This window comes from Cibotium barometz, chromosome 42 (assembly GCF_041138505.1).
Source record: "Cibotium barometz isolate CiBa-2024 chromosome 42, ASM4113850v1, whole genome shotgun sequence".
Classification (NCBI taxonomy): Eukaryota; Viridiplantae; Streptophyta; class Polypodiopsida; order Cyatheales; family Cibotiaceae; genus Cibotium; species Cibotium barometz.
The window spans coordinates 4,531,297-4,675,475 of NC_141087.1; the positions used below are offsets into that span (position 1 = coordinate 4,531,297).

The following is a 144,179-nucleotide window of genomic DNA, read 5'->3' on the forward strand; positions in this document are numbered from 1 at the left end:
ATACCAATTATTAGAATTCGGGTTGCAGGAAAGCACACAAAGCTTGGAGAAGAAGAAGTAAGAATATACACAACACACAATTTATTAGATTGTGTCAATGTACAAAAGATAAGTTAGCCCTAGAAGGATGGGCGTATATATAAGCCGGGGGAAAAAACCTCCTAAAGAGGGAAAAAGTGCCCCGGCGGTCCTAAGTGTGTTCACACACATCACTGCCTATATATATATATATATATATATATATATATGGCAACATTAAGGTTCCTATGGGCCAATAGGATCAATCCAAGTGTAGGGAGGAGATAAATTGAAGAATAAAAGAAAAACGCCTTAAAAATGAGTAAATGCTCATATAAGATGAAGAGTGGTCTAAGGACTAAAGAAAAGAATTAAAAAACTAAAATTTGACACCTCAGTGTGGGGATCTCTCCTCATGAAGTAGGCACCTTTTTCTCATCATTACCCCCAATTTTTAATCAATAAAATGAGATATTTTCATCTCTACTCTCTCCTATTTCAAAACTAGATCCAAAAAGTAAGCTGAACTGACCCAAAAATGGTCAAAAATTGACCAAACTGATTTGGGAAATTCTAGAATTGGTTTGCTTGGTTAGAGGCTCACTTTTTTCTATAAATAGAAGCTTATCCCTTTGTAAAAGCTTAATGGTGTTTATGCACTGTTACTCTACTCCTGTCGTCCTGAGCCATCTACATTGATTTTTTTTAATAATTCAGTTATTTTTGGCCTAATCCTCTCCAAAGTGAGTTGGTGGCCACTATTGCTTCAAACAATAGTAGAACCCTCAATCCCTCAAGCCAAAGGAGAGCTTAGAAGCTCCATGTAAGCTAATTTTCTTACCTTGTTATTAAATTTTAAATGAAAAGTCTATGGTTTTCTTGACTTTTATGTTTTGCAGATGCTTGAATTAAATTCAAATGCTATGCCTTTGATGAAAAGGCCACCCCCTTCTCTTCTTTACATTCCAACCTTTCTTAATCATAGAAAGATTAACTAAGTGCTTAGTTAAACTCTTCTTATTGTTTACTCTCTTGAATTTAGAAAATTATATAGATTAGAGTTCTATAATTCTAAATTAGGTTAATTAAGTTAATTGTAGAAAGATAAAAATGAGAAATGGTCAGCCATACAAAGGAGCTTATGGCAAAATTTTTCATAATTTTATAAAAAAGAAAGTTTGTTTTTATGTTATTCCAAACGAGTAATTCCCACCATTTTTGCATCTGAAAGAAATATTCTAATTACTCCATGTACATATTCACCTATGAATATGCATGGATATCACTGATATTAATTATTAAAATTGATTTCTATGCATAGAAAGATGCATAAAGGAATCTTTTTAATTACAAAAGTTTTATTCTTATTAAATTTGATTCTATGCATAGAAAGATGCATGAAGGATTTTTTTAATTACAAAAGTGTTATTCTTACTAAATTTGATTTCTATGCATAGAAAGATGCATAATGGAATTTTTTTATTACAAAAGTGTTATTCTTACTAAATTTGATTTCTATGCATAGAAAGATACATAAAGGAATTTTTTTATTACAAAAGTGTTACTTATTAAATTTGATTCTATGCATAGAAAGATGCATAAAGGAATTTTTTTAATTACAAAAGTGTTATTCTTACTAAATTTGATTTCTATGCATGGAAAGATGCATAATGGAAGTTTTTTATTACAAAAGTGTTATTCTTATTAAATTTGATTTCTATGCATAGAAAGATGCATAAAGGAATTTTTTTATTACAAAAGTTATTCTTACTAAATTTGATTTCTATGCATAGAAAGATGCATAATGGAATTTTTTTATTACAAAAGTGTTATTCTTATTAAATTTGATTTCTATACATAGAAAGATGCATAATGGATTTTTTTAATTATAAAAGTGTTATTCTTATTAAATTTGATTTTCTATGCATATAGAAAGATGCATAATAGAATTTTTTTATTACAAAAGTGTTATTCCTATTAAAGTTGATTTTTATGCATAAATAGATGCATAAAGAAATTCTTTTTATTTTAAAAATATTATTTCTATTAAATTTGATTTTATGCATAAATAGATGCATAAAAGGATTTTTTTTAAAAGTGTTATTCCCATTAAAGTTGATTTTTATGCATAAAGAATTTTTATATCAAAATTAGAATTTTCTTAAATTCTATGTTTAAATTCTATGAGTATTTGATAAATGAATAATTAAATACTCTAAGAGAGAAATTTCTATCGTTTTATATTTACACGGATTGTAAAAAGAAAATTCATGAAATTTATCGAGATCAAAATATTCAGATAAATGATTAATTTATTTCTCATTGGAATTTGTAACTAATTTAGAAATCAATTAAGTGAATATTCAAAGAAAGAAATTCAGTAAAATAGTAACTGAATTATCAAACCTTTTCGAGAAAGATAGTTCAGGAAAAATCTTATCCAACTCGAACCTTGAATGAGACTATGACCAAGACCAAACTCTTTCGTCAATTTCGAGAAAAGAAGGTGTGACCAGTTTAGAAAAATACACTCAAAAACCCGCCAAATCTGAAACTAAGTTTGAGACCCTTCGAATTGATCTATGGATCAAGGTTATAGAATTCGAGGAATTCTAGTATGAAATTCAAAATTCCGATCAAGAAGTACTGATTCAAGAAATACTCCTTGTATTCAAAAGAAATTCAAACTGAAAACTTGCATAGAAACCCTGTTTTCTTAAAGGACTGTCTTACGCTAGAATGCTGGAGGGGGCAGAGGGGTCTCACGGCTTATCTCCGAGCCACTAGACTCTCCATCAACAAGAGAATGCCCTATAGAAATATCAGGCATACCAAGGGGCTCAACCACTTTCTCTTTACCTTTATGAGATGTCATGTGAATCGGGATGTAAATGAATGATATGGGATGTGAATGGATGATATGTGATGAAAATGGATGTGAATGTGTATGTGAAGGATGGATGTGGATGTGTATGTGAAGAATGGATGTGAATGTGTATGTGAAGAATGGATGTGGATATGTATGTGAAATAATATATGTGGATGTATGTGAAAGAATGGATGTGGATGTGTATGTGAAAGAATGGATGTGAATGTGTATATGAAGAATGGATGTGGATATGTATGTGAAAGAATGGATGTGGATGTATGTGAATGAATGGATGTGGATGTGTATGTGAAAGAATGGATGTGAATGTGTATGTGAAGGATGGATATGGATATGTATGTGAAAGAATGGATGTGGATGTGTATGTGAAGGATGGATATGGATATGTATGTGAAAGAATGGATGTGGATGTGTATATGAAAGAATGGATGTGGATGTGTATAGAATGTGATGTGATGTAAAGAGATGCGATTTGACATGAATATATGTGGATGTGAAGTGATAGATATGAATGTGAAAGAATGGATGTGGATGTGTATGTGAAAGAATGGATGTGGATGTGTATAGAATGTGATGTGATGTAAAGAGATGCGATTTGACATGAATATATGTGGATGTGAAGTGATAGATATGAATGTATGGATAGATGTGGGTAGTCGTACATGTGAACGCTTGGATGGATGTGGATGAATGAGATGAGATGTGTATGAATGAGATATGATGTGGATAGATGTGATCCAGCCTCAGTTTGATTTAAATGGTGAGCTTCCTGTACGGTGGATGAGGGACTAAAGAAGCGACCTATGAGTGAAGTGCTAGGTGACCTGCGAAGGATCCTAGAGGGTGTGCTGACCATATGGTGCTCGGGCTCTAGGTTGCTGAAGATACCCACACGTGCATCATGGAAGATATTAGAACAAGGAGTAAGAGTTGTTTTCTGAATTCGAGCATGGATCTGTGACCTTGCTGGTCCTCAACGGATGAGTCCATGGATCTTTTATATGGATCTATTGGTTGATCTTGCTAATCTTCAGCAGAGATTCCATTTTGATTTTTATAAGTGAATATATTGCTAGGTACTATGAGCTAGGAACTATCGAAAAGGCCCCTGAGTGGACACGTGGTGAGCGTTTTGGTTGCCAATGATGCCATAGGTACACCGATGAAGGAAAAATTGAAAATTAGGATTCAATCGGATTAATTTTGGAGGATTATGATCAGTGATACTATAGTTTCATTAAAAGATTATTTTTAAAGACAACTGAATCTATGAAAAAGGCAATTTCATATTGGGTGTGTAAGTGGTGTGACTAGTTCTAAGTTTGCATGAATATCCCGCTAGGGGGCCTGGGAACTCTTTTCCCTGGTACCCGGGACCAAACCTAACCAAATTCTTAAATGGATCCCATCACTACAGTGGTTGAGCGGTTGGCTAACCCACGGGACTGGATGGGGTTAGGCTGGACTGATGGATCCCTAAAAAGAGACTCAATTATGTTATGGTACGATAGATGAAATAAATCCCAGATAAAAATTTGTTCTATGGAAAAGAATCAACGGGCTGTGCCTCTCAATGAGGAAAAAAGCGTTGGTCTCTATGATCCAAGTGCAAGTCTTTTCCTTCATCTGAATATGGGACTTACGGGTTCGGTCAGATCAGTTCAGTTAGTTAAGGCTCTTGACTACGTTAGAGTAAAAATATCACGGAGGAATCGCTCATGCTTTTCGGGCGAGGGAAGTTTTTTCAGGTTTGGTTTTTGGAAGAATCGAGGGATTAGTCTCTTGTTCGGATATACGTGGGCGAGGCCCCGAGTGAGGGACCCTGGCCCGCGCGAAGTGCTACTTCCGCTGCTAGCACCCCAGAATTCATTGCACTGTGAGGACACGGATCTTTCATCAAATATCCACCATTTCATGCACAACAGGTGGAAGAATGTCCCAAGAGGCATTCTTGCATTACTCTAAGGTCTCAAGGCCATTTTTGGATGGTCATGGGGCATCCAAGCAGGGCCCTAGGGCCATTCTTTTCATGTACAACAGGTGTAAGTACCATTCCTACATGACCCCAAGGCCTCAAGGTCATTTTGAAATGGCCATATGGGGCATTCAACAATAGCTGTAGGACCATTCTTGCCATGCACAACATGTGTAAGGACCATTCTTGTATGACCCTTGGGCCTCAAGGTCATTTCGAAATGGCCATAGGGCTTCTAGGAATGGCCCTTGGTCCATTCTTTTCATGTACAACAAGTGGTAGAATGACCCAAGTGCCATTCTTGCATGACCCCAAGGCCTCAATTTCATTTTGGGATGGATATTAGGCATCCAAAAATGGCCCTAGGGCCATTCTTTTCATGCACAACAGGTGGAAAAATGGCCCAAGCCTTTCTTTTCATGCACAACAGGTGCATGACCCCAAGGCCTCAATGTCATTTTGGGATGGCCATGGGGCATCCAAGAATGGCCCTAGGGCCATTCTTTTAATGCACAACAGGTGTAAGGACGATTCATGCATGACCCCAAGGCCTCAAGGTCATTTTGGAATGGCCATAGGGTATCCAAGAATGGCCCTAGGACCATTCTTGCCATGCACATGTGTAAGGACCATTCTTGCATGACCCCAAGGCCTCAAGGTCATTTTGGAATGGCCTTGGGGCATCCAAGAATGGCCTAAGGACCATTCTTTTCATGCACAACATGTGTACAAACTATTCTTCCATGACCCCAAGCCCTTAAGGTCATTTTGGAATGGCCATGGGGTAGCCAAGAATGGCCCTAGGGCTGTTCTTTTCATGTACAACAAGTGGAAGAATGGCCAAGGGCCATTCTTGCATGACTCCAAGGCCTCAAGGTCATTTTGGGATGGTCAAGGGGAATCTAAGAATGGCCCTAGGGCCATTCTTTTCATGCATAACATGTGTAAGGACCATTCCTGCATGACCCCAAGGCCTCAAGGTCATTTTGGAATGGCCATAGAGCATCCAAGAATGGCCCTAGGACCATTCTTGCCATGCACAACACGTGTAAGGACCATTCTTTATGACCCTTGGGCTTCAAGGTCATTTTGAAATGGCCATGGGGCTTCCAAGAAGAATGGCCATTCTTTTCATGTATAACAGATGGAAGAATGACCCTTAGGCCATTCTTTTCATGTATAACAGATGGAAGAATGACCCAAGTGCCATTCTTGCATGACCCCAAGGCCTCAAGGTCATTTTGGGATGGACATGCATCCAAGAATGGCCCTAGGGCCATTATTTTCATGCACAACTGGAACAAGGGCCATTCTTGCATGACCCCAAGGCAAGGTCATTTTGGAATGACCATGGGACATCCAAGAATGGCCATAGGGCCATTCTTTTCATGCACAATAGGTGGAAGAATGGCCCAAGGGCCATTCTTGAATGACCCAAATCCTCAAGGTCATTTTGGAATGGCCATAGGGCATCCAAGATTAGCCCAATAGGTGTAAGAACCATTCTTTTCATGCATAACTAACCCCAAGGATTCCAAGAATAGCCCTATGGCCATTCTTTTCATATAATTTTAAATTAATAATGGCCCCATAACAGCATTCAAGAATGCCCTTGGGGCATGCTATTATTTACCTAGGACATTCCTTATGGTGATATGCATGAAGTTATCTTTTTTAGCTCTTGTGCATTGTTGCTTTATTTATTTTTGTAAATATGTTAGAACTATTTTTAAATTGTCTTACAAAAATCACTTTTGCATAGGAAAAGATGTCAAGCAAAAGGAAGCTTTCATTTCCCTCAAGCATTGACATGGCCAGCGCAGACTCAAAGGATTGGTACCTTGATCTCTATGACCTTCAAGGAAAAAAACTTCATCGGATCCATCTCTTCATTCAGACAGAAGACAGCAAGGAGTCTTTTGAGGGTAGGGGACAGGTCAAGGCAATCAATGTTTCTGTGGTTGATTTGCATCAAGAAATTATAAATGCATTGATGTTGAGACCTGTGTGGGGATCTCACATACCAACTCTCTCCCACTGCATATATAGGAGGGATCGTATGAGGGTTGATTAAGAGAACTCTATGTTCTCCAGAGAGGGTGGAACCTGACTATAGAGAATGTCTCCGATATTATTTGTGCAATGATATTCAATGCTTTTACTATGATACTCCAAAAGAAAGTAACAAAGAGAGATGTGGTTTCCCGGGCTAGTGTCTCATCAAAAAGATCAAAAAATTCAAAGGTATAATAGGTGGCCACAACTTTAGAGACTGGGGGCTCCACTCTAACCATTTCTAACCCAAACGATCTAGTTAAGAAAAGGAAAAAAGGCGAAGGATTCCCCTTTAGGAGGGATGGAGCATTATGCAAATATTTTCCTCTGGGTTTATATACTGAGCATTCTTAAATGTCCCAAGCCACTCTAACATGGCCTTGAGGCTAACTAAGAATGGTTAAGGACCATTCTTCAATGGCTCGTGTGACAACTCTGGCATGGCCTTGGAGTCAAGCAAGAATGGCCTAGGGCCATTCTTTCTCCTCTTGTTCATGTGAGAATGACTCCATGACTATTATTAGATGCGCCAAGGCCATTTCAATATGACCTCCAGGTCATTAGGGCATGTAAGAATGGCCCTAGGACCATCATTGCAATTGTTTTGCATGAGAATAAAGAACCTAGGGCCATTCTTAGATGCCCAAGGTCACTCCAACATGGGCTTGCATTAGAGCATGCAAGAATCTCCCTAGTTCCATTCCTATTCCTATTTGTGCATTAGAAGAATGGCCCTAGAGGTCGTGTTGGAATGGCCTTGGGGCATCATAGAATAGCCCTTGTGCATGAGAATAATGTTTATTCTTAGAATGGTTGTGCATGAAAAGAATGGCCCTAGGGACATTCTTTTCATGCACCGCTCTATGGGCTGCTCTTAGATGACCTAGGGCCATTCTTCTTATTTATGTGAGCACCACTCTATGGGCTACTCTTAGATGACCTAGGGCCATTCCAACATGACCTTAAGGCCATTAGAGCATGTAAGAATGGCCCTAGGACGATTATTGCTATTATTGTGCATGAGAAGAATGGCCCTAGGGCCTTTTTTTTATGCCCAAGGCCACTATAACATGGCAATCAGGCCATTAGAGTATGCAAGGATGGCCTTGGGGTCATGCAAGAATGGCCCTAGGGCCATTCCTTATGCTATTGTGCATGGAAACAATGCCCCTAGAGCAAGGTTATCATAGTTTAAACTTTGTGCAAGTTAGAGAATTAAATTGGCTCTACCATGTCTTTTTGTTTGAGAACTATTTACTTAAGTTTTGTGCATCCTTTTAGCTTGTTGAGATTTGCATGATGAACTGGATGCTACCAAGTCATTGTAAAGTTCTAATGCAGTAGAATTGAAGCCATTTTGCTATGGTGGCAGCGAATATATCAAAAGTTCTATCTAGGAGCTTTATTACTTTTAAGTAGATATATATTTCCTTGAGAAAATATTTGCTTAAAAAAGAACATATTTGTTTACTATTCATATGGGTACACCATTGTCTAGGCCATAGCATGCTTAAATGTGTTATCATTAGAGTTATTTTGTGCAAGAGCCTCTTATGATCCATATGAAATAACTATAATATCAAGCATCACGGATACACGAATGAAATTGCCATTGAAGTTGTGGAGGAGTCAATTCCACTTGAGAAGGAGATTTGTTCAATACAAAACACATCTAAGAGAGCAATGCTGGTTGTGGTATTGGATTTAAATGGATTACTCTTAAAGCGTGGCTTCCAGCCATGTTCTCTACACCAATCCATTATGTATGCTCCAAATAGATACCTTATACTTTGTCCAGGGTGTATATCATTTTTGCAGAATGTTTTAGAAAAATTCAATGTTAGTATCTGGTCAACTGCAACACAGGAGAATGTTCTGTAGATGGTGAGAGCTTTGCAAGAGAAAGCTGGGAGACTACTTCCTTTCTTTGCTGTTTGGAGTCAGAATGCATGTTATAGTTTTGAGAAGAGAAAATTGTTCAGGCTAGATAACCCAGGTGTTGAGGCAATGTTTAAACCACTTGCAAGAAATTCAAAAGCCTTTCAATGTGATCCAGGGAGGACAATTCTTATTGATAACTCTCTATATAAAGCTTGTGTTGCTCCCTCTAATAACTGCATCTTTCCAAACAAGTTTGATTTAGATAAGAAAGATGACAACGTTCTCATGGGAGAGTTACTACGATACTTAATGCTTCTTGATGATGCAGAAGATATATATATTGTCGTTGAAAATAATCGATATGGTCAGCACCCAATATCAAATGGCCATGATTTATATAACCTTATTGGTGATGTTATTATCAAATGGCAAGAATATAATGTGATTTGGTTACAAACAAGGTTCAACACTGGTAAACTTCCTCTTGCAAGTCAATTACAAGACTCTTCTAAGGTGAACGACACAGGTGGAAAGAGAGGTGATAAAGGAGAATCCATTGGTGCAAGAAGCATACAAAGCCTTAGTGGTAGCTTGTCTCATATCATGGGAGATAAGATAAAGGATATTCTAATCAAAGAAGAACCTCAAATTTCAAGCATGAAGCCATCAAAGTTGATTTCTCTAGCTAAAAGATTGGGTTGCAAAGGAGGGAGTAACTTGAGGTCTCAGTCGACAAAGGCATTTATCAATAAATTGCTAATAAACAATCATGGTCTTATAAATATCAATAGTAGAGCAAAGGCATATTTTATAGATATATTTAGAAACTGTGTACTGTAACATTCTATGTGCAAGTTTTTATAGGTTGTAGAATTTCCAAAAGATCTATTCATGTAATGCAGTGGATCAAGAACTTTAAAGTAAGATATAACTTGGAAGTTTAGAAATATTCACAATGATGTACATATTTATTCTCTTGATGAATCTATTCAAGTTTTGTGGAGATATCTCTATTCTCTTAATGTACATGTTTATTCTCTTTATTTAAGTTTTGATGAATTATTTCAATCTTTAGGGTCTTGAACTTTGTTGCATTTTTTCTAGTGTAAGCCTATAGTGGGAGTGCATCCTATTCTAAGGAGGCTCCTTTATTGCATCCTATTCTAAGGAGGCTCCTATTCTGAGGCTCCTTTATTGCAAATTTTCTCATATTTTGTCAGACAATTTCTTCGTCAGAGTGCACCCTACTTCTTCATCGGAGTGCACCCTCTGGAGGCTTGTTCATAAGTGTGTTCACAACATAAAGTTTATATACCACTTGTTTCTTATAATGTACCTAAAAACCATTCTACAATCTATTATTTAGTATCTTCTCTTTTGTCCTTCTATAATTTAAAGCTCCTCGCTCAAGGTTTGATTAGCACCTTGTACTAATAGCTTTGCACAAGGAGTTTTGACTCGCCCTAGGACCATTATATGACATGCACCTAGGGCCATTCTTTTATGGTAAATAAGGCGACTATTTTCCCTTGAAGGTCTCAAATAGCATGCATGAGTGGCCATGGGGCATCTTCATGCACAACAAGATCAAGAATGGCCTAGGCCATTCTTGCATGACCCCAAGTCCTCAAGGTCATGTTGGAGATGTCCATGGTGGGGCATCCAAGAGAATAGACCTCGAGCCATTCTAGCATTGGCTTCGTGGATCACCCAACTTTCATGCATCCTTCTAGGCATCAAAGAATGGCCCTAGGGCCATTCTTGGATCATCCAACTTTCTTGCATTCTCATCAGTATCAAAGAATGGCCCTAAGGCCATTCTTTTCATGCACAATAGGTGTAAGAATGGCCATGGGGCCTTTCTTTTTCATGGCAAATAAGGCCCTTGTTTAGCCTTAAATGCCTCAAAGAGCATTCTATAGTGGCATTGGGGCATCCAATAATGGCCCTAGGGCCATTCTTTTCATGTATGTATTAGAACAAGTGCAAGAATGGCCCTAGGGTCATTTTTGCGTGACCACAAGTCCTCAAGTCCTTTGTCTGTAAGTTTTCACAAGGTCTAGATTAGCATGCCTTACTAGGACTCTTATATTGTGGTAATATATTGTTGTGTAAGAAGGGGTATAGAATGATCCTACGGCCATCCTACTATACACACTTTTGTACTATTTCTCTTTGAAATGGTCCCAAGATCACTATATCACTAGTAAGCCCTTGTTTGAGCCTAGACATAAAGGGTTCTATTATTTCCTTGTCTTGTAATAATGAATAAAGGAATTTGGCTAATTATGTGTGTTTCTATTTCAGATGATAGCATAGGAGCAATCTTGGCAAACCAAAATGTTTACGAGCTATCAAATCCGTGATGCTATGTTGGCATGTTTCATTATCTTTGGCACCATGACAACCAATGTTTACGAGCTGTCAAATCTGTGATGCTATGTTGGCATGTTTCATTATCTTTGGCACCATGACAACCAATGTTTCATTATCTTTGGCACCGTGATGCTATGTTGGCATGTTTCATTATCTTTGGCACCATTATCTTTGGCACCATGACAACCAATGTTCGCATGTGTGCCTTCACTTAAAGATCAAAGAAGGGTTCTCATTCTTGATATGATTAGAATACTTCTTGAATCATTTGAGTTAGACCATGTTGATGAGATGCCATATTGGACTAAGCATATGCGAATAGTTCAAGAAAGCAACAATGAATTGTACCATGCTGTGCATTTGGATGTAGAAAATTTCTTAGACTTTTGCTTTAAATGGTTCGAGGTTTGGATTTGGAGTAGGTGCAAATTAGATGATATTCTTCGCATCCTCAATTTATGTCTTCCAAAACATTATATGAAATTCAAGTATGTGTTGAGCCAAGAGATGCACAGATCTCCTCTATTGTCACAAATAGCTCTAGCTCAACTTCAACAATGTTACTCCTTCTTGGTGGGCTTCATTATGCATCCTTGGTGGGCTTCACTATGAGTAGGGGTGATCAGAGTCCTTCCCCTTGGCTTTCCCTACTATTGCAAAGAAATCTACATCAAGCAGCATTGCACAAAAATCTTCATTATACATTCTTGGTGGGCTTCACTAATGAAAAGGGGTGATCAGAGTCCTTCCCCTTGTCTTTGAACCCTACTATCGTAGAGAAATCTACATCAAGCAACATTACACAAAAATCCTTAAAACACCTTAATGACCTGTAATCTCTTGGAAAATATCATTGGTAATTTTTCGATCACTTTGAGGGTCTCCTCCTTCAACAAAGAGAAGGACCCAAACAAATATTATTGGTAATTTTTTGATCACTTTGAGGGTCTCCTCCTTGGACAAAGGGAAGGACCAAACAAATATCGTTGGTAATTTTTTGATCACTTTGAGGGCCTCCTCCTTGAACAAAGGGAAAGCCCTAAATAAATCCTCACCTCTTTGGGAGGTTTCTGCTTCAAAGTATAGTTTACAAACGGTCATCTAAGGCAAGAGATGTAAACAAGTGGCAAGCTATTTTTGATAAGAATGCATTTTGTTCTTGATCTGTGGGTAAGTTGAGAGCAAAAGAGAGGAAAAAACTACAAAAAGGAAGGTAGATGAGGAGTGGGATCAGTTGTTTGCTGGCAAAGAGGCACGAGACCAATTTAGATTAGGGGGAGATGTAAAGGTTCATGTAATAGGCATCATATGGATATGCTTGATCTTAAAAGGGAGCATATTGGCAAGGTACTATCCATAAAATGTTTATTTAAAGCCACTCCACTTCCTTCTAAGTATTTTCATAAGGCTCTTAATTGTAAAATGGCCCATGATTATATCTCATAGGTGCAAGCTCACAGGCATAAGAGATGGGCAAGGGAGCCTCGTCAAAATATCCTTAGGTTATGGCCAAGAAGAAATGGGTTTATTTCTTGGGGAGTACTCTGTGTCCTTAAAAAGGATACATCTGGAGAGATACTAGTTTAAGACTTGGCTTGTAGACATCTTCCCTAGGCAAGTCTCTCATGAACAAGCTGAATGGGTTGGGATAGATCCAGGAAGATGAATGTCTTGAGAGATACTAGTTTAAGACTTGGCTTCTAGACATCTTCCCCAGGCAAGTCTCTCATGAACAAGCTGAATGGGTTGAGATAGATCCAGGAAGATGAATGACTTGATGTGCATAATAGCAACTCGAGAGAAGGAAAAGAACCCTTTTGGAGTGTTTTTTTTTATAGTTTTATTCTAGATTTAAAATGAACATGTAAACTTCATTATTAATAGAGCTTTTATGACTGGTGAGCTTGGATACTAGGATCAAAGAGGGGCACTTTTATATAATAGACTACTAGTTGTCTTCGTGTCTTTGTACACCTCCAATCTCAAAGATTTCTCCAACTCAACTACTTTCTCCAACTCAACTACTTTCTTCAACTCTCTTTACTACTTTTTTCCTTGACATTCTATACTTTTTCATAAATATATATACACATACACATATATTCCAAAAAAGAGTAGGATCAAAGAGGGCGTATGAGATTTTTTTACATTGGAGGCCCATAACCATGCTCACTTTCATTTGTAAGATTCTTGCAAAAGTGGTGGCCATAAGACTTACTCTCCTTTAGACCATGGTGGCCCTGAGTCAACATGGTTTTATTCCAAGAAGGCTATCTTAATAATGTATATAATGTGTTATTGGGTAAGGAGTTGGTGTTAACCCTATTTTGGGCTTAACCATGGTAATCCCTACTTTAAACAGGAGTTGCATAATAAGTGTTATGTAACAACACTATAAAGTGCTATATATATCATGAAAACATGGTGGCCAAGAGTCAACGTGGTTTTATTCTAGAAAGGACTATCTTAATAATGTATATGATGTGTTATTGGGGGTAAGGATTTGGCGTAAACCCTATTTTGGTCTTAACCATGGCACTCCCTACTAAACAAGAGTTGTATAATAAGTGTTATGTAACAACATTATAAAGCGTTGTATATATTATGAGAAAAGCTGGCAAACGACCAAGCTTAGTAGATTAGAGTTAAGTTTGGGTGCCCGAGTGTGAACAAGGGCTAGTTGTATATAAGTGACTTTCTCATAACACAAATCCCTCCTTTGTGCCAATTGGGACTTGCCTATCTACTTGCTCTCGTGTGCTCCTCTCTTGTGTATGAGAGAGAAAGTTGAGAGTAGAATGCATGAATCTTGGTGCATGTGCCTCTCGTTTGTTGTCAGAGAGTGAGTAAGAACGAGAGAGGTAAGTCACATATGACAAGGAGGCGAAGCAAACTTATTGAAGGTGATAAGGAGGAGATTCAGGAGAATGGTGCTTTGAGGTCAAGGAGATCCTAATCCAGAAGCAAGGTAAGAATCCCACGATGGTTATTGTATATTCTATTGTCTGCTAGAATGGGTGAGTTCTGCAGAGAGTAGAATTAACCCATAGTATTTTTGGCGCCACTAGCCGGGAAACCAAACTTGTTTCTTGTGTCTTCCATCTCCTGTAAGTGCTTTTCTCTTTCCTTGCATGCTTACCAATCATTATTTTTAGCTTTGTGGAAGTTTTGAGTGAAGTCATATGAGTGGAAAAGGTTGCTATGTAGAGTAGAATAAATGTTTGATTTTTTATTATTTTGTGTGGAAAGATTGGTGTGTAAGTACTTGGGTAACTATAGGAGGGAAGCATTCCAATCCATATTGTATCTAAAAATGGTATTTCCATGTATGAAAGTAAAGTCAAGTTGATTCTAGAACCACCACTACCCACTAATTTCAAGGATCTACAAAGGTTTATGGGACACGTTGGGGATACTACAAGAGTTTCATTATATTCTATGCAAAGATTACAAGGTCTTTGAATGGATCGAGGAATTTCAGCAAAGCATATGATGAACTTAAGAATTCCTTGGCAAGTGCACCAATCTTAAGATCCCCCAAATTGGAACATAATCTTCTATGTGTATATTGATGAATCAAATTTTGCTATTAGGTGTGTGCTGGCATAGCCAGGGGAGCACAAGTTGGACTAACTTGTTTATTTTGCCATTTTGTTTAACAGGGCAACTCAATGAAGCTAAGATGAACTACAAAATCATAGAATGAGAAGAGTTGGCTATGGCTTCCATGGTTTATGTGATGAAGAAATACATATATGGTCTTTTAACCAACAAATTTATATTCTTTATGGATCATCGGGCATTATTATATCTTGTTAATAAGCCTTGCACCATATGTCGAATTATATGATAGTTGCTTCTACTCTTGGAGTTTGACTTCACAGTCACAGTAAGAAAAGGAACCCAATATGTTTTAGCTAATATGGAATCCTAATGGCAAGCCCATCACTGGAATCGATGATGATCTCTAAGATCCGTGCTTGTTCAAGATAGACATGATGCCTGATTAGAGTCACAAAATATCTCGATACCTCATAGATGGTTTTTCGCAAGATCGACCATTGAATAAGGAGATAAGATGTAAGATGTGGCGGCTTATCAAGCTAGCAGCACCATATCAATTGATAGCTAAGGTGTGTGAGGATGAATTTATACATGTGTTAGAAGATGTGTGTTTGAAGATGTGTGTTTGAAATTTTCGGAGGACATTTCCCTAGGGAAGTGACAACACATAAGGTTTTCCAAGCGAGATTATGGTGGCCAACACTGTTGGCGATGTAGCAAAATTCGTCAAAGGTCACCGATGAGTATTAACAATTTGCTGGACCATAACAAAGGGACATGATGCCTCTTAGTATAACCACCCTTTGAGAAATGGGGAATTGATTTTGTAGAACTCATTAGTGTATGTACGTGCATGCGTGTGTGTGTGTGTGTGTGTAACTCAAGCAAAAGATATCGATTAGTCACAGGAGATGTATATGTAGGTATACCCCTCTATGGGTTATTGTGTAGTTAGCTAGACGTAATTGATCTTTCGGTAGGCTGATTAGTGCTATAATTTTTGAGCTATTTGCATCTTTTGCGTTTGAATTGTAAGTGAAACAAATTCTAATTTGGCCCAATCTTAAGAGCTTCTTTAAAAAAATAGAAAATAAAAAATTATTGCATGATCATTACATTAAATTCACAATAGCAAAATAAAAGATTTTGAGAATCATTTAAAATAGCCACATGTGCAGCCAATCAAATAAGATGTAATTTTAAATTAATACCTTTAATATAAGAATCAAATAAGCAAATTTATGATAAATATTAAAAATGATATAAAAAACTTCAGCTTCTAAATGGATCCTTTTCTTACCAAAAATTCAAGCCATCAGGCTGTTTAGTCGAATACAATGAGTTCAACAATTGTAAGAATAAAAAAATATGGAGAAAAATGGTGTTGAGTGAGATCCAACATCTTCCATGGGACTTAGGTGAATGGGAATGGGTTGATGTAGAGAATCCACAAAAGAGCCTACCATTATTTGGTTACACAGTGAGGAATACCAAACTATTACTAAAGTAATACTTTTAATCACAAGGGGCTTTGTTGCTTGGCTCACTCAGTTTGTTTGATCTATAGTGGACTGCTAGCACTTGCCTAATAGGGGTGCTTTAAAACTATTACTAAAGTAATACTTTTAATCACAAGGGGCTTTGTTGCTTGGCTCACTCAGTTCGTTTGATCTATAGTGGACTGCTAGCACTTGCCTAATAGGGGTGCTTTAGGAAATCAAAAAGATCCTTACAAGTCCCTAGGAGTAGTAGTGATTATTTCTTTGAGGGCGAGGACCATGACTTTGGCTTCATGATCCACAAAGGGTTGGCCCAAATATGTATTATGTAGGATGTCCCATGGTCACAAAACCTACTCATTAACTTAGGAAGCTTGACACATCTTGGGAGATCATTGTCAGCATCACTATATGGAAGATATAGAGATCCAGATGCACAGAGGTGATCAAGGGCACACGGATTCATGATATCATGTGCATCTCTAGCATTTGGGACGATATTTTTCACACCCTTATGGCCACATGGGCTTGTACTCGAGGACCCTCTAGAGTAGTAGAAGTAAAGAGGGCTGCTTAGAGTGGGACCATGGCATATTCTTTTATAAGACTACCCATTGGATTCTCTTGGCACCACCGTGTCCCAGCTGGCTGCGTCTTCCTTACATCTTTTAATGTGACCTTCCGGCTTGTGACCTTGGATTTGCATAGACTTTTTTGTACTTAATAGAAGTATCTTTCTTAAATTTTAGAGATTTTTTGCTAGAGGGAGGGGGAGTGTTCAGGATCGCGATTGGATTTGATTGCTACGTATCACACATGTTAAAGGGTAGTGGGCTAGTGGTGTGTTTAATTCACTCGTGTGGTTGCATCCCGTTGTACGTCGTCGCGACGACGGGTGGTTGACGACTTGGGCCTTGCATGGCGGTGGCCTCTAATGGATGGCTTCTACGTGAGGATGAGGGGGCGAGTGTATGGGGGGACTAGGATCCCGAGGCAGAGGAGGAGATGAAGCGCAGAGGTGAGGACATTGAGGCAGAGTCCGTCAAGGAAAAATGTGTTCCAGATTGGCTGAATGAAAGACTCTGTAATCAAGTGAAGACCAAGGTATGTTTGAAACTTAGCCAAGATTTCATTAGAAGCCAAATAGGGTTGTTTTCAATGTGTAGCATATTTCTTTTCTGCCCCAGCAAGCCTTTGCTCTGCTGAAGGGCGAACTAGGTAAGTGGCTCCAAGAAAGCATTATGCATGACTGTGCTATTTCTAAGATCTTCTTGGGGAAGGGTTTTTTCAATGTGCTGTTTATCAAAGGTTATCAATCTGTTTCGAAGTTGTTTGCTAAGGGACCCTTGTTTTTTAGGCAAAGGTTGGTGCATGTATTTCCTTTTGATCCCTTGTTGGATGTAAATAAAAGTCTACAGAATGCATGCCCTGTTTGGTTAGAAGTGATAGGGCTTCCTCTCTAGCTTAGACCTGCGTTGTGTGATATAGCCCAATCTCTTGGCTCTGTGTTATACATTTCTGGTGACGAGGTAGGAGGGAGGCAGGGCAATGTGTGTGCATCACTTGGAATCCAGCTAATGAAACTCCAAAATCTATGGAGGTAGATTTAGATCAATTGGGTAAGCTTGATTTAGGCCTCAAGTTTGGAGCTTTCCCTGGTGCTTGCTTCAGATGTGGGGTCTTTAGGAATATTGTCAAAGACTGTCCTGACTTAAAATCTATGAGGAACGAGGTTAAAGAGGCTAATCGGGGGGGAAGTGACAAAGAGATTTACGGGGTGCACGTGGAATGTGAAAGGGGAAGAAAAGTGCTTTATTTTGGGAATTAGTGGTCTGGGGACTGTCTGTTTTGGCTGTACAGAAGCATAACCTTTTTGGGAAAATCTCTATAATAAATAGCTTTAAGGATTGGGAAATCTTTTATGGTGGTGTTAGTTTAGGATATAGCAGGGTCATGACTCTAGTTAGGAGAGATCTTAATCCTAATGTTATAGCTAATCATCCTAAGGTTAGAATTTTGGTCGTTGAGATTGTAGTAGATGGTGAAAGAATATGCATTATCAATGTTTATGGGGCTCATAATCATAAGGTTAGGAGCAATATGTGGAATTGGATTGTTAGGGGATTTTAATATGGTAGAAAAAGTAGTTGATAGATGTGGTGGTAGTGCTGTTCTTATAGGGAAGGAAAAAGGGAAATGGGAAGAGCTTAGAAGGTGGCTGGGGCTTAAGGATAGCTGGTATCTAGGTGACTGGAGAGACAAACCGGACATACTTATTTTAGCCTTCAATATTTAACTTCCTCCTCAAGAATTGATAGAGTTTTCTTTAGTCAGCAAGCCTCATGGGTGCCCCATACTTTAAGAGTGTTAGTGGATTGTAGTTCTACACTGTCCCATCATCTTCCTTTGAAGTGGAGCTGGTCCTATTCTGATGGGAGTGACATGGATTTGTCTCATTTCCCAACAAGGAAATTGAGAGTGAATAATCTACTCTTGAAGGACCCCCTCTTTGTGGAGTATACATAAGAATCTATTTAAAAACTAAAAAGGAGAAAGGGGGTTGAGGGCTCCTGGAAGCAATTTGCTAATGAGATGCAAGGGATCATTAAAGGTGTGGGTAAATTGAGGGCTGAGGAAAGGAGAGGTGAGAGAAGAAAGTGGACTGCTCTGTGCTGAAGAGGCAAACTATAGCACTGGTGGATGCTGATGACACTGAGTTGTATTTTAAGTGTCAGGCCAGTATTAAAGCTGAGAAGGATAGATTCTATAGAGAACATGACTACAGGACTAGAGGGAATCTTTTCAGTAAAACAGTAGAAAACCCGACAATAGGCTTTTTAAACTCCCAAAGAATAAGTGTGATAATGAGATTGTGGGAAATATCTTGGATGAGGATGGTAATCTTGTGAATGATACTAAGTCACTGGCCTTGAAATGGGTAAAATTTATGGGTTCAACCCTAAGTCTGAAAGAGGACTGTTTCTTGAGGAGGTTTCAAGCTGAAGGCAGATTGCTAGGTCTTCTAAGACATATGGTGGACCCTGACAAAGCTAAGTGGCTAAAAAGAGATATTGAGGTTGATGAGTGTTGGTATACCTTGCTAAAGCTGGGTAGGGAGAAAGCTCCAGGTTGGGATGGCCTTTCAAAACTGAGTTCTTTATAGCCTTCTCTCCTTTAAAAGAGGTGGTGGGTGACATCTACAAGAAAGCCTTTTAACTTGGGTTTATGGGATAGGATTTTTAAAGAAGGACTTGTAAAGCTCATCCCTAAACAAACTGCTTGTAGCAGATTTGGGCATTGGAGGCCTATCACTTTATTAACAGTGATGTACAAAATTTTAGCTAAAGTGACTGCCCTGTGAATCACTCCTATGCTGCAAAATATTATTTCAAAAAAACAACATAAAGAAAGGTCCATCTATGATAATATTTTTGTAGCCTTACTTACTGGGAAGAGATGTGGCCATTAAAACTCAACAGAAATGCTTTATGATGCAATTGGACTTAGAGAAAGCTTATGATAGGATTCAGTGTGCTAGGGTGATGGAAAAACTGGGATTTGGAATTAAAATGGCTACATGCATTTATACTCTTTCCTTGGGTGGATATTCTAAAGTGCTGCTTAATGGAAGAGTTGTAGGGGGATTTGAGATTAACAAATTAGTTAGACAAGGTTGCCCTTTAGCCCCCCCTGCTTTTTGCTATTGCTTCTCACCCTTTAATAGTGTCATTAGAACTAGCATGCAGTGAAGGGAAGATTACAGGCTTAAAACTCAAGCACAGTGAACAGCTCTAGTAATTCAATGTTTTGCTGATGACTCTCTACTGTTTCTAAGGGCTGAGAACAACAATGTGAGATGGGCCCTGGAGCTAGTGCAAGAGTATGCCAATGCCTCAGGTTCTAAATGTAACATTCTGAAATCTAGAATCATAAGCTTTTGACTGAAGACAATGACTTTGATCTTCAAAGGTGGGGTTGTGCAAAAGGGCTATATTGTCAGACTGGTTGTTTGGTGTTCCTTTTGGGGTTGGACTTACTAATAAACAGTTGGTAATGTGGGCCATTAAACAGATTTTTGGATAAATTAAAAAAGTGGGAAGGGTTGAACGTTCCCTTCCATAACAGGGTTGATATCTGCAACTCAGTTCTGAATGCTTATATCATGTTTCTAGGTCTTGTGTTAAATTTTGGGAAGTGTCATTAGAAGAAAATCATTGGCCCTATTAGAGATTTTTTGTGGAGAAATGGCAATGGTAAGAAAAGAGTCCCTGCTTAGCTTGCTTGGGATAAAGTGTCAATTCCTAAAAAGGAAGGGGCATTGGTATTATTCATTTGCCCACTCATTGTGTTGCCAGAAGGATTCTGATGCTCCTTAGGGTTTTATCTCAAAATGCTACTTGGGGGCTTTAATGATGAGGGAACTGGTAGAGATGGCTGATGTTTTAGCTAAGGGCAGATGGGGGAACCTAAACTGGAAAGATAAACTTTTTTCATGTGCCCCTCTCAAGATCACATGCTCAGACTTTTGCAAACAGCTATGCAATTGCTGGAAAGGATAACTTGGGTTTCATGGCTTGGGATGGTGGTGGAAGGGTAACATGCAATTTCATGTTGTCTTTGGGTCTATGGTGGACGCATATAAGTTTAACCCCTCTCTAGCTTTACTGGATATAGATGTGGCAAAGTTTTTTAACAATAAAGGCATTAGATATCTGGCTGATTGCTGGGACAGGGATCTAGCTGGGTGGATAGAGATGAACCTCTTATCTCTGGAATTTCAGTTAACCAGGGGGAGAGAGAGAGAGAGAGAGAGAGACTTGATAGCTCAAGTGCTGGAGGTGTTGCATAGTGAATTATGTTCTACAGCAACTGACACTTCAATCTAGATCAAGGATTGGATTTGGATCAATGGTGTCAAACTGAAGGAGGGCAAAACTAGGGACATTTATGCATTAATGAGAAAGGGGGACGCCAATGTGTTGTATTGTGATAAAATATGGAATGTTAAATGGAGTTCCTCTAGCTGGAAAAAGAGATGCTACCTGATCTGGAATTGTCAAGTCCCTAGGAAATTTCAAGTTTTTTGTGTGGAAGGTTTGCATGTGGGCATTACTGGTTATAAACCGCAAAAGAGAAACATGGCTAGTGGCATTTGCCCTAGGTGCAGGTCTTCAATAGAAAATGGCAAACATGTGTTTTGGGAAATGCCCAGCTTTAAGGAGCACCTGGTGTAAAATGACTAAATGGATACAGAAAGGTCTGAACATGCAAACTTTTTAGGAGGACTGGTTACTTGGTAAGTGGTTAGTCAGTGATGAACTCAGTGGGTTGGTGTTTAACATCATCAGAACTTGCATCTTATGGGAAATCTAGACTAGCAGGAATGAAATTGTGTTCATGAGGGCTACATGTACAGGGTTGCAAGAGTCAGAGCTGATGTATAAATGTGTGTGCATGTGCTAGTCTGTATATGTAATGTGCTAGTCTGTATATGTATAAATGTGTGTGCATGTGCTAGTCTGTACATGTAATGTGCTAGTTTGTATATGTAATGTAAATAAAATTAGATCTCTGGAGTTGGATTTGTTGATTCAGAACCTGCAGAGGAATATGCTTTGAATGTTTCTCTAATTCTTGATAAGCTTCAAACATACTAGGGTTCTTCCCCTAATGATGGATTGTTGGCTACAAGTGAGATGTTGGGTTGAGAAGAAAAGCACTCCTAAATTTGGACCTAAAACTTAGAAATAGTACCGTAAGGAAAAACAAACTGATCACACATTTGTTGTCTTTATTGAGAAGCACTAGACCCATAGTTAAAGTTTGGTCAAAGCGAGGGGGAATGCTGGAAAAACAGTCCCTCCGTGGTTGCACTACAGATGCCATGATGGAGGCTTGCTTATTGTTGCTGGGGTATTAGATCTCTTGGGAACAATCTTGTTTCTTGTGTGAGGATGAAAACTGTGAGTTTCTATGTAAAATCTTGAATGAGGTGAAAAAAGAGTAGATAGTTTTTTTTGGCTTTGGTGTATGACAGATTTGGAACAGCTAATATAATTAAATATTATTGGTCCCAAAATTTTTTAATAGAGATTTTTTAAAATTTTTTTTAATAGAGATTTTTCAAAAAATTGAGAAAAGTAAATTTATAAGAAAAACAAAAATGTTCCAGGTCCATAGGGTAGCAACATTCTCAAGGAAGGTTGAAAAGAATTTCCATGTGCCCGTATTAAGGCAGGACGGCCGCTCACCCAGTCCCGACCCTAGTAAGGGCTGCCCCCCCTGGAGCCGCTATGCAATGGGTAGCGCAGGCGAGTCCCTTGAAAGAGAGGAGGAAGGGGTGCTGCTTTACTACAACTTCGTAGCCATACCCGATCCGCAGTCCTTGAGGGAATGGTTCCTCTGCCTCTGCTCCGCTCTCTCTCTGGTTGGCAGAATCCGTATAGCACCCGACGGCATCAATGTCACTGTACGATCCTACTTCTGCTTCTTTTCTGTTTAATTAATTTTACTAAGCATACGTTGAGTATAGAAATTCAGCTCAGTTCGTAGATAACATTCTGATGACTTCCTCAGCCTCTTTTTTAGAGGCCCATCGATTCGAACTTTGAGCCTACCTTTGGTGTAAAGACCAGGCCCGTGATCTCGGAGCTTAATTTGTATTAAGTATGATCAAACTACAATGAACACATTTGACAAGATATGAAGTCCGCTCCACACTAGGGCCGAAATGGACCGACCCCCCTGAGATATTTTATTATCCTAGGAAATACAAGTAGAAGGGTGCCTGAATTATATATATATGTGTGTGCGCGTGTTTGGGGGGGGCCTCGAGGGGGAACTCTTTGTTTGCAGAACTGCTAGCTATGCAAGAGCCACTTAAAGCATGCTTTTTAGGATCCTTGGGTATAGGCACACTTTAGGATATTGTGGATGATACAAGGAATGTGCTATCCTTTCCACAGGTGTGTAGTAAACATAACTTGGGTCTGCATTGTAGACCGATTTGAAGGAAGATGTAGTGGTAGATGCATTGTCACGAAAGTTGTATGTAGTAGCTATTTCGGTTGCCTCTCAAGGTGGGGACTTGTTTGCCATGCGTGATTTATACCGTACGGATACTGATTTTGTCACTATTTGGGTTGATTTGATGGCTGGTCATGCATTTGCCTCCTTTGTGATTAAACATGGTTACCTTATGAAAGATAATTACCTATGCGTTGTCTGACATGAGGAAAAGATTTTTGATGAGTGCCATGGTCATGTGCACGGTGTGTATCTATCGTGTGCTACACGCACACAAGACTAGCTTCGAGGTTTGGGGAAGCTTGGAGCTAGGCAGGCTGATTGGCGAGCTAAGTTAGGGATAGACTAACGGGCGGGCACCCAAGTATGGACGGGCGGGCGCCCAAGTGTGGACGCCCGATGACCGGCCAAGAGCCTATAAAAGGGTGGCCAAGGTTAGTCATTAGAGATAGAGAACATCTCGCGAGTTTGTGAGAGCTCTATGGTCTTGGAGCCTGGATCTAGTGCAGACGTGTACCTGCTTTATGCAGCCGAGGTCGGCAGCAGTCTCGAGGCCCGTGAGGGTAGCTTCGTGGCGGTATGGGACGTCACGTGGTAGAGGCTGGTCGGTACGTCAACCTAGTTAGCTCAGCTCGTGGCTCGGTGGAGATAACCAAGATTGTGAGCTTGCCCACGGCTGTCATGGTTGGGAGGTGAGTCAGGCTTGCATATGTCAGAATATGCAGCGGAGATGATGACCAAATCTGGGAACACAAGAGCAAAAACGCAGGCAGAAAAACAGCACAAGAAAGAGAGAGATGTAGGCGTGTAACTCTGCTCTATATACACAAGAAGATCCCGAGGAATGATACAAATAAGGTATGGGGACTGGGGTCCTATATATACCTCCCTAGAGGGCAGTCGGCCAGCAGAAAGAATGCCCACGACTGACGAAAAGGTCCCACGATTGCATAAATGCAGTCGGCCAGCATACAGATGCCCACGACTGATGAAAACCAGTCGGCCAGCAGCCCTGAAGCCCACGACTGATGAACATCCAGTCGGCCAGCACTGGGGTGCTCCTGGCATCATCTGGCAGCCCTCCCAAGGCTCAGAAAAATGGAAAAAAATAGGGGAAAAATGCGGGGAGTGAGAAAAAATGATAAAACACCTCATAAGGGCGGGCACACCCACAACAAAGGCCCTGGTGTATAAATCTAGACAGGAGATGACTTCTAACACCCCCTCTCAGCTCTTGGCTGTGTAACCAACCACTGGGAGCTGGGGTGCCGCCTGAGCAAATCCTGAGAGAGTGACTTCGTGAAGAGGTCCACCGTACTGTCCTCCGTCAAACAGAACTCCAGCAAGATGTCATCAGCAATGATCTGTTCGCGAACAAAGTGCCTCTGGATGACCATGGGTTCCTCCAGTGGAAACCCAAACCTGCAATGTAACCTCCTCCTGCTGCTCCGTAAAACTGCTCCTGGGCCTGAAGTAGATCCCCTCGTGTCCGAATCTCCTCCCCAAACCGAGTCACTCCAACCGTGGAGTCGGACTCCATCCAACAATCCCCCTCCTGTGTACAAGAGTCATGCCGCAGAAACCACAGGAAACGCAATCTTGCCTCCCAAAGAGACATCTGCAACCATGAGCTCAACTGCCTCATCAGGAAGCTCCCATCCAATGTGGTGTCTATCAACCAGATCAATGAACCATACAGCTTCTGAGTAAAAAAGGCATCACACTGCTCACAAGGATCAACACCTGTTACGGTGCACAAACAAGTCCTGGAAGCCTGATGAAACTTGTCAACCACCCCCTCTGAATCCGGAACCACAAAGCCTGGAGAAACCACCTCCTTCTGCAAGTAAGCACCTGCCGCCTGCCTGGCTTTCCGAAAGGTCCCCGTGGAAAGAACATCCTCAACTACTGGAAGTTCTATGTCCCGAACACTACGAGACATCAGAGCATAAGTGACCTGTTCAGCTTCCTCTGACTGACGAACACAAGAACTACCAACATCAGTACTGGAAAGTTCTTGCCAACTGCTGCCATCTACTGGTAAGCTATCCACCACTTGGTCTCGGAAAGCCCGCACCTGCAGTGTATCCACTCTTAAGTGGCCATTACCAGACTGCCACTCATCACAAACCTGAGGACCTGGGGGAGAGAGTGCTGAAAGCCTGTAAACTCCATTCTCCACTCCACCTTCCCAAACCACTTGGCCTGTTGCTTTGTCCCGGAGAGCAACAAAATGCTCATCAAACTCCACCCGTACGCCAGTCTTGCAAACTTGATGCACTGACAACAGATGAAAACCAAGTGTCGGAACATACAACACCTGGGAGGAATGCTTCCCCCCTCTGCCATCGGGAACTATCTCCATCCTGCCCTCACTGTGAACTGGGATAGTGGACGTATCCCCAGTAAGAATATGACCAGAAAGCCTGCAGAGATCCTGTAAACCGGAACGGGAAGGAGTCATATGCCTGGAAGCACCACTATCGAGAATCCACTCCCGAGTATCCGTTGCGGAGAGTCCTCCAATCTCCTCCCTGCCTGAAGAAAATGAAGCATCGGTGTCCATCACCTCCAGGTGCACAAAAGCCGGAGTCTTCATGATTGCTGCTGAGGAGTCTTCACCCTTCTTGGTCTTCCGCTTGGGACACTGCCTCCAGTAGTGGCCTTTCTCGCCACAATCATTACAGGTCCTCTCTGCCTTCAGTTTCTCGCGGTCAGCGTCGGACTTCTTCTCAGAAGACTTCTCCGATGAAGCCTTCCCTTTGCCCGAGTTACGGCCTTTCGACCGTTGGCCAGTAAAGGCCTCCGAACCTCCACCCTGAGGAGGGTTCGTGAATCGTTCCTCCTGGTCCAGGACCATGGGCACAAGCTCCTCCCACGTGATGGTGCTGAACCTGCCACTGGTAATCAAAGACGAGTAGAATGCTGAGTACGAAGAGGGCAAATGTGACAGCAACGTGATGGCCATGTCCTCTGACGATATCTCCTTCCCAGCCTGAAGAACTTCCTGCTGAAGAGCCTGCAGCTTGTTAATATGCTCCCGTATCGTCGACGACTTTGCAGGGCTCATAACCCGCATCTGTACTTCCAAGGAAATCCTCTTCATGGGCGATACCCTGTTGTAAAGTGAGGCCAAATGCTGCCATATACCTCTGGCCAGCGTCATATGCTTTACATGATTGATTACCTGTGGTGTGCAGTTGAGGAAAATAAACGAATGGACCTTGGCGTTGACATGATCCCAGATCTGTGTCTGGGCCTCCCGGTCCTTTCGGGTTGACAGTAACTCCCCTTCCTCTACTTCCGGCCGTGGAACACCAACAACGACGAAATCGGCGAGGTCGTACGACTCCAGAACAGATTCCATCATCACCTTCCATATGCCGTAGTTGCTCTCGTCCAACTGACGGTCCACCGGGAACGTGGGGAGTGTCGGGATCTTCACATGTCTCTCGGCCATCTCAAACAGATCTGCCATAGCGGGGATGTACTCTGAAAAGGGTGGGTGGGTGGGAACAAAGAAGAACTAATACCTGCAAGTGGCTGTCCAGCAAATCAGCCTGCCTTCCTCTTGCTTCTCCTCTTCCCGAACAGTCCAAAACAGTCCACCAATCAGCCACAAAACAGTCCCCCTCTTGCTCACACAAATCCCAAGACCTATCTAGAGCCTAGGGCTCTGATACCATGTCAGAATATGTAGTGGAGATGATGACCAAGTCTGGGAACACGAGCAAAAACGCAGGCAGAAAAACAGCACAAGAGAGAGAGAGATGTAGGCGTGTAACTCTGCTCTATATACACAAGAAGATCCTGAGGAATGATACAAATAAGGTATGGGGGCTGGGGTCCTATATATACCTCCCTAGAGGGCAGTCGGCTAGCAGAAAGAATGCCCACGACTGATGAAAAGGTCCCACGACTGCATTTATGCAGTCGGCCAGCATACATATGCCCACGACTGATGAAAACCAGTCGGCCAGCAGCCCTGAAGCCCACGACTGATGAACATCCAGTCGGCCAGCACTGGGGTGCTCCTGGCATCATCTGGCAGTCCTCCCAAGCCTCAGAAAAATGGGAAAAAATAGGGGAAAAATGCGGGGAGTGAGGAAAAATGATAAAACACCTCATAAGGACAGGCACACCCACAACAAAGGCCCTGGTGTATAAATCTAGACAGGAGACGACTTCTAACAGCATCCCCCTTGTTGTTTATTTGTTTGTTTGTTTGCAAGATTCGAGTCGCGTACTAGGAACGATCACGAGGAGATCCGATGGGATCACCGAGATTTCTACCGACTTATTTCAGTCATTGAGAGGGCTTTGCAGGACTGATAGTTATTTTGGTCCATTTTGGCAGAAGATCCAGGACGGGAGCTCATTGATTGACCAAGACTCAATGATCGAGCAGTCTACCATTCAGGCTGCAGGAGGCTAGTGGATGATTCGGAATGGTTTACTATTCTGTAATGACAAAATTTGTGTACCACAGATCTCGGACATTAGGTCCAAGATTCTTAAGGAGTGTCACGACGCCCCCGTCTGCTGGACACCCTGGGGTACACAGGACACTATCGTTAGTGAAACACACTTTTTATTGGCCAAAGATGAAAGGGTATGTAGAAGATTATGTTCTCAAGTGTCAAATTTGTGAAGCAAATAAAACTGAACGCTTTAGATAGGTTGGGTTGTTGCATCCTTTGCAAATCCCAGGTAATAAATGGGAAAGTATGTCCATGGATTTTATTACCGGATTGCCAAGAACACATCAAGGCCACGATTCTATTTGGGTTGTGGTGGATCGCTTGACAAAAATGGCTAGATTTTTACCGATCCGGAAGACTATTACAGCTACGCAATTAGCACGGCAGTTTATCGAGCAATTGTTTAGATTGTACGGGTTACCGAGACATAGTCAGTGATAGGGATCCTAAGTTTACGAGTGATTTTTGGAAACTTGTTTTTGAGAAGTTGGAAACATCTTTGAATTTGAGTTCCTCTGATCATCCTCAATCTGATGGCCAGACTGAAAGAGTGAATCAGATTTTGGAGGATATGCTTCGAGCATATGTATCCAAAAGATAAGAGTTCATGGGAGGATTATCTTCGTATGTTAGAATTTGCATATAACAGTACTAATCATACGAGTACAGGTTTTAGTCCTTTTATGCTTATGTATGGTTTTCAACCTAGATCACCTGTTACAGTAGGATTCTCAGGACTTCAGCATGATGCAGCACGTAATTTTTTGCAAGATATGCAGGAAATGTTACAAGTTACGAAGGAATCTATTAGAAGTGCTCAAGACCGAGACAGGTTTTATTCTAATAGACATCGTTCACTTAGAGAGTTCTCTGAAGGAACGAAAGATTCCGAGACTTTACGGACGGGTCGATCTCCGAAATTATCTCCTAGATACTGTGGACCATTTCGTATTACACGACGAATTGGTTCAGTTGCATATGAATTGGATTTGCCTTCTCATGTGAAAGTCCATACTGTATTTCATGTCAGTAGACTTAAGGAAGTACTGGGTGGAACAGATCAGTTAGTTACTTCTCAAGAAATTATAGATGTCGAGGACATGATATTTATTTCGCACAAACTTGAAAAGATTCTTGGATTTCGTGAAAGAAGATTGCGTAATAAGCTTATCACGGAATACAAGATCAAGTGGAAGGATCGTGTTGAGGAGGACGCTACATGGGAGACATTAACTACACTTCAGAGAGATTACCCTAGCTTTTTAGTGAGCTCAGGAGTGAGCTCTTAGAGGAAGGGGAGTATGTCATGTACACAGTGTGTATCTATCGTGTGCTACACGCACACAAGACTAGCTTCGAGGTTTGGGGAAGCTTGGAGCTAGGCAGGCTGATTGGCGAGCTGAGTTAGGGATAGACTAACAGGCGGCCGCCCAAGTGTGGACGCCTGATGACCGGCCAAGAGCCTATAAAAGGGTGGCCAAGGTTAGTCAGTAGAGATAGAGAAAGTCTCGCGAGTTTGTGAGAGCTCTATGGTCTTGGAGCCTGGATCTAGTGCAGACGTGCACCTGCTTTATGCAGTCTCGAGGCCGGCAGCAGTCTCGAGGCTTGTGAGGGTAGCTTCGTGGCGGTATGGGACGTCACGTGGTAGAGGTTGGTTGGTACGTCAACCTAGTTAGCTCAGCTCGTGACTCGGTGGGGACAGCCAAGACTGTGGGCTTGCCCACGGCTGTCATGGTTGGGAGGTGAGTCAGGCCTGCATCCCCCTTGTTGTTTATTTGTTTGTTTGTTTGCAGGATTCGAGTTGCGTACCAGGAACGATCACGAGGAGATCCGGTGGGATTTGACAGCCATGCTCCTCCATATGCTGGTCATAGAGGCAGAATGCCTAGTACGCACATGGTTGAGGAGTATTTCTTTTGGCCAGGTATGCAGTAGGAGATAGAGGCACATGTACGTGCATGTATCACTTTTCAAAGGGTGAAATTTGATAGGCAAAAGGCACTAAGGTTACTTCAGCCATTGCTAATTCCCACGCAGCCATGGAAAAGTATTACAATGGATTTCATTATGGATTTACTACGGACCCAAGTTTGGACAATTGTGAACAGGTTTAGCAAGCAAGTTTACATCTTGCCTATGAAGAAGACCATCAAAGGTGAGCATCTGGTTAAGATATATCTAGCACAAATGTTAAACATCATGGAATGCCGAAGTGCATTGTAAGGGATAAAGATCCTAGGACTACAAGTGTCACGTGCATCCTGCACTTGGATGCCATGTAGACATATCTGTACAGAAGGTGCAGGACTTGGGATGGTGAACTGGTCCCATGTGAGCCCAGCCTGGGACGAGTCAACCAAGGATCCATCCCAGTCGTCCAAGGTCAGGTGTGCATTGTCCTGCACATGAGTCCAAGGTCAGGTGTGCACTGTCCTGCACATGAAACAGTGCCAGTCCGCGCTGTGAGTCTCCCTCTTGAATGATGTCAGTGATTCTGTGTATCTGGTACGGTACCGGATGCCAGATCATTGAGTAGGTAGTTAGGGTTTGCTTTTAGGAAAAGGGGCCAGCCCAGAGGGCTACCCCAAGTCTTAGAGTGGGCATGGGAATGGTGTGAAACCACCCCCATGAGGGCTAGGAAGGCCCTGGCTGAACCCACTAGCCATGGAAGGGCTGTAGGACAGCCCTAGGGGCATGCCAAGGGTAGCCAACAACATATCTAGTGTTATGAGGGCTGTAGGGCAAGTTTGGGGCAGCCCATAGAGGCTGCCCAGTCCCCAAAACAGCATAGATTCAGTGTCCAGCCCTTGGAGATTCAAGCGCATGATGCCCAGCCAACAAGGGAGAAAGGCGCAGGTTTTTAATGTGAATTTTCAGCATTTAATGCTGATTTTAGGGTCGTGGACAGAAACTGAAGCTGGCCGCCTGGTTATAAACTGGCCGACTGCTGTTGGGGAGGAGTATAAATAGGTGAGCCATAATTCAGTTGTGTTATCTCATCATTCACCAAGTGCTCAAGCAAACCAAGGCTAGGACAGCCAAGAAGTTGTTAAAGCAAAGGGGTGGAGGACTGCAGGTCAAGGGTAGAGATTTCTCAGCCAAGAAAGGTCAAGATTTTTGTATTTTCTTTTCAAATTTACATCATTCTAATAAAGCAAATACACCATCCGTGGTGGGGGCCCTACAGAGGGTATTTGGGACCCAATACTGTGTCCTCTCCATCTCTCCCTCTCTCTCTCTCTCTCTCTCTATTTTCTGCACATCCTCATTCGTATTTGGATGCTTTTTCGTTGCCGGGGGGGAATGTCACCATTTGGTCACCCAAATGGTCCACCCTTGCTTTCTCATTATGTGTATACATTGGATTGGCGTCCATGGCTGTTATGTAGAGGATTGATGCTAGTCATGTGATACTGTGAATTTGACTTTCCACTGGGACTAGTACCTGTAATGCCTAGAAATGCAAAGAGGATTGGTGTTCCAACAAGTCTAGTACCTCGTGTACTTGCCTGGAACATGTCTATTTTGGTATACTCTCTTGTACGGGGATCGTCCATACCAATGTTGCATTGCATAACATCTTTATATTTTTGCCTACAAACTGAATTGGCATGCTGTTTTCATGCTTGCTTGAGCAATGTGTAGTTCCAAGTAAGGGGATGTCCGCCAATGATCCGTGTGTGTGAAACTGTGTGCTGACATGGTTATGTGGCATGTGACAGGTGGTACGTATTGGTCAAAGTTGAGCCTTAGGATGTAGTAATAATTTATAAGTGAGTGTGCACACACTTTATTAAGTTTTGGGCGACCAAAACTCACTTATAAATTATGACCAACCTTGTGTTCGCACACATTGATGTCCTGAGGTGGACAAAGCTCAATGTTCACCGCCCATACCTTATCCCCTTTGTTCAAAGAGAGCAACTAGCCATGTGTCATTTCCAGCTTGGACCCCAACTCACTTTCCCTCTCTGCGTGACACCTAAGGTGGACATCTCATCATCTCTCTCCTCCCCTCTCTAGAAGTTGGCGCCCTCTTGACGGAGGCCTTATGGCTGTATTTTCTGCACTTCTTCCTTCCTTACGCCATATCCAAGCTTGCTAGAGTGATTATCAAGCTTCCAAGAGTGCTTCCAGGTCATATTCACTCTCCTACACACTCCCAATGGCTCAAATTCAACAAAATAGTCCTTTTTTGTGTTGTAATTTCTAGTCTTTTGGTGGCTGAAAACCCAAATTTCTGCCTTTCCCAAGTTGAACCATAGGGGAAGCTTTCCCAGGGTTTTCCCTGCAACCACTTGAAGACTTTTGTTGTAAAGGATCGTGACAAATTGAAGATTCCAGCATTCAGACGCTTCCATCACGAAGACTTCCGGTGACATCGACTCTACTTGCAATTGATTAGCATTGTGTTCCACCAAACATTCCATACCGACCAACGGAATTACATTCTCACCAATAGTGATTCACCTTACTTTTGAGTGAGCTAGTCCCACTCCTTTCAAATATTTTTCCGAAGCTAGAAGGAAGGAACTGGGAATAGAACTTCTCTCTAATTGACATGAGAAAGGTGTTAAGATTTGGATCCCAATGGTGCAGAGGTTTTATAAGAAGAAGCTGATTTTGAGAGCAAAGGGGCACAAATTATGAAGATGCTAGCAATTGTGTGTGGGCACCTTCTTGCTAGGAAGATGAGCCTTCGAAGTTGGTGGGAAGGGTGCATGGCTTGCACCCTTCCCGCACGCTTCTATGGAAGGGCCCTCCATTCAAATAGTCGAGATGAGGAGTAGGCAGGTTCACTCTAGAATCAAAGAGGGGTTGTCCTAACTTATGAGTTATATATATATGTATGTATGTATGTATGTATGTATGTATATATTGTGTGTGTGTGTGTGTGTGTGTGTGTGTGTGTACGTATATATATATATATATATATATATATATATATATATATATATATGTATGTATGTATGTATATATATATATATATATATGTATGTATATATATATATATATATATGTATGTATATATATATTGTGTGTGTGTGTGTGTGTGTGTGTGTGTGTGTGTACGTATGTAACATAATATACATATATATGTTATGTATATATATATATATCGAAACCTGCGGTTTTTTTAGTGAGGGATGAAACCTCTCAAAAAAAAAAAAACCTTCAAAATCTCAAAACTTTCAAAACCTCCAAATGTTTCTTGTGACTATGGGTTATACTTACCACCTGCCTCAAATGTTTATGCACACATGCCCATGGGGTTCCTAGGCGTCCCTAGCCCATGGACATTCATGGTCATTGAAACAATGTCTGCACTGAGAAACAAGTTCATGTGTGCACGTCATGCCTAGGCAAACATACTTAGTGCAAATACACTGTTGATTGAACAATCTCCCATCCTCCAAGCTTGTAGTTCAGTCAGTTTTCTGGAGTGAGGGGTCAAGCTAGTGAGAGTTGGTTATTTGAGGTTACACCACCCACCTAAGATTCAGATTCATCATATATAACAAGATACATTTGTTTGAATGACTACTTGTATGATTGTTATCTTTTGTCCTTAGATTTAAAATTCTTTTGCTTCTCTTTTGAGCTTTTTGTTTAGGTCGGAGGAACAATTTCTTCACTTCATAGGCACATGAACGCTGTGGAATCACATCCTTTGCTAGGAGGGTGTGATTTCAAACTTGCTGCTGCACAGTCAACCACCTCCTGCAAGTCTGCCATTGCTAATGAAGTTGGGTTCAGCTCCTTATCTGTGCGAATTGTCAAGGTAAGCTTTTGTACATGGTAAAGAGAGCAAAGTATTGATTGAGTAGAAGAAGGTTACTCAGTTTTGAACTAACATTGGATGGGTTTTCTTACAGGAGCTTGTAACTCTAGGTGTGCACCCTTCAAAATGCCCTTCTCTTTCAGATTCAGGAGTACATTTATCTGCAGTGCAATTCCACTTAAGAATTCAGGAAACAGAACGCTTTCACAATTCTTTGCTTGAAGGGACAAAGGAAGGGAATCAAGTTTATTCCACGCCTTTGAGCTGGAAGAGTGAATCTGTGGCAGTAGACGGTTCACTTCCATCTTGGGGTGGAAATGACAAGAAGCTATTTGAAGGCTGTATCGGCACAAACACCCATAAGGATGGGGAAGAAGCAAAGCTGGTACTTCTAGATGTAAGAAATATCTATGAAACAAGGATAGGTAGATTTGTTCCTCCACGAGGGGTAGATTTTTTGGACCCTAAAATTCGGCAGTACAGTGATTTGCCTCATTGGATTGACTCGAATGCAGAAAAGCTACAGAATAAAAGTATTTACATGTGGGTCTCTCTCTCTCTCTCTCTCTCTCTCTCTCTCGTGTGTGTGTGTGTTTGTGTGACAGAGAGAAAGAAAGAAAGAAAGAAAGAAACGTCTACGGAAGACCCCAAGGGTCTTTGAGACCAAAAGTAATACAATGGTACCATGGATATACTGAGCCATCGAAAACTGAAAGAAAAAGCAAAATGAAAACATCTGACAGTACATGTGATCAACAGATGATCCTGTGCAGAGTGAGATATGATGTGATCAGTGAATGACGATATCGCCTCGGCCAAAACTGATCTGATGGTGGAGTGAATGTCAAGCCTCTGTGATGGGAGCGTGTCATGTCGGCGGAGAACCTCACGAATCGGTCTTTGTGTGGTGGAGGGTCCCGATGCTCTGGGTCGGGGACGTTTGGCTCGCAGAATGGATCGAGCTCTCAGGCTAAGAACTCCTTTGGGGCATGGAGTTGGAGCATGGGTACGGGTGGTGGGCTCTGATGTCGTAGTAGAGGAACTGTTGTGGGCAGTGGATTCCGATGTGGATGTGTGTACCACAAAGAAATTTGTGATGGCTCTTTGTGAGGTGTTTTGTCGGAGCCGGGGTTGTCTCTCAGCATGCTGCCTCAACACTACATCCCTGTGTCGTTTGAGCTCCGTCAAGTAGATGCCCAAGCACCTCTGATCCGCAAACTGTATCACTTGTGTGAGTGGTCCGAATCCCTCTTAGAAGAGGCAGTGGAATCTCCCCCGTATCTCATAGTAAGCCAGGCAACTGAACATATAATGGGCCTCATCTTCTATTGCTCCTGTGATGCAGGTAATGGTGGTGGTCGTGTCGCTGAGGAGGAGGGCAGTCCAGCTCATCTCAATCGCTCCCTCTTCCTTTCGCAGTATAATTGCATAGAGGACTCTAGTGCTAGGCGTGGGAGGCAATCTTTGTCAAGCATGTATACGTGGTGAATATAAGTGATAGTCTGAAAAAGGGCATCTGTGACCAGTGGGGCCACCCCAAACTCTGCATGTAGAATGTCATGTGGTATAGATGGCTTACTTCTGATCATGCGTGACAACATCATCACCTGTAGCCTCTCTATGCTCCTCCAGTGATTCTTCCCTAGGCCTGGCCCCCAAATGGCTGCACCATACATAGCTGCTGGTCGTACTAGAGTATCGAAGAGCCAGCACTAAAGTGTGAGGTTCTTGGAAATGTGCCTGGAAACACTGTCTCTCCATACGGGCTAAGGAGGCATGCCCCCTCACAAGTCGGTCAGTGGTGGCAGCTGTGGTCATGCAAAACAAAGGGCTTGTAAAAGTGACTCCTAGATACACATACTTCTGCACAATCTCCACTTAGGCATCTCTATATATGAAAGAAAATCGTGAGGCGACTGCATAAGATGTGTTGAAGACCATAACCTTGGTTTTGCCCAAATTGACCGTAAGGTCTCTCTCCCTACAAAATCTGTCCAATGCATTTAAGTGTTTTCGTAAACCCTCGGCTGAATCTGAGATCAAGACAATGTCGTCAGCATATAGCAATATGGGCACTACTGTCTGAGCCAATGGTGAACCTCTCCCTCCGAAACTATCCACAAATACTGCGATCTCATCAATGTATAGGCCAAAGAGTGTAGGTGAGAATGGGCAGCCTTGCTTAAATAGTGCTACATGTATCTCCCGAGGTCCCACCAAGTGCACGTACTCAGCTGAGTACTACCTCATATAGTGCCATCACACCCCATATCATCTCATGTGAGAACTGGAGCTCCTGCAAGCGTCCTCTGAGACGGGATCGAGGGACGGAGTCAAAGGCTTTGTGGAAATCCACAAAGCAGCAGTACACATGTCTCTTTGAAGACCTCGCCTCCTCTATGATAGCCCGTAAAGTAAAGATATGGTCCAGTGTGGAGAAGTTTCTCTTGAAGCGTGCCTGGCATGATGCTCTGTTTCCCATCCTCTCTGCCATAGAGCTCATCATGTCCTCTAGTACTGCCCCATAGATTTTGGCCATTGTGTGATCAATCATGATAGTCCTGTAGTTACCTGGGTCCATGGGGTCTCTTGCTTTGTGGATGCGGACAATGGTGTTGGTTGTCCAGGAGGGTGGGAAGCCATAATAGAGTGCTCTGTTAAAAAGAGTGGCAAGAATGGGAGCCAATACGTGGTGCCCGTAGGCAAAATGTTCCACGCGTAGATCCTCATGATCTTTTGCTCTCCCATTATGGAGTTTTTTAAGAGCCCTAGTGACATTGGGGGAATCAAGGAGAGATAAGATGATGTAGGCCGAGGGACGTGTGACATTTGCAGTATAGGTTGGTTTGGCACATCATACAACTGTCGTGCATAGGCTTCCCAAAGGCTAGGATTTGCGATAGGTGTAGGTGCTCTTTTTTCTTCAACAATGTGCGAAGCTTCTGAGTTGTCCTTGCTCTAAAAGAGCCGGTATAACTCTTGTTCTCGTCTGGCGAGAAATGCTCGTTTCTTTCGGCGAGTGAATGTACGGAAGATGATCTTCTGTTGCATCTTATGTGCTGAAATCAGCCCATGTTCCCTCTCGCGTAAGAGGCGAAGCCTGGTGGTTTTGCACTCTTCATCATACCATCCATTCTGGGGTTGGGATCCCACTGGCAAACTTGCTATGGAGCATGTGGTGTAGGGGAAGCTGGCGTGGGCGGAGTCATGGATGATGGAGGAAAGCTGGGATGTAATGGTGGAGATAGGGAGGGATAAGTCGAGAGCTGAAATGTGGCGGGAGAGGTGGCCCTCATAGATGTGGTCAAGATCATGATGGAAATGAATCCGGGTGAAGGTGGTGGTAGGGGGTGTGGGTGTGTGGTAAGGTGGGGCATGAGATTGTGAAAGAAAGTAATGTGTGGTCAACTCATATGGGGGAAGGAGGGATGGTGAAGTCTGGGATGTGTGGTATAAGAGTGGGAGACCCCAGGAGGTAATCCACCGTACTAGTGCCTGTCCGACCGCGGCCATTTGGACAGCCCATTATATATAACCAGCTCATGCATAGCCCATATCTCCAAGAAGTGTCTACCATACGGTGTTGCATTCCCCATATCCTGGCACTTGTTCCCCTTTTGTCTGTGCATTAAAGTCTCCTAATAGGAGGACCTCTCCTTGTTGGGAGAACTCTGCAATGTTTGCAAATAATGGTGCATATGGAGTCTCCCCTTTCTCTGTCACCCTGCATGCATATTCTGATTTCTCTGGTGGGAAATAGCAGACTGCAATATGCATCACTCTCAAGCCAGGCCTGGCTAATTGCATCCACATAAAGCGAGCCTCCTCATCGTGTCTAACCATTGTGAGCATGCCTCTCAAATGAGGGCGAAACAAGCATGCCACTCCTCCCGAGACACGCCCCCCCCCCCCCCCCCCGGTGCGTGTTTGTCCTCTGAAAGCTGACTCCCTCTCTACTTTGGGTAGCCCTCTCTCAGGGCTTTGATGTGTTTCTGTGTAGAGGATAATATCCATATCTGTGTAAGTCTCTGTGAAGCCTCCTATGTCTGACCATAGAGTTCCATTGCAATTCCATACTCCCATCCTCAATGCATCTGTGGTCTCATATACCCCACACCGTCATGTGGGGTGTTTATCCGTGATGATGACTTGGTCATCACAATAAACGGCCCATTTTCCTGCCTTGTGGGCTTCCATAACTTGAACCATCCCGGCTTTCCTATGTTCCACTTGTAGGGGGGTGAGGTCATCTCCAAGGTATATTTTGGTGGTTCGAAGGGTGGTGTTCTTCTTCAAGAATGCCAAACGGGATTCCGTATCTTTGAACTTGAGGAGGAGAGGCCTCTCCCTCGTCAAGTCTTTCTCGGCTCGCTAGGGGTGTCAGTGAGGCCTATCTGTCTGCATAAAGTCTCATCGTCCTCTTTTGGTGAGTTGCCCGCTTGCAAGCCTGTTACTTGCTCGTGCAGAGCCCTAGATTGGAGATGCTTCTCTTCACAAGCGTGGCCGTCATGATGGATGTGGCATTTGGGGTGTGGACTGTTTTTTGCTTTTTCACAAATCCATTTGGAGGTTTCTCCAACTTCCTCTTTGGTTGCTTGCATGTCTCTTCGGAGGTCTACATGCTCCTCTCGGAATCCTGATTTGGCCTCTTGAATCTTTGCTGTGATGATTGCCTTCTTAGCCTTCTCTAGTTCCGCCTCAAGTTTGGCATTGGTGTCTTGCAACTGGGCAATCTCTAGAGTAAGAGCTTCTTGTGTGGCTAGCTCTCCTTCCTCTTTGCCATACTTGTGTATCTCTTCCTTGCATAATTCCATACATTTCTCCATGCATGTAGCCAGGCATGCATCCTTCCAGGCTTCTATCTCTTGTCGCATCACATCTTGCATGATAGTGCTATGAATCTCTCTGCCATGTGGAAACTCCTTGGGGTTCTCCCTTATAATAGCATCAGCCATCTCCTATGGAATACTTGGGCACCCACCAATTCCCTTGCCCCCCATCTTTGACATGTTGTGGATGACCCGCGTGATCAAGCTAGACTGCTGCAAGTTACAATAACATCACTTCTAATGACGAGTGCTTGAACCTGCTGATGATGTGTTGTTAAGGATGATGATGTGTGCAGCCTAGTAAGGATTTGGTGACTTTGGCATCTTGGACAAGCTGAAATTTACAAAAATCAATATTACAAGCCACATTAGCGGCTGAATTTCTGAAAATAGAGGGATTCAGGAATGAAGATTGGAAAAAATACATTAAAAAATTGAGGATTAAATTAGGGATTGTTCAAGGGGCTGAATTTTTGAAATTAGAGGGAATGATTGTAAAAAAATTAAAAATACATAATTAATAGAGGTAATTTCTGAAAATAGAGGGCTTCAAGAATGATTGAAAATAGAGGGAATTCTTGAAAATAGAGAGAATTTTTGAAAATTGGATTTTCTTGAATTCGGGTAATGATTAATCTGTGTTAAAATTAAGGGTAGGATTAGTTTAATTAAGGGTTGCGAGAGAGAGAGAGAGAGAGAGAGAGAGAGAGAGAGAGAGAAAGATATATTAATGTCTACGAGAGGCCAAAGTCGGCCTATGAGACAAAAAATAATACAACTCTGTTCTTCCGGTCATCGGAAGAAAAGAAACAAAAGAAAAAGTGTGCATGTGTCTGGATACAACTGTGAATCATCATGGATCGGTGGAGGTATGATAGCAGACTGGCGCTAGTACGGGACCCGAAAGCGCACAGTACGGTGCAGGTACGGGATACGCGACGGCGGTCCAAAACACTAAGAAAAAAAAAAGGAAGGTACGGAACCATACGCGATGCGAAAGCGACCGGTTGGGGATTAAAAAAAAATGTCCACATCAACTGTTCCGTACGCCGTAGGGAACGTACTGTACACTGAACCAATCCATTCCAGTACGGATGCAACTATGGTTCCAAGTCAGTCATACAGTCATTCTCTTCAAAGTAATAAAGCAAATACTCCTAGCAATAGGAGGGGGCCCTACAGTGGGTAATTTGGGACCCAATAAGGTGTAGATCTCTCTCTCTCTCTCTCTCATCTCTTAAAGTGTGAAGTGATAAAGTGGATTGCTAAAGACTCGCGAAACTCAAGATAAAGAAGGTGGTGTAAGACTTTGTGCAATAGGATTCTACATCTACGCATAATTCCGTTGCATGTTACAACTTGGTTGGAGGAGAAGAAGATCCAGATTTACAGGAGAAGAACCAAAGAAGTTGGAGACTTCTACAGCTGCACCTGATAAAGCCTTTACTATTGAATTCTCCAATCTATCTCTTGCAGAGATAGGTATCGACTGGGCTTTCTAGCCCATTTCGTTTTTTTTTGTGTTTGAGTTGGTTCTTTGCCTAGGATGTCCATAGAAATGAGACGGAATAAATGTCTGGTGTGTGTTTATCCATCTGTGTGTGTACCACCTTGTGCTATAAAAGGCTCTATAATTTTCTCATGTCCCTGTTTAAAGTCGGGGGGGGGAGGGCGGGGGGGGCGCTAGTTCAGGAGGCTGAAGAATCATGTGTGGTCAAGCTCCTCTTGCAAGCTTGATTGTGATTTGTTGTATCACGTTAGGTATGGTGTCATGTGCATGGCAACGTGGACATTCTTACCCAGATTTGCAGCCAAGATTTAGGTTTGGTTAGGGCTTTTGTAGGCTCAGGATGGTACAAGAGCAAGTCCAAGGACAAAAGTCGGCCAACAGGGTTGAACGAGACGTGTGAAAAGTTGGCGGCATATATATGATTTATTCTCTTTTTGCTAGCTGACAGCAGGTTGGCTTGCTCCAGGGCATCATGTGAGACTATATAAAGGCTTATCAAATCATTGTGTAGATCATTTCATTCCCCCTTGGAGATAGGTCATAGACTAGGATTTTTCATAGTCAAGATTCCTTTTAGGTGTGCTTCAAGGCATTGGATTTGTATAAACATTTATACTCTTTTGATAATATGAAGATACAGTAGATCAGGTGAGACTTTATGTTTCTCTCTCTCCTCTCTCCATCTCTCTTCCGCATGATTGCATTAGTGTTCCTGTGAAAAGCATTTAGGGCTGAAGGATCATACCCATTAGAGCTTTCTTGTGAAAAGCATTTAGGGATGAAAGACCAAACCCATCAGAGCTTCCGTGTGATGTCAAAATACAAAGTTTCACCTAATCTACCATATCTTCATATTATCAAAAGAGTATAAATGTTTATACAAATCCGTTGGCTTGAAGCACACCTAAAAGGAATCTTGACTATGGAAAGTCCTAGTCTAGATCTACTCTATATGACCTATCCCCAAGGGGGAATGAGATGATCTACACAATTATTTGATAAGCCTTTATATAGTCTCACATGATGCGTTGGAGCAAGCCGACCTGCTGTCGGCCAGTAGAAAGAGAGAATAAATCATATGTATGTTGCGACTTTTCACACGTGGTTCAACCCTCTTGGCTGACTGCTGTCCAGTCCCTTGGACTTACTCCTATGCCATCCTGAGCCTACAATAGCCCTAACCAAACCTAAATCTTGGCTGCAAATCTGGGTTGCCATGCACATGATGCGTTGGAGCAAGCCGACCTGCTGTCGGCCAGTAGAAAGAGAGAATAAATCATATGTATGCTGCGACTTTTCACACGTGGTTCAACCCTCTTGGCTGACTGCTGTCCAGTCCCTTGGACTTACTCCTATGCCATCCTGAGCCTACAATAGCCCTAACCAAACCTAAATCTTGGGTGCAAATCTGGGTTGCCATGCACATGACATACGGCCATTGTGATCTTTAGCATCACCATGTGTATGAAGGCTTATCCTCATAACACCTCCTTGACTTCAAAGGGGGGTTTGTTGGGTATTTCAGTCTCTCGTGTGTGTGTCCACCTTCTACGTGTGTACCGGAGTTTGTTTGTATTGTGTAAGTGTGTGAGAACCCACCCATAAACGGGAATAAGATAAGTATACCATGTGTACTTGTCTTATTAGTGTATGTGATTTATGTGAGTCGAAAGATAAGGTTTGCAACCTATAAAAACATGTACTTGTTGTACTTCAAACAAATCAATACAATACTCATTGAGTCGTGCAAATCATCTCACTCTTGAGCATTGTTACATTCTTTCTCTAGCTCTCTCTCTTTTCTCTTTCTGTCTTTTTCTTTGTAGCCATGGAGACGTTCGATCCCCCTTAGCTAGGCTCTGTGTGCTTCTCTGATCCTTGACCAACCAACCCAATTAAAGAGGAAGGCATCATGCTTTACATAGAAGATGCCGAATTGATGGACTGGCTCCAAGTAACAGGCACCCTGGTTTGCCACATGGTGAAATCACTCCACTACCCTCTCCCAGTTTGTAGGTAGAAACGGAGGTAGAAACGATTGAGGCCATTGGATTGGGAGAACCCATTACTCATTGAAGGCATGCCAAGAAGGTTTCTAGGGTCACCTTTGTTAGCATTTCATTCATGTATGCTGCCCATATTTATTCCCTTTTCATGGCCCTTGATTGTGGGCTGGCCACCTGTGTTGACACACCTGCCCCGCTTTTGTATCCTTCACTTATGGGCCTTTAAGGTCTCTTGCTCGGGATTGTATTCATTGCAGTATATTCAGCCTTTTGGCTTCATATCTCTCTCCCTCTTGCACTCTTAGTTCACACAATCTAGTGCTTCCTTTGCTTCCGCTCTGGGAACACTCTATCATAGCATCATCGCTCTAGGCTTCTCCGTTTTTTTGCCTCATCTACAGCCCTGTTTTAAGCCTCTACTCGCTGCGTTTTCTTGGATTTGCTGCTGCTGGTCGGATTTCCTCTTCTTGGCACTTCATCGTTGCAGGAAACAGGACAGCATGCCCTTATTGGCTGTGGTTTTCTTCTCCAGTGGACACATCACTTGCAGAGGGGGTCTAGTGTGGCTGGTGGCTCTTGGTACTTGTGGTGGACACGCTTTCTTTTGAGTTGTGCATTTTTTTTTCTGAGGATTGAGCCTGAGTATAGTGTGGTTGTCCCCACCAAACCACGAGCTGAGCTAACTAGATGGACGTACCGTACCGCCACAAAGCTACCCTCGTGGGCCTCAAGACTGCTGCCGGCCTCGGCTGCATGAAGCAGGTGCACTTCTGCACTAGATCCAGGCTCCAGACCATAGAGCTCTCACAAATCATGCGAGACTCTATATGACTAATGACTAACCTTGGCCATCCTTTTATAGGCTCTTGGCCGGTCATTGGGCGTCCACACTTGGGCGCCCGCCCGTCCATACTTGGGTGGCCGCCGTTAGTCTATCCCTAACTCAGCTCGCCAATCTGCCTGCCTAGCTCCAAGCTGCCCCAAACCTCGAAGCTAGTCTTGTGTGCATGTAGCACACGGTAGATACACACTGTGCACATGACATACTCCCCTTCCTCTAAGAGCTCACTAAAAAGCCAGGGTAATCTCTCTGAAGAGTAGTCAATGTCTCCCATGTAGCGTCCTCCTCAACACGATCCTTTCACTTGATCTTGTATTCTGTGATAAGCGTATTACGTAATCTTCTTTCACAAAATCCAAGAATCTTTTCAGGTTCGTGTGGAACAAATGTCATGTCTTTGACATCTATGATTTCTTGAGGAGTAACTAACTGGTCTGTTCCACCCAGTACTTCCTTAAGTCTACTGACATGAAATACAGGATGAACTTTGACATGAAAAGTCAAATCCAGTTCATATGCAACTGAACCAATCCGTTGTGTAATACGAAATGGTCCACAATATCTAGGGGATAATTTCGGAGATCGACCTGTCCGTATGAATGGGAGAGATAATTAGGGTTAGAGTTCGTGTGGGAGACATACACAGAGAGAAGGGAGAGAGAGAGAGTGTTGTGGAGATAAGTCAACTCACCAAGTGTGAGTGTGTGACTCCCCTATCACACATGTATATTGCACTAGTACACATAGTGCACTTAGTACATTAAAAGTACTAAGTGTACTATGTACTATAACTTATGGGCTTGCCCACACTATAAGGGTGGGCATTATGCCTTTACCCCAACAACCTCCCACTTAAAGGCAAAGTGCCCTTAAATGAAGGAAAAGAAAAATCAGCATGTACATGATAATATACAAGGCCATATCAAGGCTGAAACTGGCCTCATCCAATGCCCATCAAGTGTCTGCAATGAGCGGCAAACTCTTTGTCAACAGATCAGCCGGGTTGTCATCCGTATGAATCTTAACAAGCTGAATTTGCTTGTTCTCTATCACCTCTCTGATGAAGTGATACTTCACATCCACATGCTTCGTCTTTGCATGAAAGACAGGGTTCTTTGCCAACTGGATGACACTCTTGACTGTCACAATGCAACAATGGAATATCCCCTGTATAACCCAAATCAATCACTAACCGAGATAGCCATAATGCCTCCTTGCAAGCCTCTGTGGCTGCAATATACTCGGCCTCTGTAGTAGATAAGGCTGTGCACTTCTGCATCCTGGATATCCATGACACAGCACCTCCTGTGAATGTAAACACATAACCGGTAGTAGACTTCCGGTTATCTGGATGACCGGCATAATCCGAATCCGTGTAACCATGCACTAATGCATCCTGTTTGCCAAAACAAATGCACATATCCTGTGTGCCCTTCAGATATCTCATGACACCTTTCACTGCTTCCCAATGCTTCTTGCCAGGTTTAGCCATGTATCTAGAAACTACTCCCACTGCAAATGCAATGTCCGGCCTAGTAGCAACCATGGCATACATGAGACTGCCACAAGCTGAAGCATACGGAACCTTGGCCATATCAGCCCTGTCTCTATCCGACTGTGGGCTGTCCATAGCACTTAGTTTCACATATGGAGGCAAAGGAGTACTAGTCTTCTTCCCCCCGTCCATATTGAACCTCTGCAAAACTTTGCCAATGTATTCCTTCTGAGACAAATACAACACATGCTGATTTCTGTCCCGAAGTATCCACATACCCAAAATGTGATTTGCATCACCCAAATCCTTCATATCAAAGGTTTGATGCAGCCTCTTCTTCAAGGCATCCATCTCTTTACGAGATTTCCCGGCAATCAACATATCATCAACATACAAGATGAGGATCAATAGACTGCCATCCAAAGCTTTCTTGGTGTATAAGCAGTGATCTATGTCACTTCTCCTGAATTTCTGGGATTTCATGAATGTATCAAATTTATGATACCATTCTCTTGGTGCCTGTTTGAGCCCATAAAGACTCTTTTTCTGCTTGCATACAAGCTTCTCCTTTCCACTCACTGCATAACCCTCTGGCTGTTGCATATATATCTCCTCATGGAGATCACCGTGAAGAAAAGCAGTCTTCACATCCATCTGAATCAAGTCCAGATCATCATGTGCAACCAAAGCTAACACAGCTCTAAGTGTGGTCATTTTGACCACTGGAGAGAAGATCTCATCAAAGTCCACACCATATTCCTGCTTGAAGCCCTTAGCCACTAACCTGGCTTTGTATCTTGGCTTTTCATCAGGTGCAACTTTGAGCCTGTAAACCCACTTGCATGGCAAAACCTTTTTGCCTGCAGGCAAATGCACCAACTTCCATGTTCCATTTTTGTGCAGAGAATCCATCTCTGACTTCATGGCACGCTCCCAAAGAGCCTTGTCTGCCCTCTGTAAAGCCTCCTTATAACATGAGGGCTCCCCACAGTCAGTAAGCATCAAGTAGTCAACCCCTGGAACAAACCTGTCAGGGGCTCTGGAGGGTCTTGTGGACCTCCGTACCCAATGACCATCATTTGCAGGTTGCTGTCCAGCCTGCATATCACCCATTGGTGGCTCCTGTTCCATGCCATAAGGCTGAAATATCATGCCCAGTATTTCCTCTAACTGTGGCATATCCATAGGGATATTTTCTGCCATCTCTGGCTGTCCATTTGGACCATTTTCAGCACCATTTAAGGGCTGGTTTTGCTGCTGTAATGGCTGATTTACAGCCCTTGGTTGTTGTCCATGATGTCCATCATCATCAAAGATGACTCTGCTAGGCTCCTGTTGCCTTGCAGGCTCCTTATACATGCATGTTTCATCAAAAATGACATCATTGCTGCGTATAATCTTTCTATTCACGGGATCCCAAAGTCTATACCCCATTTCACCTCTGTCACCATGTCCTAGGAATATGCAGTTGTGAGACTTAGGATCAAGTTTGGTGCGCATTTCCCTGCGTATGTGCACGTACGCAACGCAACCAAACACTCTCAAGTGCTTGTATGATGGAGGCTTCCCTGTCCATACTTCCTCTGGCACTTTCCCACCAAGCCTCGTGTTAGGTGACCTGTTTATAAGATGAACGGCTGTCATAACAGCTTCAGCCCAAAAACCATGAGGTAATGCAGCATGTGACAACATAGAATGGACCTTCTCCTGAATGGTCCTGTTCATCCTCTCTGCTGTCCTGTTTTGTGGAGGATCATAAGGAGTAGAGAGCTCCCTCTTGATGCCTTTAGCATCACAAAAGTCCTGAAACTGCTTGGACATATACTCTCCACCATTGTCGGAACGCAAAGCCTTCAGTGTTTTGCCAGTTTGATTCTCAACATGAGCAACAAACTTCTGAAACACTGAGAATGTATCACTCTTCAAACGAAGAGGATAAACCCACACCTTGCGTGTGGCATCATCAATAAAAGACACAAAATATTTTGCCCCTCCCAAAGAAAGCTGAGGCATCTCACATACATCTGTATGCACAAGCTCTAACTGAGCATCTTTCTGTCCAAGAGCTTTCTTGTGGGGGCACTGTAGTTGCCTACCATATATACAATGCTCACAAAACTGAAAACTTGAAAACTTTAGAGAAGGCAAGTAACCCAAACGAGACAATTGCTCCATTCCTTTGACACTCATGTGTCCCAACCGGCTATGCCACATAGAGATTTCCGGCAGCTCGGTTGCATTTACATTAGCATGGTGACAAACACCTGCATGCATGAAGTAAAGAGTGTCCACCTTAGAGCCTCTGGCAACAACCAGTGAGCCCTTACTAATTTTTCACTTTCCACGACCAAATGTGGTAACATAATCAGCATCATCAAGCTGTCCAGTAGAAAGCAGGTTCTTCTTGATCTCAGGCACATGCCTGACATCATGGAGCATAAGCTGTGAGCCATCTGAAAAACACAAGCCTCACATCTCCTCTGCCAAGAATCTTGCATGCATGGTTATCACCCAAATAAACCACTCCTTCATTGCCAGCAATATACCTGACAAACAAGTCTCTGCAACCTGTGACATGAAAGGAGGCACTTGAATCAATGATCCATGAGTGCATACCATGACCATCTCCTGTAAGAAGTGAATGGGCATCAAGTGAAGACGTGAATAGGACCTCATCCTCACTGTCACCTGCATGTGACACATTGATTTCTTCAATCTTGACTCCACTTTTGCCCTTTGGCTTTACATCTTTGGCTTCATCTTCATCTTTGTCTTTGTCTTTGCCTTTTCCCTTTTCTTTTTGATCATTTTTCCATTTGTAGCATTGCTTTTTGATGTGTCCCTTCTTGCCACAATAATGGCATTCCAAGTCCTTTTTGGAGCGAGACTTGCTCCTTCCCCGTTCTTGGCTTTTACCCCTTTGCTGGGATCTCCCACGTGCATTCATTGCATTGGACTTTCCAACAGAGTTGTTTTTCCTGTTCATCTCTTCTTGAAGAAGAGCACCCTCAACATCTGCATATGACAGCATAGCATTCGAATTGCTAGTGGCTGTCCTGAATGTGTCCCAACTCTCTGGCAAAGTGCATAAGAGAAAAGTGGCTTTGAACTCATCGTCCATTGCCAACTTTTGATTAATAACTTGGCTGACAATACCATTAAACTCATTTAGATGGGCTGTCATAAACGCCCCTTCCTTCATCTGAAGACCTATGAGTTTCTTCAACCAATACACTTTGCTTGAGGCACTTTGCTGGGCATACAAGTCCTGCAATCTCTGCCACATTCCCCAAGCTGTCTTCTCTTCACGAATGCTGAAAAGTAAAGAGTCTGACACAGATAACATGATAGTAGATCTTGCCAGCTCATCCATATCTTCCCACTCTTCAGCAGTAAGAGAAGCGGGCATTACACCCCTTTCTTTGATAGGCTTGTGCTGCTTCTTCTGGAGCAACACATTATAGCACTGGGTTTGCCAAATATCATAGTTATGTGAGCCTTCAAGCTTCTTGATGTGAAGCAATGAAGAGCTCTCACCTGTGGTTGCCATAGCAATATGCAACCTGTCAATGCCTGACTCCTTGCAAAATGTGCAAGCATTGCACCAAAAGCACACAAAGTGCTCACAGTTGTTCTCCCAAGCTTTATCTTCCACTGCGGAAGCACAAATGCAACTCTACTCCCACTTTATGTGATGAAATCACCAAAATCTGGTTGCTGCAGATTTAGGACAGCACCTTAAATGTGCTCTGTTGCCCTTCCAAAGTACTGTACAACAGTACCAAGTGCTCACCTGTGATGTACCAAACCTGTACCGACAAGTACAGCAGCTGAAATTGAACCTTTTCCTCACTCAAATCAATGTACAGCCATGCCAAAACTTGCACAAAGCTGTGCCAAATCTGTACCGGCAGGTACAATAGCAATAAATGCTCTCCTGGCTGTCCAAATGAGTGAAAATCAGACTTTTACAGTCCCGAACACTGCATACAACAGTCCCGAACAGAAATTGGGCAAAAGCCCCTTGATTGCAAGCTGATTTCTGAGGATTCAAGGCATAAAAGTCTTGCATGCTGCTTTGCCAAGCTTAACAAGCATAAAATCTTGAAAAACCCCTTGATTTGAGATCAATTTCTGATCATACATGGTACATTAACGCACATGAAGGCATCCAGAGTCTTCACGGTGCTTCCCCCTGGCCACATATACATCCAATACATGAAAGCCCCTTGATTTACAGGCACATTGAGTGCTTGACAAGCATCAACACGTTGCCCAAAGCATCAAATGCGATTGCCTGCATGCAAATCAATCCAATCGGCACAAAAGCCCTTTGATCTGCACTGCAATTTGCTGCAATTTTGCCCGAATGTGCGATTTCTCACATCATACAGCATGTATGAGTGCTTAATTGCACAATTACATCAAAAGCCCCAAATTTTGACATCCAATTTCTTGCAAATTGATCCTGATTGTGACCAATGTCACCCAATTTTGCCAATTTTGCTCAAAAATTGAGCAATTTGGCACCTGTACCTCCTCAATTGATTGAATTGATAAGAAATTCCCAAAATTGAAGGCAAATACCTCTTAATTTTTGAATTTCTCTGAGATTTGCAGGCTGAATTTCTTTGTGTTGATGCTGTTGCAGAAAGGGGGGGGCACTTCTTGCTGATGTTGATGCTGATTCTGTTGCTGCTGCAAAAGGGTGAGATTCTTCTGTCGTATTGAACGATGAAGGCCGCCCGTTAGTGTTGGCACCACCACGCTTGGCGAGTCGCCCTCTGATTCTCGTCTCACCAAAACCGTGGGAACGGAGGCGGCGCCCGTGGGTTTCTGCCTGGCTGTTGGCTACCTGCGCTAGGCAGCCTGGGCTTCGCTGGTACACGCACCACAGCTACTCCTCGCTTGCCTGTCTCGCCTTCGCGCTACCCTGTAGCCCGCGTGAGTGCTTTGCTCACGCCTTGTGTGTTTGCTTGAGTTCGCCTCGTAGCCAGCCGTCGACCAAAGCCTTGCTGCCTTCACCTAGTGGCCAGCGCTTCTACACGCTTCCCCACGTTCACACAGCCTTACGCTCACACAGACACTCGTTGCTGTGCTTGATTGGCTGCGCCTGAGTGGCTGGGCAGTCCTCGTGGCTGCTGGGCAGCCCACGCTACTGGCTGGGGCTGGCTGGGCTGCCTACGCCCAGCTGCTGGGCAGCAGTTGAGCAGCCCACGCCTGTTGGCTGGGCAGGGAAAGGCGACCAAAAAAAGGCAAGGCGACCCTCAGATCAGAATTCAGCACGACCAGAATTCAGCTCAGATCAGAATTCAGCATTACAGTACGACTGCTCCACTGCTGAGTTAAGCTTAACGCTCTGATACCAGTTGAATGGGAGAGATAATTAGGGTTAGAGTTCATGTGTGGGAGACATACACAGAGAGAAGGGAGAGAGAGAGAGTTGTGGGGATAAGTCAACTCAACAAGTGTGAGTGTGCGACTCCCCTATCACACATGTATATTGCACTAGTACACACAGTGCACTTAGTACATTAAAAGTACTAAGTGTACTATGTACTATAACTTATGGGCTTGTACACACTATAAGGGTGGGCATTATGCCTTTACCCCAACACCGTAAAGTCTCGGAATCTTTCGGAACTCGCAAATACACCATCGTTCCTTCAGAGAACTCTCTGGGTGAACGATGTCTATTAGAATAAAATCTGTCTCGGTCTTGAGCACTTCTAATAGATTCCTTCGCAACTTGTAACATTTCTTGCATATCTTGCAAAAAATTACGCGTTGCATCATGCTGAAGTCTTGAGAATCCTACTGTAACAGGTGATCTAGGTTGAAAACCATACATAAGCATGAAAGGACTAAAACTTGTACTCGTATGCTTAGTACTGTTATATGCAAATTCTAACATAGGAAGATAATCCTCCGATGAATTCTGTCTTTTGGATACATATGCTCGAAGCATATCCTCCAAAATATGATTCACTCTTTCAGTCTGGTATCAGATTGAGGATGATCTGAGGAACTCAAATTCAAAGTTGTTTCCAACTTCTCAACAAGTTTCTAAAAATCACTCGTAAACTTAGAGTCCCTATCACTGACTATGTCCTGCGGTAATCCGTACAGTCGAAACAATTGCTCGATAAACTGTCGTGCTAATTGCGTAGCTGTAATAGTCTTCCGGGTTGGTAAAAATCTAGCCATTTTTGTCAAGTGATCTACCACAACCCAAATAGAATCGTGGCCTTGATGTATTCTTGGTAATCCGGTAATAAAATCCATGGAAATACTTTCCCATTTATTACTTGGGATTTGCAAAGGATGCAACAACCCAGCCTGTCTAAAGCGTTCAGCTTTATTTGCTTGACAAATTTGACACTTGAGAACATAATCTTCTACATACCCTTTCATTTTTGGCCAATAAAAAGCGTGTTTCACTAACGATTGTAAACCGGCCTGACGGGCGGTGAAACAAACACTCGCACATAAAACACTTCAACGCCATTGAGGACCTAGAAAAGGAAAACAAATAGGGGGAGCTAGAGTGCTCCTGCAAACAGTACACGGACACCGATTGGCCCCAAATCGCAGTGGCGCCCCTTGCGGTATTTCTTTAATTGATTAAAAGAGCTTTGATTACAATATAAGGCTGGTAATTCAGCCGTCCCAGTAGAACTCCTGAAGCCTGCAAAGAACCTGCATCTGGCTTCTTGTCCACACGGCACCCACAAACAAATCCAGCCATTGTTCACATCAAAAGACTCTCTCACATTGAGTCTGCATACAGAAGCTTTCTCCCATGATCAAGGCTGCCACAACCATCCATAGCCTCTCACACTATGAACAGCATCACACCCTGACACATCCAGTGCTCCTGCATCACAACACAGACTCCCGAACTGTCTCTCAAAAGAGAACTCGTATCACAGCACAGCATACCATACAGTCGACACACCTGTACCAACCCTCTCTACCTTCCAAGGGTACTATCCATCTCTGTCATGGATTCCCTGTCCCTTGTCTAATCAGTAGCAAGGCTGTACCAAACATGTGTCCATTCCTGTACCTTCTGCTTGCATGTGACCTATCTCCTGGAGAAACCCAAAAACATGTTTCTTTGAGAAACCTACGACCTGTTTCCACATGAAACCCTTAGGCCTGTTTCCCTTTGAAACTTCTGTCCTGTTTCCATACAGAACCATTCATGGCACCATTCAACAACAGTGCCAACAACAGCATACATCTAGTTACCTGTTCCCTCATGAAACATCTGGCAACCTAGAGATGCCCATAACTGTAGGTCCCACTGTTCCTTTCTAGCAGGAAGAAAACAATCTGCTCCATGAGCACGCAGCCATGCGAGCTTGCATCACTCCCATGCCAAGAAACATAACCAAATGACCTGTGTGACACACTGTCGAAAGCCATAGCCTTCAACGCATCTCTTGCACCATAACACTTCAACTGCTTCTTGTTCCTGGCCGACTACTTCTTGTCCTTGGTGTCTTTTCTCCCGAACTTCATCTTCAGCTCTTGCTCTTCACCTCACATAGGCAAAGACACACAAAAATCCTGCACTGTGTCCTGCACTTCCTTTTCACTTTCCTCATGTTGAAGCTTTTGATGTGACTCTCATGAGACAACCACGAGCTCGCCCCCTTGGGAAAGTTGGCGATTGTCCCGACCAAAGCAACCACGGACTCGCCTCCTTGAGAAAGTCGATGATGGGTCCCGGCAACGGAACCTTGTAAACCGGCCTGACGGGCGGTGAAACAAACACTCGCACATAAAACACTTCAACGCCATTGAGGACCTAGAAAAGGAAAACAAACAGGGGGAGCTAGAGTGCTCCTGCAAACAGTACACGGACACCGATTGGCCCCTAATCGCAGTGGCGCCCCTTGCGGTATTTCTTTAATTGATTAAAAGAGCTTTGATTACAATATAAGGCTGGTAATTCAGCCGTCCCAGTAGAACTCCTGAAGCCTGCAAAGAACCTGCATCTGGCTTCTTGTCCACACGGCATCCACAAACAAATCCAGCCATTGTTCACATCGAAAGACTCTCTCACATTGAGTCTGCATACAGAAGCTTTCTCCCATGATCAAGGCTGCCACAACCATCCATAGCCTCTCACACTATGAACAGCATCACACCCTGACACATCCAGTGCTCCTGCATCACAACACAGACTCCCGAACTGTCTCTCAAAAGAGAACTTGTATCACAGCACAGCATACCATACAGTCGACACACCTGCACCAACCCTCTCTACCTTCCAAGGGTACTATCCATCTCTGTCATGGATTCCCTGTCCCTTGTCTAATCAGTAGCAAGGTTGTACCAAACATGTGTTCATTCCTGTACCTTCTGCCTGCATGTGACCTATTTCCTGGAGAAACCCAAAAACATGTTTCTTTGAGAAACCTACGACCTGTTTCCACATGAAACCCTTAGGTCTGTTTCCCTTTGAAACTTCTGTCCTGTTTCCATACAGAACCATTCATGGCACCATTCAACAACAGTGCCAACAACAACATACATCTAGTTACCTGTTCCCTCATGAAACATCTGGCAACCTAGAGATGCCCATAACTGTAGGTCCCACTGTTCCTTTCTAGCAGGAAGAAAACAATCTGCTCCATGAGCACGCAGCCATGCGAGCTTGCATCACTCCCATGCCAAGAAACATAACCAAAATGGACCAAAATAACTATCAGTCTTGCAAAGCCCTCTCAATGATTGAAATAAGTCAGTAGAAATCTCGGTGAACGACAAAGTATTCACCTCTCTAATTCGATTAAGCGCATCTGCAACACTATTCATGGACCCTTTTCGATAACAAATCTCAAAATCAAAATCTTGCATTAACTCAGCCCAATGAGCTTTCCCTCCTCTCAAATCATCCGCATCACACACATACTTGATTGACTGATAATCAGTCAATACCACAAACTTGGAGCCATATAAATAATGTCTCCAAACCTTGAGAGCGTGAATCACAGCATAAAGCTCCTTCTCAAGGGTTGGCCAACGAGATTGAGTGTTGTCTAGCTTTTTACTTTCAAAAGCAACAGGTTTGCTATCTTGAAATAGAGCAGTCCCGATGGCATAGTCACTGGCATCAGTTTCAAGAACATAAGGCCGACTAGGATCGGGTAAAATGCTAAGATAGGTGCTTCCTTGACTTTATCTTTCAAAAGTCTGAAGGCCATATCCAAATCGTTATTCCAAGTGATAGGTTGATTTGACTTACGTCCACGATCTTTCAACAAGTCGGTCATCGGTAGTGTGAGCTGAGAGTACTCCCGCACAAATTTCCGAAGAAAAACAACAAAACCGAGAAAAGAACGAAGTTGTTTCACTGTTCGCGGTATAGGCCAGTCCAGAACCTTCTGAACTCGGTCATAGTCCCATCTCTAGTTATCTTGTGTCCCAAGTAAATGATGTCTGTCATAAAAAACTCACATTTACTTAACTTAGCATATAGTCGATTCTGTCTTAAAATAGATAAGACAATCGTGAGGTGTCTAACATGATCCTCAAGAGTACGACTATATATCAAAATATCATCCAGGAACACAACCACAAATTTTCCCGAATGTTCACGAAAAAGATCGTTCATCATTTGCTGGAAAGTGGCTGTAGCATTGGTTAATCCAAAAGGTAATACGAGAAACTCGTAATGGCCATACCTAGTCCGAAAGGCGGTTCTTTCGACATGCCTTTTATGAATACGTATCTGGTGATAGCCAGTACGTAAATCTATCTTCGTGAAATATTTCGCTCCTGCTAACCGGTCAATCAGGTCATCTGATCTAGGGAGAGGATAACGGTTCTTAATTGTCAGCTTGTTCAATCTCTTGTAATCTATACACATTCTCCAGGTGTTGTCCTTCTTTCTCCTAAGCAACACAGGTGCACCCCAAGGTGATTTACTTGGACGGATCTGGCCCATCCTTAGATAATCTTCGAGTTGTTTAGCCAACTCATCTTCCTCAGCTTGGCTCATCTTGTAAGGTGGAATACTAACAGGATGAGCACCAGGGATCAAGTCAATACGATGATCTACTGCCCTTTCAGGTAGTAAGCCCGATGGCAGTTCCTTAGGAAATACATCTTGAAATGAATCAAATATCTTCTGTAATTCTTTGCTTTCAAATACACTTAATTCATTGACATCCATAGAAGGTATGAGAAATGAAGAAAGTGGACTCAATACACAATGGAAAGCAGGATACAAAGAAGAATCCATTATATTTCCAAAATCAACTGTATTTACAAGAGGTCCCTGAGAGGGATGTACACAATCATCTAAAATACTATACAGGGTGTGTCTATGCTGAAAAGAAAAAATATGACTAGACCAATCTATCTGGACTTGAAGAGTCTTAAACTACTCAATCCCTAATAACAAGTCTACATGTTGTAGGTGCATAATATAGCATTCCAGAGTATCTTTGTAGTCCTGAATCCAGATTGGTAGCATCTCCACCTTTTGATCCCATACTTGTCGACTTGCAGGTAGGCGTACCTCATAGGTATGATCGCTGGGTGTCGTATCAAGACTCAATTTCTGCACAAGTTTGTAGTTAACAAAGTTGTGTGAGCTGCTAGGGTCTAGAAGAATGTGGATGCTATGGCCATTCACTTCTCCATAAACTCGGAGAAGATCATGCAAGCCAAAAACTTTAGAGTTGAACAAACAATCAGAACATGTACTAGGGCGAGAAAGTACAGTAACTGACGTATCTGTCAAAGACAACTGGTTAGTTGCCTTTGGCTTGGGTCCTGCATTGGTCTTTGTACCCTTTTGCTTCGGGCACTCGTTACGCATGTGTCCTTTTTCTTCGCAGATGAAACAACGTCCCTCCTCCTTGAGCTTCAAAGCCTTAAGGAGTCGTTTCTTCTTCGTTGGTGTTAAACTGGAATTCTTCGAAGATTGGTCCGAAGACTTTCCTTCAGTCGCGTTAGCCATTGGTGCGGAGAACTTTCTTTTGTGCTTGTTTCCCTGTTCGGTAACGGGTTTAGACTTGAAAGAGACCATTGTATCATCATAGATACGAGCTGAATGAATGGCCTCGTCCAAAGTTTTGCATTTGTTATTTTTAACGTGTAAACGGTATGAGTCGGCTAAACCGGCTACAAAGAACCCCAAAAGAGTTGTGGGATCCATCTTCGTAGCTTTCATCTGCAAGTCTCTAAATTTCTGGAGGTAGACCTTATAAGTGAGGTGCTGCGAGGTCATGGTCAAAGCTGTAAACCGGACAACAACATCATAATCATCCTCTTTCTTGAGGAATTCTTTCTTGAAGACATCTTCGAATTGTGCCCAAGTCGTTGGCTTAGGGTTGAGTTCCTTCCACCAAAGCAAAGATTTGTCTGAGAGAAAACTTGCTGCTAACTGGATCTTTTTCCCATCATCATATGGATGGAACTGAAAATGGACTTGCCACTTATGTAGCCAAGTGTCCAGTGTCCACTATCTCCTTGGTACGCTGCTTTTGCTCGCCCCCAAATTGTTCCGGAGTAATGTTGGGGCCTAAACCAGAGGCCAAGGTATCCATACCCGAAAGAGTAGATAGAGTAGTGGTCAACAGAGAGATGGAGTTCTGCAAAGCCTGCATCTGCGCGGTGATTTGTGCTTGACGTTCCGAAGAAGAAGCTTCGAGAGAAACTTTGAACTCTTGGAAATCTAATTTTGACACATAATCGTCAAAAAGATCGGCATCGGTATCGTCCGTAGCCGACAATCCTTCGTGTTTGATAAGGGGCTCCAACTCGGATTCTTGGGTCGACATCTTGAAGAGGGCAAGGGGAGAGAAAATTCGATCTTGCACAAGAAAAGTGCTAGAGAACCTGAGAGCTTGAGAGCTTGAAAACTTGAGAGATGTGTGGCAAGAAGCCCACTTAAGGGGTTTATATAAGCTTTCCCAAAAGCAAACTTGAGCTTTTACTTTTGTGTTAAAAAAAAGAAAAAGAAAAATAAAAAAAAAGAAAGAAAAAAAAGGTGTTTTTTTAAAGCAAACAGAATATATATATATATATATATATATATGTATATATATATATTATATATATATATATATATATATATATATATATATATATAAAAGGTTTATCTAAAAAAAACGAAAGGAAGGTAGCTTAGGTGGATCTTTGTTCAATGTTTTTTTTATAAAAATAAAAAAAACAAAAGCTAACCACCCGGCGGTTGCTTTCGCTTTTTTCTTTTTGCAGCGCCTTCCTACCGCCTTGCGCTCACTTGCTAGCGCCGCCTACGACCAGCCTGTGTACGGAGCCGATTGCGGATGTGTCGCCTGCGCACCAGCGCTTGCCCTGCGCCTGCACACGTACCTGGCCCGTCTGCCGGCCTGCGTAGCCCATGACGACTGCACGTGCGCTAGCGCTGTCACCTATACAGCGGCACCTATACGCATGCGCCCACAACAGTCGGTAGCACCAAACCGCACCCGGCCAGCAGTACGCGACTAGCAGCACCCGGCCAGCATCCAACTGCGCATACAACAGCCAATGAACTTCTCTCTCTTTCTGTCTCTCTCTCTCTCTCTCTTACCAACAAAAGCCGCCATGCTTTTTTGTTTTCTCTCTCAAGTGTTCATGCGACTGCAAAAACGCATCGAGCCTTCTTCTTGCTAAGCAAAACAACCCTACTAAACCACCTGCTCCGTCATCACGGGTTTCTTCGATGAAAAAAACAACATACTAATATGAAAAACAGCAAGCTTCTTGAACACATACCTATCTTCGACCTCATCTTCTCTACCTACCGACTTGCTCGTTCACGAGGCACGCTCTGATACCACTGTCAAAACCCCATAGGATCTCCTCGTAGAACGCTCCTGGTACGAGACTCGAAACCTACAAACAAAACCAAACAAATAAGAAGGGTGTGCAAGCCTGACTCACCTCCCAACCACGACAGCTGTGGGCAAGCCCACAAGACTTGGCTGTCCCCACCGAGCCACGAGCTGAGCTAACTAGATGGAGGTACCGACCAATCTCTACCTCGTGACGTCCCATACCGCGAGGAAGCTACCCTCGCGGACCTCGAGACTGCTGCCGGCCTCGGCTGCACGAAGCAGGTGCACGTCTGCACTAGATTCAGGCTCCAGACCATAGAGCTCTCACAAATCATGTGAGACTCTATATGACTAATGACTAACCTTGGCCACCCTTTTATAGGCTCTTGGCCGGTCATCGGGCGTCCACACTTGGGCGCCCGCCCGTCCATACTTGGGTTGCCGCCCGTTAGTCTATCCCTAACTCAGCTTGCCAATCTGCCTGCCTAGCTCCAAGCTTCCCCAAAACCTCGAAGCTAGTCTTGTGTGCGTGTAGCACACGGTAGACACACACTGTGCACATGACAGCTACCTTGAGAGATGCACCATCAGGTGGCACAGTTCTATGTGCTAATAATGCAACATATGCCATTAAAAGGCATTTGCAATGTGGAGTTGACCTCATGTAGTGGGGGCACATTTTCTCTTGCAGATACTTTGTATATACCTAGGATTCGTAACAATCTCATTTCTGTCTCAACACTTGCAAAAGCTAGCTTCAAAATCCAGTTTTCTAACCATTGCTGCTCCATTTATGACACATGAGATTCCAATGTGCTTATGCTTTCTGATACATTATGCAATGGCCTCTACAGGTTTGACATGTATGAAAGGAGTATGGATTCTCATGATGATGCTATGGTTGCATCAACTCCACAAGTTATGCGTGACATTGAGCTGTGGGATGCTCGGGTTGGTCACCTTAATTTCCCTTCTCTTATTATGCGTTTACATTGTGATTCTATGGTTCATGAGTTGCTACCTATTCAGCTCCCACACAAGCATGTATGTGAGGGATGTATATTGGGAAAGATGCATCATTAGTCCTTTCCAAAAGAAGGCACAGTGCAGGCTACTTGTCCATTGCAGCTCGTACATAGTAGTGATCTACGTGGTCCTATGAGGGCACCATCTTTGGCTGGACATTTGTACTTTATGACTTTCATTGACGATTACACTCGTTTTTGTAGGGTATATGGTTTGAAAGCTAAATCAGATGCATTTTCAGCTTTCCATCTGTTTCTCCCTATGGTTGAAAATGTTTGTAGCCATAAGCTCATAACATTGTGTATAGATCGAGAGGGGGGGGGGGGGGATATTTGTCACATGAGTTTACAGCTTTTATGCAATCACTTGGTATTTCTCATTAGTGTACTATTTCTTATACACCACAACGGAATGGTGTGGTTGAGCACCGTAATCGTACACTTATGGAAATGGCCAGATGTATGTTTAAAAGCAATGATTTGCCATCCAAACTTTGGCTTGAAGCGGTCATATGCGCCAACTATGTGCTGAACTGCTATCCCATTAAAGCATTGAAATCTATGACAGCTTATGAGGCTTGGAATGGCAAAATCCTTGTAGTCACTTATATGCGTGTTTTGGGTGTTTGGCTTACGTGCATGTACGAGCACAACAAAGACATAAGCTTGAAGCTGAGGCATTGACATGTATTTTCGTGGGGTATAGCATTGAAAGCAAGGGATACAGGCTTTATGTACCTTCTACCAAGAAGATTATTGTGTCCAGGGATGTAATCTTTGATGAGTTTTCATCTCAGCCCCTGCTTTCTATCAGGCAACAACCATCGATTGATGCTTCCGATGTCTTTGATTCTTTAATGCCTTTGTTTCAGTCAGTAGTTGATCACGTTGAGCCTATTCTGGCTCATTTGTTGCGACCCCCTATAGCTGCTGAAAATTAGCAAAATCAGCAGCCAAACATTCCCCATATTGCTCCAGATTTGCTACACTTTGATTAGGATGCCATGGGTGATGCATTGGTTGAAGAGGATGCAGCGATTTGTGACTCAGAGAGAGTTCCTTGCTGGCTCATTGACAGCTTGCGTGACAGCAAGATGCCTGCACTTATGCCAGGTCATACACGCGCTACCTCTTGATATGCATCTCATTTTGTTGACATATCCCTTGTTGCTACCGCATGTAATGAGGAGCCACTTTCTCATTTTGATGCATTGGAGAGTGATAATTGGGTTATAGCCATGCGTTCACAGTTGGCCTCCATAGAAAGAAATTGAACATGGAGTTATGTGACTTGCCCGTAGGCAAATGTGCCATGGGCACAAAGTGGGTGTATAAGTTGAAACACAAGCGTGATGGCTCCCTTAATTGCTATAAGGCTTGTTTAGTCGCCAAAGGGTATGCCCAACGAGAGGGCATTGACTATGAGAAGACTTTTGCACCTACTTCACATATGACTACCATACACACTATTGTTGCATTGGCTGCGCCTAAAGGTTGGAATGTACATCAGTTGGATGTCAAAACTGCTTTTCTGATTTTGATTTGCAGGAGAAGGTTTATGTATTGTAGCCTCCTGGCTTTGTTCAGATAGGTGCAGAGCATAAAGTATGCAGATTGTGTAAAGCAGTCTATGGCCTTAAACAAGTCCCTTGTGCTTGGTATCAAAAGATTCATGCGTACTTGATCTCTCATGTTTTTCAAAATAGTCCTACTAAGAGTACCCTCTGTGTTCGCAGACAAGGGATGATTTCATAATCTTGAACCTTTATGTGGATGATTTAGTTGTGACTAGCCGTGATGAGGGGCAAATTTCAGCTTTCACAGTTGAATTATAGTATGCATTTGATGTTAGAGACATGGGGTTTTTGCATTACTATTTGGGTATTCAGTTTATACCAATTGAGGGGGGCATCATGCTATCTCAGCGGAGATACATTAATTCTTGGAAAGGCTCCAAATGATAGATTGCAAACTTGTTTCTACTTCTATGGAACTAGGTTTACGACTATCACTTGAGGACTCTTCCGAGCCATTTGATGTTGCCACTTATCAGCAGGCTGTGGGATGTCTTATTTACCTATGCACTACCCGTCTTGATAGTATGCCATGTCACAATTGAGCAGATTTATGCATTGTCCTGGCACTAGGGATTGGCAAGCACTGAAGCATGTCTTTCGTTACCTTAAAGGCACTCAAGACTTTGCATTGTTTTATGGCAATGTGTCTTCTTTATGCGTGACCGCCTACACTGATAGTGACTGGGCAGGATGCTATGACACTAGAGTGTCAACCAGTGGTAATTGTTTCCTGGGCACTACATGCATTTCATGGCTCAACAAGAAGCAGCCGACAGCGGCCACTTCTAGTTGTGAGGTTGAGTACAGGGCAGCATTCACAACTATTGTGGAGTGCGTATGCCTCCGTTGTCTATTAGCAGACCTTAGTATTAGACAACACCATTTTCACTGACAATCAAAGTGTATTGGCAGTGGCGTGGAATCCGGTTTTTCATGCGCGGACCATAGTTGCATTCCGTACTTGTACTCACCCGTTTGGTACTATCAATGTACCGTACCGGTACCATGCATTTCGTACCCGTACTTAAAAAAAAAAGTTTAAAGTGGCTAGTCACTAATAACTACTAGTGAATACATGGTATGTAGGTTGATGTTGAGGAGCTCGAGTGTCACAATCAATAGCATGCCGAGGAGAGCAACATAGTACGTGATGAGTCGGAGGAGATATACGTACAGCTTCACAGAAAGGTTGAGAGCATTGATAGACGAGTAACTTGAGCTTAGTCTTGAGATCTCACGACCACTTCCCTCACTTCTTCAACTGAGCAAAGTTGTCCTTTCACCTCTAAAGGCCAATATTGGGGTGTACTCGTCGTGTACATTCCAGAGGGAGAGCTGCCAAAGCGACCGTAGTAGAGGCGATCTAGAGCACCAGATGTAGACTCTCTATGTATCGGTATTGCTATATATAATATATTTTTTTAAATTACATATACATTATTTTAAAAAAGTGAGCGCATCCCGATGTGTACTTTATGTACTCGTACGCATACCGTACTGTACCTAAAGTATGCAACTACTATGGCGCGGACAAAGCACATTGAGGTGCATTATCATTATGTCAAGGAGAGACTCCATGCAGGAGAGATAGCCTTGACCTACATGCCTACACATGCCAATGTGGAAGATGGGTTTACAAAGCTCCTTTCTAGGGAGAAGTTTGAAGCTTTTTGCAAAGCTTTAGGCTTACTACTATTTTTAGGGTGATTTGTCACACACCTTGTACATGTTCACACCATTCACTTTAAGAGGTTTTAGTAGCCTTTGGCCTCTGGGAAGTCTTGGTGTGAACAAGTCCTACACACGAGCACTTTTTACCTTGTGCTCACAAGGTTTTTTTCCTCGTGTGAACACACTTCAGTGTGTTAGGCCTTTTAGGGCTTGGGACAGGTGTAAGTGTCCTTTCACTAACTTATACCTTAGTACCTTGTACTTTCTTATCATTATCAATCGTGTACTTTTCCAACATCAAGCTCTCTCACGTTTTTTGTTCAACCTTGCTTTGTGCGTGCGTATTTGTGTGTTTGTGCAGGAGTGCTTCCACTCCATCCAACATGCTCCAGCTTTCGTTTATTCCTCTTGCTTACGAGGAAAGCAACACCGAGCTGCCTTTCCGAAGGAGGCGACGCAGACCTTCGACATCACTTGCTCTTGTTCATGCAGACTTGTGTGGTCCGCCGATGAGTGCCATATCTTTGAGTATGGCGTTGTACATGCTCGTGATGGTGGATGACTTCTCGAGATTTACTTGGGTTTTCTTCTTGAAGACCAAGGATGAGATGTTTCAACACTTTCGTGATTGGAGGACTGAGGTGGAGAAAGCGACCGGTTCTTCGGTCAAGGCTCTCAAGGCTGACAGAGGTGGTGAGTTTACATCCCAAGAGTTTCAACAATATTGCAAGGATGAGGGCATTCGGAGACAGCTAACCATAGCATACTCTCCATCATAGAATGGAGTTGTAGAGAGGAAGAATTGGACTATCATGGAGATGTCCCGTGCTATGCTTGACGTTTCTAGGCTAAGGCGGCTTCTATTGCTGTCTATATTCAGAAGAGGTCTCCTATAGCTGCTCTTCCAGATAAAACTCCATATGAGGCTTTCCATGGTGAGAAGCCCTTTGTTGTTCATTTGTGGTGGGTATTTGGTTGTTCGGCATATGTTGTAACCAAGAAGCATCGCTGTAAGTATGACTTTTCTTGGATATGGTTCTGTGTCCAAAGCATATCGCCTTTATGATCAATAGGCCGGCAAAGTTGTTGTGAGCCGAGATGTGGTGCTCGATGAGATTCTTGCACCTTCAGAGGGAGGTGGTGAGCTTCTTCTTCCTCCTCCTCCTCCTCCGCCTCCTCCTCCTCCTCCAGCACGGACTTCCCTTGTGGATTCTCATTTGGATGATGATGATGATGTTTCTGCTCCTCCTATAGAGATCTCTAGCAAACCGGTGCCTGGATGGTATTATCAAATAGTTTGTGATTTTGGGTTGAGAGAGCTTCCTTCTGCTCCTCTGCCTGGTACTCTCAAGCAATCTTTTAGAGTTGTAGGGAGACAAATTCATGAGGGCAACTTGTTTGTTAACTATGCTCTTATGTCTTCTATTATTCATGGTCCTTCTAATCCCACATCTATGGACGAGGCTCTTTCGCATGAGGCTTGGTATCGTGCTATGCAAGGAGAGCTGGATTCTATAGAACGGAATGGCACTTGGATTTTGGTGCCTAGGCCACAGTAGTGTAAGGTGGTTGGTGTGTGGTGGATCTTCAAAACAAAGTATAAAGCTGATGGCAGCTTGGACAAGCACAAGGCGAGGTTTGTTGCCAAGGGCTATGCTCAGCGCTCTGGGGTCGACTTCAATGCGATCTTCGCTCCGACAGCTCGGATGACTACCATTCGCCGTTCTTGTACTTGCAAAACATCAAAGATGGCCCGTATTTCAGATGGACGTCAAGTCAGCTTTCCAGGAAGATAGGACCAGGTGTATCACTTGAAGAAAGCCTTGTACGGTGTGAAGCAGGCTCCGCGGGCTTGGCACCAGCAGATTGATGAGTTACAGAAGCTTGGCCTGCACCGCTCTCATGCAGATTCAAACCTTTATATCCTCCTTGAGAGGGGGTTAGTTGTTATCATTGTGGTCTATGTTGATGACCTCATTTTTACATGTTCTTATTCTGTGAGGGTCCGTTCAGTCATGGATGCTTTGGAGCAAGAGTTTGAGATGACGGATCTTGGCCTTCTGCATTACTTTCTTGGCTTTGAGACTTGGCAGAGCCCTGTGGGAATTTCTTTTCTCGGCAAAAGTACATACGGGAGATTCTTGACAGGTTTTAGATGACTGGGTGTAGACCAGTATCTTCTCTTATGGATAGTAGTGAGAAGCTTTTTCTTCTTGATGCTTCTCCAGGGATTGATTTGTGACAATATCGGGTTCTTGTTGGATGTTTGGTATGGTTGGCCTACTCTTGATTGGACATTTGTTTCACAGTTAGCTTATTGAGTTCTTTCACATCCAAGTCCCGCCACATTGGCGGTGTGCTATTAGGGTGCTTTAGTACTTGAGTGGTACTGTGGATTTTGGCATCTTTTATGGCCAAGGGTGCACTCTTCTTGGATGGATTGATTCAGATTGGGCTGGAAATCCAAATACTCGGCGTTCGACCACTGGTTATGTTTTCTCACTTGGGTCGGGAGCCATTTCATGGAGCAGTAAAAAGCAGCCTACTGTGGCGCTTTCCTCTAGCTATGCTGCACGTGAGGTGATTTGGTTGCGGAGATTGTTGGGAGAACTTGGCTTTCCTCCTACTGGATCTACTCTTCTTTGTTGTGACAATCAGAGTTTCATCGCTATCGCCAAGAACCTTGTGTTTCATACTCATACGAAACACATTAAGATCCAATATCACTATGTTCGTGAACAGATTCTTGTGGGAGATCTGCGTTTGGAGTTTTGTGCTTCAGTAGAGAATGCAACAGATTTGTTCACCAAGCTGGTGTCTCAGGCATCCTTGGCTTCTCATCTTTGCCTTCATGGAGTTTGTTCAGCATCCGGTATTGAGAGGGGGTGTTAGCATAGGTGTGAGCATGTGTGTGACAGGATCCTCCAATACGAAGACTTCCGCTGCATGTTACATTGGTATCAGATTCAGCTTGTCCACACACACCGTATCCTAGCTGAGGGCATCCTTGGATGGTCAGATTGCGTTCCGGCACGACCATCGACTTCAGCATCATGTCTACAGAGGAGAGTACTCGCAGCGGAAGACGTCTCCCCCGAAGGAGACCTTGCTCTTCCGTCTACTGCAGACACCATAGCTCTTCTTAGAGCTGAGAACCAACTACTCATGGAGCGTCTCCAACTCTTGGAGGCAACAACAACACGTTCTCCTTCGCCTCGAGCAGCACCCGACTACATCTCCCTCTTCTTTTAGATGGAACAACAAAGGAGAGAGGATGAGGCCCGAAGGAGAGAAGAAAAAGCAAAAGCAGAAGCTAGAAAGCAACAAGAAAAAGCAGAAAGACGGGACTATGAGGAAGCCCAACGTAGGATCGACGAAGACCGGCGTCAGGCTGAGCTCGCCGCTCGAGATCACCAACGAGAGCTCGATCGAGAACGTATGTTACTCGAGCACCAAAGGGAAAAGGAGGCCATCCATCTTAGATACCAGCACCTCTCTTCAGCATCCCCAGCCTCAGGTGCTACCAGCCAGCAGTCCGCAGCATCAACTACCGTCATTCGAAGTCAACCTAATTTCAGTAAGTATGATGGTAAGTGTGATCATTTAGTAGTAAATCAATTTATTCATCAATTTACTGCTCATTTTCCATTAGCTAGGATCACAGATCCTCAGGATAGAGTCCACGTAGTAGCGGCTCCCATCTCATTGGTGAGGTAGTCACTTGGTGGCAACATTGGTCTAATCTCTATACAGACCAGACCACAGCTGTCACAACTTTCAGTTGGGATACCTTTGTACATGACCTGAAGACCAGATTCCTCCCGCCCCAGTACATGACCGGTTTGGCAGATGAGTTCTATGGACTCAGACAGAACGGATCCCCAATGCTTCAGTTTTTCGGCAAGGTTATCACTTTAGCACAACAGTTAGGGCTATCTGCGCAGGCCAAGATGGAGCAATTCATTCGTGGATTGGATCATAACATTCGGTTCACAGTTCGCAACTTTGAACCTAGTACATATGACCGGGCTTTGACTCTCGCTCAGAATGAAGAAATGAAGATGAACGGAGGCAAGCCCAAGCAGTCATCTTAGTCCAGTACCAAACCCCAATTGGGAAAGGGTAATTTGTCTTCTAAAGACACTAAGACAGACAACAGTCCTAGCTCTAGTTCAGGGGGTAAGGAATCCAAGCCTAAGAAAACCCCTGAGGAAAAGGCTCAAGCAGGCATTACTGGAGGTTATCTTTCTCCAGAGGAGCAAAAGAGGTATCAGTCAGAAAACAGATGTTTTTCTGTCACATCATAGGGCATGGTAAGAAGGATTGTCCAAAAAGGCAAGCGGAGCAAGCCTCCAAAGAGCCTTCTGCCACAGTATCCCCCGCTCCTCCAGACCCGCCTGCTACCACCAATGCAGTTCAAATCTTACCTTCTATGCATCCCATGCCATCCGTGGTACTTCATGCTAAGCAGGAGGGTGAGGCAACAACCACATAGAAAAGCCTGATCCGAGCTTATGGCTCTGCCAAGGGCCACCAGTTCATAATCCTTTTTGACATGGGTAGTTCTGAGGACGCCATCTCTCCCCAGTTGGCTACCAACATGAGCTGTACCTTAGTGCCCTATAATTTGGAGGTAGACGGGTTTACTCATGGTCTTTGCACCCACACATCTCAACGGGCACAACAGTTTTCTTTTCAAGTTCAAAAGGCCTCATTCGAGCGAGATTTCATTGTCTCTCCTCTTTTGGGATGTGAGATGATCTTAGGAATCCAGTGGTTTCGTCAGTATGAACCTATTCCCAATTGGGGGCAGGACACCTTTATTATCTGTAAAGGTTTTCATGAGCCTGTCATGATTCGGGGAGATAGGAGCATTCTTGGCATTCCTATGATTTCTTATCTCTAGGCCCGACGAGCTATCCGCAAGGGAGCAGAAGGAGCATTGATTTATGCTTAGACAACTTCTATCTCATCGATAACCGCTGTCTCATCTTTTTCAGTCCCTCAGTTGGCAGATCTCCTTTCTCATTCAGACATTTTTAAGGATGATCTCCCACCGAGTATCCCACAGTTAGCAGAACCTCCTAGCAAGTTTCCCTCTAGTCTTTTCAAGACTTTCAAGGGCAAGCTAGAATAACAGTCAGTTCTCAAACATTTAAAACTTGTTCCTTATGGACGCATTTTCACAGTCATCACAGACCACCAAGCACTTAAGTGGCTCCCTACGATGTGAAGTGCCCAGTGGAGTGATCAACACACTAGACAGGGTTAGCTCTTCCATCAGGTTGGAGGAATGATCAAGTACATCCCTGGTCAGTATAACCCAGTAGCAGATGTTCTTAGTAGAAAGACCAGCATCCAGACCAGTCAGGAGTCTACCATTCTCAACATCTCTGGAAAAGACTTAATTAGCATAGAAGATCAGTATATCGATTCCGCAGAGTTTGGTACTCAACCTAGTTTGGTCCTCAATTTTGAGCCTGGCCATTATTCAGTTCACAGACATGCAAGTAAGTTTAGACGAGATATCCATTTCAATGAAGGGGATAGGATCTATTTTCGTATCATGAAACAAAGATTGAACAAGTGGGCAAACGTTGTCCCAGGCTTTCATTCCGTAGTTTTGGCCCTTTTCCAATAGTTAAGAAGTTAAGTGATGTCTCCATTAAGTTAAAGTTGCCTACCAGTTGGACAATGCATGATGTTTTCCGTGTTTCTTGGCTAAAACCATATGTTGGTCCAGAAATGTTTGATGTTTCAGATGAACAGCAGTCAGATGTGGTAGACGAAGTAGAAATCATCGAGCCCGAGCAAATCCTTCTTCATCGTTGGAAGCATGGTTCCGGTCGACGAATACGTCAGTTCTATACGAAATTCCGAGATCGAGGTACCCACGAAGCCGTATGGCTAGATGAGGAGTTCTTTCAAGAGTACCCCCAGTTGTTGGCGGACTACTTGGAAGCCATGAACCTGCCGCCAAGCTAAGCAGGAGGGAATGTCACATGCACTTTGCACTGCAGTGCATGGTGACAAACTGGCTCATCATCAACAGTGCAACATCTGTACATTATTAGAACCCAGTAGGATGATATTTGTCGTATGCCGTGACCCCATTGTATATCCTCAGTCTAGGATAAGTCAGGCACGAGCTACGTAGGTCATTCTCAGCCATAGCAAGTCAGTCAGTCAGTGTAAGTCCCTTAATCCACTTAAAGAGACGCATTCATGCATATAAGTCAGTAGAAACTTTAGGGTTTGCATCAGAAAGCATCTTGCATATTGCACATCATTCATGCATAGCATCTAGACCATTGCAGGAACCTCAGATAGCATCCATGTTTTTTTTGGTAATTTTCCCATCATTTTCAGCATTTATGCATCATCATTAAGCATTTAATGTTTATAGAGTAGTCGGCCAGCATCTAGTGCCAACCGACTAGCAACATTACTAGTATAAATAGGAGGGCTTGACCCATTCTCTCATTCATCTCATAATTCAGCCAAGGAGCATTCAGGCGCATCCCATTCAGCCTTGCATCCACCTCAGATCCATGCGTTTTGGAGAAGCGTATCATCATTCAGCAAGAGGAGCATCAATGCTTGTGCATTCAGCCCTCCATCAGCAAACACATCAGTTCTCAGCATTCAGCCATCAGTTCACAGCATTCAGCCATCATTAAACCTTGCGTTTTCTGCATCCATGCAGTTTTCAGCATTCATCATATCGTCGTTTTGCTCCAGCCTCTTGATGAAGGTAAAACACAGCATTCTCATTCATTTTTAGCATTCATATACAGCCTAGAACAGTCCCAAACAGCCCCTCTCTTAGCCCTTGCTTTGCATCCCTCCCTCATTCCATTGGGAAGAGTGCATAGGCTCGAGATTGGATATCTTTGGTGCTTCTACAGCAGTGCACAGTTCAGCCCAACACTTGGTCTTTAGAGGTCTTGCGTTTGGCTTATCGTCGGTCACACCGTCAGTCTCTTTAAAGATAATAAAGCAAATACTATCTCGGTAACGGGATAGGGGGCCCTTCAGTGGGTAATTCGGGACCCCATACGGTGTACAGTTCTCATCTCTCTCTCTCATCTCTCTGTAAAGTTTGAAGTATTAAAGTGGATTGCTAAACTCACGAAACTCAGGATACAGAAGATGGTGTGAGCATTTATGTGTCAGGATCCTCCAATACGAAGACTTACGTTGCATGTTACATTTTTCCAGGTGAGGTCCTCCATGTCCTGGTCGGCCCTGTTGGCCGACAGCCTCCTGGTCCTACCACCACACCTTCCCTGCCAATAAAGCTGCAGAGCTCCTACATTTATGCTTGAATTCTGTTCTTTATTTGTTGCCCTTCAAGGATCAGCCTTGGGATTAGCATGTACATGTGCATGCACATGACATCCCCTTTGCTAAACTTGATGATGGGATTCCAACTTTTGTTCTTGGATGATTGTTATCATCCCTTTGTCTCTTCCTAGAGTCCCAAACCTGTCATCCTTCCCTTCCTGGCAACCTTTTCACTGAAAACCTTGCCCGGTCTCCAAATCCAACTCCAAATCTGATGAAGATCTATGCATCTATTCCATCCTGTCCGCTAGGCCTTCATGCTCTGTCCCTGAACACTTTCTCTAGTCTTCTTTTCTTGAGTATTGAGTTTGGCACTCTCGCTCCATCCCTTGGAGGATCATCCTCTTTTGGAATTGTTGCCTGAAAGCCTTTCTTGGTGTGCTCCAAGTGGCATTGACTCACAGGACTGCCATTTCCCTTGTTCCTTGTTGTGGAACCCCACCAACCAACCTCGGGAATTGTTGCCTGAAAGCCTTTCTTGGTGTGCTCCAAGTGGCATCTGACTCACAGGACTGCCATTTCCCTTGTTCCTTGTGGAACCCCACCAACCAACCTCCTGGGAATTTCTTGCATGTTGTGTTCCTTTCCTTGGACTTTGCATCTTCATCTGGGACTCAATCAGTGTTTAGCCTTGCTAAGCATGATGCTCTGATACAATGTTTCTTGGTCCCCACACCACCAAAAAATCAAGACACGGGCGATGGTTTCATCCATGCATGATGCAGTAAGGGCGGGTGAGATATTGCCAGCTGGGTGGGACATGGGCAGCAACAATATCTCAGAATCAGCCTGAAGCTTTGATACCAATGTCGCATGTGGAATCTCCGGGAGTCTTCTTTCAGCCCTAAACACAATCCTGGAACAACCTGATTCAAAACGTAGGTAAGAGAGATGGAGAGAAGAGAGAGAGATAGCGTTTCAGTATATTCATATAGTACAAAAAGGTGTACAGATCTTGGCAAGCCTTTTGATCACACATCTTTAGTTTTTTTGCAGCAAAAAATCAATTGTAGTTTTTAGTTCTAAAGGCTGAATGATTTACTCTTCATCTTAGGTTATTTTTTCCTCTTACTGCTGATATTTTGTATGTTAGGTTTAGTTGAAGACGTGACAAACCTTTACCCAGGAACCAAAGCAACCATTTTGCTGTGTGTGTGTGTGTGTGTTACTTTTCTAAAAGAGATGGCTCATAGATGTATATCGTATGCTATAAAAAATTTATTTGGCTTGGCTTAGGTATTGCACAGGTGGTGTGCGCTGTGAGATGGCTTCCGCTTATATCAAGAATAAAGGAAAAGGCTTTCAGAATGTGTTTCAGGTAGTGCTCTGTGAAGACCTATTTGCTACTTTTGAATCATATTATATATTGATGCTATTGGGTATCGTGATCACAACCATCAGTTTGTTACACTTCTAACTTCTAAGACCCAAGTAGAACCGATCTTCAAAGGCTAAAAGTCAATTATTTCATCACCAATTAACAAGCAACACGGGATATTGCTGAATTCTCTTTGCAGCTCTCTGGTGGTATTCAACGATACTTAGAAACCTTCCCTGATGGGGGGTTTTTTAAAGGGAAAAATTTTGTTTTTGATTACAGGTACCTCTACTTTAATTTGTTGGGTTTCTTTCTTTTTTCAATGGGTATGGCGTATCATGCTTTGTTTGTACAAGTCAAATATTGTGGTAGGCTGGTAGCTTGGTTGATGTTCTAATTTGGGTTGGAGTGTCTGACAGAGTAGCAGTTCCAAGTTCTTGCACTGAAGTGCTTGGATTGTGCATGAGTTGTGGGGCCTCTTTTGATGACTATTCATCAAGGATTCGTTGCACCCATTGCAGAATGCTGGTGCTCATTTGCAACAGTTGCCAGGTTTGCCATCCTTCATGTATGATTCATAAAGTATGTACATGTCTTCCTTTCTCAAGGTTTAAATGTGCTTGGCTTCATGATAAAATTTTATTTGAAAGATGTATGTGAAGACAGTTGACAATGAGGAATTAGAAGATGGACCAAAGGCATAAGAAAGAAAGGATTTCACCCATGAGCTCAACCATAAGAGCTATGCAAATAGAAGAAAGGAAGGAGCTGTGGTAAATTTGGAGCGTCAAGAACTTACCTGTACATGATTTGGCAGAATTGGGACTCGCTCCCCATGCACCATCTCCATAGCTGGTGAGCACCAGAACAGGGTGGTATCAATTGACTACTAAGTAGCTCCTTGCTCAAGGCATTGGATGGACAAATAACCGCGTTCCCATGACAGCCTTGATGCCCCTGACCTCTACTGTCACAGAGAGGAGAGGGAGTAGATTAGCCAAATGCACATCTTTCAACTTCATATTTTTGGATTCGGTTCAAGGGGCCTACATAGGGTTCTTTTCCATCATAAAACCATGCATGCTTTACATGTTTTGAGGATCACTATTATTCAAGACTCAAATTGGACTTTTTGAGATGGTGAGAGAAGGGTACATGGAGCTATGTAGTCATTGCTAAACAAGTTACTGGCCTTAGGCCCAAGATCCTCCCGTAGTTACGGATTTTTCAGTGCCCGTGGCACCTGCCCGTAGGCGTTTGATCATCCGCCTGTAGGTGATGCCACCGAGGAAGCACCAAGGGGGATTTTGAACCCAGGACCTCTTGGTCCTAGGCAAACACCTTCACCACGTGAGCTATCACCTCGTGGCAGACACCTTTGAGTTTGATGTGCTCTAGGTTCAACTTTAATGGCCTTTTCTTGCATATCACTAGTGATGGTTTTATAAGGGATTTCACCCCCCTCTAAAGAGTTATAAGCATGGTTGACTCCAAGGGAGACAAATGATAAGTGATAAGACACTCATCTCTTTCATGAAGACTAGTTTCTGGCCTATATGATCCCTCGGACCCTGTAGAGCCTGGATGGTAGTCTCTGAGAGGTGACTCCAAGGGACACAAATGATAAGTGGTAAGACACTCATCTCTTTCATGAAGACTAGTCTCTGACCTATATGATCCCTCGGAGCCTGTAAAGCCTGGATGGTACTCTCTAAGGTGGGCGAATGCAATCTGAAGAAGTCTGTAATGGATGTCTATAAGGCATCTCGTTCGCTCTGACTCCCTAGGTGCAGTCTGAGCATAGGTAGCTTGATGGTGATGGAGCATGTTCTGGATCTGGAGCTGATGAGGGGATCATGGGGGGACCTGGGCCATTGGCCCGGTCCGAGGTAACTCCTCTCAGGTGAGGAAGATCCGAGCTGAGATGGGTCCAGGGTATCCATTGTATGAGTGTCCTCCTCCTCCCGGGTTTGGAAGAAGCTGATGATGGTTGGATGGCGAGGGAGGGGTCGGGGTGGCTGGGGCTGAAGCCCTCTCAAGAAAGTGTCCCTGTGTTTGCGGAGCTCAAGTAGGAAGAGACCTAGACAACGTTGGTCCAGATACCATGGGTATACAGTGCCATGGAAAAACTAAAAAAAGGACGTGAAAACTGAAAACTGAAACATGACTATAAGCCTCCTGATGGGAGATGTGGCTATGGTGCCTCTCTGATAGAAGCATGATGTCATGTTGGCGGTAGATGTGGCTATGGTGTCTCTGTGATGGGAATTTGGGCATGTTCTTGGATTCATCTAGGTATATATATATATCGGCAAAGAACCTCCTGGATGTGTCTCTGTGTGGTGGGGGGTCCTGATGCTTTGGGTCGGGGGTCAGCGGTTCTCGCTCCTCATTATGGATACAGAGGCACTTGTGGACGCACTTTCCCGCATGGAGGAACTAGTCGTTGCTTGTGTGGATGTATGAATCAAAGCCTTGATAGCCACATTTGGCCGCATGGATATGGCACCTAGTTGCTCTGCATTTGACGTGGTTTGGCAGGTAGTCCTTGGTCGGCATGATATGGTAATGTGCCGGGGGATGATTCATGGTCATCCGGTGTCCATACTGTGTGATGGAGGACCCTCAAAGGACATCATCTGAGATCGCATGGTTGAGCGGTTGAGGTTGCATGTGATGGTGGATACCAGTGGCGTAGTCCTAGCTAGCGCCATGAGGGGCAAGTGGAAGAATTTGGATTGCTGAGACCTTAGAGGATGCCCCAATGGCTTTTGGGGATTTTTTTGGATGTCGCACATTCAAGGTGGCGCCTTTGGATTAGGTGGATGTTATTCTAGGCCGCCCATCATGTGGGCGTAGTCTACCACAAGCAGCACAAGTTGACTTGCCAGCCCTTGCTGCGAGTTACATGAACAAACTGGTTGCATGCTATACTAGTAAGTATAGTTCCAAGCATCTGTGATCTCTGTAATGCATCACCTATAACAAGGGCCCAAACCCCTTCTTGAAGAGACAGTGGTAGCATCCGCGTATCTCATGTCTGGTGGGATGCCCTCTACTCTCCTTGTCTCAATCAGAAGGTGGTGTGACGACACCCTCAGCTGACCAGTGGCGATCCTCATGGCATTCTGTAGAGATAATTGGGCCTCTCAATGAATCCATCCCTAATGACACTCAAGAAGTGCTTTCTGTAGGACTGGAGCTTTGGGGAAAGCTCGGCTGGGGATATCCATGCCCGGTCTAATATGAAGTTGAGTCAGATCCAAACAGATGATGTGGTTGATCACGTGCCATGAGAGTCAAGAAAGGGGGAGTCTAATCTTTACTCAAGGAGGAGAAGGGGGGGTGGGAGGGGTGGGCGGGTCGTCATGAGTCTAATCTGTACTCAAGAAGGAAAGCAGGCACAGTCCCTTTGGAGAGGGAGACTTCTCTGACCCCGAGAGATTCAGGTCCTCTTCTCGTCAGCTTCAGATTCAGGACATACTCTAGTGCTGTAGAGAGGCACGGACACAGGAGGTGAGATGAACATTGACCTTGTTGCAGGGAGAGATGACACATGATTGGTTGTGCTTGTTTCATTGCACATCTAGAGGCAGGCCTTGTTTCTTTTGATAGACAGGATTTGTAATGAGAATGTGGTTTGTGAAGTGAGAGCAGAAAATGCAAAGCTGCAATCTGAACATCTATGTCCCTTACTCAATTGGGGAAACCTCCTTTTGGATTCACACTAGGGGCTCCCTCAGGTAGCAGATCTATGGTGCATAGGGAGAAATTTTTCATGATCGAGTTACCTTAACAAAATGCTCTTTTTTCTTCTAATGGAAGGATCTTCTCTTGAAAAAGAAAAGAAATGGACAAAACGCTTTTGACGACGAAATGCCTGTTTTGCCCACATTTTCAAGGTTTGCAACCCTCTTGCATGATAGCTCTCAGCCTAGATCCCAAGATTTGCACATCTCAAATCAAACAAGAAATGCCTTGACATCACAACTTGATCAAGATATTTTTGAAAATTTGATTTTGAAACCTTGAGTTTTATGATTGAGACAAAAATTGAAACCGTCGAGACAATGAAATGACAAAAGAAACGAAATGTTTTTTGTGGGGTGTTTTTTTGATGATGGATGTCCTTTGGGGAACTAAAGTCCATATCCAAGGGTTTAGTACTCTTATTTTGAGTGTGCAGCGTTCTAGTCTTGAAGAAAATGTTGGTATTTGTACTGGCCATCTATGAGAAAACTCCATGCGGTCTCCAGGATTACTTCAGCCTCTCCTATCCTTTATGAGAGGCTATTGTGGACTTGGTTCTCCGAGGTTATACCTGTAGACAAGTCCATTTTTTATCCCTTGTAAGAAGGACATCACAGCACACTAGAGACATTATATTAATTCCTGGATTAGCTAAACGTGTTCATTTCAATCTGGAGACATTATATTAATTCCTGGATTAGCTAAACCTGTTCATTTCAATCATTTTTTCTGAGCTATCTTGAAGAGCCTTTCTTGCAAATTTCTATGGACTTATTCTTTGAAACGAATGGCAGTGGTGAGGTTGCAAACAAAGTAATTGTAGCCAGGTCTATGGCCATTATTTTATTTGTACCTATTGCATGCTTGTTGCCTTCATCTGTGTATGGCTGTCTCCCATCTTTTTTTTTGTGTGCCACACTTATTTTTCCTCCTGGGATGGGTTAAATATGCAGCAATCTGTTTCTCTTGGTAAACGAGCCTCAAGGACTATTTGTCAGCAACTGTTATTTGAAGAGAGCACAACAGAGCTAGTACCACACCTTTTTTTTTCTGGGTTAGGCAAGTTTACTCACTCTCTTGAGTAAATTTTGACATTACGTTTCCTCTTTCCAGGACAATACACGAGATCAATTATATGCATGCGAACTTTGCAAAGTTAGCAAAAAGACTAATAACCAACACGGTAATAACTCAATGAGTCATTGTACGACCGGGCATTGTTCCAGCAAAGTGAAGAAAAAACAACCAGAGATTTTGGACATTAGAAGCAAGACAGTTTTGGATGAAGAACGTCCTCAGAGTTGTGTAAATGTGAGCTATGGTGCGTTTTAAGAAGTTTTTCAAGTACCATGCCTAACACTTTTTTTGTGAACATGATTGCTTGCTCACTGACATCAAAGGCATACATTTGGGGATGGGATGCAGGACTGGAAGACAAAAGAAGGCTCAGAATTCTTTGCTTGCATGGCTTCCGGCAGAGTGCATCCAGTCTAAAAGGAAGATTGGCATCTTTCACAAAAAAGCTTAAAAGCATGGCTGAATTTGTTTATGTTGATGCACCCCACGAAGTCCCCTTGATATTTTCTCAGAGCCATGTACCTAAAGAAACTAAAACTGGAGGGAAGGCTGCACTAATCAAACCAAAACTTGAATTACTGCCTAATCGAAAACATGCATGGCTGATCACACCTGATACGATGTCTTCAAATTTGAGAAAATATGATGATGTTGCCTGCTGCGTTCGAGAAAAGGAAGCAAGCACTTCACAAGCTTTTCCAGCTTCTCTGGATTCAGACCCATTCGTCGCCATCTCAAGAACAGTAGTGGAATTTGAAAAGGATCAGTACAGAAAGCAGACTGCAGGCTGGCTGACTTCTTTGGGCAAGCTCGAAACGGTCTTTTCTGAAGCGGGGCCTTTTGATGGAGTGCTGGGATTCTCTCAAGGAGCAGCTGTTGCAGCCTCCCTTTGCCTCCTCCGTGAATCAAGCTCACAAGAAAGTTATAGCATGAGATTCAATTTTGTGATTCTTTGTTCAGGTTTCTTGTCCCCTGCACCTGAACATCAAGATCTTATGTCTTGTGTTTCACTGCCTTTAAACTGCCCATCTCTGCATATCTTTGGTGAGGTAGAGGGGTGTGATCGGCAGATAGGCACTGACGATAGCATGCAGCTTGCATCTATGTTCAAGTCTGATAACTCTGTAGTGCTGAAGCATAAATCGGGCCACATTGTGCCATGTCAGAAAGAGTACGTAAATCAAGTAAGAGCGTTTCTGGGCCAGTTTATGTAACTTGGATTTCTTAGTTTGCCAGCACGATTTATGTGGGCAATGTTATTACTTTTGTTATTTGATGTTCCTAGCATATTTAAATCCTCGCCTGAAGTGTTAAAAAAGAAGAAGCAATTTGATCAATTAAAATGTGTTGTTTGTAAAGGAAAACTAAAGCCCCAAAGCACCAACTAAACCCCCTCATCAACTTGTGCCAACTTTGGAAAACATTAGGCATTATGAAGACATGCCAGTCTCGTTTTATGAACAGACACCATTACATTCTCTCTTGACCTCCACGAAATGCCCAACGAAAGCTTTTTGCACATATGCATTAATGATAAAGTGGGGAGAGAGAGAGAGAGAGAGAGAGATCGGACTTCAGCACTGAAAGAGGTAGTTCACCCAACCAGTCGTTTTTTCTCTCTGAGACGCCTGAGCAGAGAGGAAAGAGGGCATGTGGCAAAATTTCTTCCATAATCAAAACATATATACAGTGGTAGATTGCTCTTTATTCGAAATCAATTGTGTGTTGTAACTTTGGAGACGAAGTAGAGCCATTAGGTGAATAGGGCTTCTCTTTCTATGCACCCCTATCTATCTTATCATGCTTCTTGACACGACACCGCATGCAAAGGGATCTCTCTCTCCCCCACCCCGGCGCCCAAGCAGCATGCAAAAAGTCAATCTCTCTCGTGCTGCAGAAGGAACATTTGTTGGGCTCTGTCGGATTCACGAGACACCTTGGAATCTCCCCCCTCCCCTCCTCTCTCTCTCTCTCACTCAGACTCATGGCACGATTTTTGTCTTGCTCTCCTATGCCAATTGCTTGTGGACCTAGGAGTGTGGCAAGACAAGAGGAAAGAGGGCTCTCTAATAAGGAAGAGCTCTCTCTCTCTCTCTCTCTCTCTCTCTCTCTCACTCACACACACACACACACACACACACACAGAGGAGTGTCATCTTAGCTTGTTGGAGAGGACAATGTTGTATTTATACCTTGGGAGGGAAATGATGGGCAAGAGGGAAGCCAGGTGAAGGGGGGTGGTATGTTGCACTCATTGCTTGTTTTTCCAGCATGTAGGACATTTGTCTGAAGGTGGTGTAGGAGAGAGTATTGATGTGCACACAACACAACAGGGGTGCCATGTGGAAAACACAAGGGGGGTTGATGCATATTCATTGCGTACCAATATATTAAATATAGCAAGTCTTTAACCTGTGCGTTATCGTGGTTCTCAAAAAAATGAAGCATTCACTCATGGGCTTACACATGACTGCACCAGTGCCCTCCTCCCTTATCTTGCCATGTGCCTCTCCTCTCCTCTGTGCTTAATAGATAGTATAACTTGCGTGTTGTCACGACACAAGCGTCCACTCCTTAACTTACACATGACTGTCCTCTTCATAAATAAATAAGCCTCTAGTTCCTTATCAGTAGGAATACCAATTTTATATCGCTCAATGCTCTCATCCACAACTCTAATCATGAAAAATCTACCATAGGTAGAATCCTAAAACAAAGAAGAAATTAATAAGTTACATTAAGAAACACGTAAATGTTTGTGAGTTAATACTTATTGTTCACCCTTAGTTATTCTTAGTCATTCATCAATAAATATGCGGCGAATAGCTATGAGAATCTAACCAGTATACTGAATGTATGTGATGCTTTGTATCGCACCTGTTAAAATCTTATAGCGCAAAGCCTAAAGCCTATGTATTCATTCATTCAAAGAAGCAATAATATATGCAGATACTGATGGTTTGCTGATTACCTATCTGTCATTTATTTTTGCTTGTATTGTTATTTCTCGATGTTCTTTGTCTGTCATAAGTTAATATGAATAATCGTATACATTGGCTTTCCGCAAACACTTTGGCGATCGTGCTGTGTTCGATTTCCTTTTGATTCTCTTGGTTCTCATTGCTTGCTAGTATGATATTTACCTTGCATAGATTTATCACTAGTTGATTCCAGTAAAGAGCGCGATAGTTGTTGGTCTTTTAGAGACCAGAAATGTTGAAATCATCCATTGCAATATGGCGTCGTCATGTTCTGTCCCAGTTTATGTCTGGATTATGGTTGTTGATGCCTATGCACTCTCATACATTGATCATTGTTCCGTTGAATTCACTGCTATTCAGTTAGCCAATCATTGAGGCATTGTTGATCATATGAATTCAAAACTATTCATTTTTCTAATGGGTCGAGGTTATTATTGCCATCAATTCTTACACAACATTCCCCATTCCATGTGGTTCAACGGTTTTCGTTCGTTTTTTCCATTATTGAGTGGCATCCCTGTGTTCTTTGATCCGAATACTAAGCAGGAACTGGATGATCTGGAAACTCTCTCGGACGAGTAGGGGTATGATTCATGACCGTCATGGACCACATGATCGGCTGTGAGCAACGTTACGTTGCTCGCCAAGAGAGACTTTGCCTCACCCGGGCTGGTTGACGATAATCCTTAAGACGATGCTAGTCAATATAATTCGGATCCTAGAGATTCATGGGAGGAAAACTCCATTGCTATGACGAAGAATTTGGCAGTGATCCCGGAAGTCCGGATGGGCTTGTTCATGCACGGAACTTGTTAGTCTCTAGTCTCCTCCTTGTGGGTCTTGGCGCCGCGTTCCACCTTCGGTTCCATTAGGCCTTGGTAATGTAGTATTTCCCCAGTCAAAATGGCTCGTCGGGTTTCCTTAAAGTATCCAAAGTTTAATGGCAAGAAAAAGGAGGATCTGGATACTCATGTCGCCAATTTTGAAAATATTTGGTGCGCTAATGGTATGCTACCCACTGTTTATCAAGCTTAATGGTATGCTACCCATTGTTTTATCAAGCATAATGCTTTCAACGGCACTTTTGATGGTGAGATGACCAACTGGCATGCTCAATATGGTCCCAATCATTTTCTTACCCTTTGAGGCTCTTTGAGATGCTTTCCTTTATCGTTTTCGGAAAGACAAGGCCTCTTCTCATGTGCTGGATACACTCCGTCGGTTGGAATAGAAGTGGTTGCCTATGTGGAGGATTATGCGACACATTTCTGTACTCTTCGAAGTCAGGTGGATCTTGCGGATTGGCCTACTAAAGCTTTGATGGGGGAATGGTTTGTTTGTGGATTGCATAAGAAGCTGAAGCCGACTGCCACTTCGGTAGTTCTTGGGGGCTTTGATGCATTGGTGGAAGCTGCACACGATGTGCTGAGTGCAGTTTGTCGAGTCGCACTTCTAAGAAGGGAAAACATAAGCATAACTTGGATTCCTTAGATGATGCATCACCAAGAAGCGGAGGACACTTTGGATGCGGACTCAGATTCGGATTCGGATGCAGAATAAGGAAGTCGATGAACGATTGTTGTTGGCAGTATTGGCGAAGTTCACTAGAGGACGTGCGGGAGGGACTAGATCCATGTTTTGTCCTGGATTTTGGTGTGCCAAGTGCTCCATACAAGGAGGAGTGCAAGCTGACCCCATATTGTGTAATCTGTGAGACCAACACACATAACGCAAAGGCTTGCCAATATAATAGTCGTGTTCATCGTCTGCTCTACGAGCCGCAGGTCCAGGGCAACCCGATGTTTCCGTCCAACAAGTGGTGCCCGTCAATTTGGTGAATGCTAGTGCACCATCATATCGTACTTATGGGCCCGGCGAATCCGGAGGTGTACCCAGAGGCAATTTTCACTGTTGCTATTGTAAGCCCTAGGTCATCGTAAGTCTGAATGTTCCGTTTGGAAGCGCCATCAAGGGGAGTTACAACAAAATCAGGAGGATGGGGTCTACTTCTCAGGCTCCAACAATTAATATGGTCCAGATTGAGCCTCTTCTGGTGGAAGATAGTCCACTAATGGCTGTATTGGCGGTGACACTTTCACAGGAGCTAGTGTCGAAAGAAAAGCATGATTTGCCAAAGGACAAACCCACGGATTGTGTGGACCGAAAGCATGTCTGGGACCAGGTTGCCAAGTTAGTGCAAGAAGAAGCACAAATGATCAGTAGGTTTCTTTCCAGATCCCAGTGGGGCAAATCCGACTTTGCAGTCAGCAAAGCTCAATAAGGCAAGTACGCTTGTCGTTCCTTCTTATGGGAAGCCTAACGAAGACCAAAGTAAGAAGCAGTTGTGCGGATGAGGTAGGAAGAGTAACTGATAAAAGGCGAAGGAGGCCAGAAAGTGCCGATACGCACCAGATGTGTGAAAGAAGTTCAGTTGGACGAAGGGGGCCAGAAAGTGCCAGTTCACACAGGATGCGAGAAGGAGGTCTAGTTAGACGCGATACTCCGCCAAAGAGGTGCTAAGTTATACACAAGTCAGAGGAAGCGGAAAGCTTCAGTCTCAGCAGATGGGGTAGAAGACCTTGGTGAAGATAAGTCAGTTAAAGCAGAATGATACTCTCTGGTAGTCCGAAAAGCAGAAACAATCCGGATGTGGAAAGACGACAGCTTTTGAGTATGATCTCGGGGAAGATCTGAAGAATATGAAGCTGGATATGACGATGGATCAGTTGTGTCTGGTACCCAATTACCATACACAATTAATCTGGAAGTTTGTGGGAGAAGGCTACCTTGTTGAGGTTCCAATCATAGTGGTCCGTACTAACCACTCTGGTTAACATCATTTTTCAAGTGTGGTTACGCTTCTTGTAATCTACTATTTTGTAACCGCGCTAAGCGCCTATTGTTAAAAAGATATATGGGATGACCGAGCTTACGTCTTGTGTAATGCCGACCATAGTGAGCTAGATGTACATAGAGCTAGGAAGCCAATTTTGGGCCCCCAATTGTAAACGGGCAGCCAGCCATTGTAAAATGTGAGCTCATGTATATAAATGATTTTATGGAATATGAAAAGGGACAATCCCATTTGTCTCAATTGAGTCTTTCTCTCTCACTCTCTCTTACTCTCTTGAGCTTATGGTTGCATGCTTGTGTTTGTGAATGCTTGCTTGGTTGATTGTTGTGTGTGCATGGAGTGGATGTTGTTAATCTAGCTTCTCTTCTCCTCTCCCTTCTCTTGTCTTTCTCTCAAGATCCCTCTTGCATGCACATTGGCATTGAGTGGAGGTAGAGCTTTCCATAGATCCCTTCTTCTTTGCTTATTACCTAGCTTGTGGATCTTCCAAGAAGCGTACGCCCGTGTCATCTCTGCCACACCCGTTCCTTCTGAAGCGTACACCCATGTCCTCATCAAAGCGTATGCCTGTACCATCTTGAAAGCGTGCGGCCATACCATTCCCAAACACACACACACACACACACACACACACACACACACACAGAGTAAAACAGACTGTCCACAGGGGGGTCCATTAGTACTATTCCACACATTCATGCACCTACGCTCAGGAAAATTGGTGTGAAAAAACCCTCTATTTGACGATATAAACTCTCCTAATGCTCCCTCGCTCATAAGATCAAACCCATTGGTCAACACAACTTAGAGCCAAATGGTACTAGTCTTTGACAGCACGAGTGAACGTGAAGATCATCCAAGCATAGGACGAGTTACTCCTCACTAGAGACAGAAGGACTAGAGGCTCAGTGCCTGTATTGGAGCAAGACCCTACATCCCCTACCCATTCACAAAGAAGCCTTGCTTCGAGGCTCCAGAATTTTATCATGGGAAATGCACAGTCATACGTGCCACATCCCAGGGAGAGGCATGGAAAGCCAACTTGAAAGAGAGCCCACTCTGCCTTTAGATATTAGAGCGGAGATAGGGCAAAGTGAAAGTAACCAAATCTAGACTCATCCCCACACCGGTTTGGAGGGTCATGCCCTCCTCTCAGGAATGGTCGATTCATATCAGTGCTAAACCTAGGGCAGGAACCAGCCCTCCAAGGGGATGAAACGTCTTATCAGAGAGAAAGGGCCTACTCGGCCCCATCATATTAGCCTGGAGCACCGATGTACCAACAATATCCATCTCTCAGAGGGAGCATATCCAGGGTACCATATGGGGTCATATGAAGCACAGCCCAATCCTCCCACGAGACAAGGACCCCCAATGGTCTACTATCCACTCGGCCCAACTCCCCCACCTATTATTCCCCAACCAACACCCGCTCTCCAACCATGGCAAGGCTAACCCCTGAAATGTTAAGGATAGCTATGGAAATAGGGCAGTGGGTAGCTGCCGACATTGTGCCCCCAACACCAGCTCAACTTACACAAGGGCCCAGACAGGAGTGGAACAAACCCACTAACACTTCTAGATCACTAAGTTCGAATGGGACTGGAGACCCCATAGCGCACTTAGAGATGTTTAATCATATTTGTGAAGTCTTCGGCCATGTGGATGACCAAGTCAAGATGAGTGCCTTTGGCCTCATCCTAGATGGCAAATCCGGCTAATGATTTAAGTCTTTGAAGACAGAAGATAAGGCCACCTTCGAAGCCTTGAAAGAGGCCTTCAAGTTGGATACTCATGTCAAGGAGCCAGATGGAGTCCCGTTGAGCAGCTACACAATGTCAAACAAAAGGATGGTGAAACCATCCGGGATTACATCAACAAGGTAAGATATCTCCACTCCCGTTGGAGTGGAGATAAGTTCTTGACAAAAGGATGGTGAAACCATCCGGGATTACATCAACAAGGTAAGATATCTCCACTCCCGTTGGAGTGGAGATAAGTTCTTGACAAAAGGTAAGATATCTCCACTCCCGTTGGAGTGCTAGAGATAAGTTCTTGACAAAAGGTTAATTAGGAGATTCATGGAAGGCCTAGATGACGTGTCCTTTCATAATTCTTTGTATGCCTTGGTACATACCTCCTTGGAGCAATGCTAAAGGATAGTGAGGAATGTGCACCGCTTCTTCCGGAGCCAGAAGACTTTGAGACCTTGGACATACTTCCAAGGTGCATAGGAACTAGGTTTGCCACAGTTGATGGGTAGGAGATTACATCTCTCTACGTGCTTAGCACTGCATACTTGCCTGATGTCACCACTCATGAACCTGAAAAGGCCAATAATGCAGAACCATCATGGGGAACACACTCACATAGAACTCGTAAACCCGATGGATTCCCTGGATAAGAACGCTTTGTCTTCCCTATTGATTCAAACACCCACTGGCTTAAATACATAGGGGTGGTTGAAGCACATGAAAACTTCAACCAAATCTAGAAAAAGGAGTTCACCAACAATAGCTCTCTCCTTGTCCACACAACCACCCCCAATCCCACGGAACCCATTGACCCCCTAACTTGAACCACAAAAGCTTTGCCGCTCTACCTGCAAAGCATGCAACAAGAAGTTAGCGTTCGCAGAAAAAGAAGCCAAAAAACTCATAGAAGAGGAAAGTGCTAAAGATGAAAAAACTCAACAAGCGCCCAAACACTTCAGAACCTTTAACATGGCCGATAGATTTGTACAATATGACTCGGCCCAAAGGTCTCACAATGGACAGCCAGGGACCTCGTACGATAGTCCAGTCAAGGTGAAGGAAATTAACCTAGTAAGCATTGGGAATGACCTCTTGATCGAGGGAGATACTAAACTCATCGCTCTACTCACTGAATTCCAGGATTTCTTTGGTTGGAAGTACACAAATATGAAGGGTGTACCTCCCAAAGTAGTCAAACACACTATTCCTATGGTTGATGGAGCGAGACTGGTCAAGCAAAGAGCTTACCCTATGAATCCAAAGTACTCCAAACTAGCACTGGCAGGAGAAGGAGAGTGAAGAAAGTGGGTAAAGGTGACACTAGGGTCACAATCCAGGATGGATCTGAAGAAGAAGATACTATTGACACCGAATCCACCCAACCAAAGGAAGAGAACGATCAAGCGCCAAAATCAGACGAGCTTGCCCAAGAGGCACAAAGAGAGAAAATAGCAACCCCTAAGGAGATTGGAGAATATCTAAATGCTAAAGAAGAGATAAGAAAGCTTAAAGAAGCTAAGGCCCTAGTGGAAGAGTGCCAACGACTTCATAAAGACAAATTAAGGCGGCTAACTGGGCCACAGATACAATGTATCCAAGAAACGAGCCGATAAGGGAAAGAGAATTGGATGTGTCTATTCCAATTCCAGATGGAGGATCACAGAGAGACCTTATGGCAAGAATGTTTGAGGAGTCTGAGCAAGATGTGTCCATTCATTCATTCCCAAGGAGTGAATATGAGACACACACGTGGAAGAAGAAATCGATCGACCCATTGACGCTGGATTCATCTATGAAATTGGGCACATAAAATGGGTGTCACCCATAGTGATAGTACCCAAAAAGAATGGAAAGGTACTAGTGTGCGTTGACCTCTCAACAAAAAGGTCAATGCCGCAACTATACAGGATCACTATCCCTTACCCTTCATAGAGCACATGCTTGAAAGAGTCACAAGAAAGAGCTTCCTTAATGGCTTCTCTTGATTGACCCCAAAGATCAACACAAAACCGCCTTTGCTACTGAATGGGGAACTTATGCATATCGCATTATGCCTTTTGGGCTGACCAATGCCTTCGGCACCTTTTAGCATCTGATGTGCACGGCCTACAAGGAGTATCTTTGGAAATTCCTTGAGGTCTTTATGGATGACCTCTGTGTCGATTCCACGTGGAAAGCACACCTCAAATGTTTACGGAAGGCGCTAGAAAGATGTAGGTTATACATTATTTCATTGAACCCTCTCAAATGCTAGTTCTAGGTTAGGCATGGAGTTATCCTAGGACATGTTGTCTCCAAAAACAAGGAATCTCCACTGATGATAGCAAGGTGCGGCTTATCCTTTGAGATGCCCCCGCTAGCCAACTTTAAGGGAGTCGAGCGCTTCATGGGACACATCGACGTTTCATTTTCATGTATGCTGATATAGCTTGTCCCCTTTTTACGGATTCCTGATCCTCTTTGAGTGGATAGAGGAATGCTAATAGGCGTATACCACCCTAAAGAAAACCTTGGCAAGTGCTCCTATTTCGAGGTCCCCCAACTGGGACATCATCTTTCATGTCCACACATTGACGCCTCTGCCTTGTGTTAACCCATTCCTAGGGTTAATAAGAGATACCACCATTATCTTACATCAAGGAGTCAAGGTAGATACACCAAAAGGTCATACATTCAAGATATAAAGCAATGGTGTCAAAACCCACAACTTGGATAGGCGCCCGTAATGGTCCGAATTTCCATATGCGGGCAATGATGTTAAGTGCAAAAGCGCATTGATTAGCCCTTGAGCTAGTCATAACATCATGACAATAGACACTTGGGTGTCATTGGGACAACCTAAAATCATCCCTAAAGACAATGGTCTTACAAGAGGTGCTAATGGACAAAACATTGATGTTCTAGGTTACTTTAGCTATGGTACTCAAACAATCGATAGAAATGTGGAATTTAGATTCCATGTTATCCCAAATCCCCTTGAGTATGATGCCATCTTGGGTGGAACTTGGGTACATGACTCGTTGTATTCAATTGATGAATCCATGTAAATAGTCACCCCGCCGTGAACTCTCTTGTAGGCATTGTGCAATTGCCTACAATAGGGAGAGACCTTGGAGGAGCTGGAACTTCCAACCTATCTCTTAGAATATCCCAAGAATTATGGTTGGCTTAGAACATTCCAATAACATCACCACAATCCAAGCACAACTTTATCCACATCACCACAATCCAAGCATAACTTTATCCACAATGAGAGCACAATCCCATGACCCTCGAGTTATGGGATTCATTAGGTTAACCAACACTCATGGATCATCCTAAAATAATTCCATTTATGCAAGACTTGAACATGTCATGTTTGGGGTGAAAAGATGTAGGGGAGAAGAGAGCTTGAGCTCTTGCAAAGCACACACACTCACACAAACCCTAGAAGAGAACACACAAGGTGATAGGCTGAAAATTCTTCTTCTTCTTCACACAACAAAAGAGGTCTATAAAGAAGATAAAGTGACTAACACAAATGATAGAGTATATACAAGAGTGGTCCATAATGTGAACACGCTAAGAGGAGTGGGTAGATGTGGACTAGTTGGTGTAGTCCAGTTGTAGAACCTCTAGCAAAGATATGTTGGTGCCAGCTACCAAAACTGCCAGTGATATAAATGTCGAATGGTCATGTAGGAGCCTCGTGAGTGCTAGCTCATGTTGAGCTTGACATCTGAACACTGCCCCTCAAGCTCAACTCTAGCTCATGAACTCCAAGCATATCTCGAAATCTGTGGAGATTCTCAGCTCTCCCAAGGCCTTCATGAAGATGTCAGCAACGTGATCTTGTGTGCTGAGGTAGGCCAAGTTGATATCGCTCTACCAAGACTCTCTCCCTGATGAAGTCATAATGTACCTCAATGTGTTTCATCCGCACATGGAAAATTGGGTTCCTCGCCAATTGTATACTGCTAAGATTGTCACAATATATCTATCTCTAAAATGCTCCTAGATCGCAAACTGCATATCATTGTAGGCTATTTTAGGGATAGTGGGATGTTTTAGACTGTTTTTTATTTTTAAAATATTTTTAAATATTTTTTATTTTTTATTTTGTCACCAAAGTATGTTTGAAGTGGGTTTTAAGTGCTATTGGACATTACACGAAAAGAAATATTGCACTTTTTTTGGTCAACTAGGGTTTCCTATAGTTAGGGTGGGTCGCTCAACTATGGGAACTTGTAAAATTTTTAGGTCTTGTATAGGTTGCACCGAAATGACTATAGTGGCCTAAAACCTATAGGCAAGTTTGTGTATGCACTTTATATATATATATATATATATATATATATATATATATATATATATAGAGGCTGTCGTCGTCGCGGGTAATAACTATTTCTTTTTTTTTATTTTTGATTTTTGATTTTTGATTTTTTACTTTTCATTTTTACAATTTTGGTTTTGGTTTTTAGTTTCATAGACTACCCGAAAAGGGGTATTTTTAGGATTTTCAGATTTTTTGTAGAATCCTTCTTTGACTTGGGGCTTAAAAGACTGCATGCATTAAATTTGGCTAGCTAAAAGGCTAACAACTAGTGGGCCAAATTGTAGGAGGATTAAGCCAAGTTAATTTGTGTTATTAGCACTAATGTAAAAACATAAAAAATTTATGAAACATAGAAATTAATCCAATTTGTAAATCCTACCAAAATCGTTGTTTTTATCCCAAATTCTCCATGTAAGGAGTCGAACTTGGGAGATAAACCCCATGCCGAAACCCACTTTTTAGGTCTATATAACTAAATTGATTCGATTTTAAGCCCATTAAGGTTTTTTTCTGTGTGAATGAAAAATGAACAGAAAATAGAAAATGTAAAAATTGACCAAAAATGGGAATCATAGAATTTAAAGCACATAGTCTAAGGATAACAATAAACTAAACACAGATTTCTTAAAATAACAAGACAATGCAACATAAAACAAGAATAATGCAACAAAATAGATAGTTCTTTGGAATTTCTTTTCTACTCCATTATTGAAAAAACCAAAAATATGATAGACTTAAACAATTCACAAGCTTTCAAAATGCAATGTGGCTATATGGTGGGGCTATTCCCCGCCCCAACGGTGCCACTTATAGAAGGTCTTGGTGCCATGGAAAGGATGCATGGAACAACCCAATATTGTGGGGCTTTGCCCAACTATACTGAGGAGCACAAACAGCTTAACTGAGAAACTAATAAGCCGTGGCCTACCTCACAAATACAAAATCAGGGTGTGTCACTCACCTCGTGAAGGCATGTTGCATGGGATTCTCGTAGGTAGCGTTGTCACCGTGCAGAAGAACTCAAGAGATCCACTCCACCTGCTCGCCCTCCTGCACACTAAGGAAACTTGACCCCCCCCTCTCTCTCTCTCTCTCTCTCTCTTTACACACACTGACACACATGCAATGAGCATACAAGAGGTCTAATCATAATAGGCAAGATGCAAGAGAGTAGAGAAGAAGAGCACTCTTAGATTATGCATAAGAGAATGAGAGGTTTTGGTTACAAGAGGCCTTATCTAATTCATTTTTAGGGTTTACACCCTTGGTTGGCCAAAACATAAAAATTAGGTCCTCGGCCATCCCAAGCCTCTTGCACTAGTGCAAACACTTAACCATTGATAGTAACCTCAACATAAAGTCTTGTGGTGTGCCTTTAATAGACAATCGGCAATGTACACATAAAATAATACATGACAATGCTCAACAATGAAAACTAGGCTTCCAAGTGCCTATGGCCAATATGAGGTAACTTGACGTTGTTCAATGTGTTTGACATTGATGCCAAGAATGTCTCCAGAAAGGATTAATAATTGAATTACTCAGAATCAAGCAAACATTCATTGTTTTACAAGGAGACTATTTCTTTCATGGACCTTCATAGGGAGAAGGTGCAAGAAATTAGAATAGCTTGAGCTCCTACCTTACAACTTGTAAGGGCATAGAAGTTATTAAAGGGTATTAGAAAGAAGCATGTAATTTCTGTTATTTTAAGAAAAATCCTATAGGCAATGAATCATATTACTAAGAAACCTAAATGGTTAAGTGAGTATGCCAACATATTTCTTATGGACTTAATTGAAATGCCCCCAACTTGTGAGGTAGATCATGAGATTGAGTTGATACCTACTAGGAGCCCAACCTACTCTAAGAAGGGAGCATACACATTCAAAAAGCAATTAAACTCAAGGAGGTATATCATAAGATTGAGTTGATACCTAGAGCCCAACCTAATCTAAGGAGGGAGTGTACATGTTCAAAAGCAATTAAACTCAAGGAATAATTAATATAGCTTTTAGAGCAAGGCTTTGGTCAACTTAGTGTATCTCCATGAGGTGCACTCGTACTTTTCCAAAAAATGAGGATGGGACTTTTAGGCTATGCATTGATTAATCAAGGGTTAAGTTAGCTAACCATTAAAAAAATATCATATTCCAAGGATAGATGAGCATAGTGCCCAGATATTTACAAAGATTGACTTGAAGTCACGGTACTATCAAATTAGGATTAAGAAGCATGATCTTCCTAAGATAGCCTTTAATACTCGATATGAACATTATAGATTTATAGTAATGCTCCTCGGATTATGCCCCTGCTACTTTCAATCAATTAATATAAGAGATGTTCAGAGAATACCTGGATGATTTTGTCTTAGTCTTCTCTGATCTGCTTCAAAGATGTTGCCAATCATGAGAAACATATGCGCAAAGTCTCAAAAACCCTCAGAAAGCACAAAATTTTCATTAAGAAGAGTAAGTGTATCTTTTTCATTGATCCTATTGAATATCTAGGATTCATAGTGTCAAAGAATATCAGGCTGATCCCACAAAGGTTCAAGCTGACTAGCTAGAACCAAAGACAATAAAGGAAGGCTTAACATGGTGGTATCAAATTTTTATTCCCTGATATGCCAAGATTAATTCTCCTTTAACCATGTTTCTTAAGAAGGACACTCCATTTCAATGGTCTCCTATATGTTAGAGTGCCTTTGATAAGTTAAAGTTCGTACATTAATAGAGTGACAAAACCTATGTTGAAGTTACCAAAATTTAGGAAGCCTTTCGAAGTCATCCTGATGTTAGTGGATTCATTATTGGTGGAATCCTAATGTAGAAAGGACACCCCATAGCCTACAAATCTTGGAAGCTGAGGCCATATGAAAAGAATTATGATGTTCATGATTTAGAGCTGCTTGTACATGCCGTGAGGTTGGGCGACATTATCTTCTTTGGACAAAAGTTCACTTTGGTAACTAGTCATAAAAACCTTAAAGTGGATATTCACTCAAAATTATCTTAATATGAGGCAAAGAAGATAGACGTAAGCTCTTCAAGAATTTGATTTTGAGATCAAATGTAGGTCAAGGAAGAAGAACGTGGTTGTTTTAATACGCTTAGTAGAAAAGCCTCCTTGCTTACTAATTATAATTTCAAATCCCATACCCATTAAGATTAAGGAAATAATTGGATTGATAAATTCTTCACCCCTTTCATTGCCTTACTTAAGCAAGAAAGAAAAACGGGATACAAAATGAAGAAAGTTCAAGGAAACATGTTAGAGCATGATTGCCTGTACTTCAACAGCCGGCTATGTGTTCCTGAAGTTGGAGATTTGAAGAGAAGAATTCTAAATAAACCTCTTGGTAGCCCTCCTATAGTAAGACACCCTAGGTATATGAAAACTTTCATGGCTATAAAGAAGAGTCTCTTTTAGCTTGGACTTAAGAAGGATTTATTACAACATAGTCATCGTCTCGATGCTTAGTTTGCCCCAAAAGATCAAGGCCAAAAGAGTAAAGATGCCCAGATAGTTTCATCCTTTAGACATCCCTAAATGAAATGGCAATTCATGAGCATGGAATTCATCACTGGATTTCCTTTAGTAAATGGTGGTTATGACTCCATCTTAGTAGTGGTGGATTGTCTAACAAAGTTTGCTCACCTGAAAGACCTATATTACACACTTGATGTTGCTAATGTCTTTTTAAAGAAGATATTCCTATTACATGGGTTATCCAAAACGATAATTAGTGATAGAGATGCTAAATTTTTATCTAGACTACTTTCTTTGAAGTCATGGGTTACCTATAAGAACTATAGAGGACCTCTTTGGATCTTAGTGTTGACTATCGTCCCCAAATTGATGGCTAGACAAAGAGGGCAAACCATGTGATTAAGGGTATCCTTCAAGAATTATGTAGATATGAGAACCTAGGAGATGGATGAACTATTTACATCTAATGGTAGAGTTTGCTTATAATGACTCTTGTCTCATCAAAGGATTGAGATGAGTCCATTTAAGGCACTATATGGATAAGATTGTCTAACACCATTAAATTAATCTGATCCATTAATCAAAGTGAAAGTGTCAAAGCAGATGCTAGATGAGATGGCGGTTTTAGATACTTTACTTCTGGGATAGAGTGCATGTGATCAAACTAATTTGACAGCTATAGTTTTTTACCAAAAGCACTCAGATATATAATGAGATATATCATTAAGAAAGATATTTTTGGTAAGGAGGTTAGGTATGTGTCAATCTCATTGAGTTTCAAAAGAGAGGATTTTCACATTCACACACATTATTGATATTGGACAATATCCATAAACCTAAGACTACATAGGACTATGATAGATTGGTGTGTGCTGAATTGCCATGTAAGCAAATGTTCCTTGCTTTGTATGAGGTTGTCTTGCATTGTAATATCCATGGGCCTTGTGGACCATTCAACGATGTTTGTATGAGTGAAGGGAAATGCATAAGGAACTATCCATGTAGGTTTATAGAAGAGAATGTTGTGGATAATTATGTACATGTATCACCAATAATGGTAGAACAATAAGGTAGTCATTGATGAGATAGAAAGGTATTTGGATGCATGATGGTATGTCTCTGCATTAGAGGCATGAAGAGAAGCCAGATGTGCAACAATGCTTACATGTACACTTACCCGGGAGATAGAATGTTATCTTTTGAGATGATGATAATATGTGGATATTATCTAGAGGAAAAATGTAGGAAAGACACTACTCTCACTGAATGGTTTACCTGTAATGAAACAATATCTTAAAGCAAATGATCCTTTGTATATTTTGTAAGATTCCTCCCTCCAGCTTTTGAGGTGTGCAGGTATAAGAACCTCCCCTTCTGATCTTATAATTATTCCCCTTTTTGAAATAAAAGAAAGATCTTGGTTTACCCTGTTTTGGCATGGAGAGAGAAAATGTCTAGAGGGAGGTAATTCAAAATTGAGATATTTTTGGATATAAAAATCCCCCTAGTGTCTAAAATGGTTTCCCCTAAAACAGAAATTCAAAAAGAACTTTCCAATGTGCAATTGGAATTAATTGAAAATAGGTATAAAGGACCTTAGCCTAAGGGTCTAGATTTTCAGAAATTTTTAGATTATGGTCCAATTAAGGTTCCTATGGACCAATAAGATTAATCCAAATGTAGGTAGGAGATAAATTGACGAATAAAAGAAAACCCCCCCAAAAATGAGTAAATGCTCACATAAGATGAAGAGTGGACTAAGGACCAAAGAAAACAATAAAAAAAACTGAATTTTGACACCTCAGTGTGGGGATCTCCGCTCATGAAGTAGGCACCTTTTTCTCATCATTACTCCCAATTTTTAATCAATAAAATGAGATATTTTCATCTCTCCTCTCTCCTATTTTAAAACTAGATCGAAAAAGTAAGCTGAATTGACCCAAAAATGGTCAAAAATTGCCCAAATTGATCCGAAAAATTCTAGAATCAGTTTGCTTGGTTAGAGGCTCACTTTTTCCTATAAATAGAAGCCTCCCACTTTGTAAAAGCTTAATGGTGTTTATGCACTGTTACTCTGCTCCTGTCGTCCTGAGCTATCTACATTGAATTTTTAAATAATTCAATTGTTTTTGGCCTAATCCTCTCCAAAGTGAATTGGTGGCCACTCTTGCTTCAAACAAGAGTGAAACCCTTAATCCCTCAAGCCAAAGGAGAGCTTACAAGCTCTATGTAAGCTAATTTTCTTACTTGTTTAATGAAGAATCTATGGTTTTCTTAATTTTTATGTTTTGCAGATTGTAAGGTCCCTACCAAGCCATGTATGTATGTGTCTCTTTTAATATAGATTTCAATAAGGAAAGAGAGTGCACTTAGAGAAGAGTGAGACAATAAGGCTAGAAACATTAGGAAGTGTTAGAATAAAAATATTAGCTCCAGAAATCCTAAAAGAAATAATTTGCTGCTTCTGTCAGGGTCTCTACACAGGAAAAACTGTAAGAAGGCAGCAGGTAGCATCAAGGTAATCCTAGAGCTTGAGATGTATATATCCCTTCATTCTTATCTAATATCTTAGAAAAGAAGGTTAGATTGCTATGGTCTTTCGAAGGAAGAGACCAAAACTCCATAGCTTTTCTTTTAAAGAAAGAATAGTATGCCGTAGCCCTGCAAGAGGGCTATTTTGCCATAGACCTTCGAAAGAGAGAAATGTCACAGTACGAGTAAGAGGAGATAAAGCTTGGGGATGATTGAATGATTTCAATCGTAAGAGAAGGTATTAGAAGACTCTATTCTCATATGTCAAGTTCTAAAGCTCTTGTTAACGAGCAAAGGCAACGATAAACGACAAATTTCTATAAGGTATATACCTATTTTGTTTTTCAATTATATATCATTCTTAGGGGTTGAGGTATGGCCTCGACTTCTATATTAATTGTTAATAGTGATCTATTTGATTGATTTACTAGTTAAAGTTTGTATTCTTTTAAACAACAGCATATGCCTTAATAAAGAATGTCTTATCACAATCTCAAGTTGAATTGCTAAAATCTTTGTGAAAATGATTGTTTTCTTAAGAAGGTAACATGGATTCTAGTCCTATGGTTTAGATGAGTAAATGGATTGTCATGTATAAACTTTTTTTTAAAATCTTATCTTTGGCATTATTGTACTGTGGAAAAAGGTTGTTTTAATAAACCTTATGAAAAGGGCCTTAATTAAGGAACATGTTTATTTATGTCAAACAGTGTGGTAGGATTAATTAGAAAACAAATTGACGCGTGAGTAGGGTGGAAAGTGGGAGATGGAATGCCCCGACGGCACCATCCTACGGACGGGTGGACCCAATTAGTCAGGTAGCTTTACAACATATTAAGTGAGAGCCCTACATTAGATAAATAGGTTCTCGGACAATTTTATTCTAGAAGACTAGGCCAGCGGCCAGCGGCTGTGCCTTGCATGGTGAGGAACAAAGCGTTGTCTCTAGGAATTGTATCCTTGAATCTCTGCATGGTCAAGGTGTCGATGAGTAGGAAATTTTCTCCAAGATAAGACCTAGTGGACTATCTTAAGTGTTTCCCCTATTTTGGAAGGGGGAACCTTACAAGTGGTATCAGAGCCGATCTTAGTTCCTAGGATTTATTTTTCAAAGGTTAACTGTCAAGGGATTAAAACAAGTGATTGTTTATCATATGAGGACAAATCAATCATCTCTACTGGCCATAGAAGTGATTTGAATATCCTCACATGTTGAGATAATCATCCTATGAAATTGTGATTATATCTTGGGGGTGCACACGGAAGATATTTATACAATAAATTTGAGAAATAAGATTGGGGAGGAAACCTTTCAAGGAAAAACATAGGGTGATCGAATTAAGAAACTAGTGAGAGACTGAATGACCACCAGAAGGATATATCGAAACTTTGTTTAGAGATATTTTCAAGATATATCTCATTAACTTGCATATTATAAATTATTAAGATTATAACTCCATTAAGGTTTGAATAGTTGAATGCCATCCATTGGATGCTTTACACTAGGACGATCATCCAAGACCTTGAACCCATCTCAGACAAACATAACTTCGGATGTGTAATTCCCAGAGGATCATGCTATTAGATATGTGTTAATCCAAAGATACTAGATGTGTAATTTTCAGAAAACTAATAATCTCAGACGTGTTAATCCTAATAATCTTTGGATGTGTCAATCCCAAGGCACCAGATGTGTAATTCTCAAAAAATGAAGATCTCAGATATATTAATCTAGAGTGCCTTTAGATGTGGCGCTATGATAAGTATTTGATAGTTTTTGAACTTTTTGTGGGATACAATGAAAGAAGCAAGTTCACCCTTGCTCGTCTAAAAATCGTAAGAAATGCCAAATTAGTTGGAAGCACTGTTGTCAATCTACCCACGGGAACCAGAATCAGTTATGGGATGCCATGAAAGTACACCTTCGAGAAAGGTTTTGTCCTCCAAGATTTTGAGAGGATAAAATGAATGAATTTTTGGAGCTAACCCAAGAAAGGAAGACCCTAAAAGAATACCACCAAAGTTTTGTTAAACTTCTCTAATTTGCTGTAGAGATGGATGAGGTAACTCTTCTCCATCGATTCATTTGGAAGCTTAATCTACCATTGAATAACCTCGTAGAAAATGCAAAACCATCCTCTATTTCAGAAGCCATAATTATAGCCAGAGACTATGATAAAGTTTTTTTATATAGAAAGTGTTGAGAAGGACATGAGTCCTTTAATGTTAATCAGGAAGAGGTCTCCTAATTCAAGAGGAATGTCAAGCCCACCCCTGGCTATAAGAAATCATGAGCTAGAGCAAAAATTAGGTCAAGAAATAGGGATAGCAGAGTTAAAGATAACCGAATTCAACAAGTATTTCTATGAGTAAATAGAAGAGGATTGGTGCAAGATTCATGTGAAGTAATGTGCATGATGAATAGAGCTATTCTACAAGACGATACTAAGATTATGAAATTGCTATCATAGGTTAGATTACATAAAGGATTGATTCCCTTACATTTTTCCATGACAATTTGTTAAGTACCATATTACATGGGGGTATAGAATAAGGAATTCGAAGGTTCATAGCATATGAGAGGTATATGGATACATGAACTTAGGATAATAAGGCCAATTAACTTTAAAATAATAGACCTTTTAGAGGCACAATAAAACAAGCCAAACACATGAAATAAGGGACTCGGAACAATGTTTAGATAAAAGAAGATTTCTACCTAGTGGGGACACCACTTTGAAAGAGACATGAGGATTTACTTAGATACTACCCCAGCTCACAAGATGAGGACATCTCGAATCTTTTAAGTGGGGGAGATTGTAAGGTCCCTCTCAAGCCATGTATGTATGTGTCTCTTTTAATATAGATTTCAATAAGGAAAGAGAGTGCACTTAGAGAAGAGTGAGACAATAAGGCTAGAAACATTAGGAAAGTGTTAGAATAAAAATATTAGCTCCAGAAATCCTAAAAGAAATAAGAAGACAAGAATAGTTTTATTAAGAGATAAGTATCTCCAAAAATAGAAATTCGAATTTAGGTGATAGGAGGTCATATTTAGAGTACTTTTACATACTTAGAGTCCATGCATACTAAAAATATGGAAAAGCAACGCGTTTCTAAAGATAGCACGTTTGCAGCTATCTTCAGACATTTTTGCCTATTCTACCCACCGTGCTAGCTTGTAGACTAGATGGCTTCCAATTATTTTGACTGGTTATACGACCATATTATGAGTTCTTATTAGAGAGTTATGGCCGAAATAATTTGCTGCTTCTGTCAGGGTCTCTACACAGGAAAAACTTTAAGAAGGCAGCAGGTAGCATCAAGGTAATCCTAGAGTTTGAGATGTATATATCCCTTCATTCTTATCTAATATCTTAGAAAATAAGGTTAGATTGCTATGGTCTTTCGGAGGAAGAGACCAAAACTCCATAGCTTTTCTTTTAAAGAAAGAATAGTATGCCGTAGCCCTGCAAGAGAAGGCTATTTTGCCATAGACCTTCGAAAGAGAGAAAAGTCACAGTACGAGTAAGAGGAGATAAAGCTTGGGGATGATCGGATGATTTCAATCATAAGAGAAGGTATTAGAAGACTCTATTGTCATATGTCAAGTTCTAAAGCTCTTGTTAACGAGCAAAGGCAACGATAAATGACAAATTTCTATAAGAAGGTATATACCTATTTTGTTTTTCAATTATATATCATTCAAAGGGGTTGAGGTATGGCCTCGGCTTCTCTATTAATTGTTAATAGTGATCTATTTGATTGATTTACTAGTTAAAGTTTGTATTCTTTTAAACAACATATGCCTTAAAAAAGAATGTCTTATCACAATCTCAAGTTGAAATGCTAAAATCTTTGTGAAAATGATGATTGTTTTCTTAAGAAAGTAACATGTATTCTAGTCCTATGGTTGAGATGAGTAAATGGATTGTTATCTTGGTTAAATTAAGGTATAGGTACAACTCTCCCTGCCTTGACACTGCCCCGTTCTTGTGCTTGTATAGCCAGACGACGGAGACGTTAGTAAGGCCCGGAGTTGGCCCATGGTATCCCTCATACCATTGGAAGAATGAGGTTTGTCGATTGAGGCGAGTGATTGTGATGCTGCCTAGTTCTGAGGGCCCAGGCTAGTGCGGTGAATTAGTCCACCACCCTAGTGCGCAGACATCCCTCTGAGGGCGGGAGGATCGAGCGATGGAGCCTGAGAGGGTGACAGGGTGGCTTGAGTCCTCGCCAGCGCGGCGGCAGCCGATGATGAGGTGTATGGTTCCAGCCGATGATGAGGTGTATGGTTCCATAGGGTTTTGCCCAGCATGTAGAGCTGGAAGGCCAAATTCTAGATCATCGACAGTATAAAGGAAAAGAATAAGAGAACCGGTTTGGCTTGTATGGAATTGATTCATGTATAAACTTTTTTTATAAATCTTGTCTTTGGCATTATTGTACAGTGGAAAAAGGCTATTTTAATAAACCTTGTGAAAAGGGCCTTAATTAAGGAACATGTTTATTTATGTCAAATAGTGTGGTAGGATTAATTAGAAAACAAATTGATGCATGAGTAGGGTGGAAAGTGGGAGGATGGAATGCCTTGACGGCACCATCCTACGGACAGGTAGACCCAATTAGTCAGGTAGCTTTCCAACATATTAAGTGAAAGCCCTACATTAGATAAATAGGTTCTCGGACAATTCTATTCTAGAAGACTAGGCCAGCGGAAAAAAGCGTTGTCTCTAGGAATCAAGACTAGTAGTTGCCCAAATTATGATCAATTATCCTATGGGTGATTTGATTTTTAGAAGACCATGCTCCCCTTGCGGGATAGACCTAGGTCTTACCTATGAATCGTATCCTTGAATCTCTGCATGATCAAGGTGTCAATGAGTAGGAAATTTTCTCCAAGATAAGACTTAGTGGACTATCTTAAGTGTTTCCCCTATTTTGGAAGGGGGGAACCTTACACAGATGTTGAATTAAATTCAAATGCTATGTCTTTGATAAAAAGGCCACCCCCTTCTCCTCTTTACATTCCAACCTTTCTCAATCCTAGAAAGATTAACTAAAGGATTAATTAATTAACTCTTCTTATTGTTTACTCTCTTGAATTTAGAAAATTGTGTAGATTAGAGTTCTATAAATCTAATTTGGGTTAATTTAAGTTAAATAAAGAATGATAAAAATGAGAAATGGTCAGCCATACAAAGAAGGTTATGGTAAAATTTTCCAAAATTTTGTGGAAAAGAAAGCCTTGTTTTTATGTTATTCCAAAAGAGTAATTCCCACCATTTTTGCATCTAAAAGAAATATTCTAATTACTCCATGTACATATTCACCTATGAATATACATGGATATCACTGATATTAATTATTAAAATTGATTTCTATGCATAGAAAGATGCATAAAGGAAATTTTTTTATTACAAAAGTGTTATTCTCATTAAATTTGATTTTCATGCATAGAAAGATGCATAAAGGATTTTTTTAATTACAAAAGTGTTATTCTCATTAAATTTGATTTTTATGCATAGAAAGATGTATAAAGGAAATTTTTTATTACAAAAGTGTTATTCTCATTAAATTTGATTTTTATGCATAGAAAGATGCATAAAGGAAATTTTTTTATTACAAAAGTGTTATTCTCATTAAATTTGATTTTTATCCATAGAAAGATGCATAAAGGATTTTTTTTAAACAAAAGTGTTATTCTCATTAAATTTGATTTTTATGCATAGAAAGATGCATAAAGGAATTTTTTAAATTACAAAAGTGTTATTCTCATTAAATTTGATTTTTATGCATAGAAAGATGCATAAAGGAATTTTTTTATTACAAAAGTGTTATTCTCATTAAATTTGATTTTTATGCATAGAAAGATGCATAAAGGAATTTTTTTAATTACAAAAGTGTTATTCTCATTAAAATTGATTTCTATTTATAGACATATGCAGAAAGGAATTTTTTTTATTACAAAAGTGTTATTCTCATTAAATGTTTTTATTACAAAAGTGTTATTCTCATTAAATTTGATTTTTATGCATAGAAAGATGCATAAAGGATTTTTTTTAAATACAAAAGTGTTATTCTCATTAAAATTGATTTTTATGCATAGAAAGATGCATAAAGGATTTTTTTTTTTACAAAAGTGTTATTCTCATTAAATTTGATTTTTATGCATAGAAAGATGCATCAAGGAATTTTTTTAATTACAAAAGTGTTATTCTTATTAAATTTGATTTTTATGCATAGAAAGATGCATAAAAGAATTTTTTTACTATAAAAGCGTTATTCTTATAAAAATTAATTTTTATGCATAAATAGATGCATGAATAAATTATTTTTATTTTAAAAGTGTTATTCCTATTAAATTTGATTTTATGCATAAATAGATGCATAAAAGGACTTTTTTATATATAAAAGTGTTATTCCCACTGAAGTTGATTTTTATGCATAAATAGATGCATAAAGAATTTATATATCAAAATTAGAATTCTCTTAAATTCTATGTTTAAATTCTATGAGTATTTGATAAATGAATAATTAAATACTGTAAGAGAGAAATTTCTACCGTTTTATATTCACACGGATTGTCAAAAGAGAATTCAGGAAATCTATCGAGATCAAAATATTCAAATAAATGATTAATCTATTCCTCATTGGAATTCGTAAACTAATTTAGAAATCAGTTAAGTGAATATTCAAAGAAAGAAATTCAGTAATATCATCAGGAAAAATCTTATCCGACTCGAACCTTGAATCAGACTATGACCAAGATCAAACTCTTTCGTCAGTTTCCAAGAAAGAAGGTGTGACCAGTTTAGAAAAATACACTCAAAACTCTCGCCAAATCTGAAACTAAGTTTGAGACCCTTCGAATTGATCTGTGGATCAAGGTTATAGAATTCGAGGAATTCTGGTATGAAATTCAGAATTCCGATCAAGAAGTTTTGGGGATATTGATTCAAGAAATACTCCTTGTATTCAAAAGAAAATCATACTGAAAATTTGCATAGAAATGAGATGTGATGTGAATAGATGTGATGAGATGCGATGTGAATCAGATAGATGTGAATGAATAGATGGATATAATGTGATGTGAATAGATGTGATGAGATGTGATGTGAATCAGATAGATGTGAATGAATGGATGGATGTGGATGTGTATGTGAAGAATGGATGTGAATGTGTATGTGAAGAATGGATATGGATGTGTATGTGAAGAATAGATATGGATGTGTATGTGAAGAATGGATGTGGATGTGTATGTGAAGAATGGATGTGGATGTGTTTGTGAAGAATGGATGTGGATGTGTATATGAATGTGTATGTAAAGAATAAGAATGGATGTGAATGTGTATGTGAAGAATGGATGTGGATGTGTATGTGAAGAATGGATTGGATGAGTATGTGAAAAAATGAAAGTGGATTTATGTGAAAGAATGGATGTGGATGTGTATGTGAAAGAATGTGATGTGACATGAATATATATGGATGTGAAGTGATAGATATGAATGTATGGATAGATGTGAGTAGTCGTACATGTGAACGATTGGATGGATGTGGATGAATGAGATGAGATGTGTATGAATGAGATATGATGTGGATAGAAGTGATGTGATATAATGTGGATAGAATGCATGTGATGAGATGGTTATGAGAATGTGGTGGATATGAATGAATGAATGTGATGGATATGAATGAATGTGATGTGATGGATGTGATGTAAATGAATGTGATGGATGTGATGTAAATGAATGTGATGGACGTGAATAGATGTGATGTGATGTGAATCGGGATGTGAATGAATGAGATGTGATGTCATGTGAATTGGGATGTGAGTGAATGAGATGTGATGTAAATTGAGATAGATGTGATATGTGATGTGAATGAAAATGATGTGATGAGATGTGGATATGGGTAGATGCGAGTGGATGAGATCTGATGCCGATAAATGAGAAAAGACGTGATGAGATGGAAAATGATGTGATGAGAATGGGAATACATATGAAATAAATGAGAATTGATGTGGAAAGAGGAGAGTTCATCATAGAAATTGTATTTATGATCTATTTTTAAATGACTGTTTTATGTCAAAAATGCTGGGGAAGCATTTTGACCGTCTTGTGAATGAGGTCATAGAGACCTATCTCATAAAGTTGCAACAGTTGATGGAGAGTCAACGGAGGACGTCTCGCGTAGCAAGGTCGGTCGAGGTGACGAGCCTCGGTTCGATTTAAATGGTGAGCTTCCGGTACGGTGGATGAGGGACTAAGGAAGCGGCCTATGAGTGAAGTGCTAGGTGACCTGCGAAGGATCCTAGAGGGTGCTGACCATACGGTGCTCAGGCTCTGGGTCACCGAAGATTTCCACACGTGTGTCGGGGAAGGTATTGGAACAAGGAGTAAGAGTTGTTTTCTGAATTCGGGCATGGACCTGGTTGATTGACCTTGCTGGTCCTCAAACGGATGAGTCCATGGCTCTTTTATATGGATCTGTTGGTTGATCTTGCTGATCTTTGACGGAGATTCCATTTTGATTTTTATACGTGAATATATTACCGAGTACTATGAGCTAGGAACTATTGAAAAGGCCCCTGAGTGGTTAGGTGGTGAGCGTTTTGGTTGTTGCCAATGATGCCATAAGTACACCGATGAAGGAAAAATTAGAAATTAGGATTCAACCGAATTCATTTTGGAGGATTATGATCAGTGATACTATAGTTTCATTAAATGATTGTTTTAAAGACACTGCATCTGTGAAAAAGACAATTTCATATTGGGTGTGTAAGTGTTATGACTAGTTTTAAGTTTGCATGAATATCCGGCTAGGGTGCCTGGGAACTCTCTTCCCTAGTACCCGGGATAAAACCTAACCAAATTCTTAAATGGATCCTATCACTATAGTGGTTTCTAACCCACAAGAATGGATGGGGTTAGGCTGGACTGATGGATCCCTAAATGAGACTCAATTTTGTTATGGTACGATAGATGAAGTAAATCCCGGATAAAAATTGTTCTATGGAAAAGAATCAATGGTTGTGTCTCTCAATGAGGAAAAGAGTGTTGGTCTCTATGATCCAAGTGCAAGTCTTTTCCTTGATCTGACTATGATACTTACGGGCTCGGTCAGATAGGTTCAGTTAGTTAAGGCTCTTGACTACGTTAGAGTAAAAATATCCTGGAGGAATCGCTCGTGCTTTCCGGGCGAGGGAAGTTTTTCTGGGTTCAGTTTTAGAAGAACCAAGGGATTAATCTCTTGTCCGGATATTCGTGGGCAAGGCCCCGAGGAGTGAAGGACCCTGCCCGGTGTAAGAAGTGCTACTTCTACTGCTAGTACCCCAGGATTCATTGCGCAGAGGGGACAGGGATCTTTTAGTTGTTGGTATCAGAGTGAATTGGCTAAAGTGGATCAAGCGAGAAGCCAAAAATATCAAAAATTTATGAAGTAACAGTAAAAAAATGAAAATGTGTGATGAAATTCATACAAATTGATATTCTGACTAAAATTCATTAAATAAGTAATTGGGTCTTCAAATGGAAGTACCGTAATTGTATGGAATCCCTGACTTGCTTGAGACCCAGACATGATGGTATTTATCTTATAATTCCAAGGACCATGACTACCCGTATATACCGAGGGTATAACTGCAGCTCTTTACTGGCAGTATATACGAGTAAATCTAAGACCTTGAAATTATAAGTAAAAATGCTATCTAGGTGATGAATTCGAATGTGGTTGATATGATTTTAAAATTTTGGTTGAGAACTGATGAGTTGAATTGGATTCTGAATGAAAAATAATGATTCTTGAATTTTGGTTGAAAAGCGATAAGCTGAGCAAAACCACAATGAGGATGAATGGGATGAGTCCCTACTGTGATGATATTCGTCATCACTAGAATGACGATAATGACTTCAGCAAATCACTATGAGATTAGTGGATTGTGCTGACTGATTGCTATTATTAACACTTGACCTAGTGGATCAAGTTAAGGGATGAAAAATTAAAAATCTGTATACTTGAAATTCCCATGGAGGAATGTTCAGATGGAAATTTTGGTCTGATGGACCATTATTGTGTTAAGGATATGAATGATATGATTTGAATGAATTATTATCTGATGATGAGTTCTATATAAGGGATCTTTATCCCAAAATTCTGTTGGGTTCACCAAGCTATAAGGAACCCCAGAATCAGTTGGATCTTAAGAGAAAGAGTTGTCCTCTAATTTGCGAGATGAGGATATCTCGCGTTTTTAAGTGGGGTAGAATGTAAGATTCCTCCCTCCAGCTTTTGAGGTGTGCAGGTATAAGAACCTCCCCTTCTGATCTTATAATTATTCCCTTTTCTGAAATAAAAGAAAGATCCTGTTTTGGCCTGGAGAGAGAAAATGTCTAGAGGGAGGTAATTCAAAATTGAGATATTTTTGGATATAAAAATCCTCCTAGTGTCTAAAATGGTTTCCCCTGAAACAGAAATTCAAAAAGAACTTTCCAATGTGCAATTGGAATTAACTAAAAATAGGTATAAAGGACCTTAGCCTAAGGGTCTAGATTTTCAGAAATTTTTGGATTATGGTCCAATTAAGGTTCCTATGGACCAATAAGATTAATCCAAATGTAGGAAGAAGATAAAATGAAGAATAAGAGAAAAAGCCCCCAAAAATGAGTAAATGCTCACATAAGATGAAGAGTGGACTAAGGACCAAAGAAAACAATAAAAAAAACTGAATTTTGACACCTCAGTGTGGGGATCTCCCCTCATGAAGTAGGTGCCTTTTTCTCATCATTACCCCCAATTTTTAATCAATAAAATGAGATATTTTCATCTCTCCTCTCTCCTATTTCAAAGATCCAAAAAGTAAGCTGAATTGACCAAAAAATGGTCAAACATTGACCAAACTGATCTGGAAAATTTTAGAATCAGTTTGCTTGGTTAGAGGCTCACTTTTTCCTATAAATAGAAGCCTCCCCCTTTGTAAAAGCTTAATGGTGTTTATGCATTGTTACTCTGCTCCTGTCCTGAGCCATCTACATTGAATTTTTTAATAATTCAATTGTTTTTGGCCTAATCCTCTCCAAAGTGAATTGGTGGCCACTCTTGCTTCAAACAAGAGTAGAACCCTCAATCCCTCAAGCCAAAGGAGAGCTTACAAGCTCCATGTAAGCTAATTTTCTTACTTATTTAATGAAGAATCTATGGTTTTCTTAATTTTTATGTTTTGCAGATGTTGAATTAAATTCAAATGCTATGCCTTTGATAAAAAGGCCACCCCCTTCTCCTCTTTACATTCCAATCTTTCTCAATCCTAGAAAGATTAACTAAAGGATTAATTAAACTCTTCTTATTGTTTACTCTCTTGAATTTAGAAAATTGTGTAGATTAGAGTTCTATAAATCTAATTTGGGTTAATTTAAGTTAGATAAAGAATGATAAAAATGAGAAATGGTCAGCCATACAAAGAAGCTTATGGCAAAATTTTCCAGAATTTTGTGCAAAAGAAGGTTTGTTTTTATGTTATTCCAAAAGAGTAATTCCCACTATTTTTACATCTAAAAGAAATATTCTAATTACACCATGTACATATTCACCTATGAATATGCATGGATATCACTGATATTAATTATTAAAATTGATTTCTATGCATAGAAAGATGCATAAAGGAATTTTTTTCAATTACAAAAGTGTTATTCTTATTAAATTTGATTTTCATGCACAGAAAGATGCATAAAGGAATTCGAGGAATTCTGGTATGAAATTCAGACTTCCAAGAAGTTTTGGGGATACTGATTCAAGAAATACTCCTTGTATTCAAAAGAAAATCAAACTGAAAACTTACATAGAAATGAGATGTGATGTGAATAGATGTGATGAGGTGCGATGTGAATAAGATAGATGTGAATGAATAGATGGATGTAATGTGATGTGAATAGATGTGATGTGAATCAGATGGATGTGAATGAATGGATGGATGTGGATGTGTATGTGAAGAATGGATGTGAATGTGTATGCGAAGAATGGATATGGATGTGTATGTGAAGAATGGATGTGGATGTGTATGTGAATGTGTATGTGAAGAATGGATGTGAATGTGTATGTGAAGAATAAGAATGGATGTGAATGTTTATGTGAAGAATGGATGTGAATGTGTATGTGAAGAATGGATATGGATGTGTATGTGAAGAATGGATGTGGATGAGTATGTGAAAGAATGGATGTGGATGTGGATGTGAAAGAATGTGATGTGACATGAATATATGTGGATGTGAAGTGATAGATATGAATGTATGGATAGATGTGAGTAGGTGTACATGTGAACAATTGGATGGATGTGGATGAATGAGATGAGATGTGTATGAATGAGATATGATGTGGAACGAAGTGATGTGATATAATGTGGATAGAATGCATGTGATGGTATGGTTATGAGAATGAATGTGGTGGATATGAATGAATGAATGTGATGGATATAAATGAATGTGATGTGATGGATGTGATGTAAATGAATATGATGGACGTGAATAGATGTGATGTGATGTGAATCGGGATGTGAATGAATGAGATGTGATGTCATGTGAATCGGGATGTGAGTGAATTAGATGTGATGTAAATTGGGATAGATGTGATATGTGATGTGAATGAAATGATGTGATGAGATGTGGATATGGGTAGATGCGAGTGGATGAGATCTGATGCGGATAAATGAGAAAAGACGTGATGAGATGGAAAATGATGTGATGAGAATGGGAATACATATGAAATAAATGAGGATTGATGTGGAAAGACGAGAGTTGGTTATAGAAATTGTATTTATGATCTGTTTTTAAATGACTATTTTATGTCAAAAATGCTGGGGAAGCATTTTGACCGTCTTGTGAATGAGGTCGTAGAGACCTATGTGATAAAGTTGCAACAACTGACGGAGAGTCAACGGAGGATGTCTCGTGTAGCAAGGTCGGCCGAGGTCTTGACCAGCCTCGGTTCAATTTAAATGGTGAGCTTCCGGTACGGTGGATGAGGGACTAAGGAAGCGGCCTATGAGTGAAGCACTGTGGGTGACCTGCGAAGGATCCTAGAGGGTGCTCACCATACGGTGTTCGGGCTCTGGGTCACCGAAGATGTCCACACGTGTGTTGGGGAAGATATTGGAACAAGGAGTAAGAGTTGTTTTCTGAATTCGGGCATGGATCTGGTTGATTGACCTTGCTGGTCCTCAACGGATGAGTCCATGGCTCTTTTATATGGATCTGTTGGTTGATCTTGCTGATCTTCGACGGAGATTCCATTTTGATTTTTATAAGTGAATATATTGCTGAGTACTATGAGCTAGGAACTATTGAAAAGGCCCCTGAGTGGTCAGGTGGTGAGCGTTCTGGTTTGCAAATGATGCCATAAGTACACCGATGAAGGAAAAATTAAAAATTAGGATTCAACCGGATTAATTTTGTGGAGGATTATGATCAGTGATACTATAGTTTCATTAAATGATTGTTTTACAGATAGTTGGATTTGTGAAAAAGGCAATTTCATATTGGGTGTGTAAGTGGTGTGACTAGTTTTAAGTTTGCATGAATATCCAGTTAGGGTGCTTGGGAACTCTCTTCCCTGGTACCCGGGATAAAACCTAACCAAATTCTTAAATGGATCCCATCACTACAGTGGTTGGGCGGTTTGCTAACCCACAAGACTGGATGGGGTTAGGGTGGATTGATGGATCCCTAAAATGAGACTCAATTCTGTTATGGTACGATAGATGAAGTAAATCTCGGATAAAAATTATTCTATGGAAAGAATCAACGGCTGTGCCTCTCAATGTGAGGAAAAAAGCATTGGTCTCTATGATCCAAGTGCAAGTCTTTTCCTTGATCTGACTATGATACTTACGGGTTCGGTCAGATCAGTTCAGTTAGTTAAGGCTCTTGACTACGTTAGAGTAAAATTATCCAGAAGAAAACGGCCGAGCTTTTCGAGCAAGGGAAGTTTTTCTGAGTTCAATTTTGGAAGAACCGAGGGATTAGTCTCTTGTCCGGATATTCGTGGGCGAGGCCCCAAGGAGTGAAGGACCCTGCCCAGTAGCTGCTAGGATTCGTTGCGCGGAGGGGACAGGGATCTTTCAGCTGGTATCAGAGCAAATTGGATAAAGTGGATCAACCGAGAAGCCAAAAATGTCAAAAATTTATGAAGCAACAGTAAAAAGATGGAAATGTGTGGGTGAAATTCATACAAATTGATATTCAGACTGAAATTCATAAATAGGTAATTGGGTCTTCAAATGGAAGTACCGCAATTGTATGGAATTCCTGACTTGCTTGAGGCCCAGACATGATGATATTTATCTTATAATTCCAAGGACCGTGACTACTCATATATATCGAGGGTATAACTGTAGCTCTTTACTGGCAGTATATATACGAGTAAATCTAAGACCTTAAAATTATAAGCAAAAATGCTATCCAAATGAATGATGAATTCGAATGTGATTGATATGATTTTAAAATTCTGGTTGAGAACTGATGAGTTAAGTTGGATTCTGAATGAAAAATGATGATTCTTGAATTTTGGTTGAAAAGCGATAAGCTGAGCAAAACCACAATGAGGATGAATGGGACGAGTCCCTGTGTTGATATTCGTAACTCGAATGACGATAATGACTTCAGCAAATCACTATGAGATTAATGGATTGTGCTGTGACTGATTGCTACTGTTAACACTTGACCCAGTGGATCAAGTTAAGGGATGACAAATTAAAAATCTGTATACTTGAAATTCCCATGGAGGAACGTTCAGATGGAAATTTTAGTCTGATGGACCATTATTGTGTTAAGGATATGAATGATATGATTTGAATGAATTACTATCTGATGATGAGTTCTATATAAGGGATCTTTATCCCACAATTCTATTGGGTTCACCAGACTATAAGGAACCCCAGAATCAATTGGATCTTAAGGGAAAGAGTTGTCCTCTAATTTGCGAGATGAGGACATCTCGCGTTTTTAAGTGGGGTAGGATGTAAGATTCCTCCCTCCAGCTTTTGAGGTGTGCAAGTATAGAAACCTCCCCTTCTGATCTTATAATTATTCCGCTTTCTGAAATAAAAGACAGATCCTGTTTTACCCTGTTTTGGCCTGGAGAGAGAAAATGTCTAGAGGGAGGTAATTCAAAATTGAGATATTTTTGAACATAAAAATCCTCCTAGTGTCTAAAATGGTTTCCCTTGAAATAGAAATTCAAAAAGAACTTTCCAATGTGCAATTGGAATTAATTAAAAATAGGTATAAAGGACCTTAGCCTAAGGGTCCAAATTTTCATAAATTTTTAGATTATGGTCCAATAAGGTTCCTATGGACCAATAAGATTAATCCAAATGTAGGGAGGAGATAAATTGAAGAATAAAAGAAAAAGTCCCCAAAAATGAGTAAATGCTCACATAAGATGAAGAGTGGACTAAGGACCAAAGAAAACAATTAAAAAAAATTAAATTTTGACACCTCAGTGTGGGGATCTCCCCTCATGAAGTAGGCACCTTTTTCTCATTATTACTCCCAATTTTTAATCAATAAATTGAGATATTTTTATCTCTCCTCTCTCTTATTTATAAACTAGATCCAAAAAGTAAGCTGAACTGACCCAAAAATGGTCAAACATTGACCAAACTGATCTGGAAAATTCTAGAATCAGTTTGCTTGGTTAGAGGCTCCCCTTTGTCAAAGCTTTTTCTTATAAATAGAAGCCTCCCCCTTTGTAAAAGCTTAATGGTGTTTATGCAGTGTTAGTCTGCTCCTGTCCCTGAGAGCCATCTACATTGAATTTTTTAATAATTCAATTGTTTTTGGCCTAATCCTCTCCAAAGTGAATTGGTGGCCACTCTTGCTTCAAACAAGAGTAGAACCCTCAATCCCTCAAGCCAAAGCAGGCTTACAAGCTCCATGTAAGCTAATTTTCTTACTTGTTTAATGAAGAATCTATGGGTTTCTTAACTTTTATGTTTTGTAGATGTTGAATTAAATTCAAATGCTATGCCTTTGATAAAAAGGCCACCCCCTTCTCCTCTTTACATTCCAACCTTTCTCAATCCTAGAAAGATTAACTAAAGGATTAATTAAACTCTTCTTATTGTTCACTCTCTTGAATTTAGAAAATTGTGTAGATTAGAGTTCTATAAATCTAATTTGGGTTAATTTAAGTTAAATAAAGAATGATAAAAATGAGAAATGGTCAGCCATACAAAGGAGGTTATGGCAAAATTTTCCAGAATTTTGTGCAAAAGAAAGTTTGTTTTTATGTTATTCCAAAAGAGTAATTCCCACCATTTTTGCATCTAAAAGAAATATTCTAATTACTCCATGTACATATTCACCTATGAATATGCATGGATATCAATGATATTAATTAAAATTGATTTCTATGCATAGAAAGATGCATAAAGGAATTTTTTTAATTACAAAAGTGTTATTCTCATTAAATTTGATTTTCATGCATAGAAAGATGCATAAAGGAAATTTTTTATTACAAAAGTATTATTTTCATTAAATTTGATTTTTATGCATAGATGCATAAAGGAAATTTTTTAATTACAAAAGTGTTATTCTCATTAAATTTGATTTTTATGCATAGAAAGATGCATAAAGGAATTTTTTAATTACAAAAAGGTTATTCTCATTAAATTTGATTTTTATGCATAGAAAGATGCATAAAGGAATTTTTTTAATTACAAAAGTGTTATTCTCATTAAATTTGATTTTTATGCATAGAAAGATGGATAAAGGAAAATTTTTTATTGCAAAAGTGTTATTCTCATTAAATTTGATTTTTATGCATAGAAAGATGCATAAAGGATTTTTTTTAATTACAAAAGTATTATTCTCATTAAAATTGATTTCTATGCATAGAAAGATGCATAAAGGAAATTTCTTATTACAAAAGTGTTATTCTCACTAAATTTGATTTTTATGCATAAAAAGAAGCATAAAGGAATTTTTTTAATTACAAAAGTGTTATTCTCATTAAAATTTATTTTTATGCATAGAAAGATGCATAAAGGAAATTTTTTTATTACAAAAGTGTTATTCTCATTAAATTTGATTTTTATGCATAGAAAGATGCATAAAGAAATTTTTTTATTACAAAAGTGTTATTCTTATTAAATTTGATTTTTATGCATGGAAAGATGTATAAAGGAATTTTTTATTATAAAAGCGTTATTCTTATAAAAATTGATTTTTATGCAAAGTGTTATTCCTATTAAATTTGATTTTATTTATAAATAGATGCATAAAAGGATTTTTTAATAAAAGTGTTATTCCCATTGAAGTTGATTTTATGGATAAATAGATGCATAAAGATTTTTTATATCAAAATTAGAATTCTCTTAAATTCTATGTTTAAATTCTATGAGTATTTGATAAATGAATAATTAAATACTCTAAGAGAGAAATTTTTATCATTTTATATTCACACGAATTGAAAAAAGAGAATTAAGGAAATCTATCAAGATCGAAATATTTAGATAAATGATTAATCTATTCCTCATTGGAATTCGTAACTAATTTAGAAATCAGTTAAGTGAATATTCAAAAAAAGAAATTCACTAAAGTAGTAACTAAATTATCAAACCTTTTCGAGAAAGATAGATCAGGAAAAGTCTTATCCGACTCGAACCTTGAATCAAACTATGACCAAGACCAAACTCTTTCGTCAGTTTTGAGGAAAGAAGGTGTGACCAGTTTAGAAAAATACACTCAAAACTCTCTCCAAATCTGAAACTAAGTTTGAGACCCTTCGAATTGATCTGTGGATCAAGGTTATAGAATTCAAGGAATTCTTGTATGAAATTCAGAAGTGCGATCAAGAAGTTTTGGGGATACTGATTCAAGAAATACTTCTTGTATTCAAAAGAAAATCAAACTGAAAACTTGCATAGAAATGAAATGTGATGTGAATAGATGTGATGAGATGCAATGTGAATCAGATAGATGTGAATGAATAGATGGATGTAATGTGATGTGAATAGATGTGATGAGATGTGATGTGAATCACATAGATGTGAATGAATGGATGGATGTGGATGTGTATGTGAAGAATGGATATGGATGTTTATGTGAAGAATGGATGTGAATGTGTATGTGAAGAATGGATATGGATGTGTATGTGAAGAATGTATGTGGATGTGTATGTGAAGAATGAATGTGAATGTGTATGTGAGAATGGATGTGAATGTGTATGTGAAGAATGGATGTGGATGAGTATGTGAAAGAATGGATGTGGATGTATGTGAAAGAATGGATGTGGATGTGTATGTGAAAGAATGTGATGTGACATGAATATATGTGTATGTGAAAGAATGGATGTGGATGTGTATGTGAAAGAATGTGATGTGACATGAATATATGTGGATGTGAAGTGATAGATATAAATGTATGGATAGATGTGAGTAGTCGTACATGTGAACGATTGGATGGATGTGGATGAATGAGATGAGATGTGTATGAATGAGATATGATGTGGATAGAAGTGATGTGATATAAGGTGGATAGAATGCATATGATGGGATGGTTATGAGAATGAATGTGGTGGATATGAATGAATGACCATATGGTGCTCTGGGTCGCCGAAGACATCCACACGTGCGTCGGGGAAGATATTGGAACAAGGAGTACGAGTTTTTTTTGAATTCGGGCATGAATCTGGTTGATTGACCTTGCTGGTCCTTAACAGATGAGTCCATGGCTCTTTTATATGGATCTGTTGGTTGATCTTGCTGATCTTCGACGGAGATTCCATTTTGATTTTTATAAGTGAATATATTACCGGGTACTATGAGCTAGGAACTATTGAAAAGGCCCCTGAGTGGTCAGGTGGTGAGCGTTCTGGTTTGCAAATGATGCCGAAGGAAAAATTAGAAATTAGGATTCAATCGGATTAATTTTGGAGGATTGTGATCAGTGATACTATAGTTTCATTAAATGATTGTTTTAAAGACAGTTGAAGTGGTGTTTTAAAGACAGTTGAATCTGTGAAAAAGGAAATTTCATATTGGGTGTGTAAGTGGTGTGACTAGTTTAAGTTTGCATGAATATCCGACTAGGGGGCCTAGGAACTCTCTTCCTTGGTACCCGGGATAAAACCTAACCAAATTCTTAAATGGATCCCATCACTACAGTGGTTGGGCGGTTGGCTAACCCACGGGACTAGATGGGGTTAGGCTGGACTGATGGATCCCTAAAATGAGACTCAATTCTGTTATGGTACGATAGATGAAGTAAATCCCGAATAAAAATTGTTCTATGGGAAAGAATCAACGCTTGTGCCTCTCAATGAGGAAAAAAGCGTTGGTCTCTATGATCCAAGTGCAAGTCTTTTCCTTGATCTGACTATGATACTTACAGGTTTGGTCAGATCAGTTCAGTTAGTTAAGGCTCTTGACTACGTTAGAGTAAAAATATCCTGGAGGAATCGCCGTGCTTTCCGGGCGAGGGAAGTTTTTCCACGTTCGGTTTTGGAAGAACCGAGGGATTAGTCTCTTGTCCGGATATTCGTGGTGGGCGAGGCCCTGAGTGAAGGACCCTCCCCAGTGCAAGAAGTGCTACTTCCGCTGCTAGCACCCCAGGATTCGTTGCATGGAGGGGACAAGGATCTTTCATATTTACTTTCCTCAACAATGGGTTTGGAAATGCACCTTAAGGAAATGGACCAAAAGAAAGCAAGGGAACACTTTGTATATTGACTTTCCTTGACAATGGGTTTGGAAATGCACCTTAAGGAAATGGACCAAAAAAAAGCAGGGGAACACTATTAGACACATGTACTTTATATCACCTTTTGTAGGTGATCAATACTATGTTCGTATACTTCTTACTATATATGCAAAGGATCTAAGCCATTTAAAGATTTTTGTTCTTTTAATGGTTGTGTGTTTCCTACCGTCAAGGAAGCTTGCATTGCTAGAGGGATATTGAAAGATGATGGAGAATGGGTTACATGTATGGAGGAAGCATCATTTGTACAAGGTGATTTACATTTGAGACAACTTTTTATAATAATATTAGTGTTTTGTGAGCTATCTTCTCCAAGAATATTGTGGGAGAGGTTTGGAGAGGCAAGATTTTGTACATACTTTATCATTAGACATGGATCAACTTACTGATATTGAACATGTTGGAAGCTTCAAAGAACCCAAGCATGAAATGATTACATAAAAACTCAACTTAAAAATAAAGCATAAGAGATTGCACGACACACTATTGGGTCCAACCAATGTGCCCCCACCAAAAGTGAGCACACACTTCCTTTTGGTGTATTTTAATTATATTTAGAAAAAGCACTAGTGGGGCTCAAAATAGCTTCCCTTACAAATATGTCAACTTCTACAAAATTAGCTTGCTTTGTTTGAGTGTACAAGATTTCTACCAAGAATAAAGTGAAACTATAACCTTACAATTGTATCACAATTGTGTCCAAAAATAATGTCATAAGAGAGCATTCACATGCTCTAGAAAATGTAGACACTGCCCAAAATGAAATAAGTGGCACATGTCACTCAAAAATCAAATAATGGCTGCCCAAACCATAACTCACCACTGTTATCCTATTCAATAATCTGCACTTTACAACTACGCCGTTAATTAATACATAAATTGATAAATATAAAATAATCATCTCAATAACAATAAAAATATCCTATAGCAATGCAACCTGTACTCATATGCATGTATGGAATCACTCATGTACGCGGGGTAGGCTGCAATCATGGACGAAATAAGAGAGACCGTCCCAAACTTATTTGCTCAACATAACATGCCTCGCGGGTGAGAAAAGCAAGTGACCTCGGGGATGACAAAACTGACCTCAGTTGTCTCAAAAAAATAAAATCACGGGCTAGTGTCCGTGTAAGAGGTGATTAAGGAAGGATAGGCGACGAGGGCATGATCAGGAATCCATTGCACCTCTTCTATGGGGTGGCCTTTATATTTGACTAAATATCGATGATAAATATTTCCTTTGCGTCGTGTAGATGTGAGAATAATTTGAGGTTCTAGAATCTTAGAGTCTTCTAACAATGGGGGGTCATCACATAAACTGGGTGAGCATGTAGAGTACCTCTAAAAGGATGCAAAAGACTAATGTGAAATGAGTTATGGATACACCAATGAGATGGAATATCCAAATGAAATGCATTATCATTAATCTTTGCAAGAATTTTAAAAGGTCCATAAAAATGAGGAGCGAGTTTAACTATAGGGTGTTTCTCAACACTCTTGAGTCTATGCTTTTCTATGCAAAGACAAACGTAATCACCTATGTTGAATGTGACTTTTGGTGGTCGGCTCTTATTGGTGTATTTTGCATATTGTTCTTGAGATTTAGCTATGGCCTCATGCACTTCTCTAAGAATGTGGGTATGGTCTCTAATAAAGTCATTGACCACCACTGGAACATTGTGTGAAAGTCAAGAAACTGGTGTTGGTAATTTTGTACCATACACTATTTGAAAGGGAGCTTATTGGAGTAAATGTAGATGTTGATCCCAAGTACTTGGTCTAGACATAGTATAAGATCTAAGCAAATATGAAATTGTACTATTTGTAGCTTCATTTTGACCCATTACTCTCAGGATGAAAAGCAGAAGTAAAATAAATTTTAGAACCAAGGTTAGAAAATAAGGCAATTTAAAAATGATTAAAAAATCTAGAATCTCTATTAGAAACAATCACCTTTGGCAATCCATGATGTGTGAAAACATTCTTTATAAAAAGATGAGTAGCTTGATATGTAGACAATGTTTTTTTACATGCAATGAAATATGCTTGCTTACTAAATCTATCTATGTTGGTCCAAAGCATATCATTACATACAATAGTAAGAGGCAATCCAGAAATAAAGTCCATGGAAATTTCTTCCCAAGGACGATTAGGAATAGGCAATGACATAAGTAAGCCATGTTGCTTCCCATTATGTCTCTTTACTCTTTCGCATATACAATTCAAAAACAAAAGTAGCAACGTCATTTTTGAGAGTAGGCTAATACAAATCATCAATGAGTGCTTTCAAGGTAGGAAGTATACCTCGATGACCCATATAAGGAGGATTGTGTACTTCTTCTAAAAGAGTTTGTCTAAAAGGAAGAGTAACACACAAACACTTTTTGAAAAAGAGAAAACCATCATTATAAGAATAGCTATCAATAGGTATATAATTATTAGCTTTGAATTTCAACCATGGTGTAGATAAATCAAGATCATTGTCATATGTGTCACGCATAGCTCCAAAAGTATGAAAGTCAAGAATATAAATATTACCAATTGATGGGTGTCTACTTAATGCATCAGCAACAACATTTTCTTTGTCAGGTTAATACTGAATAAGAGGATGAAAACTCTGAATAAAAGAAGCCCATTGAATGTGACGGTTTGAAATCAAAGGTTGGGTAAGTAAATGTCTAATACTCTATTGGTTAGTCTTAGTCATAAACTTAGAACCCATAAGATAATGTTTCCACATACGAAGTGCGTGAGCAGCAAGATGTTCTTTGTTGTATGTGCTATACTTAGTCTAAGAGGGGTTGAGGTCTCTCATATGCAAGGGGGTGTCCATCTTGTATAAGAACTACACCAATGCCTGATCCACTGGCCTTAGTAACTACAAGTAAGAAAGGACGAGAAAAATTAGGTAGCTGAAGAACTAGAGGGGCATGAGTCAAAATATGCTTGAACATATCGAAGGACTTTTGTTGGCTTTCACCCCAATGGAAAACAGTTTGATTACAAAGAAGTAGTGTCAAAGGCATTGCAATTAAAGAAAAATTGTGACAATTTTTTATAGTAACTACAAAGGCGTAGGAAGGAACGGACTTCAGTAACATTCTTAGGGATTGGCCAAGTCTTAATGGTCTGAATCTTCTTAGGGTCAACTCTAATGCCTTCTTCGACGGAAACTATATGACCTAAATACTCAATCTCTTTCTATATGAAAAAATTCTTCTCAAGATTAACATACAATTGATTTTCTTTCAAGAGTTTAAAAATAGTAGCTAAATGCTCTTTATACTCTACTTCATCTCTACTAAAAACAAGGATATCATCAATGTAAGATTCCTCCCCCAACCCCCCTTTTTGATGTCTAGCATATTCCCCTGTAATCAATTCCTTTTCTGAAATATAAGAGATCTTGTTTGTGGCTGTGTTAACTTAGAGAGAGAAAATTATTCTAGAGAGAGAATATTCAGATTATGAATATTTTTGGATAGAAAAATAACTCATCTTATTAAAATAAGTTCCCCTGAAATAGAAATTCAAAAAGAATTTTCCAATGTGCAATTGGAATTAATTGGAAATAGGTATAAAGAACCTTAGTCTAAGGGTCTAGGTTTTCAAAAAAATTTGGATTATGGTCCAATTAAGGTTCCTATGGGCCAATAGCATCAATCCATGTGTAGGCAGGAGATAAATCCAATTTGTAAAAGAAGATACCCAAAAATGAGTAAATGCTCACATAAGATGAAGAGTTGAAAATGTACAAGGTTTATTAGTAAAAAACTATGAGCAATAAAATTTTGACATATATGTAAGGAAGGGGAATTCTTTAAAGAAGGTGCATATTTCACATAAGATGAAGAGTTGAAAATGTACAAGGTTTATTAATAAAAAACTATGAGAAATAAAATTTTGACACATATGTAAGGAAGGGGAGTTCTTTAAAGAAGGTGCATATTTCACATAAGATGAAGAGTTGAAAATGTACAAGGTTTATTAGTAAAAAAACTACGAGCAATAAAATTTTGACACATATGTAAGGAAGGGGAGTTCTTTAAAGGAGGTACATATTTCACATGCTTGAATGAGTTTTAAACTCAAAAAATAATGTGATATTTTTATCTCTCATCTCTCTTGAACCAAACCAAATCAAAATGGAACCAAATCGAATCAAAAAGTAACCAAACTAAGTCCAAATCTAGTCCAAATTCAACCAAACTGACTTGGAAAATTCTAGAATCAGTTGTTTGGTTAGGAGCTCAATTTTTCCTATAAATAGAAGCCTTTCCTTGTTGAAAAAAATATAGTGTCTTATACATTGTTACTCTACTCCACCTAAGCCAAGAACTATGAATTCTTTAATAATTCACTAGTTTTTGACACTTCTCTCTTTCTTCAATTCCCATTGGTGGCTCCATCAACATACTAAACCAATTGATTGGTTGGGGGCCTCTACCGTGAACAAAGAATCAAGCAAATTATAAGATAAGTATAGTGAATTTTGATCTTTCTATAATTTCTCAATGATTCTCTCTTCTCAACCCCTCTCAAGCTTGAGAAGCTTAATTGGTATGGTTTTTGAAATGCTATTGAAGTTAATTAATTAATGATAGTAAAGAATTACATAAATTTCCATTTATGTTTAATTCTAATGGGTTTTTCTCTCTCTCACTTAAGAAATGGTCATACTCATGACCCTTTCTCAATCCAAATGAAGCTTTTCATAAGGCTTTTTCTTAATCCAAGATTAAGCTATGCTTGAGGCCAAATTAATGGCTTTTTTCTATGCTTTTAGTTTATGTATATTGATGATTCAATCCATTATGATTGATGATCCAATTAGAGACCATTCTAATTATTTCCTTAATGATAAGCTTTATCCCTTAGAAAAAATTGAGATTTATCAGTCATAGTAGCGGAGCTATGGCAAAATTTTTATAGAAATTACGCATAAAATAATTTCATTCAAAGCATAAAAAGAGGACTTCCTACCATATTCTAGGAACTATCATCCTAGATTAATTAAAAGAATTTTATTATGCATGGAGATGTGGATGTTTGCATGTAGATGTAGATGTATGGATGTGAGTGTGAATGTGGAGGTGGATGTATGCATGGAGATGTGGATGTATGCATGGAGATGTGGATGTATGCATGTAGAAGTAGATGTATAGACGAGGATGTAAATGGAGATGTGGATGGATGCATGTAGATGTAGATGTATAGATGTAGATGTAGATGTATAGATGTGGATGGATGCATGTAGATGTAGATGTAGATGTGAATGGAGATGTGGATGTATGCATGTAGATGTAGATGTATAGATGTGGATGTGGATGTGGAGGTGGATGTATGCATGTAGATGTAGATGTGGATGTGGATGTGGAGGTGGATGTATGCATGTAGATGTAGATGTATAGATGTGGATGTGAATGTGGAGGTGGATGTATGCATGTAGATGTAGATGTATGGAGGTGAATGTGAATGTGGCTGTGGATGTATGCATAGAGATGTGGATGTATGCATGTAGATGTGAATGTACGCATATAGATGTGGATGTATGGATGTGAATGTGCATGTAGATGTGGATGTATGGATGTGGATGCATGAATGTGCATGTAGATGTGGATGTGAAAATAGATGTATGGATGTAGATGTGGATGTATGGATGTGAATGTGGATGTGGATGTGGATATATGTATGGATGTGAATATATGATATGTGATGTGAAGGAATCTGAAGTGATGAGATGGAAAATGATGTGATGGGATGAGTATACATATAAATGAAATATGGAATAAGTAATGTGGATTGATGAGGGATAATGTGAAAAAATGAAAAGTTAAAATAGACACTGTATTGTAAACTGTTTGTAAATGTTGTTTGTAAATGACTGTTTTATGTCAAGAATGCTGGGGGAGCATTTTGACCATCTTGTGATTAAGGTCGTGGAGACCTAACTGATAAAGTTGCAACTGCTGACGGAGAGTCAATGAAGGACGTCTCGCGTAGCAAGGTTGGCCGAGGTCTTGACCAGCCTCGGTGCGATTAAAATGGTGAGCTTCCGGTACGGTGGATGAGGGGCCAAGGAAGCGGCCTATGAGTGAAGCGCTAGGTCACCTGCGAAGGATCCTAGAGGGTGCTGACCATACGGTGCTCGGGCTCTGGGTCGCCTAGGATACCCACGCGTGCGTCGAGGAAGATATTGGAACAAGAGTAGGAGTTGTTTTCTGAAATCGGGCATGGATCTGGTTGATTGACCTTGCTGGTCTTCAATGGATGAGTCCATGGCTCTTTATATGGATCTGTTGGTTGATCTTGCTGATCTTCAACGAGAGTCCATCTTGATAAGTGATTATATTGCCGAGTATTATGGGCTAGGAATTAGGAAACGGCCCCTGTGTGGACAGGTGGTGAGCGTCCTAGTTGCCAATGATGCCATAGATACTCTGATCAAGGAATGATGGAAAAATTAAGAATCAACCGGATAAATTGGAAGATTGTGATCAGTGATACTATGGTTTTATTAAAGGATTGTTTTAAACTGGTTGAATCTGTGAAAAGGCAATTTCATATTGGGTGTGTGAGTGGTGTGACTAGTTTTATTTTTGCATGAACATCCGACTAGGGGGCCTTGGAACTCTTTTCCTTGGTACCCGGGACAAAACCTAACCAAATTCTTAATTGGATCCCATCACTACAGTGGTTGGGTGGTTGGCTAACCCATGGGATCGGATGGGGTTAGGCTGGACTGATGGATCCATAAATCGAGACTCAAACTTTTGTTTTTACGATAGATAAAATAAATCCCGGACAGTAACTGTTCTATGGATAAGAATCAACGGCTGTGCCTCTTGAATGGGGAAAAAAGCGTTGATCCCAATGATCCAAGTGCAAGTTTCTTCCTTGATCTGACCAAGTATCTTATAGATGTAATTGGATCAGCTTGATCAGTAATGGTCTTGACTACGTTAGAGTAAAAAGTTATCCTGGTGGAATCGCTCGTGCTTTTCGGATAAGGGAAGTTTTTCCGGGTTCCGTTTTGGAAAAATCGGCGGATTAGTCTTTTGTCCGGATATCCGTGGGGGCGAGGCCCCGAATGTGGGACCCCTGTCCCACGCGAGAAGTGCTACTTCCGCTGCCAGTATCCTGAATCCGTTGCTCAGTGGGAACAGGGACCTTACAGTTGGTATCAGAGCATTTGGTTAATAAAGATCAACTGAGAAGACAAATATGTCAAAAATTTATCAAGAAAGACACAAAAAGGTTATAATTGTGTGATATAATTCATACAAATTGATATTCAAACAGAAATTCCTAATTTGGTAATTGGGTCTTCAAATGGAAGTACCGCAATTATATAGAATCCCTGACTTGCTTGAGGCCTAGACATGATGGTATTTACCTTATAATTCCAAGGGCTGTGACTACCGTATATACCGAGAGTATAACTGCAGCTCTTTACTGACAGTATATACGAGTAAATCTAAGACTTGAAATTATAAGCGTTAATGCTATCCAGATGATGATTTTGAATGTGATTGATATGATTTTTAATTCTGTTTGAGAATTGATGAATTGATTTGGATTCTGATTGAAAATTCTGATTGAAAAATGATGATTTTTAAAAATTAGTTGAAATATAATGAAACCACAATGAGGGGGAATGGGACGAGTCCCTGTGATGATATTCATATCTAGAATGATGATAATGAATTCAGCAAATCACTATGAGATTAGTGGGTTGTGCTGTCAGATTGCTACTGTTAATACTTGACTAGTAGATCAAGTTAAGGTATGTCAAATTGAGAACTTGCTTGACTGAAATTTTCGTGGAGGAATGTTCCGAAGGAAACTTTTCGGTCTAATGGACCATTATCATATTAAAGATATGAATGATATGATCTGAATGAATTGTTATTTAATGATGAGTTCTATATAAGGGATATTTATCCCAGTGTTCTGTTGGGTTGACCAGAATATAAGGAACCCCAGAATAAAATTGGATCTTAAGAAAAAGAGTTGTCCTCTACCTTGCGAGATGAGGACATCTTGCACTTTTTAAGTGGGGTAGAATGTAAGATTCCTCCCTAACCTTCGAGGTATACAGGAGTAAGAATCTCCCTTTCTGATCTTATAATTATTTCCGCTCTAAAATAGAAGAAAGTTTTTGTTTAAAAAAAGGAAGACCCTTTCCCTAGAATACTTCTCAGGAGTCCCACCTGTTTTAAGGATTTAGAACAATGAGTTCAGAAGTGAGAATCGGTGTTTTGGATACCAAGGTTTTGGTTTTCATTCGAGTACGGCCCAAAAGAAGTTCTTATCTCTTGGGGAGTATAAGAAGTTATCCCCCCAGATATTGTGACCCTTATATCTGAATTCAATGAAAGTAGGTGACTTAGCCTACAAGCTTCTTTTATCTCCTCATCTCAAAATTCTTAATGCCTTCTATAGAAAAATGTGTCAATCTCAAATCATGGAAAGAGGGTAAAACTTCAGTGGTAAGTTACCGTTGGCTTCTAGGTTACGCCAGCTCCTTCCTTTATATAAGTCAAAACTTTTATTTGTCGCTCACAGTAATCTTACTCCCATCAACCTCCTTTCTTCTTAATCTCCTTCATGGCATGGCAATAGGAATTAGTTTTATCCCTGATGATTTCTCACCTTCAAGACGCAAGAGAGTCTGTGAAGAAAGACTTTATAGAATAGTATGAGCGCTCACTTTTTCCTCACCTAGGAACTTCTGTAGCTCAGACCAAATGGCGGACCTATCAAAGCATAACTAGGGTAACACCCTGGGGTCAGCAGCACTTTCGTAACAATGTCCGCTTGGCCATGGTTATTGAAGCTTTGGGTTTGGGTCCCCGATACTACTGCGTCATGAGGTCAAGGCATCTTGGGTTTTCTGAGCGGGTCTTCTTACTGGTGTGTTTTCTTCCTCATGAGAAGATATGCCTTTACCCCATTTTTGGCTTGCCTCTCAGAGGTCCTTTTGTTAGATCACCTCATATCACTGAGATAGGTGCGGCAATAACCAGCAGAATCATTCCCATGGATGAGTTACCCTATACTTGTGCAGCTTGTGAGTGCTGCTTTTGTGACCATATGATGGACGGGCTTATGGAAGTGTAAAGAGTTCTTCTATCTTTACTGTATAAGTTTCGAGAATGAATAAAGTTTAAATCTTGTTCTTATCTTGCTTTCTTTAAGACTTTTCTTGGTGGTTAATCTTGATTAAAAATTTTCTCTAAGTCTCATATTCGTGCATCTTGCGAAATTATCCCAGTTTGCGAGATGAGGACATCTCGTATTTTTTAAGTGGGGTAGAATGTAAGATTCCTCCCCCAACCCCCTTTTTGATGTCTAGCATATTCCCCTGTAATCAATTCCTTTTCTGAAATATAAGAGATCTTGTTTGTGGCTGTGTTAACTTAGAGAGAGAAAATTATTCTAGAGAGAGAATATTCAGATTATGAATATTTTTGGATAGAAAAATAACTCATCTTATTAAAATAAGTTCCCCTGAAATAGAAATTCAAAAAGAATTTTCCAATGTGCAATTGGAATTAATTGGAAATAGGTATAAAGAACCTTAGTCTAAGGGTCTAGATTTTCAAAAAAATTTGGATTATGGTCCAATTAAGGTTCGTATGGGCCAATAGCATCAATCCATGTGTAGGGAGGAGATAAATCCAATTTGTAAAAGAAGATACCCAAAAATGAGTAAATGCTCACATAAGATGAAGAGTTAAAAATGTACAAGGTTTATTAGTAAAAAACTATGAGCAATAAAATTTTGACACATATGTAAGGAAGGGGAGTTCTTTAAAGAAGGTGCATATTTCACATAAGATGAAGAGTTGAAAATGTACAAGGTTTATTAGTAAAAAAACTACGAGCAATAAAATTTTGACACATATGTAAGGAAGGGGAGTTCTTTAAAGGAGGTACATATTTCACATGCTTGAATGAGTTTTAAACTCAAAAAATAATGTGATATTTTTATCTCTCATCTCTCTTGAACCAAACCAAATCAAAATGGAACCAAATCGAATCAAAAAGTAACCAAACTAAGTCCAAATCTAGTCCAAATTCAACCAAACTGACTTGGAAAATTCTAGAATCAGTTGTTTGGTTAGGAGCTCAATTTTTCCTATAAATAGAAGCCTTTCCTTGTTGAAAAAAATATAGTGTCTTATACATTGTTACTCTACTCCACCTAAGCCAAGAACTGTGAATTCTTTAATAATTCACTAGTTTTTGACACTTCTCTCTTTCTTCAATTCCCATTGGTGGCTCCATCAACATACTAAACCAATTGATTGGTTGGGGGCCTCTACCGTGAACAAAGAATCAAGCAAATTATAAGATAAGTATAGTGAATTTTGATCTTTCTATAATTTCTCAATGATTCTCTCTTCTCAACCCCTCTCAAGCTTGAGAAGCTTAATTGGTATGGTTTTTGAAATGCTATTGAAGTTAATTAATTAATGATAGTAAAGAATTACATAAATTTCCATTTATGTTTAATTCTAATGGGTTTTTCTCTCTCTCACTTAAGAAATGGTCATACTCATGACCCTTTCTCAATCCAAATGAAGCTTTTCATAAGGCTTTTCCTTAATCCAAGATTAAGCTATGCTTGAGGCCAAATTAATGGCTTTTTTCTATGCTTTTAGTTTATGTATATTGATGATTCAATCCATTATGATTGATGATCCAATTAGAGACCATTCTAATTATTTCCTTAATGATAAGCTTTATCCCTTAGAAAAAATTGAGATTTATTAGTCATAGTAGGGGAGCTATGGCAAAATTTTTATAGAAATTACGCATAAAATAATTTCATTCAAAGCATAAAAAGAGGACTTCCTACCATATTCTAGGAACTATCATCCTAGATTAATTAAAAGAATTTTATTATGCATGGAGATGTGGATGTTTGCATGTAGATGTAGATGTATGGATGTGAGTGTGAATGTGGAGGTGGATGTATGCATGGAGATGTGGATGTATGCATGGAGATATGGATGTATGCATGTAGAAGTAGATGTATAGACGAGGATGTAAATGGAGATATGGATGGATGCATGTAGATGTAGATGTATAGATGTAGATGTAGATGTATAGATGTGGATGGATGCATGTAGATGTAGATGTAGATGTGAATGGAGATGTGGATGTATGCATGTAGATGTAGATGTATAGATGTGGATGTGGATGTGGAGGTGGATGTATGCATGTAGATGTAGATGTGGATGTGGATGTGGAGGTGGATGTATGCATGTAGATGTAGATGTATAGATGTGGATGTGAATGTGGAGGTGGATGTATGCATGTAGATGTAGATGTATGGAGGTGAATGTGAATGTGGATGTGGATGTATGCATAGAGATGTGGATGTATGCATGTAGATGTGAATATACGCATATAGATGTGGATGTATGGATGTGAATGTGCATGTAGATGTGGATGTATGGATGTGGATGCATGAATGTGCATGTAGATGTGGATGTGAAAATAGATGTATGGATGTAGATGTGGATGTATGGATGTGAATGTGGATGTGGATGTGGATATATGTATGGATGTGAACTGAAGTGATGAGATGGAAAATGATGTGATGGGATGAGTATACATATAAATGAAATATGGAATAAGTAATGTGGATTGATGAGGGATAATGTGAAAAAATGAAAAGTTAAAATAGACACTGTATTGTAAACTGTTTGTAAATGTTGTTTGTAAATGACTGTTTTATGTCAAGAATGCTGGGGGAGCATTTTGACCATCTTGTGATTAAGGTCGTGGAGACCTAACTGATAAAGTTGCAACTGCTGACGGAGAGTCAATGAAGGACGTCTCGCGTAGCAAGGTCGGCCGAGGTCTTGACCAGCCTCGGTGCGATTAAAATGGTGAGCTTCCGGTACGGTGGATGAGGGGCCAAGGAAGCGGCCTATGAGTGAAGCGCTAGGTCACCTGCGAAGGATCCTAGAGGGTGCTGACCATACGGTGCTCGGGCTCTGGGTCGCCTAGGATACCCACGCGTGCGTCGAGGAAGATATTGGAACAAGAGTAGGAGTTGTTTTCTGAAATCGGGCATGGATCTGGTTGATTGACCTTGCTGGTCTTCAATGGATGAGTCCATGGCTCTTTATATGGATCTGTTGGTTGATCTTGCTGATCTTCAACGAGAGTCCATCTTGATAAGTGATTATATTGCCGAGTATTATGGGCTAGGAATTAGGAAACGGCCCCTGTGTGGACAGGTGGTGAGCGTCCTAGTTGCCAATGATGCCATAGATACTCTGATCAAGGAATGATGGAAAAATTAAGAATCAACCGGATAAATTGGAAGATTGTGATCAGTGATACTATGGTTTTATTAAAGGATTGTTTTAAACTGGTTGAATCTGTGAAAAGGCAATTTCATATTGGGTGTGTGAGTGGTGTGACTAGTTTTATTTTTGCATGAACATCCGACTAGGGGGCCTTGGAACTCTTTTCCTTGGTACCCGGGACAAAACCTAACCAAATTCCTAAATTGGTCCCATCACTACAGTGGTTGGGTGGTTGGCTAACCCATGGGATCGGATGGGGTTAGGCTGGACTGATGGATCCATAAATCGAGACTCAAACTTTTGTTTTTACGATAGATAAAATAAATCCCGGACAGTAACTGTTCTATGGATAAGAATCAACGGCTGTGCCTCTTGAATGGGGAAAAAAGCGTTGATCCCAATGATCCAAGTGCAAGTTTCTTCCTTGATCTGACCAAGTATCTTATAGATGTAATTGGATCAGCTTGATCAGTAATGGTCTTGACTACGTTAGAGTAAAAAGTTATCCTGGTGGAATCGCTCGTGCTTTCCGGATAAGGGAAGTTTTTTCGTGTTCGGTTTTGGAAAAACCGGCGGATTAGTCTTTTGTCCGGATATCCGTGGGGGCGAGGCCCCGAATGTGGGACCCCTGTCCCACGCGAGAAGTGCTACTTCCGCTGCCAGTATCCTGAATCCGTTGCTCGGTGGGAACAGGGATCTTACAGTTGGTATCAGAGCATTTGGTTAATAAAGATCAACTGAGAAGACAAATATGTCAAAAATTTATCAAGAAAGACACAAAAAGGTTATAATTGTGTGATATAATTCATACAAATTAATATTCAAACAGAAATTCCTAATTTGGTAATTGGGTCTTCAAATGGAAGTACCGCAATTATATAGAATCCCTGACTTGCTTGAGGCCTAGACATGATGGTATTTACCTTATAATTCCAAGGGCCGTGACTACCGTATATACCAAGAGTATAACTGCAGCTCTTTAAAGACAGTATATACGAGTAAATCTAAGACTTGAAATTATAAGCGTTAATGCTATCCACATGATGATTTCGAATGTGATTGATATGATTTTTAATTCTGTTTGAGAATTGATGAATTGATTTAGATTCTGATTGAAAATTTTGATTGAAAAATGATGATTTTTAAAAATTAGTTGAAATATAATGAAACCACAATGAGGGGGAATGGGACGAGTCCCTGTGATGATATTCATATCTAGAATGATGATAATGAATTCAGCAAATCACTATGAGATTAGTGGGTTGTGCTGTCAGATTGCTACTGTTAATACTTGATTGGTAGATCAAGTTAAGGGATGTCAAATTGAGAACTTGCTTGACTGAAATTTTCGTGGAGGAATGTTCCGAAGGAAACTTTTCGGTCTAATGGACCATTATCATGTTAAAGATATGAATGATATGATCTGAATGAATTGTTATTTAATGATGAGTTCTATATAAGGGATATTTATCCCAGTGTTCTGTTGGGTTGACCAGAATATAAGGAACCCCAGAATAAAATTGGATCTTAAGAAAAAGAGCTGTCCTCCTCTACCTTGCGAGATGAGGACATCTTGCACTTTTTAAGTGGGGTAGAATGTAAGATTCCTCCCCAGCCTTCGAGGTATACAGGAGTACGACTCTCCCTTTGTGATCTTATAATTATTTTCGCTCTAAAATAAAAGAAAGTTTCTGTTTAAAAAAAGGAAGACCCTTTCCCTAGAATACTTCTCAGGAGTCCCACCTGTTTTAAGGATTTAGAACAATGAGTTCAGAAGTAAGAATCGGTGTTTTGGATACCAAGGTTTTGGTTTTCATTCGAGTACGGCCCAAAAGAAGTTCTTATCTCTTGGGGAGTATAAGAAGTTATCCCCCAGATATTGTGACCCTTATATCTGAATTCAATGAAAGTAGGTGACTTAACCTACAAGCTTCTTTTATCTCCTCATCTCAAAATTCTTAATGCCTTCTATAGAAAAATGTGTCAATCTCAAATCATGGAAAGAGGGTAAAACTTCAGTGGTAAGTTATCGTTGGCTTCTAGGTTACGCCAGCTCCTTCCTTTATATAAGTCATAACTTTTACTTGTCGCTCACAGTAATCTTACTCCCATCAACCTCCTTTCTTCTTAATCTCCTTCATGGCATGGCAACAGGAATTAGTTTTATCCCTGATGATTTCTCACCTTCAAGACGCAAGAGAGTCTGTGAAGAAAGACTTTATAGAACAGTATGAGCGCTCACTTTTTCCTCACCTAGGAACTTCTGTAGCTCAGACGAACCTGTCAAAGCATAACTAGGGTAACACCCTGGGGTCAGCAGCACTTTCGTAACAATGTCCGCTTGGCCATGGTTATTGAAGCTTTGGGTTTGGGTCCCCGATACTACTGCGTCATGAGGTCAAGGCATCTTGGGTTTTCTAAGCGGGTCTTCTTACTGGCGTGTTTTCTTCCTCATGAGAAGATATGCCTTTACCCCGTTTTTGGCTTGCCTCTCAGAGGTCCTTTTGTTAGATCACCTCATACCACTGAGATAGGTGCGGCAATAACCAGCAGAATCATTCCCATGGATGAGTTACCCTATACTTGTGCAGCTTGTGAGTGCTGCTTTTGTGACCATATGATGGACGAGCTTATGGAAGTGTAAAGAGTTCTTCTATCTTTACTGTATAAGTTCCAAGAATGAATAAAGTTTAAATCTTGTTCTTATCTTGCTTTCTTTAAGACTTTTCTTGGTGGTTAATCTTGATTAAAAATTTTCTCTAAGTCTCATATTCGTGCATTTTGCGAAATTATCCCAGTTTGCGAGATGAGGACATCTCGCATTTTTTAAGTGGGGTAGAATGTAAGATTCCTCCCCCAACCCCCTTTTTGATGTCTAGCATATTCCCCTGTAATCAATTCCTTTTCTGAAATATAAGAGATCTTGTTTGTGGCTGTGTTAACTTAGAGAGAGAAAATTATTCTAGAGAGAGAATATTCAGATTATGAATATTTTTGGATAGAAAAATAACTCATCTTATTAAAATAAGTTCCCCTGAAATAGAAATTCAAAAAGAATTTTCCAATGTGCAATTGAAATTAATTAGAAATAGGTATAAAGAACCTTAGTCTAAGGGTCTAGATTTTCAAAAAAATTTGGATTATGGTCCAATTAAGGTTCCTATGGGGGCCAATAGCATCAATCCATGTGTAGGGAGGAGATAAATCCAATTTGTAAAAGAAGATACCCAAAAATGAGTAAATGCTCACATAAGATGAAGAGTTGAAAATGTACAAGGTTTATTAGTAAAAAACTATGAGCAATAAAATTTTGACACATATGTAAGGAAGGGGAGTTCTTTAAAGAAGGTGCATATTTCACATAAGATGAAGAGTTGAAAATGTACAAGGTTTATTAGTAAAAAAACTATGAGCAATAAAATTTTGACACATATGTAAGGAAGGGGAATTCTTTAAAGAAGGTGCATATTTCACATAAGATGAAGAGTTGAAAATGTACAAGGTTTATTAGTAAAAAAACTACGAGCAATAAAATTTTGACACATATGTAAGGAAGGGGAGTTCTTTAAAGGAGGTACATATTTCACATGCTTGAATGAGTTTTAAACTCAAAAAATAATGTGATATTTTTATCTCTCATCTCTCGTGAACCAAACCAAATCAAAATGGAACCAAATCGAATCAAAAAGTAACCAAACTAGGTCCAAATCTAGTCCAAATTCAACCAAATTGACTTGGAAAATTCTAGAATCAGTTGTTTGGTTAGGAGCTCAATTTTTCCTATAAATAGAAGCCTTCCCTTGTTGAAAAAAATATAGTGTCTTATACATTGTTACTCTACTCCACCTAAGCCAAGAACTGTGAATTCTTTAATAATTCACTAGTTTTTGACACTTCTCTCTTTCTTCAATTCCCATTGGTGGCTCCATCAACATACTAAACCAATTGATTGGTTGGGGGCCTCTACCGTGAACAAAGAATCAAGCAAATTATAAGATAAGTATAGTGAATTTTGATCTTTCTATAATTTCTCAACGATTCTCTCTTCTCAACCCCTCTCAAGCTTGAGAAGCTTAATTGGTATGGTTTTTGAAATGCTATTGAAGTTAATTAATTAATGATAGTAAAGAATTACATAAATTTCCATTTATGTTTAATTCTAATGGGTTTTTCTCTCTCTCACTTAAGAAATGGTCATACTCATGACCCTTTCTCAATCCAAATGAAGCTTTTCATAAGGCTTTTCCTTAATCCAAGATTAAGCTATGCTTGTTGATGCCAAATTAATGGCTTTTTTCTATGCTTTTAGTTTATGTATATTGATGATTCAATCCATTATGATTGATGATCCAATTAGAGACCATTCTAATTATTTCCTTAATGATAAGCTTTATCCCTTAGAAAAAATTGAGATTTATCAGTCATAGTAGCGGAGCTATGGCAAAATTTTTATAGAAATTACGCATAAAATAATTTCATTCAAAGCATAAAAAGAGGACTTCCTACCATATTCTAGGAACTATCATCCTAGATTAATTAAAAGAATTTTATTATGCATGGAGATGTGGATGTTTGCATGTAGATGTAGATGTATAGATGTGAGTGTGAATGTGGAGGTGGATGTATGCATGGAGATGTGGATGTATGCATGGAGATGTGGATGTATGCATGTAGAAGTAGATGTATAGATGCGGATGTAAATGGAGATGTGGATGGATGCATGTAGATGTAGATGTATAGATGTAGATGTGAATGGAGATGTGGATGTATGCATCTAGATGTAGATGTATAGATGTGGATGTGGATGTGGAGGTGGATGTATGCATGTAGATGTAGATGTGGATGTGGATGTGGAGGTGGATGTATGCATGTAGATGTAGATGTATAGATGTGGATGTGAATGTGGAGGTGGATGTATGCATGTAGATGTAGATGTATGGAGGTGAATGTGAATGTGGATGTGGATGTATGCATAGAGATGTGGATGTATGCATGTAGATGTGAATGTACGCATATAGATGTGGATGTATGGATGTGAATGTGCATGTAGATGTGGATGTATGGATGTGGATGCATGAATGTGCATGTAGATGTGGATGTGAAAATAGATGTATGGATGTAGATGTGGATCTATGGATGTGAATGTAGATGTGGATGTGGATATATGTATGGATGTGAATATATGATATGTGATGTGAAGGAATCTAAAGTGATGAGATGGAAAATGATGTGATGGGATGAGTATACATATAAATGAAATATGGAATAAGTAATGTGGATTGATGAGGGATAATGTGAAAAAATGAAAAGTTAAAATAGAAACTGTATTGTAAACTGTTTGTAAATGTTGTTTGTAAATGACTGTTTTATGTCAAGAATGCTGGGGGAGCATGTTGACCATCTTGTGATTAAGGTCGTGGAGACCTAACTGATAAAGTTGCAACTGCTGACGGAGAGTCAATGAAGGACGTCTCGCGTAGCAAGGTCGGCCGAGGTCTTGACCAGCCTCGGTGCGATTAAAATGGTGAGCTTCCGGTACGGTGGATGAGGGGCCAAGGAAGCGGCCTATGAGTGAAGCGCTAAGTCACCTGCGAAGGATCCTAGAGGGTGCTGACCATACGGTGCTCGGGCTCTGGGTCGCCTAGGATACCCACGCGTGCGTCGAGGAAGATATTGGAACAAGAGTAGGAGTTGTTTTCTGAAATCGGGCATGGATCTGGTTGATTGACCTTGCTGGTCTTCAATGGATGAGTCCATGATTCTTTATATGGATCTGTTGGTTGATCTTGCTGATCTTCAACAAGAGTCCATCTTGATAAGTGATTATATTGCCGAGTATTATGGACTAGGAATTAGGAAACGGCCCCTGTGTGGACAGGTGGTGAGCGTCCTAGTTGCCAATGATGCCATAGATACTCTGATGAAGGAATGATGGAAAAATTAAGAATCAACCGGATAAATTGGAAGATTGTGATCAGTGATACTATGGTTTTATTAAAGGATTATTTTAAACTGGTTGAATCTGTGAAAAGGCAATTTCATATTGGGTGTGTGAGTGGTGTGACTAGTTTTATTTTTGCATGAACATCCGACTAGGGGGCCTTGGAACTCTTTTCCTTGGTACCCGGGACAAAACCTAACCAAATTCTTAATTGGATCCCATCACTACAGTGGTTGGGTGGTTGGCTAACCCATGGGATCGGATGGGGTTAGGCTGGACTGATGGATCCATGAATCGAGACTCAAACTTTTGTTTTTACGATAGATAAAATAAATCCCGGACAGTAACTGTTCTATGGATAAGAATCAACGGCTGTGCCTCTTGAATGGGACAAAAAGCGTTGATCCCAATGATCCAAGTGCAAGTTTCTTCCTTGATCTGACCAAGTATCTTATAGATGTAATTGGATCAGCTTGATCAGTAATGGTCTTGACTACGTTAGAGTAAAAAGTTATCCTGGTGGAATCGCTCGTGCTTTCCGGATAAGGGAAGTTTTTCCGGGTTCGGTTTTGGAAAAACCGGCGGATTAGTCTTTTGTCCGGATATCCGTGGGCGAGGCCCCGAATGTGGGACCCCTGTCCCACGCGAGAAGTGCTACTTCCGCTGCCAGTATCCTGAATCCGTTGCTCGGTGGGAACAGGGATCTTACAGTTGGTATCAGAGCATTTGGTTAATAAAGATCAACTGAGAAGACAAATATGTCAAAAATTTATCAAGAAAGACACAAAAAGGTTATAATTGTGTGATATAATTCATACAAATTGATATTCAAACAGAAATTCCTAATTTGGTAATTGGGTCTTCAAATGGAAGTACCGCAATTATATAGAATCCCTGACTTGCTTGAGGCCTAGACATGATGGTATTTACCTTATAATTCCAAGGGCCGTGACTACCGTATATACCGAGAGTATAACTGCAGCTCTTTACTGACAGTATATACGAGTAAATCTAAGACTTGAAATTATAAGCGTTAATGCTATCCAGATGATGATTTCGAATGTGATTGATATGATTTTTAATTCTGTTTGAGAATTGATGAATTGATTTGGATTCTGATTGAAAATTTTGATTGAAAAATGATGATTTTTAAAAATTAGTTGAAATATAATGAAACCACAATGAGGGGGAATGGGACGAGTCCCTGTGATGATATTCATATCTAGAATGATGATAATGAATTCAGCAAATCACTATGAGATTAGTGGGTTGTGCTGTCAGATTGCTACTGTTAATACTTGATTGGTACATCAAGTTAAGGGATGTCAAATTGAGAACTTGCTTGACTGAAATTTTCGTGGAGGAATGTTCCGAAGGAAACTTTTCGGTCTAATGGACCATTATCATGTTAAAGATATGAATGATATGATCTGAATGAATTGTTATTTAATGATGAGTTCTATATAAGGGATATTTATCCCAGTGTTCTGTTGGGTTGACCAGAATATAAGGAACCCCAGAATAAAATTGGATCTTAAGAAAAAGAGCTGTCCTCTACCTTGCGAGATGAGGACATCTTGCACTTTTTAAGTGGGGTAGAATGTAAGATTCCTCCCCAGCCTTCGAGGTATACAGGAGTAAGAATCTCCCTTTCTGATCTTATAATTATTTCCGCTCTAAAATAAAAGAAAGTTTCTGTTTAAAAAAAGGAAGACCCTTTCCCTAGAATACTTCTCAGGAGTCCCACCTGTTTTAAGGATTTAGAACAATGAGTTCAGAAGTGAGAATCGATATTTTGGATACCAAGGTTTTGGTTTTCATTCGAGTACGGCCCAAAAGAAGTTCTTATCTCTTGGGGAGTATAAGAAGTTATCCCCCCAGATATTGTGACCTTTATATCTGAATTCAATGAAAGTAGGTGACTTAGCCTACAAGCTTCTTTTATCTCCTCATCTCAAAATTCTTAATGCCTTCTATAGAAAAATGTGTCAATCTCAAATCATGGAAAGACGGTAAAACTTCAGTGGTAAGTTACCGTTGGCTTCTAGGTTACGCCAGCTCCTTCCTTTATATAAGTCAAAACTTTTACTTGTCGCTCATAGTAATCTTACTCCCATCAACCTCCTTTCTTCTTAATCTCCTTCATGGCATGGCAATAGGAATTAGTTTTATCCCTGATGATTTCTCACCTTCAAGACGCAAGAGAGTCTGTGAAGAAAGACTTTATAGAACAGTATGAGCGCTCACTTTTTCCTCACCTAGGAACTTCTGTAGCTCAGACCAAATGGCGGACCTGTCAAAGCATAACTAGGGTAACACCCTGGGGTTAGCAGCACTTTCGTAACAATGTCCGCTTGGCCATGGTTATTGAAGCTTTGGGTTTGGGTCCCCGATACTACTGCGTCATGAGGTCAAGGCATCTTGGGTTTTCTGAGCGGGTCTTCTTACTGGCGTGTTTTCTTCCTCATGAGAAGATATGCCTTTACCCCGTTTTTGGCTTGCCTCTCAGAGGTCCTTTTGTTAGATCACCTCATACCACTGAGATAGGTGCGGCAATAACCAGCAGAATCATTCCCATGGATGAGTTACCCTATACTTGTGCAGCTTGTGAGTGCTGCTTTTGTGACCATATGATGGACGGGCTTATGGAAGTGTAAAGAGTTCTTCTATCTTTACTGTATAAGTTCCGAGAATGAATAAAGTTTAAATCTTTTTCTTATCTTGCTTTCTTTAAGACTTTTCTTGGTGGTTAATCTTGATTAAAAATTTTCTCTAAGTCTCATATTCGTGCATCTTGCGAAATTATCCCAGTTTGCGAGATGAGGACATCTCGCATTTTTTAAGTGGGATAGAATGTAAGATTCCTCCCCCAACCCCCTTTTTGATGTCTAGCATATTCCCCTGTAATCAATTCCTTTTCTGAAATATAAGAGATCTTGTTTGTGGCTGTGTTAACTTAGAGAGAGAAAATTATTCTAGAGAGAGAATATTCAGATTATGAATATTTCTGGATAGAAAAATAACTCATCTTATTAAAATAAGTTCCCCTGAAATAGAAATTCAAAAAGAATTTTCCAATGTGCAATTGGAATTAATTGGAAATAGGTATAAAGAACCTTAGTCTAAGGGTCTAGATTTTCAAAAAAATTTGGATTATGGTCCAATTAAGGTTCGTATGGGCCAATAGCATCAATCCATGTGTAGGGAGGAGATAAATCCAATTTGTAAAAGAAGATACCCAAAAATGAGTAAATGCTCACATAAGATGAAGAGTTGAAAATGTACAAGGTTTATTAGTAAAAAACTATGAGCAATAAAATTTTGACACATATGTAAGGAAGGGGAGTTCTTTAAAGAAGGTGCATATTTCACATAAGATGAAGAGTTGAAAATGTACAAGGTTTATTAGTAAAAAAACTACGAGCAATAAAATTTTGACACATATGTAAGGAAGGGGAGTTCTTTAAAGGAGGTACATATTTCACATGCTTGAATGAGTTTTAAACTCAAAAAATAATGTGATATTTTTATCTCTCATCTCTCTTGAACCAAACCAAATCAAAATGGAACCAAATCGAATCAAAAAGTAACCAAACTAAGTCCAAATCTAGTCCAAATTCAACCAAACTGACTTGGAAAATTCTAGAATCAGTTGTTTGGTTAGGAGCTCAATTTTTCCTATAAATAGAAGCCTTCCCTTGTTGAAAAAAATATAGTGTCTTATACATTGTTACTCTACTCCACCTAAGCCAAGAACTGTGAATTCTTTAATAATTCACTAGTTTTTGACACTTCTCTCTTTCTTCAATTCCCATTGGTGGCTCCATCAACATACTAAACCAATTGATTGGTTGGGGGCCTCTACCGTGAACAAAGAATCAAGCAAATTATAAGATAAGTATAGTGAATTTTGATCTTTCTATAATTTCTCAATGATTCTCTCTTCTCAACCCCTCTCAAGCTTGAGAAGCTTAATTGGTATGGTTTTTGAAATGCTATTGAAGTTAATTAATTAATGATAGTAAAGAATTACATAAATTTCCATTTATGTTTAATTCTAATGGGTTTTTCTCTCTCTCACTTAAGAAATGGTCATACTCATGACCCTTTCTCAATCCAAATGAAGCTTTTCATAAGGCTTTTCCTTAATCCAAGATTAAGCTATGCTTGAGGCCAAATTAATGGCTTTTTTCTATGCTTTTAGTTTATGTATATTGATGATTCAATCCATTATGATTGATGATCCAATTAGAGACCATTCTAATTATTTCCTTAATGATAAGCTTTATCCCTTAGAAAAAATTGAGATTTATCAGTCATAGTAGGGGAGCTATGGCAAAATTTTTATAGAAATTACGCATAAAATAATTTCATTCAAAGCATAAAAAGAGGACTTCCTACCATATTCTAGGAACTATCATCCTAGATTAATTAAAAGAATTTTATTATGCATGGAGATGTGGATGTTTGCATGTAGATGTAGATGTATGGATGTGAGTGTGAATGTGGATGTGGATGTATGCATGGAGATGTGGATGTATGCATGTAGAAGTAGATGTATAGATGAGGATGTAAATGGAGATGTGGATGGATGCATGTAGATGTAGATGTATAGATGTAGATGTGAATGGAGATGTGGATGTATGCATGTAGATGTAGATGTATAGATGTGGATGTGGATGTGGAGGTGGATGTATGCATGTAGATGTAGATGTGGATGTGGATGTGGAGGTGGATGTATGCATGTAGATGTAGATGTATAGATGTGGATGTGAATGTGGAGGTGGATGTATGCATGTAGATGTAGATGTATGGAGGTGAATGTGAATGTGGATGTGGATGTATGCATAGAGATGTGGATGTATGCATGTAGATGTGAATGTACGCATATAGATGTGGATGTATGGATGTGAATGTGCATGTAGATGTGGATGTATGGATGTGGATGCATGAATGTGCATGTAGATGTGGATGTGAAAATAGATGTATGGATGTAGATGTGGATGTATGGATGTGAATGTGGATGTGGATGTGGATATATGTATGGATGTGAATATATGATATGTGATGTGAAGGAATCTGAAGTGATGCGATGGAAAATGATGTGATGGGATGAGTATACATATAAATGAAATATGGAATAAGTAATGTGGATTGATGAGGGATAATGTGAAAAAATGAAAAGTTAAAATAGAAACTGTATTGTAAACTGTTTGTAAATGTTGTTTGTAAATGACTGTTTTATGTCAAGAATGCTGGGGGAGCATTTTGACCATCTTGTGATTAAGGTCGTGGAGACCTAACTGATAAAGTTGCAACTGCTGACGGAGAGTCAATGAAGGACGTCTCGCGTAGCAAGGTCGGCCGAGGTCTTGACCAGCCTTGGTGCGATTAAAATGGTGAGCTTCCGGTACGGTGGATGAGGGGCCAAGGAAGCGGCCTATGAGTGAAGCGCTAGGTCACCTGCGAAGGATCCTAGAGGGTGTTGACCATACGATGCTCGGGCTCTGGGTCACCTAGGATACCACGCGTGCGTCGAGGAAGATATTGGAACAAGAGTAGGAGTTGTTTTCTAAAATCGGGCATGGATCTGGTTGATTGACCTTGCTGGTCTTCAATGGATGAGTCCATGGCTCTTTATATGGATCTGTTGGTTGATCTTGCTGATCTTCAACGAGAGTCCATCTTGATAAGTGATTATATTGCCAAGTATTATGGGCTAGGAATTAGGAAACGGCCCCTGTGTGGACAGGTGGTGAGCGTCCTAGTTGCCAATGATGCCATAGATACTCTGATGAAGGAATGATGGAAAAATTAAGAATCAACCGGATAAATTGGAAGATTGTGATCAGTGATACTATGGTTTTATTAAAGGATTGTTTTAAACTGGTTGAATCTGTGAAAAGGCAATTTCATATTGGGTGTGTGAGTGGTGTGACTAGTTTTATTTTTGCATGAACATCCGACTAGGGGGCCTTGGAACTCTTTTCCTTGGTACCCGGGACAAAACCAAATTCTTAATTGGATCCCATCACTACAGTGGTTGGGCGGTTGGCTAACCCATGGGATCGGATGGGGTTAGGCTGGACTGATGGATCCATAAATCGAGACTCAAACTTTTATTTTTACGATAGATAAAATAAATCCCGGACAGTAACTGTTCTATGGATAAGAATCAACGGCTGTGCCTCTTGAATGGGGAAAAAAGCGTTGATCCCAATGATCCAAGTGCAAGTTTCTTCCTTGATCTGACCAAGTATCTTATAGATGTAATTGGATCAGCTTGATCAGTAATGGTCTTGACTACGTTAGAGTAAAAAGTTATCCTGGTGGAATCGCTCGTGCTTTCCGGATAAGGGAAGTTTTTCCGGGTTCGGTTTTGGAAAAACCGGCGGATTAGTCTTTTGTCCGGATATCCGTGGGCGAGGCCCCGAATGTGGGACCCCTGTCCCACGCGAGAAGTGCTACTTCCACTGCCAGTATCCTGAATCCGTTGCTCGGTGGGAACAGGGATCTTACAATCAAAGAAAACAATGAGAAAGTGTTAATATTTCAAAAAAATGAGATTCATCATGCAGCTAAAAGTAGCAGATACATTAGTTAATCCAAAATGCATGACAAGGAATTCATAATGACAAGGAATTCATAATGACATGTCTGAGTGCGAAAAGTAGTTTTATATACACATTATAGAAATGCATACAAACTTGGTGATAACCAGATTTTAAATAAGTTTCACTGAATTCATCAACATGGGGAATTGGATACCTGTTCTTAACAATAATCTTTTTTAGGGCTCTATAATCAATACACATATGGTAAGTCTTATTCTTTTTCTGCACAAAGAGAACTGGGGCTCCAAAAGGGGAGCTATTAGGACGAATAAACCTTGGTCTAAAAGTTCTTCTATTTGCCTTTGAATTTGCTTTTGTTGAATCTGATTTTGTTGAATCTCTATGAGGCGGCTGACTACCAGAGATAATCTCAATAGTATGGTCTTATGGATTAGAGGTAGGTAGTGTTGGGGGTAAGTCATCTGCGAAAAAGTCTTTAAATTGATCTAGGAAAGATTGATGATTAGAAGAAATCGTAGACTTAGCTGCTTCAATCTTATGCACATAAACAAGAAAAGCTTTGTCACGTTTCTTTAACACATGTTTAGCTTGAGTATGAGACAACAATGGATATAATTCATTCACTTTGAAGAGTAATTGCTCATTGTTATGCCTGGGATACATTTTGTGTGTAGCATAATCTATATGTGGATTAAATTGATGACAGAAAGGCATGCCTAGAATCACATCACTAGTGTGCAAGGGTGCAATTAAGAAGTCTCTCTTCTCTTTAAATTATAAGGACCTATGGCAATTTCTAGTTGTCTAATTTCTTTAGTGCCATTATATCATGTGCCTTGAAAAGCAGATTTAACCTTATGAAGTGTAATTGCAACTTCCTAATAACACGTTCAAAATTAAAATCATGCATACTACCATCGTCATGCAAGATAATAACATCAAGATCATGAATTCTACCTTTCATCTTAAGCAAAGAGTAAAATATAGGGTTACCCGGCACATCGCTTTGGTTGGAATTATCCTCATTTTGTAGCGTTTCCTTGGACCAATATGGGGCATAGTCGCCATCTTCATGAGGTACCTCTTCAATATTATGAAGCTGAGAAACTAGTTGCTTCACCCAACAATGATTAGCAAAATGCCCTGGCTTGTTACACTTATAGCATGTAGGTCGAGGCTTCTTGGAGGTATTAGTGTTGTGACTAATGGGCTTAGGATGAATTACATTGCTTTGTTCACTATTAGTCTTTACATTTTTAGGAGGATTATTGCATGCATTGCTAGTACTACACCCAAGGATTCCTATTAACATTAGAGCTATTAAAAGAACGAAAACCATTAGAAGCATTGTAAGCACATGGAAAAGGTTATCGATTGTTGTTGAAGCTCGAGGTTTGTCGATTATTTGGTAAGGGAGAATCAAGTTGACGTTGAGGCTTACACAAAGCCCATTTGCGTTTGGCATCATGTGCTAAGGAAATAGCTTTATCAATAGAAGTGGGTTTAAACATATTGACTTCCGCTTGAATAGACTCCTTAAGACTAGATTTGAAAGATCCCTGCCCCCTCCATGCAAACGAATTCTGGGGTGCTAGCAGTGGAAGTAGCACTTCTTGCACAGGGCAGCATCTCTCACTTGGGGCCTCCCTTTTTTCCTCATCAAGAGGCGTAACCGTTGATTCTTTTCCATAGAACAAGGGTTATCTGGGATTTATTTCAACTATCGTTGAGTTTCATTTTAGGGATCCATCAGTCCAGCCTAACCCCATCTAATCCCATGGGTTAGCCAACCACCCAAAGCCAACCACCCAACCACTGTAGTGATAGGATCCATTTAGAAATTTGGTCATGTTTTGCCCCCCCCCCCCCCCCCCCCCCCCCCCCCCCGCGGCGGCTACCAGGGAAAAGAGTTCCTAGGCCCTTTAGTCGGTGCTTCAAGCAAACTTCAAGATAGTCACACCACTTACACACCCAATATGAAATTGCTTGTTTCACAGATTCAGCTATCTTTAAAACAATCTTCTAATGAAACCATAGTATCACTGATCATAATCCTCCAAAATATCTAGCTTGAATTCCAATTTGCAATCATTCCTTCATCGATGTACCTATGGCATCATTGGTAACTAGAACGCTCACTACCTGTTCACTCAGGAATCTCTTCAATAGTTCCTAGCTCATAGTACCCGAAAATATAATCACATAAGAAAAATCTAGATGGACTCTCCATTGAAGATCAGCAAGATCAACCAATAGCAGATCCATATAAAAGAACCATGGACTCATCCGTTTTGAGGACCAGCAAGGCCAATCAACCAGATCCATGCCCGAGTTCAGAAAACAACTCTAACTCCTTGTTCCATTTTCTTTCCTGACACATGCGTGGGTATCTTCGGCGACCCAGAGCCCGAGCACCGTATAAACAGCACCCTCTAGGCTCCTTCGCAGGTCACCTAGCTCTTCACTCATAGGCCGCGTCCTTGGTCCCTCGTCCATCATACCGGAAGCTCACCATTTAAATCGAACCGAGGCTGATCAAGACCTCGGCCGACCTTGCTACGCGAGACGTCTTCCATTGACTCTCTGTCACCTATTGCAACTTTATAACTTAGGTCTCCATGATCTCATTCACAAGATGGTCAAAATGCTTTCCCAGCATTCTTGACATAAAACAGTCATTTAAAAATAGGTTTCATAAATACATTTTCTAACGAACTCTCATCTTTTCACATTGTTCCACATCATTTCTCGTTATTTCACATTCTTCTACATTAATTCACATTGCTTATTCCACATCCAGTCATATGTATTACCATTGTCCTTCATCCATTCTCATCCAATCACATCATATTACATCTCATCACATCTATCCTCATCACATCACGTCACATCCATCCACATCACATCTCATCCACTCACATCTATCCAGGTCCACATCACATCTATCCACGCCACAACATATCCACATCACATCTCATCCATTCACGTATACCCAGATCCACATCACATCACATTCATCCATTCACATCTCATCTCATCCATTCACATCTCAGCACATCCACTCATATCTCATCGCATCCATTCACATCACATTCACATCACATCACATCCATTCACATCTCATCACATCCATTTACATTCATTCAGGTCCACATCTCATCATAACATATCCATCCACATTACATCACATCTCATTCTCATCCAATCACATCTCATCACATCTATCCACATCATCACATCTCATTCATATCTCATCACATCACACTCACATCCATTTACATCCATCCACATCCACATCTTATCATATTCACATCTCATCACATTCACATCCATTTACATCACATCGCATTCATTCACATCTAGTCACATCGACATCCATTTACATCACATCGCATTCATTCACATCTCGTCACATCCATTCTCATCTTATCACATCCATTCTCATCTTATCACATCTTGTTCACATCCATCCACATCACATCACATTCATTCCATCCACATTACATCACATTCATTCTATCTACATTACATCCCATCCACATCTATCCACATCACATCACATTCATTTCTATTCACATCTATCCACATTCATTCATTCATTCATATTCACATCTATCCACATTCATCCATCCATTCATTCACATTCACATCTATCCACATTCATCCATCCATCCATTCACATTCACATCTATCCACATCACATCCATTCATTCACATTCATATGTATCCACATCCATCCATTCATTCACACTCACATACATCCACATTCACCCATTCATACATTCACATCCATCCACTTTTAGTACAGTTTCTCTACTTTCGATATTGATAGGACTTTTCTAAGTTTCTGCCAATTGCTTGACCTAGTTAAAGGTACTTTTTCACGATCCCATATTTATCTAAAATTCATCTTTGAATTTAAATAAAATCTTTGAATTTAAATAAAATATCCAATAATTTTAATATGCTAGGAATTTCTCTTTTTCCATTACCAGATTGCCAAGAACACATCAAGGCCACGATTCTATTTGGGTTGTGGTAGATCGCTTGACAAAAACGGCTAGATTTTTATCGATATGGAAGACCATTACAGCTACGCAATTAGCAAGGCAGCTTATCGAGCAATTGTTTAGACTGTACGGGTTACCACAGGACATAGTCAGTTAGGGACTCTAAGTTTACAGGTGATTTTTGAAAACTTGTTTTTGAGAAGTTGGAAACAACTTTGAATTTGAGTTCCTCATATCATCCTCAATCTGATGGCCAAACTGAAAGAGTGAATCAGATTTTGGAGGATATGCTTTGGTTATTCTTTTAGAAAAAATTTGAGAATTATCAGTAATAGCACCGAAGCTATGGCAAAATTTTCAGAAAATAATATGTACACACACATGGACATGCACACACTTACACACACATATGCACTTGCACATGCACACACATAGATGTACACATGAGTATATTCACATGCTCACACACACGTGCATGCAGACACTCGCTATGGATACACATAAATACAAACATACACACCATGTACACACACACAACAAATACACACTAACACATACACACAATCAAGACACATGCACGCGTATTCTTCCCTATTTGTGTTGGCGACTACACCCTTGTCGGGAGCTCTACGGGAGGCACCGACAAATGATCTCTGATTGAGGAGCTTTCTTCGCAGGACTAAAGCTATAGGGCAACTATATTGTTCTATTGGAAAACGCGTTTCGGGCACGTTTCGGACGCGTTAGGACCTCCGTTTTTCGAAAAGCAGGCGATTTCGAGCACTGCGGGGGTAAGTCATCGATTCTCTATAGAACTCTGTTTTAAGAACTGCAGGAAGACAGATTGGTTATGTAGACATTGTGTGTGCTGCAAGGAGGTCAACAATTGCCATTGGGTGTATGTATGCACATTGAGGTCATTGGTTGTGACATTTGAGTGTAATACAGTACCGCTGCTCTCTCTCTCTCTCTCTCAGTATTTTTTTAATTAAGCAAGTTTAATTATGTTTAAGAATTTAAGTAAGACTCTTAATTAAAATTAATTTAATTTATTATGTCTAAATATGCATTCAAACAAAATTAATTGAATCTATATTAATTAAGATTAATTTATTAATCTTAATTATAATATTAATTAAATTACCTAATCAACTTAAATGGCTCTAATAACATGAGAAAATTACTTAATTGACTCAAAAGACTCTAATAACACGAGAAAACAATTTGCATACCTAACGTGGGTGCGATTCGAGTGTAGAGACGGTAGCCTTCCAAATGTGGATTAAGCGAACACGTAGAATAGAAGCGTTGGACGACGTAGATGGGTGGGAAAATTACGGATCAGTGTGGTTTCAAATCCAAATTTCAAAATTGATATGGGGAGAGGGGAAAAACATTATGCATGAAAGAGGAAGGCGGGAAGATTATAATTTGAATTTGAAATTCAAATTTCAAATTTGATTTGGGAATTCGGTAGGAAAATTCTACTTTGAAATTCAAATTTCAGATTTGGGAATACCCCTAAGACGCCAAGAATGGCCACAGGGCCATTCTTCTCATGCATAGTATGAATGGCCCTAGGGCATCCAAGGGCACCCAATAATAGCCACCATAGGGCCATTCTTTTCATGCACAACATGTGGAAGAATAGCCATAGGGTCATTCTTGCATGACCCCAAGGCCTCAAAGTCATTTTGGAATGGCCGTGGGGCCTCCAAGAATGGCCATAGGGCCATTTTTTTCATGCACAACATGTGGAAGAATGGTCCAAGGGCCATTTTTTTCATGCACAACATGTGGAAGAATGGTCCAAGGGCCATTCTTGCATGGCCCCAAGGTATCAAGATCATTTTGGGATATGGACATGGGGCATCCAAGAATGGCCACAGGGCCATTCTTCTCATGCACAACAGGTGGAAGAATGGCCCTAGGGCCATTCTTGCATGACCCCAAGGCCTCAAGGTCATTTTGGAATGGCCATGGGATGGACATGAGGCATCCAAGAATGGCCCTAGGGCCATTCTTTTCATGCACAGCATGTGGAAGAATGGCTGGAAGAATGGCTCAACGGCCATTCTTCCAGTCATTCTTGCATGACCCCAGGGGCTCAAGATCGTTTTGGGATGGACATGGGGTATCAAAGAACGGTCCTATAGGGAAATTCTTTTCATGCACAACATGTGGAAGAATAGCTAGAAAAATGGCATGTGGAAGAATGGCTGGAAGAATGGCTCAACGGCCCTAGGGCCATTCTTGCATGACCCCAGGGGCTCAAGGTCGTTTTGGGATGGACATGGGGTATCAAAGAATGGTCCTATAGGGAAATTCTTTTCATGCACAACATGTGGAAGAATAGCTAGAAAAATGGCCCAAGGGCCATTCTTGCATGACCCCAGGGCCTCAAGGTCATTTTGGGATGGACATGGGTTATCCAAGAATGGCCCTAGGGCCATTCTTTTCATGCACAACATGTGCAAGACAATTCTTGCATGACCCAAAGGCCTCAAATATCCACTATTTTACTTTAAAGTACATTACAGTGCCTAAAATAGTGGCCATGGGGGCATCCAAGAAGGGCCATAGGGCCATTCTTACATGACCCCAAGGGGACATGGGGGCATCCAAGAATGGCCATGGTGCCATTCTTTTCATGCACAACATGTGTAAAGACCATTCTTGCATGACCCCAAGGCCTACCTGTCATTTTGGGATGGCCATGGGGCATCCAAGAATGGTCCCAGGGCCATTATTTTCATGCACAACAAGTGTAAGGACCATTCCTACATGACCCCAAGGCCTCAAATATCCACTGTTTTACT

General features: G+C 40.6%; 1 protein-coding gene across 1 annotated transcript; it reads left to right on the top strand.

Annotated features, from left to right (window-relative positions):
• Positions 1-22,437: 22,437 nt before the first annotated feature.
• LOC147614086 (rhodanese-like domain protein) lies at positions 22,438-76,093 on the top strand. The gene is made up of 8 exons (XM_086780625.1): positions 22,438-22,724; positions 33,377-33,544; positions 33,639-34,087; positions 69,909-69,990; positions 70,190-70,272; positions 70,410-70,542; positions 74,854-75,061; positions 75,166-76,093. The coding sequence occupies exons 1-8, from the start codon at positions 22,554-22,556 to the stop codon at positions 76,029-76,031; spliced, it is 2,160 nt and encodes a 719-aa protein (XP_086636751.1). The 5' UTR covers positions 22,438-22,553; the 3' UTR covers positions 76,032-76,093.
• Positions 76,094-144,179: the final 68,086 nt, after the last annotated feature.

What these genes read in the sequence shown, in the direction of transcription:
- LOC147614086 (XM_086780625.1), top strand. Translation starts at nt 22,554, where the DNA reads ATGGGTAGCGCAGGCGAGTCCCTTGAAAGAGAGGAGGAAGGGGTGCTG. An exon ending in GCTTTCAGAATGTGTTTCAG is followed by an intron (nt 69,991 to 70,189) that starts GTAGTGCTCTGT and finishes TTCTCTTTGCAG; the next exon opens with CTCTCTGGTGGTATTCAACG. An exon ending in AATTTTGTTTTTGATTACAG is followed by an intron (nt 70,273 to 70,409) that starts GTACCTCTACTT and finishes AGTGTCTGACAG; the next exon opens with AGTAGCAGTTCCAAGTTCTT.